The sequence below is a fragment of the Hemibagrus wyckioides genome, linkage group LG04, assembly GCF_019097595.1.
Source record: "Hemibagrus wyckioides isolate EC202008001 linkage group LG04, SWU_Hwy_1.0, whole genome shotgun sequence".
Classification (NCBI taxonomy): Eukaryota; Metazoa; Chordata; class Actinopteri; order Siluriformes; family Bagridae; genus Hemibagrus; species Hemibagrus wyckioides.
This window is the reverse complement of record NC_080713.1, coordinates 20208722-20327612: the sequence shown is the minus strand read 5'-3', so window position 1 is coordinate 20327612 and position 118891 is coordinate 20208722. Positions and strand designations below refer to the sequence as shown.

Genomic DNA, 118891 nt, shown 5'->3' with positions numbered 1-118891 from the left:
AAGTTCAAGTCACTGTTCTCACTGAACAAATTACACTGTTAGTGATTCAACCCAGAGCCAGAGAAAATGCTAAATGCTCACTTCATATCACGTATCTTCATGTGTGTGAGGATCAGTGTTTTCAGTGTAGTTATTGTGAAATCAAAGGCAATTTTCCAAAACTTGACAAAGCAATTTCTCTAGATAATTGACCATGGCTATGAAGCTAGGGTAATGTCTTGGCAAAGGTAGCTTTGAAGTGAACGTAAAACATATTGAATTTCCAGACACTAAATATAAAAGCTAGATCAGCCACACATGGCGTTGTATGTGAATTACACTGACCAGATTAGATAGATAGATAGATTCCAAATATCCAGCAGCAATAGAGACAGTAACACAAAGACAGGTTGTAAATTACACACTGCATATCTTACAAATAGTCAGTATACACAGGGTAATGTGATAACTGACCAGAAGTTACTAGTGCAATGTTAAGAACAAAAACTACAAGATATATAAGAAGAAAATTAATCCGGCATATAAACCACAATTTAAGAAGGGGGGGTGGCGGACACGAATAAGAAAAAATTAGGTTAATTGCAGTGCAGCCTTGATGTGCAATTTTATACGTTACAAGTGACAGTGCAAATGGTAATATTTGTTCAAATACCTAAGTAATTGTGCAAAGAGCAGCATGAAAGCAACAATGAAACTGAATCTGTTGTAATGGCAAGATATGCAATAGTGAGAGTAACTGAGCAGACCCTGAATCTAACAGACGAGAGAGTTCTAGAAGCGAGCCAGAGACAATGATGTTAAGGAAAATCTTCCCTGAGATGACATGACAAAGAAACCTTGAGAAGAATCAGGATCAAAAGGTAACTCATCCTCATCTGGGTGACACCGGACAGTATAAATAAAAAAATAATCTCTTCTATACTGGTATATTATAGCATCAAATAGTGCTAATTGTGTTAACGGGGATATGAGTATAAGCATCATATTTAGAATAAGAATTTTAATTTGATCATATTGGCTTATCTTAATTTTAATGTTGTTATCAACTGTTCAAGGATGGACTGTTCTTAACTATTAAACTGTTCTTAGCTATTGCAGCCATAGGTTATCCAAAGAAAGAACATCCACAACTATCTTTAGCATGTCTACAATATATGTTGCCTCTTTATATCACTGCACTGACATTATACCCTGTGCTAATCCTTTCAGGACTGTTATCTTGTTTTTTCCCAATTAGAAGCCTTTAATATCGCCACTTGTACATTACAGCACATTGGAATTCTTTTTTTCGCATATCCCAGCTGAGGAAGATGGGGTCAGAGTGCAAGGGCAGCTATGATACTGGAGCAGAGATGGTTAAGGGCCTTGCTCAACCTCCCAACAGTGGCAGCTTGGCAGTGCTGGGTCTTGAACCTTGACCTTCCGATCAACAACCCAGAGCCTTAACCACTTGAGCCACCACTGCCCCTAGTGGTGAATATGAATCTATTATAATGTAAATATAATATTAATATTAATAAATATAATGAAAATGTTATATTATATGTGTAATGTTCCTACCATCTGAACTGTTAAAGACACAATTCAGAGGGGTTATTTCCTTGTGTAGTTAATTGAAACATCTGATACCCATCTTGAAAGAACAACCATTAAAGATCATTACACAATAATTAGTAAAATGCAAAACACATCTACTGAAGAGTATCAACATGCATTTGTCTGCTGAGGTCCTTCATCAGTATGCATAAAAAAGCTGTAAAATACACACTAGTTCACCTTTGTGTATATTGTCCTCCAATCAGTACTCAATTTCCCAGTAATATCTGGCAAACAGTGGCCTTATAGTGGATCTTTTTATACTGGATAATAGGGCTGACACATTTATGCATGTGATTAGAGAACACAGAGCAAGAATCTGAGCGCACTCTTTTATACAGAATTCCTCCAGGACCCAAAATCATCTTTATTTGTGGAATCTCCTCTTTAATTTGTAAACGGTTAGATTTCACTCATGTTTTCTGTGCGAGATTAAACTAATTAACCACAAAGACATAATAACATTTCATATATCTTTAATATATACTGTCTATTCCAGGGATCTCAACACGCATCACACAGCTTGATACAGATTTTCATCAATTGATTTCACACTCAGCTAACACAAGACTGTACATGGATGTGTTATATAAACTTAAATCTATAAGCACAAATTGAAGTACTTTGGATAAAGAATAAAGAAAACGCATGACAGATACATTTAACTTGGAAGCTGCTGTAGATTCAACAGTGTTAGTAATAAAGCTTCCAAAGCAAAGCCAGTGAATGAATCTATCCTGCTGCATGAATATACAGGATGAGTATGCTGTAGACATTTCTTATTAGTGCAGTAAAGTACTGATTAATATTTCCCATTGCACATGCATATGAATGCCAGAGTGAATATTATTTAATCCCAAACAATTATAGGTCTCTGTTTTCAAAATTAATATTAAATTCAATATCAAAGGTGTTCCTTTGAAAGCTTTGTAAATAAATGTATGCTTGGCCACCACAATTTTGTCAAAGTAGCTCTCAGAGGAAAACATCTTGGAGACCCCTGCCCTAATCAGTGACATGCTTCTTCAAAACAGTCAGTGGGAACTTGACAGGACAGTATGAATCAGAGCAACAATTAAGACTCCTAGGATTTCTTCCATCCAATGTAGAGCAGTTAACGACAATAAAAGAACATAAATATACAGTATGTATACTGAAATATCTGCAGATCATACAATGCAATAAGACATTTCTGAATTTCACAAATCTTCCGGACACCTGTCATTGTGTTAAATACTTATATTGCCATTTTTCAGTATATTTATTATTCTGCATTTTCCATGTCACACAGTATTTTACCAAGTCTCACTCAGGTAACCGTGGACTTGACATGTATTTGAGGGTATGATTTGACAAAAACACCAGTGTGTGGCATAGAAACTTATTTAGAAAGTACAAGTTTTACTTAGTGGGCTGGCTAAAATTAATGGAAGAATTAAGCAGGATTGGTGGGATGAGAGACAGTGGGGCTGGCCATTGGGTAATAGTCAAACTCAGATTCAGAAACATCATCATTGCTGGAACTCAGTGCAGTAGTGTTGCTAGATGAGCCTGGAGGAGAAAGAAGAGAATAGGCTATCTCGGTTTGAGTTGAAGCTTGAGCGAGCAAATGCTTGAGCAGAGCCGATATGTGGTTGACTAAAAGTGCTAGAAGATGACGTAGATGTTGTATTGTACATGTATATATACAAATACATCAGTAGAATTAGTTAATATGACGAATAAAAGAGAAAAGCAATACCAACACATGAGGAAATTATCCAAAATCAGGGAAGATCCGTTCAGTACAGTGTTTGAGGTGAGAATGCAAGTCCCTAAGAGGGTTTTTTCTCAAAAAAATGTGTGGGAACATTTTTCTTAACAAAAATATTGGGAAAACAAGAGGCCTAAAACTGAATTTAATGGGAATCTAAAATCGAGTAAATCAGAGACACTGGGAAATGAAAAAGCTGAAACCTGAACATAATGGGAAACTTTTTGAGTAAGGAATATAGAAAAATGTGGGAGGAGCATCATGGAATAGTATATATTGAGGGGATTTTTTGGAATAATTCAGATCTTTCCGTGACATCTTGATGAATTGATCTTGGGTTGATTAATGTCTTTTTGCAATATGAAGTGACCGTACACCCAGTGTTGCATGATGACTGATCCTGTGCTGTGGGGCTCGACCTCATGGAAGAGTGCAGAAAAAGGTAAGCAGACACCTGTTATTCTCAAAGATCTGTTTTAGTTCATCTGAAGTCTAGGATAGGGAGGGGGGAACAGAAACCGGCCCATACGGACCCAGAGGTTAAAGAATAATTGGATTAAAATGACCTCTGTAGAGGCAGTGGATGAGAAAAGAATAGTAACCAAACGTGTGCCTCTGGTTTGAAAAAACAGAAGTTAGTGTGTGTGTGTGTGTGTGTGTGTGTGTAACTGTTTTTTCAGAATGAAAATGAAATAATGGTGAAGGATAATGAGCAAGTTATGTAAAAAAGGTGCGCTCTGCTTTACAGAAAGGTGTACTGGTATTGAGTGAATGGTGTTAGTGTTGTTTATTATATAGAACAGAATTTAAGAAACACTGAAGTGAGATCTATAACGCTCGAGAGGCAGGAAAAAGAAGCTACATAGGTTTACTATGTTTAACTCATTTGAAGTGCTTGTCCTTAATGTTGCACTCTCAGACAGGCATAAAAAATCCCTACTATATCTTGCTCTGGCCAACGTGTATAGACTCCCGGGGCCCTACAGTGTTTTTCTTAATGAGTTTTCACATTTACTCTCAGATCTTTTGATCAGTTTTGACAAAGTGTTAATCATAGGAGACATTAACATTCATGTAGACGATGCTAACGATGTGTTAGGACTCGCATTCATAGATTTACTAAATTCCTTTGGGGTTAAACAAAACATTAATAGACCAACTCATTGTTTTAATCATATGCTAGATTTAGTTATATCACATGGGACCGATGTCACTGATGTAGCCATTCTACCTCAAAGCGATGACATCACAGACCATCACCTATTAGTGTACACTCTACCTGTAGAACATATTAGACATGTCTCTCCACGTTATGAACTTGGTAGAACTATAACTCCGACCACTAAAGACAGATTTACAAACAATCTCCCAGATCTGTCTCAACTTCTTACTAGACCCCGAAATGCAGATGATTTAGATGAAGTAACTAACAGCATAGGCACTATTTTTACCAGCATACTAGACACTGTTGCCCCCATCCGACTAATAAAGGTAAGAGATAAAACACCTGCACCATGGTATAATAGTCATACTCGCGCCATCAAGAGAACAACCCGTAACCTCGAGCAAAAGTGGAGAAAAAACAAATTAGAAGTTTTTAGAATTGCGTATAAAGACAGTCTGGCCAAATATAGACAGGCTCTAAAAGCTGCTAGGGCTGAGCATCTGAGCAAACTGATAGAAATAAACCCAGATTCTTATTTAGTACAGAGGCTAAACTAACAAAGCATCAGATTTCTGGAGAGAGTATTTCAGCACAGTTTAGTAGTGAGGACTTTATGGATTTCTTCACTTAAAAAATTGATAGTATCAGGAACAAAATATTGGATGTTCAACATTTGACAGCATCTGGTGATCCAGACCAGCCTATAGCTCCACATTTAAAGCTACAATGCTTCACCAGCATGGGGCAGGAAGAGCTATTTAAACTTATCACCACGGCTAAACCAACAACATGTTTGCTAGATCCAATTCCAACTAGATTGCTGAAAGAAGTGATACATGTAGCTGGAGAGCCTCTTCTTAATATTATTAACTCTTCGTTATTTCTAGGTCATGTCCCAAAATCTCTTAAGTTAGCAGTTATTAAGCCTCTTCTTAAGAAACCGAAACTAGACCCTGATGTAATATCAAATTACAGACCGATTTCAAACCTTCCGTTTATATCTAAAATATTGGAAAAGGTGGTGTCAGCTCAATTATGCTCCTTCTTACAGGAAAACAGTATCCTTGAAGAATTTCATTCAGGTTTCAGGCCCCATCATAGTACAGAAACTGCACTAGTTAAAATCACAAATGACTTGCTTTTAGCTTCGGACCAAGGCTGCATCTCCATATCAGTCCTGCTTGATCTTAGTGCTGTGTTTGACACTATATAGATCATAACATTCTCGTAGATCACTTAAAAAATCACATAGGTTTGCAGGGACAGGCGTTAAAATGGTTTAGATCCTACCTGTCTGATCGATCCCATTTTATAGATTTAAATAGAGAACTATCCAGTGTAGTGCCAGTGAAATACGGGGTCCCATAAGGATCAATTTTAGGACCTCTGCTTCTCTCGATACACATGCTTCCATTGGGTAAGATCATTAGACGGCATGGGATTAGTTTCCATTGTTATGCCAATGATACCCAGTTATATATCTCATCAAAACCAGATGAAATATCGAATTTGTCTAGATTAACTGAGTGTGTTAAAGATATTAAAGATTGAATGACCGATAGTTTTCTATTACTAAATTCTATATAATATATATATATATAATATATAATATAAATAATATTACTTATTGGTCCAAATACCAGTACACAAAAGCTCTCGCAATTCAGCTTGCATTTAGAAGGATGTACTATTACTACTAGCTCAACAGTGAAAGACCTGGGTGTAATATTAGACAGCAACAAAAACAGCCTTCTTCCATCTTAGAATATTGCCAAGCTTAGGAACATTTTATCTGTATTTGATGCAGAAAAGCTAGTTCATTTGTTCATGACCTCCACACTGGACTATTGTAATGCATTACTAGGTGGTTGTCCTGCATCTTCAATAAACAAGCTACAGTTAGTCCAAAATGCAGCCGCCAGAGTTCTTACCAGGTCAAGAAAATATGATCATATAACCCCAATATCATCATCCCTGCACTGGCTACCTGTTGAGTTTAGAATTGACTATAAACTAGCACTACTTACATTCAAGGCTCTAAACGTGGTCTTCTAACACGTTACAATCCACCACGCTCTTTAAGATCACAAAACTCTGGACTTCTGGTAGTTCCCAGAATAAGTCTACAAAAGGGGGTATTTAGCTCCTAAACTTTGGAATAGCCTCCCTGACAGTGTTCGGGGCTCAGACACAGTCTCCCAGTTCAAAATTACACTTAAGACTTATCTCTTTAGCCTGGCATACATTTAATACATCCCATTACCTTGTACTTCAGTACATCTGATTAAATGCACATTATCATCTAGTGCTGCTAATATTATGAACAGCAGCTATGCTGATTACTTTCCACTTGTTTCCTTTCTTCTACCCATCCCGAGGCATCCAGAGATGGACCAGCTCTAGCCAGGTTCTGCTTTGTGAGGATTGGGGTATTCAAAGCAACGCTGCCAACCTTATGTGGACGATAACAACCTCCTTATTAATTTACATAACATTCTACACATGCTGTATCTGCATCACACAATTGACTATACATAAATGCACAAAGGACATTGTTCATATCACACTCTCCGGGGTTTAGAATAATTTTTGATCACACTCTCTGCTGTCACCCAAATGGGGATGGGTTTCTTTGTGAGTCTGGTTCCTCTCAAGGTTTCGTTCCTCATACCATCAAAGGGAGTTTTAAAGCTGCTTTGAGACAATGCTCTTTGTTAAAAGTGCTCTTTGTTAAATAAAATTGAAATGAATGTGCATGTAAAGGCAGATGTCCCAAAACTTTTGGCTATAAAGTGTATATTACCTTTTGCACATACCGTACACTTGTAAATAAATTACCTTGGTTTCTCTAAGTCAAGCTTTAGGGACGTAACAGTCACATTGGACGGAGGCATATTTAGAAGGAGAACTGCTGGTTACAGGAGGATTTGGTTGTGTGTTTGCTGGGATACGCAAAGAAGACGGATTGCCAGTAAATCTTTCCATTTCTGTTTTTACTCTAGCCTTTGACCAGTTTTCTACACAATCAGAAGTAAAGTTGATCAGTGCCACTAATGGACAGAAGGTAACCAATCATGTCTTAACAAATTTGAATCTTCTAAGCTTAATTTGCACTTAAATTAGAGAAAAACGTTATAACAATATTAATACTGAACTCAGGAATGGCAGTGTTCACTAGTAGGCACTAGTAGTTCCTTTTGAAGGAGGTTGATTGTTATACGTCTCTTAACCTCCCTTTACTTTGACATCTTTTGCTGCTACATTGGACATCAAGGATCAGTGTAGCATTGTGGGATTGGCAGTAAGGTTGCAAAGCTGTTATTTCAAAACAGTAACTACTGCACTTTCATGCATAAAATTAAAATTATGTAACCTCACAAGCCAGATGAGTCTGAAGAACTCTTTTAGTTACTTTATGTATGTAAATGATTTCATTTAATTACACATAACACATTCATCTTTCCTCAGGTTGCAATCAAGTCTCCAAAAAGATGCCATTTGAAAAACTACAGCTTGTAAGTTTCTTTATGCTGATGTATATCTTACCTATTGCTATAATCTAGAATTTTAGCTATAATCTTGCTAAAAGCTAAAAATCACATTTCTAAGAAGAGCTTGATAAGTAGTATTACAAAGGATGGCATTATAATGTGTGGCAGGAGGAGCCAGGGGATACTGCACCATGATGTCAATCCAGAAAACATTCTGATTCAGACAGACACATTTCAAGTCAAGCTGTTTGACTTGAAAGAGACCTCGTCAAAGACTCTTACAATTACTTTGCAGGTGTCTGATTTGAGACCATGAGTTCTTGGTGGCAGCAAGTATTGTGACTCTTTTTCTAAATCTAATGTGTCTTTGTTAACAGGCACACCTGAATATGCCCCTCCTGAGTGGTTCAGACAGGAGCAGTACCAGACAGACCCCGCTACCGTCTTTTCTGTGGGTGTGACGCTGTACAGGCTGGTGTGTGGCTGTCTTCCTTTCGAGACCATTATGGAAACGACAAATGGCTATTTGTTCTTCCCCACGAAAGACTGTCTCAAGGCAAGGAACTATACTCAATTTAATACTTTTGAAAAATTTTGATTCAGATTAGGATGTAAATTCTCCCAACCAGGAAAGGGTGCTAGTTCCAGCCAATCGTCATAGTATTTAAGCAGTCCTGTGTGCACGCTAATGTGAAGTACTGTAATGAGAAAATGAGGAAAAGAAAGAAAAGAATTGACAACAAAAATCATGTTTTCTAGTAAAAATGGGAAACGGATTATCTTTTCAAGAGTTCAAGGGGGCACCCATTTGTTTGGTTTGTTTAGAAATGAGGTCTGTAATGAAGGATTTTAATTTACATTACACCACTACTCCCATATATAAGTATGAAAGATACACCGGTGACGCCAGAATTGCTCCCATCACAAATTTGAAAAGTAAAATACATCGTCAGCAAAACCTTTTTGCCAAATGCATGACGGAGCAAGAATCATCACTAAAGGCACTAAAGGCATCTTATGCTGTTTCACTGCTTGCAAAAGCAAAGATAATGTTTTCAGAGGGCTAATGTGATAGAGAGAGAGAGATAATGTTTTCAGAGGGCGAAATTGTAAAGCAATGCGCGATTGAGATGGCTAAAGCATTTGGAGAAGAGAAAATAGTCATGAACTTTGAGTCTGTATCTTTGTCCCGCCGAACAGTAACATGGAATTTCTGACCTTCATGTCAAGTCTAAGAAAAACTAAAACATGCAATAAACAATTGCAAATACTTTTCTCTCACGCTGTATGAAAGCACAGACGTGACCGATGCCAGTCAGCTCCTGATCTTTGCAAGAATGATTACAGGGAACTTTAATGATCAAGAGGAGCTGTTAAAGCTGGCTTCATTACATGACACCACTACGCTTCAGTGGCCTGTATGGCCACACCTGTGTCTCAAAGGAGAATCGAGATGCAGAGCATTATGAGGAAGTAACCTCCAAATGATCTTGGCTTGTTCTACATTGAATCACACATGACTAAATGCACTAATACTTAGAATTTTGAATATAATGTTTCATTTCTAAAATTGTAAGACTGTTATGATCTAGCTGTGCTAATGTATAATTGAGAGCATGAGCTTCAGGCAGAATTACAGTTGAACATGCCAAATGAATCTGCTTTTGTTAAATTTGTTTCTCAACAAGGACTTGTCATAATCACTTTTTCAGAACTGACATTGAAAAGGGAAATTAAATAGTTTTTGGATTTATGGTCTCTAGCTTTTATAATCAACGGGAAAATGAATTTCAAATAGCAAGAATTCTGTTATTTAGAAATGAGTTTTTATTGTGATTTTACTTTTGAATAACCACAGACCTGAGGAACTACTGTACAATGACTTTAATCATAGCCTTTCAGTCCTATGTAGATGTTGTGGCAATAATGTTAAGCTCCAACTCTTCTGCATTCATGCGTCTCCTGAACATCTCCTGATCAGCTACAGGCGCTTTGCGTGTTCGCTCGGCCGAGGTGGAGGGTCAGCGACACAGGAGCAGCAGTGGAGTGAAGTTCTGTGTTGTGTCTGATCTTCAGTCAAGAGGAGCTGAACATGCCTTAGACTTCTTGTACTTTTTGGATTCTCTATCACAAGTCAAAGTCTGCTGTTGTGTGGACCACCTGTCTGGCATTAAACTGACACCAAAACCAGCACACGAGTTGCCTGGCTGCTTGATCTGAAATTTTTACATCCCTTAAGTATGTGGTGGTGTATTCATCAAGTGCAAATGACAGAAATTTCAATAAAATTTTTATGATGTACCTAGTAGTGTGTGTTTTTTCTGTTTCCTTCACATGTCTGTCTTGTCAATGAGAACTTTGAAAGAGCTCAAAGTTGAATGCAATCCACCATCTAATTGTTCATACTAATTTTCAGGATAAAAAAAAAAAAATATATATATATATATATATATATATATATTACATTGTTTACAACCTATGTCAGATTAGTGCAGTTAGTGGACAGTAATTACTGCTTAATATTTTAACATGGTTTACAGGATTAACATAAGTTGTCTTTATTTGTCATATGTACATTACTGCACAGTGAAATTCATTCTTCGCATATCCCATCCTTGGGGGTTGGGGTCAGAGCACAGGGTCAGCCATGATGCAGCACCCCTGATGCAGCATGGTGGGTTGGGGGCCTTGCTCAAGGGCCCAATAGTGACAGCTTGGCGGTGCTGGGGCTTGAACCTAGATCTTCTGGTCAACGCCTCAGAGCCTTAACCTTAATTGTGATCTGGATCCTAGCACAAACACACTGACTAATCAAAACAGTAATACATCCATGTAGCTAACATGACAAAATTTCTGAGAAACTGAATCTTTTTATTTATTTAATGTTGAATGTTAGACAGTTAGCTAAAACGAGCCACCATGACGAGACTTTTTTTCTCTCTCCCCCCATGCCCCCCCCCAACCCCCCTCCCCATCCCCCCCCCCGAAAACGTTCTAAAATTCAAATTTTAAAAATACACGAGTGGTGCGGCGTTAGCAACAGATACAGCAACAGGAGAAAAACCGGAGAGATTCAACATCGCAAGAAGTGAATATCGGACACAACAACAGGAGAAAAACCGGAGAGATTCGACATCGTAGGAAGTGAGTATCGGACACAACAACAGAAGAAATATCGGACTGATCCACCATCGCAAGAGGTAAGTATCGGATATTGGTACCGAGGATAAAGCGACACCTGCTGGGATGTTTCTGAACGGCTATAAAAGTGTATCTTCACCGGCTGTGATGGGAACCGTGTCCACGGCAGTGGGCTCACAGCGGACTCCCACAGGTAAGTGCTTTTATCCACACTCTGCTATCAGAATTTAGTAATATATTATATAGTTGTATTGTTAGTCCCCTGTCTGAAAGGTAATTTGAATGGAAAAGGGTTTAGTTCAAACCTTAACTGTAACATTAACTAGAGAAAAAAACGAGAAGACCTATGTTAGTTGAACCTAATGTTTCTGTCAGTGGGACGTTCAGAAATAAACAGGAATACTTTAGATAAATAGACAGAATATACTGTAAACTATTATTGTGATTATTGGTAAGGTGAGGCACTTTAACCTCTGTATTTTAACGTGTATATACACCAGAGGGCGCCAACACGGCGCTAGCGAGCTAACAGTAGCTCACTTCTGAAGTTTGGATCATTTTACTGACTCGGATCTTTGAATCTCTTTTTTCGAGTCATTTCGTTCATTTCATTCATTTCAGCAGAATATAACTGCAATAATAAATTAACAATAATAAATGATAAGTCTAGTCAGCAAACCCGTTGTGTGAAAGCAAGTAACTCAACTCAACAATCACTTGGCCACCCTAATTTTGTCAAAGTTGTGAAAAAGGTTGAAGGAGACCCCTGATATATACTCAGTGATAAAATTCCCTTACTGACTTCATGCTTGGGAAGTAACAGGTTATAATGTGAATCAATAGTAAGATAAATGACAGCTATATGAGACAAAGAAAAAAGGAAGGAAAATAACTTTCAATCAATGTGTAAGGAGAGGATGAGTTTAGCTATATAAGTATACACACAGCAAGAGGAGGGAGGAATAAGACCACATCTTAGTTCAGATGATAACAAGGGTTTAAAAAAGGGTTGAGAAATTTTTTTTAGTTCGTATTTTTGTTGCATAAAATGATTTTTTTAGATTCACGCATATTACAATCAAAATGTTCATGATATTCTAAGCACATCTTGTAAGATAGTACTACTACTACTATTATTATTATTATTATTATTATTATTATTATTATTATTATTATTATTAACAGTCCAACTCTGACAGTTGGACTCCAAACTAGAAAAAGTTTGAAAGATTTATTTGAATAATTTCCTTTCCTGTCTTTGTTTGATATTTCTTGATTTTTAGCTTTTTATAAATATCTTTTTAGATTATATGACACTGGGAGGATGGTACACAGTGACAGAAAATGTCTCACTTTAACAATATTCACCATAAATAATTGTCTGTGGAATATATTTTAATGGAAAAGGAGTCTATCTATTAGTTTATATGTACAAAGTTGTCCTCTTCCTATGTTTAACGTTAAACATCACCCAAGTGTTCTTTGTGTCAGTGTTTCCATCCCCAGCTAAGCCGTTAAAGAAACGTCATCGTCACCATAAAATCCCAAGGTGTGCCCAAAGGACCATACAGAAAAGAAAGCGCTTGTTCTCGGGGCAGGCTGCAAACCCTTCAGAGCATCACGGGTATAAGGAGACAGACCAGCCCAGTAACCTGGCAGATACAACCGAGCCTCTGCAGAAGAGACCAAGGACAGAGAGGAGTCCAGAGGAACCTGCTAACCAACCCGTTATACGTCTTTCCAAATGTAAGGCAGAACTCATAGGTGAAATGCATAAAAAGTGGGCTGAGTTACATGAATAAGAGACTTATAATTGGATGTTTTTTGCAGCACATTGGACAAAGACGTATTTGGAAGGAGAACTGCTGGGTGAAGGAGGATTTGGTTGTGTGTTTGCTGGGATACGGAAAGAAGACGGATTGCCAGTAAGTCTTTCCATTTCTGTTTTTACTCTAGTTTTTGTCCAGTTTTCTACACAATCAGAAGTAAAGTTGATCAGTGCTCCTAATGTTCAGAAGGTAATCAATAACTTAATAAATTTTAATCTTTTAAGCTTAATTTGCAGTCAATTGCTGCCAGGTATTAATCATAATCTTGAATATTAAAACTGAACTCAGGAATGGCAGTGTTCACTGGTAGGTGAGTGTGCCTTTTGAAGGAGGATGATTGTTATACGTCTCTTAACCTCCCTTTATTTTGACATATTTTACTGCTACTCTTGACATGGATCACTGTAGCATTGTGGGATTGGCAATAAAATTACAAAGCTGTTATTCAAAAGCAGTAATTATTGCTCTTTCATGCATGTCTAAAATTATAGACCTCTTTTAGTTACTTTATGTATGTAAATGATTTCATTTAATTACACATAACACATTCATCTTTCCTCAGGTTGCAATCAAGTTTGTCTCCAAGACGAAGCCATATGAAAAACTACAGCTCGTAAGTTTCTTTATCATAATATACATCCTACCTATTACTATAATCTAGCACACATACTAAAAATCAGATTTCTAAGAAGACCTGGATAAGTAGTATTACAAAGGATGGCGTTATAGTGTGTGGCACTTATTCTTTCCTTTTGTCCCATACTACAGACAGGATATGGATGGCTCCCCATTGAGATAGCGCTGATGGTCCTTGCGAACACCAAACCCTGCTCAAACATCCTGAAGATTCTGGACTGGTTCGAAGAGCCAAAACGCTATGTTGTCATTCTGGAACGGCCTGAACCATGTCTGGACCTCCATGAATTCTCCAGCAAGCAGGGTGGATGTTTGACTGAGGTCGAGGCTCGCATTGTGGTGTTTCAGCTGATGGAGGCGCTGAAGCATTGTAAGAGCCAGGGGATACTGCACCGAGATGTCAAGCCAGAAAACATCCTGATACAGACAGACACGTGGCAAGTCAAGCTGTTTGACTTCGGTTGCGGAGACCTCGTCAAAGACTGTTACGATCGCTTTGCAGGTGTCTGATTTGAGACCATGAGTTCTTGTTGGCAGCAAGTACTGTGACTCTTTTTCTAAATCTAATGTATCTTTGTTAACAGGCACACCTGAATATGCCCCTCCTGAGTGGTTCATCCAGGGGCAGTATCTGGCAGACCCAGCTACCGTCTGGTCTGTGGGGGTGACGCTGTACAGGCTTGTGTGTGGCTGTCTGCCTTTCGGGACCAGTGAGGAAACCAAAACTGGCTATTTGTTCCTCCCCGAAAGTCTGTCTCAAGGCAAGATAGTACAAAGACTGATAAGCTATGGACTAATTAATAGGAGGCTGAACTATACCTTATACACAGACTTGAGCAGAGAAAGAAGCATTCATTTATTTTAATGGATTATATGACTGTATTAATTAGTCAATATGATAAAATTGACAGGAAACGTGTAGAGCTACAAGTGTGAGGAATTTTTTATGTTCTCTACAGCATTTTCTTTAAAGGATTATTTATTATGAAGCAGGTTCTTTATGGGGTTAAGTATTAGATTCTTCTTTCTATGTCTTATTGATTTATGTACCTGGGTATTGTGTAACAGAGTGCAGTGATCTGATCTCTTGGTGTCTGAGCCCCAGTGCAGAAGGCAGACCCAGCCTGGATCAAATACAGCTTCACCACTGGTTTTACGTACCAGATATCCGAGGTGCCAGTGCACAGGATACAGGGACCACTACACTATCCTCCTCTTGAAAATTGTATATATATATATATATATATATCTGACCTTTTGTTCAGAATTGTACAGAACATGTGTACAGAATTTGTAATTAATTGTAAAACTGTAAATACATCTTTATATATTGTACATAATCCTTGCGTTTAATATATTATATATTATATAATATATATATTAGTTTTTTAATTTTTCATTATCTCATTATTTTTGTGGTTTATTTAATAAAAGAATAAACTACAACAGAGTGGACATTACATTGTTTTTTGTATCATGGATAACTGTGTAGGAAGGTGAGGGCAAAATGAAAGCATTACTATTGCTTCTGTGAGAAATTACTTGACATGTCACTCCCAAATATTTGTTAGGAACAGCAAAAATAAAAAATAAAAACAAACATGACATGATTGCTGGTGGTGCACAGTATAAAATTAGCTTGTTTCTTTTCCTGTTACTTTAGTTTTCTTTGCACTAACCGAGATTTCCCAACCAATCCTTCCTCCACAATTTCTTCAATTTACATAAAGGATTTCTTCCTATTTAAAACATTTTTCATGAAAGAAATTTGTGGTAAACTTTTTCATCTATTAACCATCTATCACTGTACAGGGGTAATTACTTTCCAACATTCATTATCATGGCTGTGATTGGCATAATGAAAGAAATTTTCATCTGAGAGAGTATCTTTGTTTATGAAATAAACCAGGGAAAGAATTTGTCTTTCATCCGCAGCAGTGGTTTAATGTGATTGTTAAGGAATTTTGGTGTTCCTGAACTCACTATTGCTTTTTTTTTCTTTGTACCAAACCGATGATTTGGCCGCAAATAATATCCCTGATGGGTTTGTTTTAATTTTTCAGCCTAATAATGGCTGGCTTCACTGGCAGTGATGGCTTTTTGGACTTCATATTGAGAATTACCCTCAACAGATTCCAAATGCAAAAGCCACCCTCTAGACCTTTTCATCTGCTCACTTCTAAGTGAAATAAAGAGACAATGACACACATTGTCCTGCATCAGCTTCCTATACTGTTAACCTGAATTGGATAAGAATGATTTTGTTACAGATTGCTTTTGTTACATTCCCCAGTGGGTATAATTGGAGCAGACACAGTGTCGCTAGTACTGGTCCTGACTGACTCACTCGAGTTAAATGATCCGATTCCGCATATTAACTCATGATTCATGAGTCCGAGGTCTAAATTAAAATGATTCTTATTTGTCCTAATGCTGCTACCGTGCTTTTTTATGAAACAATACAGAACATTATATATTATATATTAACATTAATAAGAGAAAAAGCGGACTCGCGGACCCGGCTCATCGACTGATTCAGCTGATTCTCAGCGGACTCGCGGAATCGGGTTATAGACCGATTCAGTTGAGAATCTTACGTTTAGTCTCAGCAGTTATACTTTTTGCACATTTTGCATTTTTGTTCAGTTTGGTTGTTTTATTCCTTATTTAAGATATTTATTTTTATTCCATTTGGATACTTCTACATTTAACATGTTTAATTGTTGGTTAATATAACTGATTTGCACATTTTTCATTTTTATATTTGTGTTAAAGTTTGTGTGTGTGGGGGGGCACTTTAAAGTAAATTTTTCTTGCACTGGTATCGTAAGTCTTGATTCTTTTTCATTTACACAGGGACATGTTTATCGTCCCTGTCAGTGGCGGAACAAGCGCACATCGCGTCCTGGGGCAAACATGAACGTTCGGTTGGTTACCCATCATGCAATAGTCAAAGATTTTCTAAAAACTTGCAATTACTATTACATACATGCCATAACATAACAGTACATAACTATACTCATTAAATTATTATAGCGTATAATCACCTGCATTAATCCCACCATTCAATTACTATAGGGGGAAAAATCCACCACTATTTCCCAGCATGATTAGAGTATGTACCGGAATTGAGGGCTATTAAAGAACTACTGACTCAAAAGGAATCACTGAATCGATTCATTTCAGTGAGTGACTCAACGAAACCCGAGTCTTTAAAAATAATCGCTCATTCACCCGGGATCTCCCAAAATCCCTTTTAGAAGAGATCATCAGCCTCAAAATAAAAGTCCCACACATTGACATTACAAAATCTTATTTTTTAAATAAACAATCACCACAGAAGTAGATAAAATCAAATAAATATGATGAAATCTGTTCTTATTTCTTTATGGGAATTACAGAAATATTCATTGGTTCTGAAGAAGAAATGAAAAAAAAAAGTTTGTTTTTTTTCTGACTAAATTCCCTTTTTTTTGCCATACAGCACTTATACACACAACACAACAAATGTATAGACATTAATTTAATTTAATTTAACTTCTAATTGAGCTTCTACAGTTTTTACACAGTGATTGTCTACAAGAATAATAAAAGTTAGCAACACAGTCCAATTAGCATTAAAGCTTCACAATAGTTAAGTACACCAGCTTTTATGCTGTATGTTAATAGGGGAATACACCATTTGGCCTAGTGACACTGCTGGGTTTTGTTCTCAGAGTCAAATCACTGGCTGAAATACCAGAGCCACGTGTTGATGAAGGTCACATCACTGTGTGCTTGTGTTTCAAGGATGACACGGAAACTGTCCCAAGATCTACATGTTGTTTCCTTTAATCTAACAAGATGGAGTTTCAACAATGCTGAATCTTAAAGATAACTCTGAAGTGAATTGCTCATACAGAGGCTTGACATGACAGGAACAGACTAACATGCTGCTAACGTATAAACAAAGGAATATTAGAGAGGTTGGAGGCACTGTACTATGCAGGATGTGCTGCCAGGAACAAGCTGTGCACAAGTGCTCACTCCTCAGGAGACACTAAAGGTGCTATGTCCTTTCTGCAGCACTTGATCATTAAAAAAACTTACAAAGCCTACTGGGTGACTTATGATTCTTGCTGAGGAACTTTTTGGATTGAAAAACCTAGAAAATAATATATATCTCCTTCTGGGTGACATGATTTGTGTTACACCGAATCATAACGTGATTCAAGTGTTACAACCAGTATTATTTGAGATTGTAAGAAGTTTAAATCCAGTAGATAGTGGTATAGCACTTTAATAGACTACATGCAGCTATAACATTGTGAAGTGGACACAGCATACTAGTTCATGACCAGTGTCCCGGCTGTAACCATGAGCAACACCAGTGCTTCTACACAATTTAAACAGTTCAACATTCTTAAAATTACATAGAGGACTGAGTGCATTTTTGAAAATAGATTTATCTAAGAGGAGACTAGAATAGAATTTACTATTGGTGATTGAGATCAGTTTCCTTGTGATTTCTCCATTGAACAATACAATAGATCTATTAGGCGCATCCCCAATGCTGTACGTAGCTAGATCTCTCTCTGGTGAAGAAAAGGATAATACAAGAGCCACTTCTAAAAGACAGGTACAGCTGGATGGCATACAAAGAATAAAATTTCAGCATGGCTCTGTGAATTAATGAGTGGAAACATCAAGATTTATCAGTCAACCCTAAACTATAGTGTCAGGATATGATCACAGTTATTGATGAATGTCTGATTGAATGATTGAATTGATTGATTGAATGATTGATTGAATGTCTAGTTAATTCATATAGAACATTTAGTCAAATCCAGGCTTATGGACCCATTGTGCTCACTGAAGCCTCATCTTCTAGATAAGGTTTTGGTTACTGTGTAAGCAGGTAGGTACTATATAACTTGAGTTGAAAAGCCCAAAACATTAGCTACTAAGTGACTAAAGGCTGGCTATCAAATACAACATGGATACACTATACAAAGGGGTGATTAATACACGTGCAGGACTGAACATTCCTCAAAACAGCACTCAATTTAAATGATACATATATAGGGTTTTATATGAGATATGGGTTTTACTGTGTTTCTAATTTTCATAAGTTTGGCTTGAAGGGTTTCTGTGGGTTGCTGAGAACACTATGTTTCTGCCAGAGTTTTCCTTTTCACTAAAACCCAGACACAAGGAGTAAACAAAACTCATTTTAAGTGTAAATTTAAGTTTTTGAGAAAGAAAGCGTGTCCTCACCGTTTCCCATTGAGGCCTGATGGCATTCTTAAGTGGCTTTCACACTGGAAATTTAGTCTGAAACAGAGTAGGGTTTGCATGAAATAATGGTAATGTGAATGCTGTCATATGGATCAGGACACACTGAACTCAAGGCTGAGGGGACTGAGTTCAAGTTGCACTGGAACTGTGCTTCATTCATTATTCCCATAAATGCAAACGCAACTCAGTATGTATGTATGTATGTATGTATGTATGTATGTATGTATGTATGTATGGTGAGTCACATTGTGTTCTCCAAATGCATTTGTGATGACGTAAAATGAACACAAACACTCAGGGGTTCAATAGAATTAAGTTGCGCTGCAGAAGTACTGGGAAAAATCACACTCAGATTTGGACCACAGCAAATGTGCCCAGAGTGAAAACTATTACTGTATTACTTCAAGAGATGTTTATTAGACGAGTCCTAGGATAGGATAGAGTGAATATAAATGTTAACTCCAGAAGTGATTATGATCTGACAGGTTTTCCTTTCTAGAAACTGAAAAATGCGCAAGCATAAATTGAAGTAGTTTGGATAAAGAATAAAGAAAACACATAGTAGATCCATTCAGCTTACAAGCTGCTGGATTCGACAGCATTAGGAATGAAGCTAAGATGCTGCCAAAGCAAAACCGGTGAATGAATCTATCCTGCTGCATGAAGATGCAGGACGAGTGACCTGTAGACATTTCGTATGAGTGCAACTGGTGTTTCATAGCAAAGTACTGTTTAATATTTCCCATTGGAAATGTATATGAAAATACTATTTTATACTCACATAAAGTCTTATACAATTTCAGGTCTAAAATTAATGTGACCTTCAATGTCAAAGGTGTTCCAATTGTTTTACAAAAAAAAAGGTTTCAGTCTTGCTGAGGCCATCAGGGTATGTGCCAAGGGATTTATAAGTAACAATTAGCTGATAAATAACAGAAATCCATGTGAATAAAGGAAATCTGACAATAATAAATGACAAGTCATCACACTTCTAGCCCGTAACACCCGAGAGCTAGGGTTCTCTGGAGCATTTTCACTCTCTCAAGACAATGATAAGGTGATATTGCTTAGACATAGGAAACTAGTGGGATGAAGGAATACCTTCAATCTTTTTACAGTTCGTGAGATGATCCAAGAGTTGTGTTTTAGTCCAGCCAAACAAGTGTTCAGACATTCAATATGAGGACTATTAAAAGTTTTAAGGGGAATAAATGCTTGGTATTGTTGATGGATCAAGTCCTAAAGTAAATGTTCTTTACTATGTGTCACATTTTCATGCATGAGTACAGGAAGCCTTCACCCATAAGGGGTCTCTCTCGAAAGCTCAGGAGAGTATGACACAACACTTCAGACAAAACTTTACTCATTTGCGGTGGATGACAAGGTGCTCATATTATTGCCTGTTCCAGGGTCAGCATTGTCTGCACATTTTCCCAGCCCTTATGAAGTTGTCAGGAGGTGTAATGAGACCAATTATATCATCAAGACTACAGATACTGTAGGAAGAAGCAGACATGTGATTGTCACATAAACATGTGGAAGGCATTTCACATGAGAGGGAAGACGTCAGCATTACTTCTGGGTGTGAATGGAAAAACTGCAGGCTCATCTGTTGCCGTAAGTTGCCACGCAGCACTGATAGTTAACAATGATGCTGAGCTTGACGTTAACGAGGCTTAGACGAAGTCAAAGTGGACCCATTGCCCTCTACTTGTTTGTCTAATTCTGAAATTTTAGCTAATCTTACGAACCTGCTGTGTCATCTGAATAATATCAAGGAACCGACGTCATGATACTTATTCGTGGTTTCCCACAATTGTTTATTGATGTACCTTCACAAACCCAGGTATTAGATCCTGATATTAACATTGATAGGGCTTTTCCTATTAAACAGCACCCTTATAGGATAAATGTGGCAAAAAGGGTGACTCTGAGAGAAGAAGTGGAGAAGTTGGTGCAGAAAGCTTTTGTTAAACTTAGCGTTAGTCCATGGAGTTCTCCATGCCTCCAAGCCTGGCGTTTTATTATTTACCTATGGACGTGCGTACGTGCGTGCGTGTCTGAACAGTAACAGGTGGCACGTTAATGCTGGTCAGCTCCCGTTAAAAAAAGAAAAGTTGATTCCGAATGCCGCCTTTTTCAACAAGACATGGACTGCAAAATATTTATTTACAGAAATCAAAGGTAAAGCCATGTGCTCAGTTACACAGTGGTACACAGGTCGCTGTGGTCAAAGATTACGAGGAGAAATACAAGAACTTGTCTGATGAAGAGCGCGCAAAGGAGTCGGAGGCTGTGACACGCTGCAAACCCGACAAGGACTTTTTACAGAACTTCCCACACCCAGAGATGCAGCTGTCAAGACAAGTTATGTCATATCTCACAAAATCGCTAGAAAAAGTAAACCGTTTTCTGACGGAGAGTTTATTAAGGAGTGTATGGTGGACTCTGGTGCCCTGATATGCCCAGAGAAAAAGGGAGCATTCGAGAACGTGCCCCTCTCCCGACGCACTGTAACGAGAAGGGTTGAGGACATCGCGGGAAATCTGGAGCTTCAACTGAGGAACAGAGTGGTCAGTTTTGACCATTTTTCACTGGCTCTGGATGAGAGCTGCGATTTACGTGACACTGCCCAGCTACTCATCTTCTTACGTGGGATCACTGCAGACTTCAAAATCACGGAAGAGCTGGCAACCTGGATTTTTCTCACTGAACAAGTAAAATGAACTGAAAACAAGCACTTATTGCTTTTTGAATGAAGTTGAGCAGTTGCTTATCTTTAACATAATGCAAAACATCTTTTCAGTATTTGTGAAGATTAACAAGTTAAACGCAATAAATAATAAAACAGTGATGCAATGATTGTTTTTGTTTTAAACTGTTTACTTCTATAGGATTGTTTTCCTCTTTGACCTACTCAACAATTCATAAGTTTACATAAATATTTACAGAATATCCTTATTCTTCTGATTAGCAGTAGCAGCTAATCAAAATATATAATTCATTGCTTTCATTCATTTTGGAGAAAATTAATATTGAGCAGAATTAAGTTCAAGTTATCGTTGGTTCGGCCCTCCAACACAGTTCATATTTGTTATGTGGCCCCCTGTAGAAATTAATTGCCCAGCCTTGCTCTAGGCCAACCTTCAGGGACAAGCACATTGGACGAAGGTGTATGTGGAAGGAGAACAGCTGGACGCAGGATGATTTGGCTGTGTGTTTGTTGGGATACGCAAAGACGACAGATTGCCCATAAGTCTTTCCATTTCTGTTTTTACTCTAGCCTTTGAGCAATTTTTGGCCACAGCCATCAGGGAATACTGTTTCCATGATCAGATCCGTTGGTGTCTGAGCGCCAGTGCAGAAGACAGACCCAGCCTGGAGCAAATAGAGCTTCGGCACTGGTTTTACTTACTTTGCAGTGTAAATTTACAGGAGACAGGGACCACTGCACTAACCTCCATCTGAAAAATTAAATACATCTGAACCTTTTGTACGGAATTATAAGCCATGCATTTGATTTCAACTGAATTCCCTATTGTTCTTTATTTCATTTTCTCATTATTTCATTATTTTGTGATTTATTAAATAAACAATAAACTAAAACAGAGTGTGCATTACATTGTTTTTTTTTTCATGTCATGGATAAGAGCAAAATGAGAGCATTAATATTGCTTCTGTAAGAAATGACTTGACATATCAGTCCCAAATATTTGTTAGGAACAGCATTGGACTAATATACACTACTCGCAAAAAGTTAAGGATATTCGGTTTCCGGGTGAAATTTCAGGATGCACCTAAAATGCAATACAACCTTTACAGGTGAACTTAATTTGACCTTCTCTACACTTTTGAATGCACATGTCCAACTGTTCATGAATCGACCAATAAATTTTCTGGTTCAATTAGAATTGGTATTTAAACAGTCCTCTTCATCATGCTGTTCACAGTTTGACATCATGAGACCAAGACGACACCTAACAATTGATCAACAGTACCTCACCATTGCAAGGCTTCAAACAGGATGTTCTCAGAGGGAAGTGGCCACTGAGCTTAGAGTGTCACAGAGTGTCATCAGCAGGTTGCGACAGAGATACAGAGAGACTTGAAGATTCACAGAAAGGCATAGAAGCGGACGTCCTTTGGCCACACCCCACGTTGATGACGTTCTTCTGACGTTGTTCTGCTTCATTGTGAACAGTGACCTGCGGTACCGGATGATGAATGCCACTCAACTCCAGGTACATTTAAGGGAGGTGAGAGGCACCCAAGTGTCACATCAGACCAGTCGAAACTGTTTACATCAGCGTGGCCTGCGTGCTAGACGACCTGCAAGGTACCTGACCACACCACTAGGCACAGGCGTCATCATCTTGCATGGGCCAGGGAGCATTTACGCTGGACGAGGGACCAGTGGGCCTCAGGGCTGTTCCCTTGAGACGTCAAGGAGAGCGCTATGCATCAGCCACTGTTGTGGTGGTGTTACAGTCTGGGCAGGTGCGTCTACTCAATACAGAACTGCCCTACATCTTGTGAATGGTAAAATGACAAGCCAATACTACCTGAATACCATCATTAATCCAGTCATTGTGGCCCTGCATGAACAACACAGGCCTAATTTCATCTTCATGGACGACAATGCTCCAGCTCATTGAGGTCGCATCATTAGGGAACAGCTGCTGGAGGCTGGGGTACCTCAAATGGAGTGGCCTGCACTTTCTCCAGACCTGAATCCCATAGAAAACCTATGGGATCAGCTGAGTCGCCGTGTAGAGGCTCATAACCCTGCACCCCAGAACCTCAATGACCTGAGGGCCTCCCTTCAAGAAGAGTGGAATGCCACGCCTCAGCAAGAAAATAAGTCGACTCGTGAACAGCATGAGACGTCGTTGTCAAGCTGTAATTGATGGTCAAGGGCACATGACAAATTATTGAGACATTGACATTTTTTGTTGTGGTATACCCACCTCTGTTGTTGGCTTTTGTTTCAATAAATTGTTTGAGATGAGGAAATCACCATTGCATGCTTCTACTTAAATGCCCTACTTTCATGATATACATTTTCCATAAATTTCACCCAAAAGCCAAATATCCTTAACTTTGTTGAGTAGTGTATATACATTTTGTGGGTTTAATTATGTAAAAGTCTGCTCTATCTGTCTTAAAAAAATTGGGAGTTTTATTTTGATGGGTATTGCAGCCTTCAGAGTGATAATGATTGCAGCAGTAATGAAAGGTTGTACGCGCTGGTTGTTATGGTTCATCATGGTTTCTAAGGATTAAAGGCATACGACTATTAATGCGTATCTTTATACATTATTCAGCTCTTACGGTGATTTCTGAAGTTATAAAGGATATTTCCACGGTGTTGAATGTGCAATAAAGCTTTCAGAAACATCAGTAAAAGTTTCGGCCATCATTAGGACAGGGTCCGCTACACTAAGAGCTTCATCTTCGCTGGTTCAGATGCTCGCTGCACGTGCTGACTGACCGTTTCAACGTGACGATGGTCAATGGACTGCAGGACTTCGGAATCGGTGTGATGGTCTACGGAGCTGAGACACGAACAAGAATCTGAAAGCCTGCTCCAGACGGGAACAGAAGGTACAAAAGAAAAGGGTATAAAAGGTACAGTTAAACGTAAAGATAAAAAATACATGGGAACTTCAGTGTCATGCACAAGACAGTACAGAGCTCCCTCGACGTTCAGAACATGCTCATAAGCCTAAGGAGAAAATGCTTGCTTATTAGAAAGATGAATGCTGTAACCGTCAAGGACATGTTTTCACAGAGATTTGCATTTTTATGTTTCTCTTATAGATTAATGATGACTTAATTGATTGTTTAAAAATACTTAAATGAGATGTATAAATATGATATTTACAAAGTAATAAGTGGAGAACGTGTTTCCTTACAATGTGTAAAGTTAGGGGTTCTTTAAGAAATAGTTACTATTGAAACGTAAAAAGGTCACATGTCCAGGTAAGGTGAATTGCGGGATCATTGCATTATGGGTCGAACTAACATGGATGCGGAGACCCAATAATAGTAAACATCCAGAAAAAGAGTTCTTTATCTCCATGGTCTAAGAGGGTTCACACGGTAATTCATATTTTAATTTGTTGCATGTTGTTTTATATCACTTCACAAGAACGATGTTATTTATAAATATTGATGTCATTGGATTTGTTGCACGTGTTCACTTGCATATCAGCGGACGTTTACATGAGAGACTTAGAAATGGACTCTGGGAAATGCATATTTGAACACTGTATGCTTTATTTTCTTTTAGTTTTCACGGTGTCTGCTGAAAAGAGAGAGAGACAGAAAGTATGACATCTGTATGAAGCGTGGCTATTATTTCATTAGACCATTGCAGCTACAGTGAAAACGTAACGCCAGCAAAGTCGACAGTTTCCAGTGTGGCACGGTACCGGTCGGATAAGAAGAGAAAACAAGATCGCATCGCGTCGGAAAAGAAGTAGGAAAAAAAGGAGGAAACACGATCGCGTGGGTAGAGAAGGCGTCAGAGAAGAGGCTTGCCGTTTCATAGCTGTCACAGCCGAGGAAAGTACTGCGACCCGATTTGTAGAGGCCGACATTCAGCTACCGCCTTGCAAGTATCCTTTCTACAGGCTTCAGAGTACACTGTTTGTTTGTTAATCCCAACTTTACTTCAAGCTGAAGAGTCCTGCTCTGCAATTAACAGCAGGTTTGATTGTGCTATCTCTACATCTGGAAAAAGTGATTAATATATTGCTTTAATTGGTTTATCATTACAGCCTAACTGTTGTTTATGCTTTACCAGTGGTACTGTTGTGAATGGTTCTGAGGGTATTTTTTGATCTACAAGTAATAGTAAAGTAACCATGTATTACAGTGTTTTGCTAAAATGTTTACAATGTCAGTCCATGGAGAAAAGGCACAATGTGGTGAAAGTGAGCAAATTGAGATCATTCAGAGTTGATTAGGTTAAATGAACAATTAAAATCTCAAACTCATGATGTTGAAAGGGAAAGATTAGAGTCACTCATAGGTGATATCCATTCTAAAATACAGTCACTTCAAACAGCAACGATAGAACTTACTGCTGCCACTTCAAAAGGAGATGAACCTCGGAAATCATCACGAGAAAGAAAGTTAACTCCAAAAATGCAGGAGCTTAAGCAGCAAGAGGTTTCTCAAAAAGAGAGTAAGTTCATTAAGTCGTATGAAAGCTGGAAATAGCAAGTTAAAACTACACGTACTAAACTTAAGGGTGAGTGCTCTGATGAAGACTTAAGTGACCTGATGGATAGTGTAGAAGAAATGGAAACTTATACTTCAACTGAGACCATTGTCAGGAATCCCAAAAACTATTTTGTCCCTCACCAGTGAGTCTCTTAAATCTCCAAATTCACAAGTCTTACTCAGTCAAAACTCACTCCTTGTTTCTGGTCAGCAGAGAAAAACTTGTATCTATCAAAAGTGACATTCTTACTTGGCACAAAGAATTCCTCAAAGTTTGCCATTAGAACAGTCTGTTAGATTTGCGCCATTGAGTTGAAGCTATTATAAATGTTCAGTGCATCTTCACCTATTACATGCAAAAACATGGATGCCTTTAGCTTTTCATCGTCTCTCCGTGCACCGCTAGCTGCTAGATAGATGTTGAATCTTTGCGTGAAACGTTTCCAGTTATCAGCATAGAAGCAGGAAAGGTGATTTATGCTCTACATGACGGGGAAAAAAAACAAGCTCAAAGTTCTCTTTCCATCTAATTCACCTGCACCTGTCCACTACACAATCTGCACACGCCTGCTCGTGTAGCTCTCTGTGCAGGTTCGCTATCTGTAAGTCCGCTTTATTTATTTTTTATTTTAAACTCTCCCGTGCTTGCCAGTCCCTATATCTGACACCATGTTACATTTTAAACAACATGCTTAATGTCTTTTTAATCACTTCACTTTAACTGGCTTTTTATTTTGCATGTGCGCACACAACATGTCTCTTAGCACAACTTGCCGTTCACCCTCTAAACTGTCCGGACACACACGCACACAGAGAACCAAAATGACATGTAATCGTTTATAACACCATAGGGCCGTCTATGTGAACTTTTAGCACATAGTTATGCTTGCTCTATATATGGTTCCAGTGCTTCACAAATGAGTGTCTGGCAATCTGATGGACAAGTCTGAGTTTGGTGGTTGCCAGGAGAACGGTACTGGCCTGACTGCATTGTGCCATGTGGTGTTGTTTTAAAGTTTGGTGGAGGGGATATTATGGTGTGGTGGTGTTTTTCAGGGGTTGGGCTTAGCCCTTTAGTTTTAGTGAAATGAAATCTTAATGCTTCAGCATACCAAGACATTTTGGACAATTTCATGCTCCCAACTTTGTGGGAACAGTTTGGGGATGGCCCCTTCCTGTTCCAACTTTACTGCGCACCAGTGCACAAAGCACCAGTGCATAAAGACATGGATGAGCGAGTTTGGTGTGGAGGAACTTGACTGGCCTGCACAGAGTCCTGACCTCAACCCGATAGAACAACTTTGGGATGAATTAGAGCAAAGACTGAGTCAGGTCTTCTCGTCCAACATCAGTGCATGACCTCACAAAAGCACTTCTACAGGAATGGTCAAAAATTCCCATAAACACACTCCTAAACCTTGTGGAATGGCTTCCCAGAAGAGTTGAAGCTGTTATAGCTGCAAAGGGCAGGCCAGCTCCATATTAAACACTACAGACTAAGAATGAGATGTCATTAAATTCCTGGACCTAAAATTTTGCAAATTTTTCTCGATTTTTATCTTAAATCCAGTCCCATATTATAACTTTTTTAGTATCTTTATTAGCCGAAAGTATCCCATAATATTCTCATTCCAAACGCTTTTTATATCTCTAGGTTTATTTGTTTTCCAGAACGCCCGCTTATAGTCGGTTAGCCCATTAGCTCGTTAACCCGTTAGCCTGGCTACCAAAAGTTTGTTTATGTTTCTCATACCAATTATCTCTGTTGTACTACTGCTCTTAAACACTATGTTGGTTGTGGGTCTGCCTTTGAGTGCAGGTGAGGATTCATTCGAGCTGCACTCTGTGGACTTGGAGCTGGAGGCCGTGGAGAAACAGATCTGCGACCTATAGGTGAAGCTAGCCCAGCTGTGATAGTGGAAAGCCGTGCCGCAATCATCCCGGACTGACGCTCACCACGGTGTGAAACAAACACTCCCACAACCTCAACTCCGTGTTCTTCTCTGCCCAGGCCCAGCGCACCAAGGACGCGGCCCACCCAGGTTTTGTTCACTCCAGTGCCGGGGTACCACGCAGCCTGGATGCAGCAGCAGCGGAAGACATGAGCCAAGCCCCAGTCGAGGACCTCTCCCCCTCCGTCGCCACCCGTTTTCGAGATTTCGACCCGCAACCACTTCGCTCTCCTTCGCGAGACGGAGTGTGACCAAGTGATCATCGGAGACTGCATCATCCGGCACGTCCGTGCTACCGCGGCTAAAGGTAAGGTGCGCACTCGCTGTTTTCCTGCTGCTCGTGTCGTTGATGTCGCTGCATAGGTACCCGTGATGCTAAATAAGAACATCGGAGCTGTGGTCCTCCATGCTGGCACGAACGACATCAGGCTGAGGCAGACAGAGATCCTGAAGAAGGACTTGAGGAGCCTGGTAGAGAAGTTTCACACCACATCGCCCATGATGAGGCTCTACCGTTCTGATGGCCTGCCCCCAAGCAGAGTTGGAGCAGCAGTCCTCTCGGACAACATCTCCAGGACACTACGCACCATCTGACTGGTGAGTCATACCTTAGATTACAATTATAATAGCTACTGTTCAACTCACCAGATTGATACAAATGCACACACAGCTCGTCCTATAGAAACTGCGTCTGTTCCACGAATAGTGAGATCAAAGGAGAAGTTAGCTCTCGAAATTAGTTAATAGCTTTCGAAATAATCTAATCACAATTAAACCTGACAAAGGCCAAATAAGTAAAGAAAAACAATTTCTAAAGTTTGGGCTTCTCAACATTAGATCCCCTGCACCGAAAGCAATTATTGTTAATGAAATGATCTCAGATTATAGTTTCGACGCACTCTGTCTTACCGAAACTTGGCTTAGACCAAATGAATACATTGGTCTGAATGAGTCTACTCCATCAGGATATTCCTATAAGCATGAGCCCCGTCAGACTGGTCGTTGCGGTGGTGTTGCAACCATTTATAACTATTCTCTTACCGTCACTCAGAAAATAGGACCCAGGTTTAGCTCATTTGAAGTGCTTCTCCTTAATGTTGCACAAAAAATCCCTACTACATCTTTCTCTGGCCATCGTATATAGACCCCCGGGGCCGTACGCTGATTTTCTTAAAGAGTTTGCATATTTACTCTCAGATCTTTTGATCAGTTTTGACAAAGTGTTAATTGTAGGAGAATTTAACATTCATGTAGACGATGCTAACGATACTTTAGGACTCGCATTTATCGATTTACTAAATTCCTTTGGGGTTAAACAAAACATAAATAGACCAACTCATCGTTTTAATCATACACTAGATTTAGTTATATCACATGGGACCGATGTCACTGATGTAGCCATTCTACCTCAAAGCGATGACATCACAGACCATCACCTATTAGTGTACACTCTACCTGTAGAACATATTAGACATGTCTCTCCACGTTATCAATTTGGTAGAACTATTACTCCGACCACTAAAGACAGATTCACAAGCACTCTCCCAGATCTGTCTCAACTTTTTACTAGACCCCTAAATGCAGATGATTTAGATGAAGTAACTAACAGCATAGGCACTATTTTCACCAGCACACTAAACACTGTTGCCCCCATCCGACTAATAAAGGTCAGAGATAAAACACCTGCACCATGGTATAATAGTCATACTCGCGCCCTCAAGAGAGCAACCCGTAACCTCGAGCGAAAGTGGAGAAAAACCAAATTAGAAGTTTTTAGAATTGCGTTTAAAGACAGTTTGTCTTTGTTGCTATAGACAGGCTCTAAAGGCTGCTAGGGCTGAGCATCTGAGCAAACTGATAGAAATAAACCCAGATTCTTATTTAGTACAGTGGTTAGACAAACAAAACATCAGATTCCTGGAGAGAGTATTTCATCACAGTTTAGTAGTGAGGACTTTAATTGATAGTATCAGGAACAAAATATTGGATGTTCAACATTTGACAGCATCTGGTGATCTAGACCAGCCTATAGCTCCACATTTAAAGCTACAATGCTTTACCAGTATAGGGCAGGAAGAGCTATTTAAACTTATGGCTAACCCACGGCTAAATCAACAACGTGTTGGTTAGATCCAATTCCAACTAGATTGCTGAAAGAAGTGATACATGCAGCTGGAGAGCCTCTTCTGAATATTATTAATTCCTCGTTATATCTAGGTCATGTCCCAAAATCTCAAGTTAGCAGTTATTAAGCGTCTTCTTAAGAAACCTAAACTAGACCCTAATATCAAATTACAGACCTGTTTCAAACCTTCTGTTAATATCAACAGTATTAGAAAAAGTGGTGTCAGCTCAATTATGCTCCTTCTTACAGGAAAACAATATCCTTGAAGAATTTCAGTCAGGTTTCAGGCCCCATCACAGTACAGAAACTGCACTAGTTAAAATCACAAATGACTTGCTTTTAGCTTCGGACCAAGGCTGCATCTCCATATCAGTCCTGCTTGATCTTAGTGCTGTGTTTGACACTATATAGATCATAACATTCTTGTAGATCGCTTACAAAATCACATAGGTTTGCAAGGACAGGCATTAAAATGGTTTAGATCCTACCTGTCTGATAGATCCCCTTTTGTAGATTTAAATGGAGAACTAGTGTAGTGCCAGTGAAATACGGGGTCCCACAAGGATCAGTTTTAGGACTTCTGCTTTTCTCAGTATACATGCTTCCATTGGGTAACATAATTAGACGGCATGGGATTAGTTTCCCGTGTTATGCTGATGATATATATCTCATCAAAACCAGATGAAATATCGAATTTGTCTAGATTAACTGTGTTAAAGATATTAAAGATTGAATGACCGATAATTTTCTATTACTAAATTCTGATTAAGTCAGCTTGCATTTAGAAGGATGTACTATTACTACTAGCTCAACAGTGAAAGACCTGGGTGTAATATTAGACAGCAACAAAAACAGCCTTCTTCCATCTTAGAAATATTGCCAAGCTTAGGAACATTTTATCTGTATCTGTCACGGCCAGGATCCTCGCCCTAGGCGGGGCTCGAACCCAGGCCGTCCGTTGTGCACGTGCCCACGCTAGCACGCGGCTGAACGCAGACCCAGTCACAGGATTCAGCGAAGCGCTGCTTTTATTCACACGAAGACACGACATGGGAAGACGAACAGGATACGAGACATGGCGTGGTTAAAAAAAAAAAAAAGGAAAATGAAGCCGGAACGGGTAACAAGATCAACTCAGGAGCATAGACGGACTGGAACCACGGAACGAATAACAGTAAACAATCACGGACAAAGACGGGCACAAAAGGATCCCTATTTATAGGGCTAGACATTAGGGTAAACTGGGTACAGGTGAGACAGTCAGGGGAGAGAACAATAGGACAGGTAATCACAAGACACACGAACAAGCAGGCTTCTCGGGTTCACCTGCCAGCGCTTTCCTCGGGCCTGGCAGGGAACAGTCCAGCAGTTCCTGACAGGTTCTGATGCAGAAAAGCTAGTTCATGTGTTCATGACCTCCAGACTGGACTATTGTAATGCATTACTAGGTGGTTGTCCTGCATCTTCAATAAACAAGCTACAGTTAGTCCAAAATGCAGCCGCCAGTGTTCTTACCAGGTCAAGAAAATATGATCATATAACCCCAATATCATCATCCCTGCACTGGCTACCTGTTGAGTTTAGAATTGACTATAAACTAGCACTACTTACATTCAAGGCTCTAAACGTGGTCTTCTAACACGTTACAATCCACCACGCTCTTTAAGATCACAAAACTCTGGACTTCTGGTAGTTCCCAGAATATCAAAGTCTACAAAAGGGGGTATTTAGCTCCTAAACTTTGGAATAGCCTTCCTGACAGTGTTCGGGGCTCAGACACAGTCTCCCAGTTCAAACGTACACTTAAGACTTATCTCTTTAGCCTGGCATACATTTAATACATCCCATTACCTTGTAATTCAGTACATCTGATTAAATGCACGTTATCATCTAGTGCTGCTAATATTATGAACAGCAGCTATGCTAATTACTTTCCACTTGTTTCCTTTCTTCTACCCATCCCGAGGCATACAGAGATTGCGCCAGCTCCAGTGGCATCCAGAGATGGACCAGCTGCAGCCGGGTTCTGCTTTGTGAGGATTGGGGTATTCAAAGCACCGCTGCCAACCTTATGTGGATGACAACAACCTCCTTATTAATTTACATAACATTCTACACATGCTGTATCTGCATCACACAATTGACTATACATAAATGCACAAAGGACATTGTTCATATCACACTCTCCAGTGTTTAGAATAATTTTTGATCACACTCTCCGCTGTCACCCAAATGAAGATGGGTTTCCTTGTGAGTCTGGTTCCTCTCAAGGTTTCGTTCCTCATACCATCAAAGGGAGTTTTAAAGCTGCTTTGAGACAATGCTCTTTGTTAAAAGTGCTATATAAATAAAATTGAAATGAATGTGCATGTAAAGGCAGATGTCCCAAAACTTTTGGCTATAAAGTGTATATTACCTTTTGCACATACCGTACACTTGTAAATAAATTACCTTGGTTTCTCTAAGTCAACCTTTAGGGACGTAACAGTCACATTGGACGGAGGCATATTTAGAAGGAGAACTGCTGGTTACAGGAGGATTTGGTTGTGGGTTTGCTGGGATACGGAAAGAAGACGGATTGCCAGTAAGTCTTTCCATTTCTGTTTTTACTCTAGCCTTTGACCAGTTTTCTACACAATCAGAAGTAAAGTTGATCAGTGCCACTAATGGACAGAAGGTAAGCAATCATGTCTTAACAAATTTGAATCTTCTAAGCTTAATTTGCACTTAAATTAGAGAAAAACATTATAACAATATTAATACTGAACTGAGGAATGGCAGTGTTCACTAGTAGGCACTAGTAGTTCCTTTTGAAGGAGGTTGATTGTTATACGTCTCTTAACCTCCCTTTACTTTGACATCTTTTGCTGCTACATTGGACATCAAGGATCAGTGTAGCATTGTGGGATTGGCAGTAAGGTTGCAAAGCTGTTATTTCAAAACAGTAACTACTGCTCTTTCATGCATAAAATTAAAATTATGTAACCTCACAAGCCAGATGAGTCTGAAGAGCTCTTTTAGTTACTTTATGTATGTAAATGATTTCATTTAATTACACATAACACATTCATCTTTCCTCAGGTTGCAATCAAGTCTCCAAAAAGATGCCATTTGAAAAACTGCAGCTTGTGAGTTTCTTTATGCTGATGTACATCTTACCTATTACTATAATCTAGCACAAAAGCTAAAAATTTCTAAGATTTCTAAGAAGTGCTTGATAAGTAGTATTACAAAGGATGGCATTATAATGTGTGGCAGGAGGAGCCAGGGGATACTGCACCATGATGTCAATCCAGAAAACATTCTGATTCAGACAGACACATTTCAAGTCAAGCTGTTTGACTTGAAAGAGACCTCGTCAAAGACTCTTACAATTACTTTGCAGGTGTCTGATTTGAGACCATGAGTTCTTGGTGGCAGCAAGTATTGTAACTCTCTTTTTCTAAATCTAATGTGTCTTTGTTAACAGGCACACCTGAAAATGCCCCTCCTGAGTGGTTCAGACAGGAGCAGTACCAGACAGACCCCGCTACCGTCTTTTCTGTGGGTGTGACGCTGTACAGGCTGGTGTGTGGCTGTCTTCCTTTCGAGACCATTAGGGAAACGACAAATGGCTATTTGTTCTTCCCCACGAAAGTCTGTCTCAAGGCAAGGAACTATACTCAATTTAATAAATAAAATTATGATTCAGATTAGGAGGTAAATTCTCCCAACCAGGAAAGGGTGCTAGTTCCAGCCAATCGTCACAGTATTTAAGCAGTCCTGTGTGCACGCTAATGTGAAGTACTGTAATGAGAAAATGAGGAAAAGAAAGAAAAGAATTGACAACAAAAATCGTGTTTTCCAGTAAAAATGGGAAACATTATCTTTTCAAGAGTTCAAGGGGGCACCCATTTGTTTGGTTTGTTTAGAAATGAGGTCTGTAATGAAGGATTTTAATTTAAATCACCATTACACCACTACTCCCAAATATAAGTATGAAAGATACACCGGTGACGCCAGAATTGCTCCCATCACAAATTTGTAAAAGTAAAATACATCGTCAGCAAAACCTTTTTGCCAAATGCATGACGGTGCAAGAATCCTCACTAAAGGCATCTTATGCTGTTTCACTTGTGCTTGCAAAAGCAAAGATGATGTTATCAGAGGGCGAAATTGTACATCAATACGCGATTGAGATGGCTAAAGCATTTGGAGAAGAGAAAATAGTCATGAACTTTGAGTCTGTATCTTTGTCCCGCCGAACAGTAACGTGGAATTTCTGACTTTCAATGTCAAGTCTAAGAAAAACTAAAATATGCAATAAACAATTGCAAATACTTTTCTCTTGCGCTGTATGAAAGTACAGACGTGACCGATGCCAGTCAGCTCCTGATCTTTGCAAGAACGATTACAGGGAACTTTGATGATCAAGAGGAGCTGTTAAAGCTGGCTTCATTACATGACACCACTACGCTTCAGTGGCCTGTATGGCCACACCTGTGTCTCAAAGGAGAATCGAGATGCAGAGCATTATGAGGAAGTAACCTCCAAATGATCTTGGCTTGTTCTACATTGAATCACACATGACTAAATGCACTAATACTTTGAATTTTGAATATAATGTTTCAATTCTAAAATTGTAAGACTGTTATGATCTAGCTGTGCTAATGTATAATTGAGAGCATGAGCTTCAGGCAGAATTACAGTTGAACATGCCAAATGAATCTGCTTTTGTTAAATTTGTTTCTCAACAAGGACTTGTCATAATCACTTTTTCAGAACTGACATTGAAAAGGGAAATTAAATAGTTTTTGGATTTAGGGTCTCTAGCTTTTATAATCAATGGGAAAATGAATTTCAAATAGCAAGAATTCTGTTGTTTAGAAATGAGTTTTTATTGTGATTTTACTTTTGAATAACCACAGACCTGAGGAACTACTGTACAATGACTTTAATCATTGCCTTTCAGTCCTATGTAGATGTTGTGGCAATAATGTTAAGCTCCAACTCTTCTGCATTCATGCGTCTCCCGAACATCTCCTGATCAGCTACAGGCGCTTTGCGTGTTCGCTCGGCCGAGGTGGAGGGTCAGCGCGCACACAGGAGCAGCAGTGGAGTGAAGTTCTGTGTTGTGTCTGATCTTCAGTCAAGAGGAGCTGAACATGCCTTAGACTTCTTGTACTTTTTGGATTCTCTATCACAAGTCAAAGTCTGCTGTTGTGTGGACCACCTGTCTGGCATTAAACTGACACCAAAACTAGCACACGAGTTGCCTGGCTGCTTGATCTGAAATTTTTACATCCCTAAAGTATGTGGTGGTGTATTCATCAAGTGCAAATGACAGAAATTTTATTAAAATTTTTATGATGTACCTAGTAGTGTGTGTTTTTTCTGTTTCCTTCACATGTCTGTCTTGTCAATGAGAACTTTGAAAGAGCTCAAAGTTGAATGCAATCCACCATCTAATTGTTCATACTAATTTTCAGGATAAAAAAATATATATATATATATTACATTGTTTACAACCTATGTCAGATTAGTGCAGTTAGTGGACAGTAATTACTGCTTAATATTTTAACATGGTTTACAGGATTAACATAAGTTGTCTTTGTCATATGTACATTACTGCACAGTGAAATTCATTCTTCACATATCCCATCCTTGGGGGTTGGGGTCAGAGCACAGGGTCAGCCATGATGCAGCACCCCTGATGCAGCATGGTGGGTTGGGGGCCTTGCTCAAGGGCCCAATAGTGACAGCTTGGCGGTGCTGGGGCTTGAACCTAGATCTTCTGGTCAACGCCTCAGAGCCTTAACCTTAATTGTGATCTGGATCCTAGCACAAACACACTGACTAATCAAAACAGTAATACATCCATGTAGCTAACATGACAAAATTTCTGAGAAACTGAATCTTTTTATTTATTTAATGTTGAATGTTAGACAGTTAGCTAAAACGAGCCACCATGACGAGACTTTTTTTCTCTCTCCCCCCATGCCCCCCCCATCCCCCCCTCCCCATCCCCCCCGAAAACGTTCTAAAATTCAAATTTTAAAAATACACGAGTGGTGCGGCGTTAGCAACAGATACAGCAACAGGAAAAAAACCGGAGAGATTCAACATCGCAAGAAGTGAATATCGGACACAACAACAGGAGAAAAACCGGAGAGATTCGACATCGTAGGAAGTGAGTATCGGACACAACAACAGAAGAAATATCGGACTGATCCACCATCGCAAGAGGTAAGTATCGGATATTGGTACCGAGGATAAAGCGACACCTGCTGGGATGTTTCTGAACGGCTATAAAAGTGTATCTTCACCGGCTGTGATGGGAACCGTGTCCACGGCAGTGGGCTCACAGCGGACTCCCACAGGTAAGTGCTTTTATCCACACTCTGCTATCAGAATTTAGTAATATATTATATAGTTGTATTGTTAGTCCCCTGTCTGAAAGGTAATTTGAATGGAAAAGGGTTTAGTTCAAACCTTAACTGTAACATTAACTAGAGAAAAAAACGAGAAGACCTATAAGTTAGTTGAACCTAATGTTTCTGTCAGTGGGACGTTCAGAAATAAACAGGAATACTTTAGATAAATAGACAGAATATACTGTAAACTATTATTGTGATTATTGGTAAGGTGAGGCACTTTAACCTCTGTATTTTAACGTGTATATACACCAGAGGGCGCCAACACGGCGCTAGCGAGCTAACAGTAGCTCACTTCTGAAGTTTGGATCATTTTACTGACTCGGATCTTTGAATCTCTTTTTCGAGTCATTTCGTTCATTTCATTCATTTCAGCAGAATATAACTGCAATAATAAATTAACAATAATAAATGATAAGTCTAGTCAGCAAACCCGTTGTGTGAAAGCAAGTAACTCAACTCAACAATCACTTGGCCACCCTAATTTTGTCAAAGTTGTGAAAAAGTTTGAAGGAGACCCCTGATATATACTCAGTGATAAAATTCCCTTACTGACTTCATGCTTGGGAAGTAACAGGTTATAATGTGAATCAATAGTAAGATAAATGACAGCTATATGAGACAAAGAAAAAAGGAAGGAAAATAACTTTCAATCAATGTGTAAGGAGAGGATGAGTTTAGCTATATAAGTATACACACAGCAAGAGGAGGGAGGAATAAGACCACATCTTAGTTCAGATGATAACAAGGGTTTAAAAAAGGGTTGAGAAATTTTTTTTAGTTCGTATTTTTGTTGCATAAAATGATTTTTTTAGATTCACGCATATTACAATCAAAATGTTCATGATATTCTAAGCACATCTTGTAAGATAGTACTACTACTACTCTTAATAATAATAATAATAATAATAATAATAATAATAATAATAATAACAGTCCAACTCTGACGGTTTCCTGCCAACAGTATCAAATGAAAAAGTTTGAAAGATTGATTTGAATAATTTCCTTTCCTGTCTTTGTTTGATATTTCTTGATTTTTAGCTTTTTATAAATATCTTTTTAGATTAGGATGGTACGCAGTGACAGAAAATGTCTCACTTTAACAATATTCACCATAAATAATTGTCTGTGGAATATATTTTAATGGAAAAGGAGTCTATCTATTAGTTTATATGTACAAAGTTGTCCTCTTCCTATGTTTAACGTTAAACATCACCCAAGTGTTCTTTGTGTCAGTGTTTCCATCCCCAGCTAAGCCGTTAAAGAAACGTCATCGTCACCATAAAATCCCAAGGTGTGCCCAAAGGACCATACAGAAAAGAAAGCGCTTGTTCTCGGGGCAGGCTGCAAACCCTTCAGAGCATCACGGGTATAAGGAGACAGACCAGCCCAGTAACCTGGCAGATACAACCGAGCCTCTGCAGAAGAGACCAAGGACAGAGAGGAGTCCAGAGGAACCTGCTAACCAACCCGTTATACGTCTTTCCAAATGTAAGGCAGAACTCATAGGTGAAATGCATAAAAAGTGGGCTGAGTTACATGAATAAGAGACTTATAATTGGATGTTTTTTGCAGCACATTGGACAAAGACGTATTTGGAAGGAGAACTGCTGGGTGAAGGAGGATTTGGTTGTGTGTTTGCTGCGATACGGAAAGAAGACGGATTGCCAGTAAGTCTTTCCATTTCTGTTTTTACTCTAGTCTTTGACCAGTTTTCTACACAATCAGAAGTAAAGTTGATCAGTGCTCCTAATGTTCAGAAGGTAATCAATAACTTAATAAATTTTAATCTTTTAAGCTTAATTTGCAGTCAATTGCTGCCAGGTATTAGTCATAATCTTGAATATTAAAACTGAACTCAGGAATGGCAGTGTTCACTGGTAGGTGAGTGTGCCTTTTGAAGGAGGATGATTGTTATACGTCTCTTAACCTCCCTTTATTTTGACATATTTTACTGCTACTCTTGACATGGATCACTGTAGCATTGTGGGATTGGCAATAAAATTACAAAGCTGTTATTCAAAAGCAGTAATTACTGCTCTTTCATGCATGTCTAAAATTATGTAACCTCACAAGCCAAATGAGTCTGAAGACCTCTTTTAGTTACTTTATGTATGTAAATGATTTCATTTAATTACACATAACACATTCATCTTTCCTCAGGTTGCAATCAAGTTTGTCTCCAAGACGAAGCCATATGAAAAACTACAGCTCGTAAGTTTCTTTATCATAATATACATCCTACCTATTACTATAATCTAGCACACATACTAAAAATCAGATTTCTAAGAAGACCTGGATAAGTAGTATTACAAAGGATGGCGTTATAGTGTGTGGCACTTATTCTTTCCTTTTGTCCCATACTACAGACAGGATATGGATGGCTCCCCATTGAGATAGCGCTGATGGTCCTTGCGAACACCAAACCCTGCTCAAACATCCTGAAGATTCTGGACTGGTTCGAAGAGCCAAAACGCTATGTTGTCATTCTGGAACGGCCTGAACCATGTCTGGACCTCCATGAATTCTCCAGCAAGCAGGGTGGATGTTTGACTGAGGTCGAGGCTCGCATTGTGGTGTTTCAGCTGATGGAGGCGCTGAAGCATTGTAAGAGCCAGGGGATACTGCACCGAGATGTCAAGCCAGAAAACATCCTGATACAGACAGACACGTGGCAAGTCAAGCTGTTTGACTTCGGTTGCGGAGACCTCGTCAAAGACTGTTACGATCGCTTTGCAGGTGTCTGATTTGAGACCATGAGTTCTTGTTGGCAGCAAGTACTGTGACTCTTTTTTTAAATCTAATGTATCTTTGTTAACAGGCACACCTGAATATGCCCCTCCTGAGTGGTTCATCCAGGGGCAGTATCTGGCAGACCCAGCTACCATCTGGTCTGTGGGGGTGACGCTGTACAGGCTGGTGTGTGGCTGTCTGCCTTTCGGGACCAGTGAGGAAACCAAAACTGGCTATTTGTTCCTCCCCGAAAGTCTGTCTCAAGGCAAGATAGTACAAAGACTGATAAGCTATGGACTAATTAATAGGAGACTGAACTATACCTTATACACAGACTTGAGCAGAGAAAGAAGCATTCATTTATTTTAATGGATTATATGACTATGTATTAATTAGTCAATATGATAAAATTGACAGGAAACGTGTAGAGCTACAAGTGTGAGGAATTTTTTATGTTCTCTACAGCATTTTCTTTAAAGGATTATTTATTATGAAGCAGGTTCTTTATGGGGTTAAGTATTAGATTCTTCTTTCTATGTCTTATTGATTTATGTACCTGGGTATTGTGTAACAGAGTGCAGTGATCTGATCTGTTGGTGTCTGAGCCCCAGTGCAGAAGGCAGACCCAGCCTGGATCAAATACAGCTTCACCACTGGTTTTACGTACCAGATATCCGAGGTGCCAGTGCACAGGATACAGGGACCACTACACTATCCTCCTCTTGAAAATTGTATATATATATATATCTGACCTTTTGTTCAGAATTGTACAGAACATGTGTACAGAATTTGTAATTAATTGTAAAATTGTAAATACTTCTTTATATATTGTACATAATCCTTGCATTTAATATATTATATATTATATAATATATATATTAGTTTTTTTATTTTTCATTATCTCATTATTTTTGTGGTTTATTTAATAAAAGAATAAACTACAACAGAGTGGACATTACATTGTTTTTTGTATCATGGATAACTGTGTAGGAAGGTGAGGGCAAAATGAAAGCATTACTATTGCTTCTGTGAGAAATTACTTGATATGTCACTCCCAAATATTTGTTAGGAACAGCAAAAATAAAAAATAAAAACAAACGTGACATGATTGCTGGTGGTGCACAGTATAAAATTAGCTTGTTTCTTTTCCTGTTACTTTAGTTTTCTTTGCACTAACCGAGATTTCCCAACCAATCCTTCCTCCACAATTTCTTCAATTTACATATAGGATTTCTTCCTATTTAAAACATTTTTCATGAAAGAAATTTGTGGTAAACTTTTTCATCTATTAACCATCTATCACTGTACAGGGGTAATTACTTTCCAACATTCATTATCATGGCTGTGATTGGCATAATGAAAGAAATTTTCATCTGAGAGAGTATCTTTGTTTATGAAATAAACCAGGGAAAGAATTTGTCTTTCATCCGCAGCAGTGGTTTAATGTGATTGTTAAGGAATTTTGCTGTTCCTGAACTCACTATTGCTTTTTTTTTCTTTGTACCAAACCGATGATTTGGCCGCAAATAATATCCCTGATGGGTTTGTTTTAATTTTTCAGCCTAATAATGGCTGGCTTCACTGGCAGTGATGGCTTTTTGGACTTCATATTGAGAATTACCCTCAACAGATTCCAAATGCAAAAGCCACCCTCTAGACCTTTTCATCTGCTCACTTCTAAGTGAAATAAAGAGACAATAACACACATTGTCCTGCATCAGCTTCCTATACTGTTAACCTGAATTGGATAAGAATGATTTTGTTACAGATTGCTTTTGTTACATTCCCCAGTGGGTATAATTGGAGCAGACACAGTGTCGCTAGTACTGGTCCTGACTGACTCACTCGAGTTAAATGATCCGATTCCGCATATTAACTCATGATTCATGAGTCCGAGGTCTAAATTAAAATGATTCTTATTTGTCCTAATGCTGCTACCGTGCATTTTTTATGAAACAATACAGAACATTATATATTATATATTAACATTAATAAGAGAAAAAGCGGACTCGCGGACCCGGCTCATCGACTGATTCAGCTGATTCTCAGCGGACTCGCGGAATCGGGTTATAGACCGATTCAGTTGAGAATCTTACGTTTAGTCTCAGCAGTTATACTTTTTGCACATTTTGCATTTTTGTTCAGTTTGGTTGTTTTATTCCTTATTTAAGATATTTATTTTTATTCCATTTGGATACTTCTACATTTAACATGTTTAATTGTTGGTTAATATAACTGATTTGCACATTTTTCATTTTTATATTTGTGTTAAAGTTTGTGTGTGTGGGGGGGGGGCACTTTAAAGTAAATTTTTCTTGCACTGGTATCGTAAGTCTTGATTCTTTTTCATTTACACAGGGACATGTTTATCGTCCCTGTCAGTGGCGGAATAAGCGCACATCGCGTCCTGGGGCAAACATGAACGTTCGGTTGGTTACCCATCATGCAATAGTCAAAGATTTTCTAAAAACTTGCAATTACTATTACATACATGCCATAACATAACAGTACATAACTATACTCATTAAATTATTATAGCGTATAATCACCTGCATTAATCCCACCATTCAATTACTATAGGGGGAAAAATCCACCACTATTTCCCAGCATGATTAGAGTATGTACCGGAATTGAGGGCTATTAAAGAACTACTGACTCAAAAGGAATCACTGAATCGATTCATTTCAGTGAGTGACTCAACGAAACCCGAGTCTTTAAAAATAATCGCTCATTCACCCGGGATCTCCCAAAATCCTTTTAGAAGAGATCATCAGCCTCAAAATAAAAGTCCCACACATTGACGTTACAAAATCTTATTTTTTAAATAAACAATCACCACAGAAGTAGATAAAATCAAATAAATATGATGAAATCTGTTCTTATTTCTTTATGGGAATTACAGAAATATTCATTGGTTCTGAAGAAGAAATGAAAAAAAAAAGTTAGTTTTTTTTCTGACTAAATGCCCTTTTTTTGCCATACAGCACTTATACACACAACACAACAAATGTATAGACATTAATTTAATTTAATTTAACTTCTAATTGAGCTTCTACAGTTTTTACACAGTGATTGTCTACAAGAATAATAAAAGTTAGCAACACAGTCCAATTAGCATTAAAGCTTCACAATAGTTAAGTACACCAGCTTTTATGCTGTATGTTAATAGGGGAATACACCATTTGGCCTAGTGACACTGCTGGGTTTTGTTCTCAGAGTCAGATCACTGGCTGAAATACCAGAGCCACGTGTTGATGAAGGTCACATCACTGTGTGCTTGTGTTTCAAGGATGACACGGAAACTGTCCCAAGATCTACATGTTGTTTCCTTTAATCTAACAAGATGGAGTTTCAACAATGCTGAATCTTAAAGATAACTCTGAAGTGAATTGCTCATACAGAGGCTTGACATGACAGGAACAGACTAACATGCTGCTAACGTATAAACAAAGGAATATTAGAGAGGTTGGAGGCACTGTACTATGCAGGATGTGCTGCCAGGAACAAGCTGTGCACAAGTACTCACTCCTCAGGAGACACTAAAGGTGCTATGTCCTTTCTGCAGCACTTGATCATTAAAAAAACTTACAAAGCCTACTGGGTGACTTATGATTCTTGCTGAGGAACTTTTTGGATTGAAAAACCTAGAAAATAATATATATCTCCTTCTGGGTGACATGATTTGTGTTACACCGAATCATAACGTGATTCAAGTGTTACAACCAGTATTATTTGAGATTGTAAGAAGTTTAAATCCAGTAGATAGTGGTATAGCACTTTAATAGACTACATGCAGCTATAACATTGTGAAGTGGACACAGCATACTAGTTCATGACCAGTGTCCCGGCTGTAACCATGAGCAACACCAGTGCTTCTACACAATTTAAACAGTTCAACATTCTTAAAATTACATAGAGGACTGAGTGCATTTTTGAAAATAGATTTATCTAAGAGGAGACTAGAATAGAATTTACTATTGGTGATTGAGATCAGTTTCCTTGTGATTTCTCCATTGAACAATACAATAGATCTATTAGGCGCATCCCCAATGCTGTACGTAGCTAGATCTCTCTCTGGTGAAGAAAAGGATAATACAAGAGCCACTTCTAAAAGACAGGTACAGCTGGATGGCATACAAAGAATAAAATTTCAGCATGGCTCTGTGAATTAATGAGTGGAAACATCAAGATTTATCAGTCAACCCTAAACTATAGTGTCAGGATATGATCACAGTTATTGATGAATGTCTGATTGAATGATTGAATTGATTGATTGAATGATTGATTGAATGTCTAGTTAATTCATATAGAACATTTAGTCAAATCCAGGCTTATGGACCCATTGTGCTCACTGAAGCCTCATCTTCTAGATAAGGTTTTGGTTACTGTGTAAGCAGGTAGGTACTATATAACTTGAGTTGAAAAACCCAAAACATTAGCTACTAAGTGACTAAAGGCTGGCTATCAAATACAACATGGATACACTATACAAAGGGGTGATTAATACACGTGCAGGACTGAACATTCCTCAAAACAGCACTCAATTTAAATGATACATATATAGGGTTTTATATGAGATATGGGTTTTACTGTGTTTCTAATTTTCATAAGTTTGGCTTGAAGGGTTTCTGTGGGTTGCTGAGAACACTATGTTTCTGCCAGAGTTTTCCTTTTCACTAAAACCCAGACACAAGGAGTAAACAAAACTCATTTTAAGTGTAAATTTAAGTTTTTGAGAAAGAAAGCGTGTCCTCACCGTTTCCCATTGAGGCCTGATGGCATTCTTAAGTGGCTTTCACACTGGAAATTTAGTCTGAAACAGAGTAGGGTTTGCATGAAATAATGGTAATGTGAATGCTGTCATATGGATCAGGACACACTGAACTCAAGGCTGAGGGGACTGAGTTCAAGTTGCACTGGAACTGTGCTTCATTCATTATTCCCATAAATGCAAACGCAACTCAGTATGTATGTATGTATGTATGTATGTATGTATGTATGGTGAGTCACATTGTGTTCTCCAAATGCATTTGTGATGACGTAAAATGAACACAAACACTCAGGGGTTCAATAGAATTAAGTTGCGCTGCAGAAGTACTGGGAAAAATCACACTCAGATTTGGACCACAGCAAATGTGCCCAGAGTGAAAACTATTACTGTATTACTTCAAGAGATGTTTATTAGACGAGTCCTAGGATAGGATAGAGTGAATATAAATGTTAACTCCAGAAGTGATTATGATCTGACAGGTTTTCCTTTCTAGAAACTGAAAAATGCGCAAGCATAAATTGAAGTAGTTTGGATAAAGAATAAAGAAAACACATAGTAGATCCATTCAGCTTACAAGCTGCTGGATTCGACAGCATTAGGAATGAAGCTAAGATGCTGCCAAAGCAAAACCGGTGAATGAATCTATCCTGCTGCATGAAGATGCAGGACGAGTGACCTGTAGACATTTCGTATGAGTGCAACTGGTGTTTCATAGCAAAGTACTGTTTAATATTTCCCATTGGAAATGTATATGAAAATACTATTTTATACTCACATAAAGTCTTATACAATTTCAGGTCTAAAATTAATGTGACCTTCAATGTCAAAGGTGTTCCAATTGTTTTACAAAAAAAAAGTTTTCAGTCTTGCTGAGGCCATCAGGGTATGTGCCAAGGGATTTATAAGTAACAATTAGCTGATAAATAACAGAAATCCATGTGAATAAAGGAAATCTGACAATAATAAATGACAAGTCATCACACTTCTAGCCCGTAACACCCGAGAGCTAGGGTTCTCTGGAGCATTTTCACTCTCTCAAGACAATGATAAGGTGATATTGCTTAGACATAGGAAACTAGTGGGATGAAGGAATACCTTCAATCTTTTTACAGTTCGTGAGATGATCCAAGAGTTGTGTTTTAGTCCAGCCAAACAAGTGTTCAGACATTCAATATGAGGACTATTAAAAGTTTTAAGGGGAATAAATGCTTGGTATTGTTGATGGATCAAGTCCTAAAGTAAATGTTCTTTACTATGTGTCACATTTTCATGCATGAGTACAGGAAGCCTTCACCCATAAGGGGTCTCTCTCGAAAGCTCAGGAGAGTATGACACAACACTTCAGACAAAACTTTACTCATTTGCGGTGGATGACAAGGTGCTCATATTATTGCCTGTTCCAGGGTCAGCATTGTCTGCACATTTTCCCAGCCCTTATGAAGTTGTCAGGAGGTGTAATGAGACCAATTATATCATCAAGACTACAGATACTGTAGGAAGAAGCAGACATGTGATTGTCACATAAACATGTGGAAGGCATTTCACATGAGAGGGAAGACGTCAGCATTACTTCTGGGTGTGAATGGAAAAACTGCAGGCTCATCTGTTGCCGTAAGTTGCCACGCAGCACTGATAGTTAACAATGATGCTGAGCTTGACGTTAACGAGGCTTAGACGAAGTCAAAGTGGACCCATTGCCCTCTACTTGTTTGTCTAATTCTGAAATTTTAGCTAATCTTACGAACCTGCTGTGTCATCTGAATAATATCAAGGAACCGACGTCATGATACTTATTCGTGGTTTCCCACAATTGTTTATTGATGTACCTTCACAAACCCAGGTATTAGATCCTGATATTAACATTGATAGGGCTTTTCCTATTAAACAGCACCCTTATAGGATAAATGTGGCAAAAAGGGTGACTCTGAGAGAAGAAGTGGAGAAGTTGGTGCAGAAAGCTTTTGTTAAACTTAGCGTTAGTCCATGGAGTTCTCCATGCCTCCAAGCCTGGCGTTTTATTATTTACCTATGGACGTGCGTACGTGCGTGCGTGTCTGAACAGTAACAGGTGGCACGTTAATGCTGGTCAGCTCCCGTTAAAAAAAGAAAAGTTGATTCCGAATGCCGCCTTTTTCAACAAGACATGGACTGCAAAATATTTATTTACAGAAATCAAAGGTAAAGCCATGTGCTCAGTTACACAGTGGTACACAGGTCGCTGTGGTCAAAGATTACGAGGAGAAATACAAGAACTTGTCTGATGAAGAGCGCGCAAAGGAGTCGGAGGCTGTGACACGCTGCAAACCCGACAAGGACTTTTTACAGAACTTCCCACACCCAGAGATGCAGCTGTCAAGACAAGTTATGTCATATCTCACAAAATCGCTAGAAAAAGTAAACCGTTTTCTGACGGAGAGTTTATTAAGGAGTGTATGGTGGACTCTGGTGCCCTGATATGCCCAGAGAAAAAGGGAGCATTCGAGAACGTGCCCCTCTCCCGACGCACTGTAACGAGAAGGGTTGAGGACATCGCGGGAAATCTGGAGCTTCAACTGAGGAACAGAGTGGTCAGTTTTGACCATTTTTCACTGGCTCTGGATGAGAGCTGCGATTTACGTGACACTGCCCAGCTACTCATCTTCTTACGTGGGATCACTGCAGACTTCAAAATCACGGAAGAGCTGGCAACCTGGATTTTTCTCACTGAACAAGTAAAATGAACTGAAAACAAGCACTTATTGCTTTTTGAATGAAGTTGAGCAGTTGCTTATCTTTAACATAATGCAAAACATCTTTTCAGTATTTGTGAAGATTAACAAGTTAAACGCAATAAATAATAAAACAGTGATGCAATGATTGTTTTTGTTTTAAACTGTTTACTTCTATAGGATTGTTTTCCTCTTTGACCTACTCAACAATTCATAAGTTTACATAAATATTTACAGAATATCCTTATTCTTCTGATTAGCAGTAGCAGCTAATCAAAATATATAATTCATTGCTTTCATTCATTTTGGAGAAAATTAATATTGAGCAGAATTAAGTTCAAGTTATCGTTGGTTCGGCCCTCCAACACAGTTCATATTTGTTATGTGGCCCCCTGTAGAAATTAATTGCCCAGCCTTGCTCTAGGCCAACCTTCAGGGACAAGCACATTGGACGAAGGTGTATGTGGAAGGAGAACAGCTGGACGCAGGATGATTTGGCTGTGTGTTTGTTGGGATACGCAAAGACGACAGATTGCCCATAAGTCTTTCCATTTCTGTTTTTACTCTAGCCTTTGAGCAATTTTTGGCCACAGCCATCAGGGAATACTGTTTCCATGATCAGATCCGTTGGTGTCTGAGCGCCAATGCAGAAGACAGACCCAGCCTGGAGCAAATAGAGCTTCGGCACTGGTTTTACTTACTTTGCAGTGTAAATTTACAGGAGACAGGGACCACTGCACTAACCTCCATCTGAAAAATTAAATACATCTGAACCTTTTGTACGGAATTATAAGCCATGCATTTGATTTCAACTGAATTCCCTATTGTTCTTTATTTCATTTTCTCATTATTTCATTATTTTGTGATTTATTAAATAAACAATAAACTAAAACAGAGTGTGCATTACATTGTTTTTTTTTTCATGTCATGGATAAGAGCAAAATGAGAGCATTAATATTGCTTCTGTAAGAAATGACTTGACATATCAGTCCCAAATATTTGTTAGGAACAGCATTGGACTAATATACACTACTCGCAAAAAGTTAAGGATATTCGGTTTCCGGGTGAAATTTCAGGATGCACCTAAAATGCAATACAACCTTTACAGGTGAACTTAATTTGACCTTCTCTACACTTTTGAATGCACATGTCCAACTGTTCATGAATCGACCAATAAATTTTCTGGTTCAATTAGAATTGGTATTTAAACAGTCCTCTTCATCATGCTGTTCACAGTTTGACATCATGAGACCAAGACGACACCAAAACAATTGATCAGCAGTACCTCACCATTGCAAGGCTTCAAACAGGATGTTCTCAGAGGGAAGTGGCCACTGAGCTTAGAGTGTCACAGAGTGTCATCAGCAGGTTGCGACAGAGATACAGAGAGACTTGAAGATTCACAGAAAGGCATAGAAGCGGACGTCCTTTGGCCACACCCCACGTTGATGACGTTCTTCTGACGTTGTTCTGCTTCATTGTGAACAGTGACCTGCGGTACCGGATGATGAATGCCACTCAACTCCAGGTACATTTAAGGGAGGTGAGAGGCACCCAAGTGTCACATCAGACCAGTCGAAACTGTTTACATCAGCGTGGCCTGCGTGCTAGACGACCTGCAAGGTACCTGACCACACCACTAGGCACAGGCGTCATCATCTTGCATGGGCCAGGGAGCATTTACGCTGGACGAGGGACCAGTGGGCCTCAGGGCTGTTCCCTTGAGACGTCAAGGAGAGCGCTATGCATCAGCCACTGTTGTGGTGGTGTTACAGTCTGGGCAGGTGCGTCTACTCAATACAGAACTGCCCTACATCTTGTGAATGGTAAAATGACAAGCCAATACTACCTGAATACCATCATTAATCCAGTCATTGTGGCCCTGCATGAACAACACAGGCCTAATTTCATCTTCATGGACGACAATGCTCCAGCTCATTGAGGTCGCATCATTAGGGAACAGCTGCTGGAGGCTGGGGTACCTCAAATGGAGTGGCCTGCACTTTCTCCAGACCTGAATCCCATAGAAAACCTATGGGATCAGCTGAGTCGCCGTGTAGAGGCTCATAACCCTGCACCCCAGAACCTCAATGACCTGAGGGCCGCCCTTCAAGAAGAGTGGAATGCCACGCCTCAGCAAGAAAATAAGTCGACTCGTGAACAGCATGAGACGTCGTTGTCAAGCTGTAATTCATGGTCAAGGGCACATGACAAATTATTGAGACATTGACATTTTTTGTTGTGGTATACCCACCTCTGTTGTTGGCTTTTGTTTCAATAAATTGTTTGAGATGAGGAAATCACCATTGCATGCTTCTACTTAAATGCCCTACTTTCATGATATAATATCACTGTCGTGTGAAATTTTTACATTTTCCATAAATTTCACCCAAAAGCCAAATATCCTTAACTTTTTTGAGTAGTGTATATACATTTTGTGGGTTTAATTATGTAAAAGTCTGCTCTATCTGTCTTAAAAAAAATTGGGAGTTTTATTTTGATGGGTATTGCAGCCTTCAGAGTGATAATGATTGCAGCAGTAATGAAAGGTTGTACGCGCTGGTTGTTATGGTTCATCATGGTTTCTAAGGATTAAAGGCATACGACTATTAATGCGTATCTTTATACATTATTCAGCTCTTACGGTGATTTCTGAAGTTATAAAGGATATTTCCACGGTGTTGAATGTGCAATAAAGCTTTCAGAAACATCAGTAAAAGTTTCGGCCATCATTAGGACAGGGTCCGCTACAGTAAGAGCTTCATCTTCGCTGGTTCAGATGTTCGCTGCACGTGCTGACTGACCGTTTCAACGTGACGATGGTCAATGGACTGCAGGACTTCGGAATCGGTGTGATGGTCTACGGAGCTGAGACACGAACAAGAATCTGAAAGCCTGCTCCAGACGGGAACAGAAGGTACAAAAGAAAAGGATTTATTTAATATAGATGTATAAATATGATATTTACAAAGTAATAAGTGGAGAACGTGTTTCCTTACAATGTGTAAAGTTAGGGGTTCTTTAAGAAATAGTTACTATTGAAACGTAAAAAGGTCACATGTCCAGGTAAGGTGAATTGCGGGATCATTGCATTATGGGTCGAACTAACATGGATGCGGAGACCCAATAATAGTAAACATCCAGAAAAAGAGTTCTTTATCTCCATGGTCTAAGAGGGTTCACACGGTAATTCATATTTTAATTTGTTGCATGTTGTTTTATATCACTTTACAAGAACGATGTTATTTATAAATATTGATGTCATTGGATTTGTTGCACGTGTTCACTTGCATATCAGCGGACGTTTACATGAGAGACTTAGAAATGGACTCTGGGAAATGCATATTTGAACACTGTATGCTTTATTTTCTTTTAGTTTTCACGGTGTCTGCTGAAAAGAGAGAGAGACAGAAAGACAAATAAACAGCGAAAAAGACATCTGTATGAAGCGTGGCTATTATTTCATTAGACCATTGCAGCTACAGTGAAAACGTAACGCCAGCAAAGTCGACAGTTTCCAGTGTGGCACGGTACCGGTCGGATAAGAAGAGAAAACAAGATCGCATCGCGTCGGAAAAGAAGTAGGAAAAAAAGGAGGAAACACGATCGCGTGGGTAGAGAAGGCGTCAGAGAAGAGGCTTGCCGTTTCATAGCTGTCACAGCCGAGGAAAGTACTGCGACCCGATTTGTAGAGGCCGACATTCAGCTACCGCCTTGCAAGTATCCTTTCTACAGGCTTCAGAGTACACTGTTTGTTTGTTAATCCCAACTTTACTTCAAGCTGAAGAGTCCTGCTCTGCAATTAACAGCAGGTTTGATTGTGCTATCTCTACATCTGGAAAAAGTGATTAATATATTGCTTTAATTGGTTTATCATTACAGCCTAACTGTTGTTTATGCTTTACCAGTGGTACTGTTGTGAATGGTTCTGAGGGTATTTTTTGATCTACAAGTAATAGTAAAGTAACCATGTATTACAGTGTTTTGCTAAAATGTTTACAATGTCAGTCCATGGAGAAAAGGCACAATGTGGTGAAAGTGAGCAAATTGAGATCATTCAGAGTTGATTAGGTTAAATGAACAATTAAAATCTCAAACTCATGATGTTGAAAGGGAAAGATTAGAGTCACTCATAGGTGATATCCATTCTAAAATACAGTCACTTCAAACAGCAACGATAGAACTTACTGCTGCCACTTCAAAAGGAGATGAACCTCGGAAATCATCACGAGAAAGAAAGTTAACTCCAAAAATGCAGGAGCTTAAGCAGCAAGAGGTTTCTCAAAAAGAGAGTAAGTTCATTAAGTCGTATGAAAGCTGGAAATAGCGAGTTAAAACTACACGTTGTGGGAGATAATTTTGTAAATGAGAATATATGTATGAGGTATGTGTGAAATAATCAGGGGGACAGCAGGAGTGAGTTCTCAGGTAAGGTTTATTCGTTAGGTCGTTTGAGCTTTAGAACAATATAAGGTTTAACACGGCATGTTGGCCTGTCACGGGCCTTGCACACAGGCTGCAAGGGCTTTGAAGAACAAATAGTTGTATCGATGATGTCAGTCTGGCAGGCTTTCTCTGCGGTACCGGGCTTTCCAAACTTGGACCAATCAATGGCAGAGACGCACCCTAGGTTGTTATGGTCAATCTTCGCTCCACTGGTACCTTGAGCGGTAGTGAGCTCATCATGAAGTAAACGCAGCGCGTGTTGGATGGCAATGGTGGTACCAGGCGAAATATCTAGAGTACATACGTAGAAGACAGCGGATGAATCAGAAAATCCGTGAGGTGTAAAAGTTAATAAAAGAAAGGGTGTTGGCCCCTGAAGAACTGAGAACTTACCCATGCTGTCTCCTGAAGAAGAATGAGGTATTGGCGAGAGTGAGGCCAAAGACAATCCCACTGGTGGGCGCGGAAAACGCCCAATTTTTAATATAATGATTCAGGAAAGTTTAATTATAATGGTATTCGAAAAGTTGTAAATTCAAAGATAATGGTGTAAAAAAAGAATCTAAAAGGTCTAAAAAAAGAAGGATGGGTGGGATTGTCTAGGCAAAGAACCAGTGACGTGTTGCATTGGGAAGATAAGGGAAATGTATATAAAGGCTGTAGTTGGAGTTCCCCGAGAAGAGGTTGTTGGGACGTTCATGCGTGAGCATCTCAATTCTTGTGTCAGCGCTGATTACAAAATAAAATCTCTTATCTGCATTCATCTAGTCTGCTTGATTGGCTTACTTGGGTTTGAGGCCTTACTAACTATGAGTCTCACTTAGACTGAGCTGTCGGGTCAGTGTGGAGCTGGAGTCAGATTTTTGTAGTGAGTACAGTAGAATTTTTATTCCACAACGTACTAAACTTAAGGGTGAGTGCTCTGATGAAGACTTAAGTGACCTGATGGATAGTGTAGAAGAAATGGAAACTTATACTTCAACTGAGACCATTGTCAGGAATCCCAAAAACTATTTTGTCCCTCACCAGTGAGTCTCTTAAATCTCCAAATTCACAAGTCTTACTCAGTCAAAACTCACTCCTTGTTTCTGGTCAGCAGAGAAAAACTTGTATCTATCAAAAGTGACATTCTTACTTGGCACAAAGAATTCCTCAAAGTTTGCCATTAGAACAGTCTGTTAGATTTGCGCCATTGAGTTGAAGCTATTATAAATGTTCAGTGCATCTTCACCTATTACATGCAAAAACATGGATGCCTTTAGCTTTTCATCGTCTCTCCGTGCACCGCTAGCTGCTAGATAGATGTTGAATCTTTGCGTGAAACGTTTCCAGTTATCAGCATAGAAGCAGGAAAGGTGATTTATGCTCTACATGACGGGGAAAAAAAACAAGCTCAAAGTTCTCTTTTCATCTAATTCACCTGCACCTGTCCACTACACAATCTGCACACGCCTGCTCGTGTAGCTCTCTGTGCAGATTCGCTATCTGTAAGTCCGCTTTATTTATTTTTTTATTTTAAACTCTCCCGTGCTTGCCAGTCCCTATATCTGACACCATGTTACATTTTAAACAACATGCTTAATGTCTTTTTAATCACTTCACTTTAACTGGCTTTTTATTTTGCATGTGCGCACACAACATGTCTCTTAGCACAACTTGCCGTTCACCCTCTAAACTGTCCGGACACACACGCACACAGAGAACCAAAATGACATGTAATCGTTTATAACACCATAGGGCCGTCTATGTGAACTTTTAGCACATAGTTATGCTTGCTCTATATATGGTTCCAGTGCTTCACAAATGAGTGTCTGGCAATCTGATGGACAAGTCTGAGTTTGGTGGTTGCCAGGAGAACGGTACTGGCCTGACTGCATTGTGCCATGTGGTGTTGTTTTAAAGTTTGGTGGAGGGGATATTATGGTGTGGTGGTGTCTTTCAGGGGTTGGGCTTAGCCCTTTAGTTTTAGTGAAATGAAATCTTAATGCTTCAGCATACCAAGACATTTTGGACAATTTCATGCTCCCAACTTTGTGGGAACAGTTTGGGGATGGCCCCTTCCTGTTCCAACTTTACTGCGCACCAGTCTACAAAGCACCAGTGCATAAAGACATGGATGAGCGAGTTTGGTGTGGAGGAACTTGACTGGCCTGCACAGAGTCCTGACCTCAACCCGATAGAACAACTTTGGGATGAATTAGAGCAAAGACTGAGTCAGGTCTTCTCGTCCAACATCAGTGCATGACCTCACAAAAGCACTTCTACAGGAATGGTCAAAAATTCCCATAAACACACTCCTAAACCTTGTGGAATGGCTTCCCAGAAGAGTTGAAGCTGTTATAGCTGCAAAGGGCAGGCCAGCTCCATATTAAACACTACAGACTAAGAATGAGATGTCATTAAATTCCTGGACCTAAAATTTTGCAAATTTTTCTCGATTTTTATCTTAAATCCAGTCCCATATTATAACTTTTTTAGTATCTTTATTAGCCGAAAGTATCCCATAATATTCTCATTCCAAACGCTTTTTATATCTCTAGGTTTATTTGTTTTCCAGAACGCCCGCTTATAGTCGGTTAGCCCATTAGCTCGTTAACCCGTTAGCCTGGCTACCAAAAGTTTGTTTATGTTTCTCATACCAATTATCTCTGTTGTACTACTGCTCTTAAACACTATGTTGGTTGTGGGTCTGCCTTTGAGTGCAGGTGAGGATTCATTCGAGCTGCACTCTGTGGACTTGGAGCTGGAGGCCGTGGAGAAACAGATCTGCGACCTATAGGTGAAGCTAGCCCAGCTGTGATAGTGGAAAGCCGTGCTGCAATCATCCCGGACTGACGCTCACCACGGTGTGAAACAAACACTCCCACAACCTCAACTCCGTGTTCTTCTCTGCCCAGGCCCAGCGCACCAAGGACGCGGCCCACCCAGGTTTTGTTCACTCCAGTGCCGGGGTACCACGCAGCCTGGATGCAGCAGCAGCGGAAGACATGAGCCAAGCCCCAGTCGAGGACCTCTCCCCCTCCGTCGCCACCCGTTTTCGAGATTTCGACCCGCAACCACTTCGCTCTCCTTCGCGAGACGGAGTGTGACCAAGTGATCATCGGAGACTGCATCATCCGGCACGTCCGTGCTACCGCGGCTAAAGGTAAGGTGCGCACTCGCTGTTTTCCTGCTGCTCGTGTCGTTGATGTCGCTGCATAGGTACCCGTGATGCTAAATAAGAACATCGGAGCTGTGGTCCTCCATGCTGGCACGAACGACATCAGGCTGAGGCAGACAGAGATCCTGAAGAAGGACTTGAGGAGCCTGGTAGAGAAGTTTCACACCACATCGCCCATGATGAGGCTCTACCGTTCTGATGGCCTGCACCCAAGCAGAGTTGGAGCAGCAGTCAGTTAGCTCTCGAAATTAGTTAATAGCTTTCGAAATAATCTAATCACAATTAAACCTGACAAAGGCCAAATAAGTAAAGAAAAACAATTTCTAAAGTTTGGGCTTCTCAACATTAGATCCCCTGCACCGAAAGCAATTATTGTTAATGAAATGATCTCAGATTATAGTTTCGACGCACTCTGTCTTACCGAAACTTGGCTTAGACCAAATGAATACATTGGTCTGAATGAGTCTACTCCATCAGGATATTCCTATAAGCATGAGCCCCGTCAGACTGGTCGTTGCGGTGGTGTTGCAACCATTTATAACTATTCTCTTACCGTCACTCAGAAAATAGGACCCAGGTTTAGCTCATTTGAAGTGCTTCTCCTTAATGTTGCACAAAAAATCCCTACTACATCTTTCTCTGGCCATCGTATATAGACCCCCGGGGCCGTACGCTGATTTTCTTAAAGAGTTTGCATATTTACTCTCAGATCTTTTGATCAGTTTTGACAAAGTGTTAATTGTAGGAGAATTTAACATTCATGTAGACGATGCTAACGATACTTTAGGACTCGCATTTATCGATTTACTAAATTCCTTTGGGGTTAAACAAAACATAAATAGACCAACTCATCGTTTTAATCATACACTAGATTTAGTTATATCACATGGGACCGATGTCACTGATGTAGCCATTCTACCTCAAAGCGATGACATCACAGACCATCACCTATTAGTGTACACTCTACCTGTAGAACATATTAGACATGTCTCTCCACGTTATCAATTTGGTAGAACTATTACTCCGACCACTAAAGACAGATTCACAAGCACTCTCCCAGATCTGTCTCAACTTTTTACTAGACCCCTAAATGCAGATGATTTAGATGAAGTAACTAACAGCATAGGCACTATTTTCACCAGCACACTAAACACTGTTGCCCCCATCCGACTAATAAAGGTCAGAGATAAAACACCTGCACCATGGTATAATAGTCATACTCGCGCCCTCAAGAGAGCAACCCGTAACCTCGAGCGAAAGTGGAGAAAAACCAAATTAGAAGTTTTTAGAATTGCGTTTAAAGACAGTTTGTCTTTGTTGCTATAGACAGGCTCTAAAGGCTGCTAGGGCTGAGCATCTGAGCAAACTGATAGAAATAAACCCAGATTCTTATTTAGTACAGTGGTTAGACAAACAAAACATCAGATTCCTGGAGAGAGTATTTCATCACAGTTTAGTAGTGAGGACTTTAATTGATAGTATCAGGAACAAAATATTGGATGTTCAACATTTGACAGCATCTGGTGATCTAGACCAGCCTATAGCTCCACATTTAAAGCTACAATGCTTTACCAGTATAGGGCAGGAAGAGCTATTTAAACTTATGGCTAACCCACGGCTAAATCAACAACGTGTTGGTGAGATCCAATTCCAACTAGATTGCTGAAAGAAGTGATACATGCAGCTGGAGAGCCTCTTCTGAATATTATTAATTCCTCGTTATATCTAGGTCATGTCCCAAAATCTCAAGTTAGCAGTTATTAAGCGTCTTCTTAAGAAACCTAAACTAGACCCTTATATCAAATTACAGACCTGTTTCAAACCTTCTGTTAATATCAACAGTATTAGAAAAAGTGGTGTCAGCTCAATTATGCTCCTTCTTACAGGAAAACAATATCCTTGAAGAATTTCAGTCAGGTTTCAGGCCCCATCACAGTACAGAAACTGCACTAGTTAAAATCACAAATGACTTGCTTTTAGCTTCGGACCAAGGCTGCATCTCCATATCAGTCCTGCTTGATCTTAGTGCTGTGTTTGACACTATATAGATCATAACATTCTTGTAGATCGCTTACAAAATCACATAGGTTTGCAAGGACAGGCATTAAAATGGTTTAGATCCTACCTGTCTGATAGATCCCCTTTTGTAGATTTAAATGGAGAACTAGTGTAGTGCCAGTGAAATACGGGGTCCCACAAGGATCAGTTTTAGGACTTCTGCTTTTCTCAGTATACATGCTTCCATTGGGTAACATAATTAGATGGCATGGGATTAGTTTCCATTGTTATGCTGATGATATATATCTCATCAAAACCAGATGAAATATCGAATTTGTCTAGATTAACTGAGTGTGTTAAAGATATTAAAGATTGAATGACCGATAATTTTCTATTACTAAATTCTGATTAGACAGAGATATTACTTATTGGTCCAAATACCAGTACACAAAAGCTCTCGCAATTCAGCTTGCATTTAGAAGGATGTACTATTACTACTAGCTCAACAGTAAAAGACCTGGGTGTAATATTAGACAGCAACAAAAACAGCCTTATTCCATCTTAGAAATATTGCCAAGCTTAGGAACATTTTATCTGTATCTGTCACGGCCAGGATCCTCGCCCTAGGCGGGGCTCGAACCCAGGCCGTCCGTTGTGCACGTGCCCACGCTAGCACGCGGCTGAACGCAGACCCAGTCACAGGATTCAGCGAAGCGCTGCTTTTATTCACACGAAGACACGACATGGGAAGACGAACAGGATACGAGACATGGCGTGGTTAAAAAAAAAAAAAAAAAAGGAAAATGAAGACGGAACGGGTAACAAGATCAACTCAGGAGCATAGACGGACTGGAACCACGGAACGAATAACAGTAAACAATCACGGACAAAGACGGGCACAAAAGGATCCCTATTTATAGGGCTAGACATTAGGGTAAACTGAGTACAGGTGAGACAGTCAGGGGAGAGAACAATAGGACAGGTAATCACAAGACACACGAACAAGCAGGCTTCTCGGGTTCACCTGCCAGCGCTTTCCTCGGGCCTGGCAGGGAACAGTCCAGCAGTTCCTGACAGGTTCTGATGCAGAAAAGCTAGTTCATGTGTTCATGACCTCCAGACTGGACTATTGTAATGCATTACTAGGTGGTTGTCCTGCATCTTCAATAAACAAGCTACAGTTAGTCCAAAATGCAGCCGCCAGTGTTCTTACCAGGTCAAGAAAATATGATCATATAACCCCAATATCATCATCCCTGCACTCGCTACCTGTTGAGTTTAGAATTGACTATAAACTAGCACTACTTACATTCAAGGCTCTAAACGTGGTCTTCTAACACGTTACAATCCACCACACTCTTTAAGATCACAAAACTCTGGACTTCTGGTAGTTCCCAGAATATCAAAGTCTACAAAAGGGGGTATTTAGCTCCTAAACTTTGGAATAGCCTTCCTGACAGTGTTCGGGGCTCAGACACAGTCTCCCAGTTCAAACGTACACTTAAGACTTATCTCTTTAGCCTGGCATACATTTAATACATCCCATTACCTTGTAATTCAGTACATCTGATTAAATGCACATTATCATCTAGTGCTGCTAATATTATGAACAGCAGCTATGCTAATTACTTTCCACTTGTTTCCTTTCTTCTACCCATCCCGAGGCATACGGAGATTGCGCCAGCTCCAGCCGGGTTCTGCTTTGTGAGGATTGGGGTATTCAAAGCACCGCTGCCAACCTTATGTGGATGACAACAACCTCCTTATTAATTTACATAACATTCTACACATGCTGTATCTGCATCACACAATTGACTATACATAAATGCACAAAGGACATTGTTCATATCACACTCTCCAGTGTTTAGAATAATTTTTGATCACACTCTCCGCTGTCACCCAAATGAAGATGGGTTTCCTTGTGAGTCTGGTTCCTCTCGAGGTTTCGTTCCTCATACCATCAAAGGGAGTTTTAAAGCTGCTTTGAGACAATGCTCTTTGTTAAAAGTGCTATATAAATAAAATTGAAATGAATGTGCATGTAAAGGCAGATGTCCCAAAACTTTTGGCTATAAAGTGTATATTACCTTTTGCACATACCGTACACTTGTAAATAAATTACCTTGGTTTCTCTAAGTCAACCTTTAGGGACGTAACAGTCACATTGGACGGAGGCATATTTAGAAGGAGAACTGCTGGTTACAGGAGGATTTGGTTGTGGGTTTGCTGGGATACGGAAAGAAGACGGATTGCCAGTAAGTCTTTCCATTTCTGTTTTTACTCTAGCCTTTGACCAGTTTTCTACACAATCAGAAGTAAAGTTGATCAGTGCCACTAATGGACAGAAGGTAAGCAATCACGTCTTAACAAATTTGAATCTTCTAAGCTTAATTTGCACTTAAATTAGAGAAAAACATTATAACAATATTAATACTGAACTGAGGAATGGCAGTGTTCACTAGTAGGCACTAGTAGTTCCTTTTGAAGGAGGTTGATTGTTATACGTCTCTTAACCTCCCTTTACTTTGACATCTTTTGCTGCTACATTGGACATCAAGGATCAGTGTAGCATTGTGGGATTGGCAGTAAGGTTGCAAAGCTGTTATTTCAAAACAGTAACTACTGCTCTTTCATGCATAAAATTAAAATTATGTAACCTCACAAGCCAGATGAGTCTGAAGAGCTCTTTTAGTTACTTTATGTATGTAAATGATTTCATTTAATTACACATAACACATTCATCTTTCCTCAGGTTGCAATCAAGTCTCCAAAAAGATGCCATTTGAAAAACTGCAGCTTGTGAGTTTCTTTATGCTGATGTACATCTTACCTATTACTATAATCTAGCACAAAAGCTAAAAATTTCTAAGATTTCTAAGAAGTGCTTGATAAGTAGTATTACAAAGGATGGCATTATAATGTGTGGCAGGAGGAGCCAGGGGATACTGCACCATGATGTCAATCCAGAAAACATTCTGATTCAGACAGACACATTTCAAGTCAAGCTGTTTGACTTGAAAGAGACCTCGTCAAAGACTCTTACAATTACTTTGCAGGTGTCTGATTTGAGACCATGAGTTCTTGGTGGCAGCAAGTATTGTAACTCTCTTTTTCTAAATCTAATGTGTCTTTGTTAACAGGCACACCTGAAAATGCCCCTCCTGAGTGGTTCAGACAGGAGCAGTACCAGACAGACCCCGCTACCGTCTTTTCTGTGGGTGTGACGCTGTACAGGCTGGTGTGTGGCTGTCTTCCTTTCGAGACCATTAGGGAAACGACAAATGGCTATTTGTTCTTCCCCACGAAAGTCTGTCTCAAGGCAAGGAACTATACTCAATTTAATACTTTTGAAAAATTATGATTCAGATTAGGAGGTAAATTCTCCCAACCAGGAAAGGGTGCTAGTTCCAGCCAATCGTCACAGTATTTAAGCAGTCCTGTGTGCACGCTAATGTGAAGTACTGTAATGAGAAAATGAGGAAAAGAAAGAAAAGAATTGACAACAAAAATCGTGTTTTCCAGTAAAAATGGGAAACAGATTATCTTTTCAAGAGTTCAAGGGGGCACCCATTTGTTTGGTTTGTTTAGAAATGAGGTCTGTAATGAAGGATTTTAATTTAAATCACCATTACACCACTACTCCCAAATATAAGTATGAAAGATACACCGGTGACGCCAGAATTGCTCCCATCACAAATTTGTAAAAGTAAAATACATCGTCAGCAAAACCTTTTTGCCAAATGCATGACGGTGCAAGAATCCTCACTAAAGGCATCTTATGCTGTTTCACTTGTGCTTGCAAAAGCAAAGATGATGTTATCAGAGGGCGAAATTGTACATCAATACGCGATTGAGATGGCTAAAGCATTTGGAGAAGAGAAAATAGTCATGAACTTTGAGTCTGTATCTTTGTCCCGCCGAACAGTAACGTGGAATTTCTGACTTTCAATGTCAAGTCTAAGAAAAACTAAAATATGCAATAAACAATTGCAAATACTTTTCTCTTGCGCTGTATGAAAGTACAGACGTGACCGATGCCAGTCAGCTACTGATCTTTGCAAGAACGATTACAGGCAACTTTAATGATCAAGAGGAGCTGTTAAAGCTGGCTTCATTACATGACACCACTACGCTTCAGTGGCCTGTATGGCCACACCTGTGTCTCAAAGGAGAATCGAGATGCAGAGCATTATGAGGAAGTAACCTCCAAATGATCTTGGCTTGTTCTACATTGAATCACACATGACTAAATGCACTGATACTTTGAATTTTGAATATAATGTTTCATTTCTAAAATTGTAAGACTGTTATGATCTAGCTGTGCTAATGTATAATTGAGAGCATGAGCTTCAGGCAGAATTACAGTTGAACATGCCAAATGAATCTGCTTTTGTTAAATTTGTTTCTCAACAAGGACTTGTCATAATGACTTTTTCAGAACTGACATTGAAAAGGGAAATTAAATAGTTTTTGGATTTAGGGTCTCTAGCTTTTATAATCAATGGGAAAATGAATTTCAAATAGCAAGAATTCTGTTGTTTAGAAATGAGTTTTTATTGTGATTTTACTTTTGAATAACCACAGACCTGAGGAACTACTGTACAATGACTTTAATCATTGCCTTTCAGTCCTATGTAGATGTTGTGGCAATAATGTTAAGCTCCAACTCTTCTGCATTCATGCGTCTCCCGAACATCTCCTGATCAGCTACAGGCGCTTTGCGTGTTCGCTCGGCCGAGGTGGAGGGTCAGCGCCCACACAGGAGCAGCAGTGGAGTGAAGTTCTGTGTTGTGTCTGATCTTCAGTCAAGAGGAGCTGAACATGCCTTAGACTTCTTGTACTTTTTGGATTCTCTATCACAAGTCAAAGTCTGCTGTTGTGTGGACCACCTGTCTGGCATTAAACTGACACCAAAACCAGCACACGAGTTGCCTGGCTGCTTGATCTGAAATTTTTACATCCCTTAAGTATGTGGTGGTGTATTCATCAAGTGCAAATGACAGAAATTTTATTAAAATTTTTATGATGTACCTAGTAGTGTGTGTTTTTTCTGTTTCCTTCACATGTCTGTCTTGTCAATGAGAACTTTGAAAGAGCTCAAAGTTGAATGCAATCCACCATCTAATTGTTCATACTAATTTTCAGGATAAAAAAAAAAATATATATATATTACATTGTTTACAACCTATGTCAGATTAGTGCAGTTAGTGGACAGTAATTACTGCTTAATATTTTAACATGGTTTACAGGATTAACATAAGTTGTCTTTATTTGTCATATGTACATTACTGCACAGTGAAATTCATTCTTCACATATCCCATCCTTGGGGGTTGGGGTCAGAGCACAGGGTCAGCCATGATGCAGCACCCCTGATGCAGCATGGTGGGTTGGGGGCCTTGCTCAAGGGCCCAATAGTGACAGCTTGGCGGTGCTGGGGCTTGAACCTAGATCTTCTGGTCAACGCCTCAGAGCCTTAACCTTAATTGTGATCTGGATCCTAGCACAAACACACTGACTAATCAAAACAGTAATACATCCATGTAGCTAACATGACAAAATTTCTGAGAAACTGAATCTTTTTATTTATTTAATGTTGAATGTTAGACAGTTAGCTAAAACGAGCCACCATGACGAGACTTTTTTTCTCTCTCCCCCCATGCCCCCCCCCCAACCCCCCTCCCCATCCCCCCCCGAAAACGTTCTAAAATTCAAATTTTAAAAATACACGAGTGGTGCGGCGTTAGCAACAGATACAGCAACAGGAAAAAAACCGGAGAGATTCAACATCGCAAGAAGTGAATATCGGACACAACAACAGGAGAAAAACCGGAGAGATTCGACATCGTAGGAAGTGAGTATCGGACACAACAACAGAAGAAATATCGGACTGATCCACCATCGCAAGAGGTAAGTATCGGATATTGGTACCGAGGATAAAGCGACACCTGCTGGGATGTTTCTGAACGGCTATAAAAGTGTATCTTCACCGGCTGTGATGGGAACCGTGTCCACGGCAGTGGGCTCACAGCGGACTCCCACAGGTAAGTGCTTTTATCCACACTCTGCTATCAGAATTTAGTAATATATTATATAGTTGTATTGTTAGTCCCCTGTCTGAAAGGTAATTTGAATGGAAAAGGGTTTAGTTCAAACCTTAACTGTAACATTAACTAGAGAAAAAAACGAGAAGACCTATAAGTTAGTTGAACCTAATGTTTCTGTCAGTGGGACGTTCAGAAATAAACAGGAATACTTTAGATAAATAGACAGAATATACTGTAAACTATTATTGTGATTATTGGTAAGGTGAGGCACTTTAACCTCTGTATTTTAACGTGTATATACACCAGAGGGCGCCAACACGGCGCTAGCGAGCTAACAGTAGCTCACTTCTGAAGTTTGGATCATTTTACTGACTCGGATCTTTGAATCTCTTTTTCGAGTCATTTCGTTCATTTCATTCATTTCAGCAGAATATAACTGCAATAATAAATTAACAATAATAAATGATAAGTCTAGTCAGCAAACCCGTTGTGTGAAAGCAAGTAACTCAACTCAACAATCACTTGGCCACCCTAATTTTGTCAAAGTTGTGAAAAAGTTTGAAGGAGACCCCTGATATATACTCAGTGATAAAATTCCCTTACTGACTTCATGCTTGGGAAGTAACAGGTTATAATGTGAATCAATAGTAAGATAAATGACAGCTATATGAGACAAAGAAAAAAGGAAGGAAAATAACTTTCAATCAATGTGTAAGGAGAGGATGAGTTTAGCTATATAAGTATACACACAGCAAGAGGAGGGAGGAATAAGACCACATCTTAGTTCAGATGATAACAAGGGTTTAAAAAAGGGTTGAGAAATTTTTTTTAGTTTGTATTTTTGTTGCATAAAATGATTTTTTTAGATTCACGCATATTACAATCAAAATGTTCATGATATTCTAAGCACATCTTGTAAGATAGTACTACTACTACTCTTAATAATAATAATAATAATAATAATAATAATAATAATAATAATAATAATAATAACAGTCCAACTCTGACGGTTTCCTGCCAACAGTATCAAATGAAAAAGTTTGAAAGATTGATTTGAATAATTTCCTTTCCTGTCTTTGTTTGATATTTCTTGATTTTTAGCTTTTTATAAATATCTTTTTAGATTAGGATGGTACGCACTGACAGAAAATGTCTCACTTTAACAATATTCACCATAAATAATTGTCTGTGGAATATATTTTAATGGAAAAGGAGTCTATCTATTAGTTTATATGTACAAAGTTGTCCTCTTCCTATGTTTAACGTTAAACATCACCCAAGTGTTCTTTGTGTCAGTGTTTCCATCCCCAGCTAAGCCGTTAAAGAAACGTCATCGTCACCATAAAATCCCAAGGTGTGCCCAAAGGACCATACAGAAAAGAAAGCGCTTGTTCTCGGGGCAGGCTGCAAACCCTTCAGAGCATCACGGGTATAAGGAGACAGACCAGCCCAGTAACCTGGCAGATACAACCGAGCCTCTGCAGAAGAGACCAAGGACAGAGAGGAGTCCAGAGGAACCTGCTAACCAACCCGTTATACGTCTTTCCAAATGTAAGGCAGAACTCATAGGTGAAATGCATAAACAGTGGGCTGAGTTACATGAATAAGAGACTTATAATTGGATGTTTTTTGCAGCACATTGGACAAAGACGTATTTGGAAGGAGAACTGCTGGGTGAAGGAGGATTTGGTTGTGTGTTTGCTGGGATACGGAAAGAAGACGGATTGCCAGTAAGTCTTTCCATTTCTGTTTTTACTCTAGTCTTTGACCAGTTTTCTACACAATCAGAAGTAAAGTTGATCAGTGCTCCTAATGTTCAGAAGGTAATCAATAACTTAATAAATTTTAATCTTTTAAGCTTAATTTGCAGTCAATTGCTGCCAGGTATTAGTCATAATCTTGAATATTAAAACTGAACTCAGGAATGGCAGTGTTCACTGGTAGGTGAGTGTGCCTTTTGAAGGAGGATGATTGTTATACGTCTCTTAACCTCCCTTTATTTTGACATATTTTACTGCTACTCTTGACATGGATCACTGTAGCATTGTGGGATTGGCAATAAAATTACAAAGCTGTTATTCAAAAGCAGTAATTATTGCTCTTTCATGCATGTCTAAAATTATAGACCTCTTTTAGTTACTTTATGTATGTAAATGATTTCATTTAATTACACATAACACATTCATCTTTCCTCAGGTTGCAATCAAGTTTGTCTCCAAGACGAAGCCATATGAAAAACTACAGCTCGTAAGTTTCTTTATCATAATATACATCCTACCTATTACTATAATCTAGCACACATACTAAAAATCAGATTTCTAAGAAGACCTGGATAAGTAGTATTACAAAGGATGGCGTTATAGTGTGTGGCACTTATTCTTTCCTTTTGTCCCATACTACAGACAGGATATGGATTGCTCCCCATTGAGATAGCGCTGATGGTCCTTGCGAACACCAAACCCTGCTCAAACATCCTGAAGATTCTGGACTGGTTCGAAGAGCCAAAACGCTATGTTGTCATTCTGGAACGGCCTGAACCATGTCTGGACCTCCATGAATTCTCCAGCAAGCAGGGTGGATGTTTGACTGAGGTCGAGGCTCGCATTGTGGTGTTTCAGCTGATGGAGGCGCTGAAGCATTGTAAGAGCCAGGGGATACTGCACCGAGATGTCAAGCCAGAAAACATCCTGATACAGACAGACACGTGGCAAGTCAAGCTGTTTGACTTCGGTTGCGGAGACCTCGTCAAAGACTGTTACGATCGCTTTGCAGGTGTCTGATTTGAGACCATGAGTTCTTGTTGGCAGCAAGTACTGTGACTCTTTTTCTAAATCTAATGTATCTTTGTAACAGGCACACCTAAATATGCCCCTCCTGAGTGGTTCATCCAGGGGCAGTATCTGGCAGACCCAGCTACCGTCTGGTCTGTGGGGGTGACGCTGTACAGGCTGGTGTGTGGCTGTCTGCCTTTCGGGACCAGTGAGGAAACCAAAACTGGCTATTTGTTCCTCCCCGAAAGTCTGTCTCAAGGCAAGATAGTACAAAGACTGATAAGCTATGGACTAATTAATAGGAGACTGAACTATACCTTATACACAGACTTGAGCAGAGAAAGAAGCATTCATTTATTTTAATGGATTATATGACTATGTATTAATTAGTCAATATGATAAAATTGACAGGAAACGTGTAGAGCTACAAGTGTGAGGAATTTTTTATGTTCTCCACAGCATTTTCTTTAAAGGATTATTTATTATGAAGCAGGTTCTTTATGGGGTTAAGTATTAGATTCTTCTTTCTATGTCTTATTGATTTATGTACCTGGGTATTGTGTAACAGAGTGCAGTGATCTGATCTCTTGGTGTCTGAGCCCCAGTGCAGAAGGCAGACCCAGCCTGGATCAAATACAGCTTCACCACTGGTTTTACGTACCAGATATCCGAGGTGCCAGTGCACAGGATACAGGGACCACTACACTATCCTCCTCTTGAAAATTGTATATATATATATATCTGACCTTTTGTTCAGAATTGTAGAGAACATTTGTACAGAATTTGTAATTAATTGTAAAACTGTAAATACATCTTTATATATTGTACATAATCTTTGCCTTTAATATACAATTAGTTTTTAAATTTTTCATTATCTCATTATTTTTGTGGTTTATTTAATAAAAGAATAAACTACAACAGAGTGGACATTACATTGTTTTTTGTATCATGGATAACTGTGTAGGAAGGTGAGGGCAAAATGAAAGCATTACTATTGCTTCTGTGAGAAATTACTTGATATGTCACTCCCAAATATTTGTTAGGAACAGCAAAAATAAAAAATAAAAACAAACGTGACATGATTGCTGGTGGTGCACAGTATAAAATTAGCTTGTTTCTTTTCCTGTTACTTTAGTTTTCTTTGCAGAGCAGACAATCCTGCCCACTAACCGAGATTTCCCAACCAATCCTTCCTCCACAATTTCTTCAATTTACATAAAGGATTTCTTCCTATTTAAAACATTTTTTATGAAAGAAATTTGTGGTAAACTTTTTCATCTATTAACCATCTATCACTGTACAGGGGTAATTACTTTCCAACATTCATTATCATGGCTGTGATTGGCATAATGAAAGAAACTTTAATCTGAGAGAGTATCTTTGTTTATGAAATAAACCAGGGAAAGAATTTGTCTTTCATCCGCAGCAGTGGTTTAATGTGATTGTTAAGGAATTTTGCTGTTCCTGAACTCACCATTGCTTTTTTTTTCTTTGTACCAAACCGATGATTTGGCCACAAGTAATATCCCTGATGGGTTTGTTTTAATTTTTCAGCCTAATAATGGCTGGCAGTGATGGCTTTTTGGACTTCATATTGAGAATTACCCTCAACAGATTCCAAATGCAAAAGCCACCCTCTAGACCTTTTCATCTGCTCACTTCTAAGTGAAATAAAGAGACAATAACACACATTGTCCTGCATCAGCTTCCTATACTGTTAACCTGAATTGGATAAGAATGATTTTGTTACAGATTGCTTTTGTTACATTCCCCAGTGGGTATAATTGGAGCAGACACAGTGTCGCTAGTACTGGTCCTGACTGACTCACTCGAGTTAAATGATCCGATTCCGCATATTAACTCATGATTCATGAGTCCGAGGTCTAAATTAAAATGATTCTTATTTGTCCTAATGCTGCTACCGTGCATTTTTTATGAAACAATACAGAACATTATATATTATATATTAACATTAATAAGAGAAAAAGCGGACTCGCGGACCCGGCTCATCGACTGATTCAGCTGATTCTCAGCGGACTCGCGGAATCGGGTTATAGACCGATTCAGTTGAGAATCTTACGTTTAGTCTCAGCAGTTATACTTTTTGCACATTTTGCATTTTTGTTCAGTTTGGTTGTTTTATTCCTTATTTAAGATATTTATTTTTATTCCATTTGGATACTTCTACATTTAACATGTTTAATTGTTGGTTAATATAACTGATTTGCACATTTTTCATTTTTATATTTGTGTTAAAGTTTGTGTGTGTGGGGGGGGCACTTTAAAGTAAATTTTTCTTGCACTGATATCGTAAGTCTTGATTCTTTTTCATTTACACAGGGACATGTTTATCGTCCCTGTCAGTGGCGGAATAAGCGCACATCGCGTCCTGGGGCAAACATGAACGTTCGGTTGGTTACCCATCATGCAATAGTCAAAGATTTTCTAAAAACTTGCAATTACTATTACATACATGCCATAACATAACAGTACATAACTATACTCATTAAATTATTATAGCGTATAATCACCTGCATTAATCCCACCATTCAATTACTATAGGGGGAAAAATCCACCACTATTTCCCAGCATGATTAGAGTATGTACCGGAATTGAGGGCTATTAAAGAACTACTGACTCAAAAGGAATCACTGAATCAATTCATTTCAGTGAGTGACTCAACGAAACCCGAGTCTTTAAAAATAATCGCTCATTCACCCGGGATCTCCCAAAATCCTTTTAGAAGAGATCATCAGCCTCAAAATAAAAGTCCCACACATTGACGTTACAAAATCTTATTTTTTAAATAAACAATCACCACAGAAGTAGATAAAATCAAATAAATATGATGAAAGCTGTTCTTATTTCTTTATGGGAATTACAGAAATATTCATTGGTTCTGAAGAAGAAATGAAAAAAAAAAGTTTGTTTTTTTTCTGACTAAATGCCCTTTTTTTGCCATACAGCACTTATACACACAACACAACAAATGTATAGACATTAATTTATTTTAATTTAACTTCTAATTGAGCTTCTACAGTTTTTACACAGTGATTGTCTACAAGAATAATAAAAGTTAGCAACACAGTCCAATTAGCATTAAAGCTTCACAATAGTTAAGTACACCAGCTTTTATGCTGTATGTTAATAGGGGAATACACCATTTGGCCTAGTGACACTGCTGGGTTTTGTTCTCAGATCACTGGCTGAAATACCAGAGCCACGTGTTGATGAAGGTCACATCACTGTGTGCTTGTGTTTCAAGGATGACACGGAAACTGTCCCAAGATCTACATGTTGTTTCCTTTAATCTAACAAGATGGAGTTTCAACAATGCTGAATCTTAAAGATAACTCTGAAGTGAATTGCTCATACAGAGGCTTGACATGACAGGAACAGACTAACATGCTGCTAACGTATAAACAAAGGAATATTAGAGAGGTTGGAGGCACTGTACTATGCAGGATGTGCTGCCAGGAACAAGCTGTGCACAAGTACTCACTCCTCAGGAGACACTAAAGGTGCTATGTCCTTTCTGCAGCACTTGATCATTAAAAAAACTTACAAAGCCTACTGGGTGACTTATGATTCTTGCTGAGGAACTTTTTGGATTGAAAAACCTAGAAAATAATATATATCTCCTTCTGGGTGACATGATTTGTGTTACACCGAATCATAACGTGATTCAAGTGTTACAACCAGTATTATTTGAGATTGTAAGAAGTTTAAATCCAGTAGATAGTGGTATAGCACTTTAATAGACTACATGCAGCTATAACATTGTGAAGTGGACACAGCATACTAGTTCATGACCAGTGTCCCGGCTGTAACCATGAGCAACACCAGTGCTTCTACACAATTTAAACAGTTCAACATTCTTAAAATTACATAGAGGACTGAGTGCATTTTTGAAAATAGATTTATCTAAGAGGAGACTAGAATAGAATTTACTATTGGTGATTGAGATCAGTTTCCTTGTGATTTCTCCATTGAACAATACAATAGATCTATTAGGCGCATCCCCAATGCTGTACGTAGCTAGATCTCTCTCTGGTGAAGAAAAGGATAATACAAGAGCCACTTCTAAAAGACAGGTACAGCTGGATGGCATACAAAGAATAAAATTTCAGCATGGCTCTGTGAATTAATGAGTGGAAACATCAAGATTTATCAGTCAACCCTAAACTATAGTGTCAGGATATGATCACAGTTATTGATGAATGTCTGATTGAATGATTGAATTGATTGATTGAATGATTGATTGAATGTCTAGTTAATTCATATAGAACATTTAGTCAAATCCAGGCTTATGGACCCATTGTGCTCACTGAAGCCTCATCTTCTAGATAAGGTTTTGGTTACTGTGTAAGCAGGTAGGTACTATATAACTTGAGTTGAAAAGCCCAAAACATTAGCTACTAAGTGACTAAAGGCTGGCTATCAAATACAACATGGATACACTATACAAAGGGGTGATTAATACACGTGCAGGACTGAACATTCCTCAAAACAGCACTCAATTTAAATGATACATATATAGGGTTTTATATGAGATATGGGTTTTACTGTGTTTCTAATTTTCATAAGTTTGGCTTGAAGGGTTTCTGTGGGTTGCTGAGAACACTATGTTTCTGCCAGAGTTTTCCTTTTCACTAAAACCCAGACACAAGGAGTAAACAAAACTCATTTTAAGTGTAAATTTAAGTTTTTGAGAAAGAAAGCGTGTCCTCACCGTTTCCCATTGAGGCCTGATGGCATTCTTAAGTGGCTTTCACACTGGAAATTTAGTCTGAAACAGAGTAGGGTTTGCATGAAATAATGGTAATGTGAATGCTGTCATATGGATCAGGACACACTGAACTCAAGGCTGAGGGGACTGAGTTCAAGTTGCACTGGAACTGTGCTTCATTCATTATTCCCATAAATGCAAACGCAACTCAGTATGTATGTATGTATGTATGTATGTATGTATGTATGGTGAGTCACATTGTGTTCTCCAAATGCATTTGTGATGACGTAAAATGAACACAAACACTCAGGGGTTCAATAGAATTAAGTTGCGCTGCAGAAGTACTGGGAAAAATCACACTCAGATTTGGACCACAGCAAATGTGCCCAGAGTGAAAACTATTACTGTATTACTTCAAGAGATGTTTATTAGACGAGTCCTAGGATAGGATAGAGTGAATATAAATGTTAACTCCAGAAGTGATTATGATCTGACAGGTTTTCCTTTCTAGAAACTGAAAAATGCGCAAGCATAAATTGAAGTAGTTTGGATAAAGAATAAAGAAAACACATAGTAGATCCATTCAGCTTACAAGCTGCTGGATTCGACAGCATTAGGAATGAAGCTAAGATGCTGCCAAAGCAAAACCGGTGAATGAATCTATCCTGCTGCATGAAGATGCAGGACGAGTGACCTGTAGACATTTCGTATGAGTGCAACTGGTGTTTCATAGCAAAGTACTGTTTAATATTTCCCATTGGAAATGTATATGAAAATACTATTTTATACTCACATAAAGTCTTATACAATTTCAGGTCTAAAATTAATGTGACCTTCAATGTCAAAGGTGTTCCAATTGTTTTACAAAAAAAAAGTTTTCAGTCTTGCTGAGGCCATCAGGGTATGTGCCAAGGGATTTATAAGTAACAATTAGCTGATAAATAACAGAAATCCATGTGAATAAAGGAAATCTGACAATAATAAATGACAAGTCATCACACTTCTAGCCCGTAACACCCGAGAGCTAGGGTTCTCTGGAGCATTTTCACTCTCTCAAGACAATGATAAGGTGATATTGCTTAGACATAGGAAACTAGTGGGATGAAGGAATACCTTCAATCTTTTTACAGTTCGTGAGATGATCCAAGAGTTGTGTTTTAGTCCAGCCAAACAAGTGTTCAGACATTCAATATGAGGACTATTAAAAGTTTTAAGGGGAATAAATGCTTGGTATTGTTGATGGATCAAGTCCTAAAGTAAATGTTCTTTACTATGTGTCACATTTTCATGCATGAGTACAGGAAGCCTTCACCCATAAGGGGTCTCTCTCGAAAGCTCAGGAGAGTATGACACAACACTTCAGACAAAACTTTACTCATTTGCGGTGGATGACAAGGTGCTCATATTATTGCCTGTTCCAGGGTCAGCATTGTCTGCACATTTTCCCAGCCCTTATGAAGTTGTCAGGAGGTGTAATGAGACCAATTATATCATCAAGACTACAGATACTGTAGGAAGAAGCAGACATGTGATTGTCACATAAACATGTGGAAGGCATTTCACATGAGAGGGAAGACGTCAGCATTACTTCTGGGTGTGAATGGAAAAACTGCAGGCTCATCTGTTGCCGTAAGTTGCCACGCAGCACTGATAGTTAACAATGATGCTGAGCTTGACGTTAACGAGGCTTAGACGAAGTCAAAGTGGACCCATTGCCCTCTACTTGTTTGTCTAATTCTGAAATTTTAGCTAATCTTACGAACCTGCTGTGTCATCTGAATAATATCAAGGAACCGACGTCATGATACTTATTCGTGGTTTCCCACAATTGTTTATTGATGTACCTTCACAAACCCAGGTATTAGATCCTGATATTAACATTGATAGGGCTTTTCCTATTAAACAGCACCCTTATAGGATAAATGTGGCAAAAAGGGTGACTCTGAGAGAAGAAGTGGAGAAGTTGGTGCAGAAAGCTTTTGTTAAACTTAGCGTTAGTCCATGGAGTTCTCCATGCCTCCAAGCCTGGCGTTTTATTATTTACCTATGGACGTGCGTACGTGCGTGCGTGTCTGAACAGTAACAGGTGGCACGTTAATGCTGGTCAGCTCCCGTTAAAAAAAGAAAAGTTGATTCCGAATGCCGCCTTTTTCAACAAGACATGGACTGCAAAATATTTATTTACAGAAATCAAAGGTAAAGCCATGTGCTCAGTTACACAGTGGTACACAGGTCGCTGTGGTCAAAGATTACGAGGAGAAATACAAGAACTTGTCTGATGAAGAGCGCGCAAAGGAGTCGGAGGCTGTGACACGCTGCAAACCCGACAAGGACTTTTTACAGAACTTCCCACACCCAGAGATGCAGCTGTCAAGACAAGTTATGTCATATCTCACAAAATCGCTAGAAAAAGTAAACCGTTTTCTGACGGAGAGTTTATTAAGGAGTGTATGGTGGACTCTGGTGCCCTGATATGCCCAGAGAAAAAGGGAGCATTCGAGAACGTGCCCCTCTCCCGACGCACTGTAACGAGAAGGGTTGAGGACATCGCGGGAAATCTGGAGCTTCAACTGAGGAACAGAGTGGTCAGTTTTGACCATTTTTCACTGGCTCTGGATGAGAGCTGCGATTTACGTGACACTGCCCAGCTACTCATCTTCTTACGTGGGATCACTGCAGACTTCAAAATCACGGAAGAGCTGGCAACCTGGATTTTTCTCACTGAACAAGTAAAATGAACTGAAAACAAGCACTTATTGCTTTTTGAATGAAGTTGAGCAGTTGCTTATCTTTAACATAATGCAAAACATCTTTTCAGTATTTGTGAAGATTAACAAGTTAAACGCAATAAATAATAAAACAGTGATGCAATGATTGTTTTTGTTTTAAACTGTTTACTTCTATAGGATTGTTTTCCTCTTTGACCTACTCAACAATTCATAAGTTTACATAAATATTTACAGAATATCCTTATTCTTCTGATTAGCAGTAGCAGCTAATCAAAATATATAATTCATTGCTTTCATTCATTTTGGAGAAAATTAATATTGAGCAGAATTAAGTTCAAGTTATCGTTGGTTCGGCCCTCCAACACAGTTCATATTTGTTATGTGGCCCCCTGTAGAAATTAATTGCCCAGCCTTGCTCTAGGCCAACCTTCAGGGACAAGCACATTGGACGAAGGTGTATGTGGAAGGAGAACAGCTGGACGCAGGATGATTTGGCTGTGTGTTTGTTGGGATACGCAAAGACGACAGATTGCCCATAAGTCTTTCCATTTCTGTTTTTACTCTAGCCTTTGAGCAATTTTTGGCCACAGCCATCAGGGAATACTGTTTCCATGATCAGATCCGTTGGTGTCTGAGCGCCAATGCAGAAGACAGACCCAGCCTGGAGCAAATAGAGCTTCGGCACTGGTTTTACTTACTTTGCAGTGTAAATTTACAGGAGACAGGGACCACTGCACTAACCTCCATCTGAAAAATTAAATACATCTGAACCTTTTGTACGGAATTATAAGCCATGCATTTGATTTCAACTGAATTCCCTATTGTTCTTTATTTCATTTTCTCATTATTTCATTATTTTGTGATTTATTAAATAAACAATAAACTAAAACAGAGTGTGCATTACATTGTTTTTTTTTTCATGTCATGGATAAGAGCAAAATGAGAGCATTAATATTGCTTCTGTAAGAAATGACTTGACATATCAGTCCCAAATATTTGTTAGGAACAGCATTGGACTAATATACACTACTCGCAAAAAGTTAAGGATATTCGGTTTCCGGGTGAAATTTCAGGATGCACCTAAAATGCAATACAACCTTTACAGGTGAACTTAATTTGACCTTCTCTACACTTTTGAATGCACATGTCCAACTGTTCATGAATCGACCAATAAATTTTCTGGTTCAATTAGAATTGGTATTTAAACAGTCCTCTTCATCATGCTGTTCACAGTTTGACATCATGAGACCAAGACGACACCAAAACAATTGATCAGCAGTACCTCACCATTGCAAGGCTTCAAACAGGATGTTCTCAGAGGGAAGTGGCCACTGAGCTTAGAGTGTCACAGAGTGTCATCAGCAGGTTGCGACAGAGATACAGAGAGACTTGAAGATTCACAGAAAGGCATAGAAGCGGACGTCCTTTGGCCACACCCCACGTTGATGACGTTCTTCTGACGTTGTTCTGCTTCATTGTGAACAGTGACCTGCGGTACCGGATGATGAATGCCACTCAACTCCAGGTACATTTAAGGGAGGTGAGAGGCACCCAAGTGTCACATCAGACCAGTCGAAACTGTTTACATCAGCGTGGCCTGCGTGCTAGACGACCTGCAAGGTACCTGACCACACCACTAGGCACAGGCGTCATCATCTTGCATGGGCCAGGGAGCATTTATGCTGGACGAGGGACCAGTGGGCCTCAGGGCTGTTCCCTTGAGACGTCAAGGAGAGCGCTATGCATCAGCCACTGTTGTGGTGGTGTTACAGTCTGGGCAGGTGCGTCTACTCAATACAGAACTGCCCTACATCTTGTGAATGGTAAAATGACAAGCCAATACTACCTGAATACCATCATTAATCCAGTCATTGTGGCCCTGCATGAACAACACAGGCCTAATTTCATCTTCATGGACGACAATGCTCCAGCTCATTGAGGTCGCATCATTAGGGAACAGCTGCTGGAGGCTGGGGTACCTCAAATGGAGTGGCCTGCACTTTCTCCAGACCTGAATCCCATAGAAAACCTATGGGATCAGCTGAGTCGCCGTGTAGAGGCTCATAACCCTGCACCCCAGAACCTCAATGACCTGAGGGCCTCCCTTCAAGAAGAGTGGAATGCCACGCCTCAGCAATTGTGCAATCAGCAATCGCCTGGTGTCGACTCGTGAACAGCATGAGACGTCGTTGTCAAGCTGTAATTGATGGTCAAGGGCACATGACAAATTATTGAGACATTGACATTTTTTGTTGTGGTATACCCACCTCTGTTGTTGGCTTTTGTTTCAATAAATTGTTTGAGATGAGGAAATCACCATTGCATGCTTCTACTTAAATGCCCTACTTTCATGATATAATATCACTGTCGTGTGAAATTTTTACATTTTCCATAAATTTCACCCAAAAGCCAAATATCCTTAACTTTGTTGAGTAGTGTATATACATTTTGTGGGTTTAATTATGTAAAAGTCTGCTCTATCTGTCTTAAAAAAATTGGGAGTTTTATTTTGATGGGTATTGCAGCCTTCAGAGTGATAATGATTGCAGCAGTAATGAAAGGTTGTACGCGCTGGTTGTTATGGTTCATCATGGTTTCTAAGGATTAAAGGCATACGACTATTAATGCGTATCTTTATACATTATTCAGCTCTTACGGTGATTTCTGAAGTTATAAAGGATATTTCCACGGTGTTGAATGTGCAATAAAGCTTTCAGAAACATCAGTAAAAGTTTCGGCCATCATTAGGACAGGGTCCGCTACAGTAAGAGCTTCATCTTCGCTGGTTCAGATGCTCGCTGCACGTGCTGACTGACCGTTTCAACGTGACGATGGTCAATGGACTGCAGGACTTCGGAATCGGTGTGATGGTCTACGGAGCTGAGACACGAACAAGAATCTGAAAGCCTGCTCCAGACGGGAACAGAAGGTACAAAAGAAAAGGGTATAAAAGGTACAGTTAAACGTAAAGATAAAAAATACATGGGAACTTCAGTGTCATGCACAAGACAGTACAGAGCTCCCTCGACGTTCAGAACATGCTCATAAGCCTAAGGAGAAAATGCTTGCTTATTAGAAAGATGAATGCTGTAACCGTCAAGGACATGTTTTCACAGAGATTTGCATTTTTATGTTTCTCTTATAGATTAATGATGAATTAATTGATTGTTTAAAAATACTTAAATGAGATGTATAAATATGATATTTACAAAGTAATAAGTGGAGAACGTGTTTCCTTACAATGTGTAAAGTTAGGGGTTCTTAAAGAAATAGTTACTATTGAAACGTAAAAAGGTCACATGTCCAGGTAAGGTGAATTGCGGGATCATTGCATTATGGGTCGAACTAACATGGATGCGGAGACCCAATAATAGTAAACATCCAGAAAAAGAGTTCTTTATCTCCATGGTCTAAGAGGGTTCACACGGTAATTCATATTTTAATTTGTTGCATGTTGTTTTATATCACTTCACAAGAACGATGTTATTTATAAATATTGATGTCATTGGATTTGTTGCACGTGTTCACTTGCATATCAGCGGACATTTACATGAGAGACTTAGAAATGGACTCTGGGAAATGCATATTTGAACACTGTATGCTTTATTTTCTTTTAGTTTTCACGGTGTCTGCTGAAAAGAGAGAGAGACAGAAAGACAAATAAACAGCGAAAAAGACATCTGTATGAAGCGTGGCTATTATTTCATTAGACCATTGCAGCTACAGTGAAAACGTAACGCCAGCAAAGTCGACAGTTTCCAGCGTGGCACGGTACCGGTCGGATAAGAAGAGAAAACAAGATCGCATCGCGTCGGAAAAGAAGTAGGAAAAAAAGGAGGAAACACGATCGCGTGGGTAGAGAAGGCGTCAGAGAAGAGGCTTGCCGTTTCATAGCTGTCACAGCCGAGGAAAGTACTGCGACCCGATTTGTAGAGGCCGACATTCAGCTACCGCCTTGCAAGTATCCTTTCTACAGGCTTCAGAGTACACTGTTTGTTTGTTAATCCCAACTTTACTTCAAGCTGAAGAGTCCTGCTCTGCAATTAACAGCAGGTTTGATTGTGCTATCTCTACATCTGGAAAAAGTGATTAATATATTGCTTTAATTGGTTTATCATTACAGCCTAACTGTTGTTTATGCTTTACCAGTGGTACTGTTGTGAATGGTTCTGAGGGTATTTTTTGATCTACAAGTAATAGTAAAGTAACCATGTATTACAGTGTTTTGCTAAAATGTTTACAATGTCAGTCCATGGAGAAAAGGCACAATGTGGTGAAAGTGAGCAAATTGAGATCATTCAGAGTTGATTAGGTTAAATGAACAATTAAAATCTCAAACTCATGATGTTGAAAGGGAAAGATTAGAGTCACTCATAGGTGATATCCACTAGGTGATACAGTCACTTCAAACAGCAATGATAGAACTTACTGCTGCCACTTCAAAAGGAGACGAACCTCGGAAATCATCACGAGAAAGAAAGTTAACTCCAAAAATGCAGGAGCTTAAGCAGCAAGAGGTTTCTCAAAAAGAGAGTAAGTTCATTAAGTCGTATGAAAGCTGGAAATAGCAAGTTAAAACTACACGTACTAAACTTAAGGGTGAGTGCTCTGATGAAGACTTAAGTGACCTGATGGATAGTGTAGAAGAAATGGAAACTTATACTTCAACTGAGACCATTGTCAGGAATCCCAAAAACTATTTTGTCCCTCACCAGTGAGTCTCTTAAATCTCCAAATTCACAAGTCTTACTCAGTCAAAACTCACTCCTTGTTTCTGGTCAGCAGAGAAAAACTTGTATCTATCAAAAGTGACATTCTTACTTGGCACAAAGAATTCCTCAAAGTTTGCCATTAGAACAGTCTGTTAGATTTGCGCCATTGAGTTGAAGCTATTATAAATGTTCAGTGCATCTTCACCTATTACATGCAAAAACATGGATGCCTTTAGCTTTTCATCGTCTCTCCATGCACCGCTAGCTGCTAGATAGATGTTGACTCTTTGCGTGAAACGTTTCCAGTTATCAGCATAGAAGCAGGAAAGGTGATTTATGCTCTACATGACGGGAAAAAAAACAAGCTCAAAGTTCTCTTTTCATCTAATTCACCTGCACCTGTCCACTACACAATCTGCACACACCTGCCCGTGTAGCTCTCTGTGCAGGTTCGCTATCTGTAAGTCCGCTTTATTTATTTTTTATTTTAAACTCTCCCGTGCTTGCCAGTCCCTATATCTGACACCATGTTACATTTTAAACAACATGCTTAATGTCTTTTTAATCACTTCACTTTACCTGGCTTTTTATTTTGCATGTGCGCACACAACATGTCTCTTAGCACAACTTGCCGTTCACCCTCTAAACTGTCCGGACACACACGCACACAGAGAACCAAAATGACATGTAATCGTTTATAACACCATAGGGCCGTCTATGTGAACTTTTAGCACATAGTTATGCTTGCTCTATATATGGTTCCAGTGCTTCACAAATGAGTGTCTGGCAATCTGATGGACAAGTCTGAGTTTGGTGGTTGCCAGGAGAACGGTACTGGCCTGACTGCATTGTGCCATGTGGTGGTGTTTTAAAGTTTGGTGGAGGGGATATTATGGTGTGGTGGTGTTTTTCAGGGGTTGGGCTTAGCTCTTTAGTTTTAGTGAAATGAAATCTTAATGCTTCAGCATACCAAGACATTTTGGAAAATTTCATGCTCCCAACTTTGTGGGAACAGTTTGGGGATGGCCCCTTCCTGTTCCAACTTTACTGCGCACCAGTGCACAAAGCACCAGTGCATAAAGACATGGATGAGCGAGTTTGGTGTGGAGGAACTTGACTGGCCTGCACAGAGTCCTGACCTCAACCCGATAGAACAACTTTGGGATGAATTAGAGCAAAGACTGAGTCAGGTCTTCTCGTCCAACATCAGTGCATGACCTCACAAAAGCACCTCTACAGGAATGGTCAAAAATTCCCATAAACACACTCCTAAACCTTGTGGAATGGCTTCCCAGAAGAGTTGAAGCTGTTATAGCTGCAAAGGGCAGGCCAGCTCCATATTAAACACTACAGACTAAGAATGAGATGTCATTAAATTCCTGGACCTAAAATTTTGCAAATTTTTCTCGATTTTTATCTTAAATCCAGTCCCATATCATAACTTTTTTAGTATCTTTATTAGCCGAAAGTATCCCATAATATTCTCATTCCAAACGCTTTTTATATCTCTAGGTTTATTTGTTTTCCAGAACGCCCGCTTATACTACTGCTCTTAAACACTATGTTGGTTGTGGGTCTGCCTTTGAGTGCAGGTGAGGATTCATTCGAGCTGCACTCTGTGGACATGGAGCTGGAGGCCGTGGAGAAACAGATCTGCGACCTATAGGTGAATCTAGCCCAGCTGTGATAGTGGAAAGCCGTGCTGCAATCATCCCGGACTGACCACCACGGTGTGAAACAAACACTCCCACAACCTCAACTCCGTGTTCTTCTCTGCCCAGGCCCAGCGCACCAAGGACGCGGCCCACCCAGGTTTTGTTCACTCCAGTGCCGGGGTACCACGCAGCCTGGATGCAGCAGCAGCGGAAGACATGAGCCAAGCCCCAGTCGAGGACCTCTCCCCCTCCGTCGCCACCCGTTTTCGAGATTTCGACCCGCAACCACTTCGCTCTCCTTCGCGAGACGGAGTGTGACCAAGTGATCATCGGAGACTGCATCATCCGGCACGTCCGTGCTACCGCGGCTAAAGGTAAGGTGCGCACTCGCTGTTTTCCTGCTGCTCGTGTCGTTGATGTCGCTGCATAGGTACCCGTGATGCTAAATAAGAACATCGGAGCTGTGGTCCTCCATGCTGGCACGAACGACATCAGGCTGAGGCAGACAGAGATCCTGAAGAAGGACTTGAGGAGCCTGGTAGAGAAGGTTCACACCACATCGCCCATGATGAGGCTCTACCGTTCTGATGGCCTGCACCCAAGCAGAGTTGGAGCAGCAGTCCTCTCGGACAACATCTCCAGGACACTACGCACCATCTGACTGGTGAGTCATACCTTAGATTACAATTATAATAGCTACTGTTCAACTCACCAGATTGATACAAATGCACACACAGCTCGTCCTATAGAAACTGCGTCTGTTCCACGAATAGTGAGATCAAAGGAGAAGTTAGCTCTCGAAATTAGTTAATAGCTTTCGAAATAATCTAATCACAATTAAACCTGACAAAGGCCAAATAAGTAAAGAAAAACAATTTCTAAAGTTTGGGCTTCTCAACATTAGATCCCCTGCACCGAAAGCAATTATTGTTAATGAAATGATCTCAGATTATAGTTTCGACGCACTCTGTCTTACCGAAACTTGGCTTAGACCAAATGAATACATTGGTCTGAATGAGTCTACTCCATCAGGATATTCCTATAAGCATGAGCCCCGTCAGACTGGTCGTTGCGGTGGTGTTGCAACCATTTATAACTATTCTCTTACCGTCACTCAGAAAATAGGACCCAGGTTTAGCTCATTTGAAGTGCTTATCCTTAATGTTGCACAAAAAATCCCTACTACATCTTTCTCTGGCCATCGTATATAGACCCCCGGGGCCGTACACTGATTTTCTTAAAGAGTTTGCATATTTACTCTCAGATCTTTTGATCAGTTTTGACAAAGTGTTAATTGTAGGAGAATTTAACATTCATGTAGACGATGCTAACGATACTTTAGGACTCGCATTTATCGATTTACTAAATTCCTTTGGGGTTAAACAAAACATAAATAGACCAACTCATCGTTTTAATCATACACTAGATTTAGTTATATCACATGGGACCGATGTCACTGATGTAGCCATTCTACCTCAAAGCGATGACATCACAGACCATCACCTATTAGTGTACACTCTACCTGTAGAACATATTAGACATGTCTCTCCACGTTATCAATTTGGTAGAACTATTACTCCGACCACTAAAGACAGATTCACAAGCACTCTCCCAGATCTGTCTCAACTTTTTACTAGACCCCTAAATGCAGATGATTTAGATGAAGTAACTAACAGCATAGGCACTATTTTCACCAGCACACTAAACACTGTTGCCCCCATCCGACTAATAAAGGTCAGAGATAAAACACCTGCACCATGGTATAATAGTCATACTCGCGCCCTCAAGAGAGCAACCCGTAACCTCGAGCGAAAGTGGAGAAAAACCAAATTAGAAGTTTTTAGAATTGCGTTTAAAGACAGTTTGTCTTTGTTGCTATAGACAGGCTCTAAAGGCTGCTAGGGCTGAGCATCTGAGCAAACTGATAGAAATAAACCCAGATTCTTATTTAGTACAGTGGTTAGACAAACAAAACATCAGATTCCTGGAGAGAGTATTTCATCACAGTTTAGTAGTGAGGACTTTAATTGATAGTATCAGGAACAAAATATTGGATGTTCAACATTTGACAGCATCTGGTGATCTAGACCAGCCTATAGCTCCACATTTAAAGCTACAATGCTTTACCAGTATAGGGCAGGAAGAGCTATTTAAACTTATGGCTAACCCACGGCTAAATCAACAACGTGTTGGTTAGATCCAATTCCAACTAGATTGCTGAAAGAAGTGATACATGCAGCTGGAGAGCCTCTTCTGAATATTATTAATTCCTCGTTATATCTAGGTCATGTCCCAAAATCTCAAGTTAGCAGTTATTAAGCGTCTTCTTAAGAAACCTAAACTAGACCCTAATATCAAATTACAGACCTGTTTCAAACCTTCTGTTAATATCAACAGTATTAGAAAAAGTGGTGTCAGCTCAATTATGCTCCTTCTTACAGGAAAACAATATCCTTGAAGAATTTCAGTCAGGTTTCAGGCCCCATCACAGTACAGAAACTGCACTAGTTAAAATCACAAATGACTTGCTTTTAGCTTCGGACCAAGGCTGCATCTCCATATCAGTCCTGCTTGATCTTAGTGCTGTGTTTGACACTATATAGATCATAACATTCTTGTAGATCGCTTACAAAATCACATAGGTTTGCAAGGACAGGCATTAAAATGGTTTAGATCCTACCTGTCTGATAGATCCCCTTTTGTAGATTTAAATGGAGAACTAGTGTAGTGCCAGTGAAATACGGGGTCCCACAAGGATCAGTTTTAGGACTTCTGCTTTTCTCAGTATACATGCTTCCATTGGGTAACATAATTAGACGGCATGGGATTAGTTTCCATTGTTATGCTGATGATATATATCTCATCAAAACCAGATGAAATATCGAATTTGTCTAGATTAACTGAGTGTGTTAAAGATATTAAAGATTGAATGACCGATAATTTTCTATTACTAAATTCTGATTAGACAGAGATATTACTTATTGGTCCAAATACCAGTACACAAAAGCTCTCGCAATTCAGCTTGCATTTAGAAGGATGTACTATTACTACTAGCTCAACAGTGAAAGACCTGGGTGTAATATTAGACAGCAACAAAAACAGCCTTCTTCCATCTTAGAAATATTGCCAAGCTTAGGAACATTTTATCTGTATCTGTCACGGCCAGGATCCTCGCCCTAGGCGGGGCTCGAACCCAGGCCGTCCGTTGTGCACGTGCCCACGCTAGCACGCGGCTGAACGCAGACCCAGTCACAGGATTCAGCGAAGCGCTGCTTTTATTCACACGAAGACACGACATGGGAAGACGAACAGGATACGAGACATGGCGTGGTTAAAAAAAAAAAAAAAAAGGAAAATGAAGACGGAACGGGTAACAAGATCAACTCAGGAGCATAGACGGACTGGAACCACGGAACGAATAACAGTAAACAATCACGGACAAAGACGGGCACAAAAGGATCCCTATTTATAGGGCTAGACATTAGGGTAAACTGGGTACAGGTGAGACAGTCAGGGGAGAGAACAATAGGACAGGTAATCACAAGACACACGAACAAGCAGGCTTCTCGGGTTCACCTGCCAGCGCTTTCCTCGGGCCTGGCAGGGAACAGTCCAGCAGTTCCTGACAGGTTCTGATGCAGAAAAGCTAGTTCATGTGTTCATGACCTCCAGACTGGACTATTGTAATGCATTACTAGGTGGTTGTCCTGCATCTTCAATAAACAAGCTACAGTTAGTCCAAAATGCAGCCGCCAGTGTTCTTACCAGGTCAAGAAAATATGATCATATAACCCCAATATCATCATCCCTGCACTGGCTACCTGTTGAGTTTAGAATTGACTATAAACTAGCACTACTTACATTCAAGGCTCTAAACGTGGTCTTCTAACACGTTACAATCCACCACGCTCTTTAAGATCACAAAACTCTGGACTTCTGGTAGTTCCCAGAATATCAAAGTCTACAAAAGGGGGTATTTAGCTCCTAAACTTTGGAATAGCCTTCCTGACAGTGTTCGGGGCTCAGACACAGTCTCCCAGTTCAAACGTACACTTAAGACTTATCTCTTTAGCCTGGCATACATTTAATACATCCCATTACCTTGTAATTCAGTACATCTGATTAAATGCACATTATCATCTAGTGCTGCTAATATTATGAACAGCAGCTATGCTAATTACTTTCCACTTGTTTCCTTTCTTCTACCCATCCCGAGGCATACGGAGATTGCGCCAGCTCCAGCCGGGTTCTGCTTTGTGAGGATTGGGGTATTCAAAGCACCGCTGCCAACCTTATGTGGATGACAACAACCTCCTTATTAATTTACATAACATTCTACACATGCTGTATCTGCATCACACAATTGACTATACATAAATGCACAAAGGACATTGTTCATATCACACTCTCCAGTGTTTAGAATAATTTTTGATCACACTCTCCGCTGTCACCCAAATGAAGATGGGTTTCCTTGTGAGTCTGGTTCCTCTCAAGGTTTCGTTCCTCATACCATCAAAGGGAGTTTTAAAGCTGCTTTGAGACAATGCTCTTTGTTAAAAGTGCTATATAAATAAAATTGAAATGAATGTGCATGTAAAGGCAGATGTCCCAAAACTTTTGGCTATAAAGTGTATATTACCTTTTGCACATACCGTACACTTGTAAATAAATTACCTTGGTTTCTCTAAGTCAACCTTTAGGGACGTAACAGTCACATTGGACGGAGGCATATTTAGAAGGAGAACTGCTGGTTACAGGAGGATTTGGTTGTGGGTTTGCTGGGATACGGAAAGAAGACGGATTGCCAGTAAGTCTTTCCATTTCTGTTTTTACTCTAGCCTTTGACCAGTTTTCTACACAATCAGAAGTAAAGTTGATCAGTGCCACTAATGGACAGAAGGTAAGCAATCATGTCTTAACAAATTTGAATCTTCTAAGCTTAATTTGCACTTAAATTAGAGAAAAACATTATAACAATATTAATACTGAACTGAGGAATGGCAGTGTTCACTAGTAGGCACTAGTAGTTCCTTTTGAAGGAGGTTGATTGTTATACGTCTCTTAACCTCCCTTTACTTTGACATCTTTTGCTGCTACATTGGACATCAAGGATCAGTGTAGCATTGTGGGATTGGCAGTAAGGTTGCAAAGCTGTTATTTCAAAACAGTAACTACTGCTCTTTCATGCATAAAATTAAAATTATGTAACCTCACAAGCCAGATGAGTCTGAAGAGCTCTTTTAGTTACTTTATGTATGTAAATGATTTCATTTAATTACACATAACACATTCATCTTTCCTCAGGTTGCAATCAAGTCTCCAAAAAGATGCCATTTGAAAAACTGCAGCTTGTGAGTTTCTTTATGCTGATGTACATCTTACCTATTACTATAATCTAGCACAAAAGCTAAAAATTTCTAAGATTTCTAAGAAGTGCTTGATAAGTAGTATTACAAAGGATGGCATTATAATGTGTGGCAGGAGGAGCCAGGGGATACTGCACCATGATGTCAATCCAGAAAACATTCTGATTCAGACAGACACATTTCAAGTCAAGCTGTTTGACTTGAAAGAGACCTCGTCAAAGACTCTTACAATTACTTTGCAGGTGTCTGATTTGAGACCATGAGTTCTTGGTGGCAGCAAGTATTGTAACTCTCTTTTTCTAAATCTAATGTGTCTTTGTTAACAGGCACACCTGAAAATGCCCCTCCTGAGTGGTTCAGACAGGAGCAGTACCAGACAGACCCCGCTACCGTCTTTTCTGTGGGTGTGACGCTGTACAGGCTGGTGTGTGGCTGTCTTCCTTTCGAGACCATTAGGGAAACGACAAATGGCTATTTGTTCTTCCCCACGAAAGTCTGTCTCAAGGCAAGGAACTATACTCAATTTAATACTTTTGAAAAATTATGATTCAGATTAGGAGGTAAATTCTCCCAACCAGGAAAGGGTGCTAGTTCCAGCCAATCGTCACAGTATTTAAGCAGTCCTGTGTGCACGCTAATGTGAAGTACTGTAATGAGAAAATGAGGAAAAGAAAGAAAAGAATTGACAACAAAAATCGTGTTTTCCAGTAAAAATGGGAAACAGATTATCTTTTCAAGAGTTCAAGGGGGCACCCATTTGTTTGGTTTGTTTAGAAATGAGGTCTGTAATGAAGGATTTTAATTTAAATCACCATTACACCACTACTCCCAAATATAAGTATGAAAGATACACCGGTGACGCCAGAATTGCTCCCATCACAAATTTGTAAAAGTAAAATACATCGTCAGCAAAACCTTTTTGCCAAATGCATGACGGTGCAAGAATCCTCACTAAAGGCATCTTATGCTGTTTCACTTGTGCTTGCAAAAGCAAAGATGATGTTATCAGAGGGCGAAATTGTACATCAATACGCGATTGAGATGGCTAAAGCATTTGGAGAAGAGAAAATAGTCATGAACTTTGAGTCTGTATCTTTGTCCCGCCGAACAGTAACGTGGAATTTCTGACTTTCAATGTCAAGTCTAAGAAAAACTAAAATATGCAATAAACAATTGCAAATACTTTTCTCTTGCGCTGTATGAAAGTACAGACGTGACCGATGCCAGTCAGCTCCTGATCTTTGCAAGAACGATTACAGGCAACTTTAATGATCAAGAGGAGCTGTTAAAGCTGGCTTCATTACATGACACCACTACGCTTCAGTGGCCTGTATGGCCACACCTGTGTCTCAAAGGAGAATCGAGATGCAGAGCATTATGAGGAAGTAACCTCCAAATGATCTTGGCTTGTTCTACATTGAATCACACATGACTAAATGCACTAATACTTTGAATTTTGAATATAATGTTTCATTTCTAAAATTGTAAGACTGTTATGATCTAGCTGTGCTAATGTATAATTGAGAGCATGAGCTTCAGGCAGAATTACAGTTGAACATGCCAAATGAATCTGCTTTTGTTAAATTTGTTTCTCAACAAGGACTTGTCATAATCACTTTTTCAGAACTGACATTGAAAAGGGAAATTAAATAGTTTTTGGATTTAGGGTCTCTAGCTTTTATAATCAATGGGAAAATGAATTTCAAATAGCAAGAATTCTGTTGTTTAGAAATGAGTTTTTATTGTGATTTTACTTTTGAATAACCACAGACCTGAGGAACTACTGTACAATGACTTTAATCATTGCCTTTCAGTCCTATGTAGATGTTGTGGCAATAATGTTAAGCTCCAACTCTTCTGCATTCATGCGTCTCCCGAACATCTCCTGATCAGCTACAGGCGCTTTGCGTGTTCGCTCGGCCGAGGTGGAGGGTCAGCGCGCACACAGGAGCAGCAGTGGAGTGAAGTTCTGTGTTGTGTCTGATCTTCAGTCAAGAGGAGCTGAACATGCCTTAGACTTCTTGTACTTTTTGGATTCTCTATCAAAAGTCAAAGTCTGCTGTTGTGTGGACCACCTGTCTGGCATTAAACTGACACCAAAACTAGCACACGAGTTGCCTGGCTGCTTGATCTGAAATTTTTACATCCCTTAAGTATGTGGTGGTGTATTCATCAAGTGCAAATGACAGAAATTTTATTAAAATTTTTATGATGTACCTAGTAGTGTGTGTTTTTTCTGTTTCCTTCACATGTCTGTCTTGTCAATGAGAACTTTGAAAGAGCTCAAAGTTGAATGCAATCCACCATCTAATTGTTCATACTAATTTTCAGGATAAAAAAATATATATATATATATTACATTGTTTACAACCTATGTCAGATTAGTGCAGTTAGTGGACAGTAATTACTGCTTAATATTTTAACATGGTTTACAGGATTAACATAAGTTGTCTTTGTCATATGTACATTACTGCACAGTGAAATTCATTCTTCGCATATCCCATCCTTGGGGGTTGGGGTCAGAGCACAGGGTCAGCCATGATGCAGCACCCCTGATGCAGCATGGTGGGTTGGGGGCCTTGCTCAAGGGCCCAATAGTGACAGCTTGGCGGTGCTGGGGCTTGAACCTAGATCTTCTGGTCAACGCCTCAGAGCCTTAACCTTAATTGTGATCTGGATCCTAGCACAAACACACTGACTAATCAAAACAGTAATACATCCATGTAGCTAACATGACAAAATTTCTGAGAAACTGAATCTTTTTATTTATTTAATGTTGAATGTTAGACAGTTAGCTAAAACGAGCCACCATGACGAGACTTTTTTTTCTCTCTCCCCCCATGCCCCCCCCCAACCCCTCCTCCCCATCCCCCCCGAAAACGTTCTAAAATTCAAATTTTAAAAATACACGAGTGGTGCGGCGTTAGCAACAGATACAGCAACAGGAAAAAAACCGGAGAGATTCAACATCGCAAGAAGTGAATATCGGACACAACAACAGGAGAAAAACCGGAGAGATTCGACATCGTAGGAAGTGAGTATCGGACACAACAACAGAAGAAATATCGGACTGATCCACCATCGCAAGAGGTAAGTATCGGATATTGGTACCGAGGATAAAGCGACACCTGCTGGGATGTTTCTGAACGGCTATAAAAGTGTATCTTCACCGGCTGTGATGGGAACCGTGTCCACGGCAGTGGGCTCACAGCGGACTCCCACAGGTAAGTGCTTTTATCCACACTCTGCTATCAGAATTTAGTAATATATTATATAGTTGTATTGTTAGTCCCCTGTCTGAAAGGTAATTTGAATGGAAAAGGGTTTAGTTCAAACCTTAACTGTAACATTAACTAGAGAAAAAAACGAGAAGACCTATAAGTTAGTTGAACCTAATGTTTCTGTCAGTGGGACGTTCAGAAATAAACAGGAATACTTTAGATAAATAGACAGGATATACTGTAAACTATTATTGTGATTATTGGTAAGGTGAGGCACTTTAACCTCTGTATTTTAACGTGTATATACACCAGAGGGCGCCAACACGGCGCTAGCGAGCTAACAGTAGCTCACTTCTGAAGTTTGGATCATTTTACTGACTCGGATCTTTGAATCTCTTTTTCGAGTCATTTCGTTCATTTCATTCATTTCAGCAGAATATAACTGCAATAATAAATTAACAATAATAAATGATAAGTCTAGTCAGCAAACCCGTTGTGTGAAAGCAAGTAACTCAACTCAACAATCACTTGGCCACCCTAATTTTGTCAAAGTTGTGAAAAAGTTTGAAGGAGACCCCTGATATATACTCAGTGATAAAATTCCCTTACTGACTTCATGCTTGGGAAGTAACAGGTTATATTGTGAATCAATAGTAAGATAAATGACAGCTATATGAGACAAAGAAAAAAGGAAGGAAAATAACTTTCAATCAATGTGTAAGGAGAGGATGAGTTTAGCTATATAAGTATACACACAGCAAGAGGAGGGAGGAATAAGACCACATCTTAGTTCAGATGATAACAAGGGTTTAAAAAAGGGTTGAGAAATTTTTTTTAGTTCGTATTTTTGTTGCATAAAATGATTTTTTTAGATTCACGCATATTACAATCAAAATGTTCATGATATTCTAAGCACATCTTGTAAGATAGTACTACTACTACTCTTAATAATAATAATAATAATAATAATAATAATAATAATAATAACAGTCCAACTCTGACGGTTTCCTGCCAACAGTATCAAATGAAAAAGTTTGAAAGATTGATTTGAATAATTTCCTTTCCTGTCTTTGTTTGATATTTCTTGATTTTTAGCTTTTTATAAATATCTTTTTAGATTAGGATGGTACGCAGTGACAGAAAATGTCTCACTTTAACAATATTCACCATAAATAATTGTCTGTGGAATATATTTTAATGGAAAAGGAGTCTATCTATTAGTTTATATGTACAAAGTTGTCCTCTTCCTATGTTTAACGTTAAACATCACCCAAGTGTTCTTTGTGTCAGTGTTTCCATCCCCAGCTAAGCCGTTAAAGAAACGTCATCGTCACCATAAAATCCCAAGGTGTGCCCAAAGGACCATACAGAAAAGAAAGCGCTTGTTCTCGGGGCAGGCTGCAAACCCTTCAGAGCATCACGGGTATAAGGAGACAGACCAGCCCAGTAACCTGGCAGATACAACCGAGCCTCTGCAGAAGAGACCAAGGACAGAGAGGAGTCCAGAGGAACCTGCTAACCAACCCGTTATACGTCTTTCCAAATGTAAGGCAGAACTCATAGGTGAAATGCATAAAAAGTGGGCTGAGTTACATGAATAAGAGACTTATAATTGGATGTTTTTTGCAGCACATTGGACAAAGACGTATTTGGAAGGAGAACTGCTGGGTGAAGGAGGATTTGGTTGTGTGTTTGCTGGGATACGGAAAGAAGACGGATTGCCAGTAAGTCTTTCCATTTCTGTTTTTACTCTAGTCTTTGACCAGTTTTCTACACAATCAGAAGTAAAGTTGATCAGTGCTCCTAATGTTCAGAAGGTAATCAATAACTTAATAAATTTTAATCTTTTAAGCTTAATTTGCAGTCAATTGCTGCCAGGTATTAGTCATAATCTTGAATATTAAAACTGAACTCAGGAATGGCAGTGTTCACTGGTAGGTGAGTGTGCCTTTTGAAGGAGGATGATTGTTATACGTCTCTTAACCTCCCTTTATTTTGACATATTTTACTGCTACTCTTGACATGGATCACTGTAGCATTGTGGGATTGGCAATAAAATTACAAAGCTGTTATTCAAAAGCAGTAATTATTGCTCTTTCATGCATGTCTAAAATTATAGACCTCTTTTAGTTACTTTATGTATGTAAATGATTTCATTTAATTACACATAACACATTCATCTTTCCTCAGGTTGCAATCAAGTTTGTCTCCAAGACGAAGCCATATGAAAAACTACAGCTCGTAAGTTTCTTTATCATAATATACATCCTACCTATTACTATAATCTAGCACACATACTAAAAATCAGATTTCTAAGAAGACCTGGATAAGTAGTATTACAAAGGATGGCGTTATAGTGTGTGGCACTTATTCTTTCCTTTTGTCCCATACTACAGACAGGATATGGATGGCTCCCCATTGAGATAGCGCTGATGGTCCTTGCGAACACCAAACCCTGCTCAAACATCCTGAAGATTCTGGACTGGTTCGAAGAGCCAAAACGCTATGTTGTCATTCTGGAACGGCCTGAACCATGTCTGGACCTCCATGAATTCTCCAGCAAGCAGGGTGGATGTTTGACTGAGGTCGAGGCTCGCATTGTGGTGTTTCAGCTGATGGAGGCGCTGAAGCATTGTAAGAGCCAGGGGATACTGCACCGAGATGTCAAGCCAGAAAACATCCTGATACAGACAGACACGTGGCAAGTCAAGCTGTTTGACTTCGGTTGCGGAGACCTCGTCAAAGACTGTTACGATCGCTTTGCAGGTGTCTGATTTGAGACCATGAGTTCTTGTTGGCAGCAAGTACTGTGACTCTTTTTCTAAATCTAATGTATCTTTGTAACAGGCACACCTAAATATGCCCCTCCTGAGTGGTTCATCCAGGGGCAGTATCTGGCAGACCCAGCTACCGTCTGGTCTGTGGGGGTGACGCTGTACAGGCTGGTGTGTGGCTGTCTGCCTTTCGGGACCAGTGAGGAAACCAAAACTGGCTATTTGTTCCTCCCCGAAAGTCTGTCTCAAGGCAAGATAGTACAAAGACTGATAAGCTATGGACTAATTAATAGGAGACTGAACTATACCTTATACACAGACTTGAGCAGAGAAAGAAGCATTCATTTATTTTAATGGATTATATGACTATGTATTAATTAGTCAATATGATAAAATTGACAGGAAACGTGTAGAGCTACAAGTGTGAGGAATTTTTTATGTTCTCCACAGCATTTTCTTTAAAGGATTATTTATTATGAAGCAGGTTCTTTATGGGGTTAAGTATTAGATTCTTCTTTCTATGTCTTATTGATTTATGTACCTGGGTATTGTGTAACAGAGTGCAGTGATCTGATCTCTTGGTGTCTGAGCCCCAGTGCAGAAGGCAGACCCAGCCTGGATCAAATACAGCTTCACCACTGGTTTTACGTACCAGATATCCGAGGTGCCAGTGCACAGGATACAGGGACCACTACACTATCCTCCTCTTGAAAATTGTATATATATATATATCTGACCTTTTGTTCAGAATTGTAGAGAACATTTGTACAGAATTTGTAATTAATTGTAAAACTGTAAATACATCTTTATATATTGTACATAATCTTTGCCTTTAATATACAATTAGTTTTTAAATTTTTCATTATCTCATTATTTTTGTGGTTTATTTAATAAAAGAATAAACTACAACAGAGTGGACATTACATTGTTTTTTGTATCATGGATAACTGTGTAGGAAGGTGAGGGCAAAATGAAAGCATTACTATTGCTTCTGTGAGAAATTACTTGATATGTCACTCCCAAATATTTGTTAGGAACAGCAAAAATAAAAAATAAAAACAAACGTGACATGATTGCTGGTGGTGCACAGTATAAAATTAGCTTGTTTCTTTTCCTGTTACTTTAGTTTTCTTTGCAGAGCAGACAATCCTGCCCACTAACCGAGATTTCCCAACCAATCCTTCCTCCACAATTTCTTCAATTTACATAAAGGATTTCTTCCTATTTAAAACATTTTTTATGAAAGAAATTTGTGGTAAACTTTTTCATCTATTAACCATCTATCACTGTACAGGGGTAATTACTTTCCAACATTCATTATCATGGCTGTGATTGGCATAATGAAAGAAACTTTAATCTGAGAGAGTATCTTTGTTTATGAAATAAACCAGGGAAAGAATTTGTCTTTCATCCGCAGCAGTGGTTTAATGTGATTGTTAAGGAATTTTGCTGTTCCTGAACTCACTATTGCTTTTTTTTTCTTTGTACCAAACCGATGATTTGGCCACAAGTAATATCCCTGATGGGTTTGTTTTAATTTTTCAGCCTAATAATGGCTGGCTTCACTGGCAGTGATGGCTTTTTGGACTTCATATTGAGAATTACCCTCAACAGATTCCAAATGCAAAAGCCACCCTCTAGACCTTTTCATCTGCTCACTTCTAAGTGAAATAAAGAGACAATGACACACATTGTCCTGCATCAGCTTCCTATACTGTTAACCTGAATTGGATAAGAATGATTTTGTTACAGATTGCTTTTGTTACATTCCCCAGTGGGTATAATTGGAGCAGACACAGTGTCGCTAGTACTGGTCCTGACTGACTCACTCGAGTTAAATGATCCGATTCCGCATATTAACTCATGATTCATGAGTCCGAGGTCTAAATTAAAATGATTCTTATTTGTCCTAATGCTGCTACCGTGCTTTTTTTTATGAAACAATACAGAACATTATATATTATATATTAACATTAATAAGAGAAAAAGCGGACTCGCGGACCCGGCTCATCGACTGATTCAGCTGATTCTCAGCGGACTCGCGGAATCGGGTTATAGACCGATTCAGTTGAGAATCTTACGTTTAGTCTCAGCAGTTATACTTTTTGCACATTTTGCATTTTTGTTCAGTTTGGTTGTTTTATTCCTTATTTAAGATATTTATTTTTATTCCATTTGGATACTTCTACATTTAACATGTTTAATTGTTGGTTAATATAACTGATTTGCACATTTTTCATTTTTATATTTGTGTTAAAGTTTGTGTGTGTGTGTGTGTGTGTGGGGCATTTTAAAGTAACTTTTTCTTGCACTGGTATCGTAAGTCTTGATTCTTTTTCATTTACACAGGGACATGTTTATCGTCCCTGTCAGTGGCGGAACAAGCGCACATTGCGTCCTGGGGCAAACATGAACGTTCGGTTGGTTACCCATCATGCAATAGTCAAAGATTTTCTAAAAACTTGCAATTACTATTACATACATGCCATAACATAACAGTACATAACTATACTCATTAAATTATTATAGCGTATAATCACCTGCATTAATCCCACCATTCAATTACTATAGGGGGAAAAATCCACCACTATTTCCCAGCATGATTAGAGTATGTACCGGAATTGAGGGCTATTAAAGAACTACTGACTCAAAAGGAATCACTGAATCGATTCATTTCAGTGAGTGACTCAACGAAACCCGAGTCTTTAAAAATAATCGCTCATTCACCCGGGATCTCCCAAAATCCTTTTAGAAGAGATCATCAGCCTCAAAATAAAAGTCCCACACATTGACATTACAAAATCTTATTTTTTAAATAAACAATCACCACAGAAGTAGATAAAATCAAATAAATATGATGAAAGCTGTTCTTATTTCTTTATGGGAATTACAGAAATATTCATTGGTTCTGAAGAAGAAATGAAAAAAAAAAGTTTGTTTTTTTTCTGACTAAATGCCCTTTTTTTGCCATACAGCACTTATACACACAACACAACAAATGTATAGACATTAATTTATTTTAATTTAACTTCTAATTGAGCTTCTACAGTTTTTACACAGTGATTGTCTACAAGAATAATAAAAGTTAGCAACACAGTCCAATTAGCATTAAAGCTTCACAATAGTTAAGTACACCAGCTTTTATGCTGTATGTTAATAGGGGAATACACCATTTGGCCTAGTGACACTGCTGGGTTTTGTTCTCAGATCACTGGCTGAAATACCAGAGCCACGTGTTGATGAAGGTCACATCACTGTGTGCTTGTGTTTCAAGGATGACACGGAAACTGTCCCAAGATCTACATGTTGTTTCCTTTAATCTAACAAGATGGAGTTTCAACAATGCTGAATCTTAAAGATAACTCTGAAGTGAATTGCTCATACAGAGGCTTGACATGACAGGAACAGACTAACATGCTGCTAACGTATAAACAAAGGAATATTAGAGAGGTTGGAGGCACTGTACTATGCAGGATGTGCTGCCAGGAACAAGCTGTGCACAAGTGCTCACTCCTCAGGAGACACTAAAGGTGCTATGTCCTTTCTGCAGCACTTGATCATTAAAAAAACTTACAAAGCCTACTGGGTGACTTATGATTCTTGCTGAGGAACTTTTTGGATTGAAAAACCTAGAAAATAATATATATCTCCTTCTGGGTGACATGATTTGTGTTACACCGAATCATAACGTGATTCAAGTGTTACAACCAGTATTATTTGAGATTGTAAGAAGTTTAAATCCAGTAGATAGTGGTATAGCACTTTAATAGACTACATGCAGCTATTACATTGTGAAGTGGACACAGCATACTAGTTCATGACCAGTGTCCCGGCTGTAACCATGAGCAACACCAGTGCTTCTACACAATTTAAACAGTTCAACATTCTTAAAATTACATAGAGGACTGAGTGCATTTTTGAAAATAGATTTATCTAAGAGGAGACTAGAATAGAATTTACTATTGGTGATTGAGATCAGTTTCCTTGTGATTTCTCCATTGAACAATACAATAGATCTATTAGGCGCATCCCCAATGCTGTACGTAGCTAGATCTCTCTCTGGTGAAGAAAAGGATAATACAAGAGCCACTTCTAAAAGACAGGTACAGCTGGATGGCATACAAAGAATAAAATTTCAGCATGGCTCTGTGAATTAATGAGTGGAAACATCAAGATTTATCAGTCAACCCTAAACTATAGTGTCAGGATATGATCACAGTTATTGATGAATGTCTGATTGAATGATTGAATTGATTGATTGAATGATTGATTGAATGTCTAGTTAATTCATATAGAACATTTAGTCAAATCCAGGCTTATGGACCCATTGTGCTCACTGAAGCCTCATCTTCCAGATAAGGTTTTGGTTACTGTGTAAGCAGGTAGGTACTATATAACTTGAGTTGAAAAACCCAAAACATTAGCTACTAAGTGACTAAAGGCTGGCTATCAAATACAACATGGATACACTATACAAAGGGGTGATTAATACACGTGCAGGACTGAACATTCCTCAAAACAGCACTCAATTTAAATGATACATATATAGGGTTTTATATGAGATATGGGTTTTACTGTGTTTCTAATTTTCATAAGTTTGGCTTGAAGGGTTTCTGTGGGTTGCTGAGAACACTATGTTTCTGCCAGAGTTTTCCTTTTCACTAAAACCCAGACACAAGGAGTAAACAAAACTCATTTTAAGTGTAAATTTAAGTTTTTGAGAAAGAAGGCGTGTCCTCACCGTTTCCCATTGAGGCCTGATGGCATTCTTAAGTGGCTTTCACACTGGAAATTTAGTCTGAAACAGAGTAGGGTTTGCATGAAATAATGGTAATGTGAATGCTGTCATATGGATCAGGACACACTGAACTCAAGGCTGAGGGGACTGAGTTCAAGTTGCACTGGAACTGTGCTTCATTCATTATTCCCATAAATGCAAACGCAACTCAGGTCCACATTTGTTCAGGAAGTAAAGTAATCTGCATGTTTGTTTTAGCTGATGACATCATTAGTTTCCACAACATACAGTATGTGTACCATGAGTGACAGGTGACACAGAGGAGTTGGCGAGCATTACTGCACATACTAATGCACACTACTGCACAGTACTAAAATAATATATGTATATATATATATATATATATATATATATATATATATATATATATATATGTATGTATGTATGTATGTATGTATGTATGTATGGTGAGTCACATTGTGTTCTCCAAATGCATTTGTGATGACGTAAAATGAACACAAACACTCAGGGGTTCAATAGAATTAAGTTGCGCTGCAGAAGTACTGGGAAAAATCACACTCAGATTTGGACCACAGCAAATGTGCCCAGAGTGAAAACTATTACTGTATTACTTCAAGAGATGTTTATTAGACGAGTCCTAGGATAGGATAGAGTGAATATAAATGTTAACTCCAGAAGTGATTATGATCTGACAGGTTTTCCTTTCTAGAAACTGAAAAATGCGCAAGCATAAATTGAAGTAGTTTGGATAAAGAATAAAGAAAACACATAGTAGATCCATTCAGCTTACAAGCTGCTGGATTCGACAGCATTAGGAATGAAGCTAAGATGCTGCCAAAGCAAAACCGGTGAATGAATCTATCCTGCTGCATGAAGATGCAGGACGAGTGACCTGTAGACATTTCGTATGAGTGCAACTGGTGTTTCATAGCAAAGTACTGTTTAATATTTCCCATTGGAAATGTATATGAAAATACTATTTTATACTCACATAAAGTCTTATACAATTTCAGGTCTAAAATTAATGTGACCTTCAATGTCAAAGGTGTTCCAATTGTTTTACAAAAAAAAAGGTTTCAGTCTTGCTGAGGCCATCAGGGTATGTGCCAAGGGATTTATAAGTAACAATTAGCTGATAAATAACAGAAATCCATGTGAATAAAGGAAATCTGACAATAATAAATGACAAGTCATCACACTTCTAGCCCGTAACACCCGAGAGCTAGGGTTCTCTGGAGCATTTTCACTCTCTCAAGACAATGATAAGGTGATATTGCTTAGACATAGGAAACTAGTGGGATGAAGGAATACCTTCAATCTTTTTACAGTTCGTGAGATGATCCAAGAGTTGTGTTTTAGTCCAGCCAAACAAGTGTTCAGACATTCAATATGAGGACTATTAAAAGTTTTAAGGGGAATAAATGCTTGGTATTGTTGATGGATCAAGTCCTAAAGTAAATGTTCTTTACTATGTGTCACATTTTCATGCATGAGTACAGGAAGCCTTCACCCATAAGGGGTCTCTCTCGAAAGCTCAGGAGAGTATGACACAACACTTCAGACAAAACTTTACTCATTTGCGGTGGATGACAAGGTGCTCATATTATTGCCTGTTCCAGGGTCAGCATTGTCTGCACATTTTCCCAGCCCTTATGAAGTTGTCAGGAGGTGTAATGAGACCAATTATATCATCAAGACTACAGATACTGTAGGAAGAAGCAGACATGTGATTGTCACATAAACATGTGGAAGGCATTTCACATGAGAGGGAAGACGTCAGCATTACTTCTGGGTGTGAATGGAAAAACTGCAGGCTCATCTGTTGCCGTAAGTTGCCACGCAGCACTGATAGTTAACAATGATGCTGAGCTTGACGTTAACGAGGCTTAGACGAAGTCAAAGTGGACCCATTGCCCTCTACTTGTTTGTCTAATTCTGAAATTTTAGCTAATCTTACCAACCTGCTGTGTCATCTGAATAATATCAAGGAACCGACGTCATGATACTTATTCGTGGTTTCCCACAATTGTTTATTGATGTACCTTCACAAACCCAGGTATTAGATCCTGATATTAACATTGATAGGGCTTTTCCTATTAAACAGCACCCTTATAGGATAAATGTGGCAAAAAGGGTGACTCTGAGAGAAGAAGTGGAGAAGTTGGTGCAGAAAGCTTTTGTTAAACTTAGCGTTAGTCCATGGAGTTCTCCATGCCTCCAAGCCTGGCGTTTTATTATTTACCTATGGACGTGCGTACGTGCGTGCGTGTCTGAACAGTAACAGGTGGCACGTTAATGCTGGTCAGCTCCCGTTAAAAAAAGAAAAGTTGATTCCGAATGCCGCCTTTTTCAACAAGACATGGACTGCAAAATATTTATTTACAGAAATCAAAGGTAAAGCCATGTGCTCAGTTACACAGTGGTACACAGGTCGCTGTGGTCAAAGATTACGAGGAGAAATACAAGAACTTGTCTGATGAAGAGCGCGCAAAGGAGTCGGAGGCTGTGACACGCTGCAAACCCGACAAGGACTTTTTACAGAACTTCCCACACCCAGAGATGCAGCTGTCAAGACAAGTTATGTCATATCTCACAAAATCGCTAGAAAAAGTAAACCGTTTTCTGACGGAGAGTTTATTAAGGAGTGTATGGTGGACTCTGGTGCCCTGATATGCCCAGAGAAAAAGGGAGCATTCGAGAACGTGCCCCTCTCCCGACGCACTGTAACGAGAAGGGTTGAGGACATCGCGGGAAATCTGGAGCTTCAACTGAGGAACAGAGTGGTCAGTTTTGACCATTTTTCACTGGCTCTGGATGAGAGCTGCGATTTACGTGACACTGCCCAGCTACTCATCTTCTTACGTGGGATCACTGCAGACTTCAAAATCACGGAAGAGCTGGCAACCTGGATTTTTCTCACTGAACAAGTAAAATGAACTGAAAACAAGCACTTATTGCTTTTTGAATGAAGTTGAGCAGTTGCTTATCTTTAACATAATGCAAAACATCTTTTCAGTATTTGTGAAGATTAACAAGTTAAACGCAATAAATAATAAAACAGTGATGCAATGATTGTTTTTGTTTTAAACTGTTTACTTCTATAGGATGATTTTCCTCTTTGACCTACTCAACAATTCATAAGTTTACATAAATATTTACAGAATATCCTTATTCTTCTGATTACCAGTAGCAGCTAATCAAAATATATAATTCATTGCTTTCATTCATTTTGGAGAAAATTAATATTGAGCAGAATTAAGTTCAAGTTATCGTTGGTTCGGCCCTCCAACACAGTTCATATTTGTTATGTGGCCCCCTGTAGAAATTAATTGCCCAGCCTTGCTCTAGGCCAACCTTCAGGGACAAGCACATTGGACGAAGGTGTATGTGGAAGGAGAACAGCTGGACGCAGGATGATTTGGCTGTGTGTTTGTTGGGATACGCAAAGACGACAGATTGCCCATAAGTCTTTCCATTTCTGTTTTTACTCTAGCCTTTGAGCAATTTTTGGCCACAGCCATCAGGGAATACTGTTTCCATGATCAGATCCGTTGGTGTCTGAGCGCCAATGCAGAAGACAGACCCAGCCTGGAGCAAATAGAGCTTCGGCACTGGTTTTACTTACTTTGCAGTGTAAATTTACAGGAGACAGGGACCACTGCACTAACCTCCATCTGAAAAATTAAATACATCTGAACCTTTTGTACGGAATTATAAGCCATGCATTTGATTTCAACTGAATTCCCTATTGTTCTTTATTTCATTTTCTCATTATTTCATTATTTTGTGATTTATTAAATAAACAATAAACTAAAACAGAGTGTGCATTACATTGTTTTTTTTTTCATGTCATGGATAAGAGCAAAATGAGAGCATTAATATTGCTTCTGTAAGAAATGACTTGACATATCAGTCCCAAATATTTGTTAGGAACAGCATTGGACTAATATACACTACTCGCAAAAAGTTAAGGATATTCGGTTTCCGGGTGAAATTTCAGGATGCACCTAAAATGCAATACAACCTTTACAGGTGAACTTAATTTGACCTTCTCTACACTTTTGAATGCACATGTCCAACTGTTCATGAATCGACCAATAAATTTTCTGGTTCAATTAGAATTGGTATTTAAACAGTCCTCTTCATCATGCTGTTCACAGTTTGACATCATGAGACCAAGACGACACCAAAACAATTGATCAGCAGTACCTCACCATTGCAAGGCTTCAAACAGGATGTTCTCAGAGGGAAGTGGCCACTGAGCTTAGAGTGTCACAGAGTGTCATCAGCAGGTTGCGACAGAGATACAGAGAGACTTGAAGATTCACAGAAAGGCCACACCCCACGTTGATGACGTTCTTCTGACGTTGTTCTGCTTCATTGTGAACAGTGACCTGCGGTACCGGATGATGAATGCCACTCAACTCCAGGTACATTTAAGGGAGGTGAGAGGCACCCAAGTGTCACATCAGACCAGTCGAAACTGTTTACTTCAGCGTGGCCTGCGTGCTAGACGACCTGCAAGGTACCTGACCACACCACTAGGCACAGGCGTCATCATCTTGCATGGGCCAGGGAGCATTTATGCTGGACGAGGGACCAGTGGGCCTCAGGGCTGTTCCCTTGAGACGTCAAGGAGAGCGCTATGCATCAGCCACTGTTGTGGTGGTGTTACAGTCTGGGCAGGTGCGTCTACTCAATACAGAACTGCCCTACATCTTGTGAATGGTAAAATGACAAGCCAATACTACCTGAATACCATCATTAATCCAGTCATTGTGGCCCTGCATGAACAACACAGGCCTAATTTCATCTTCATGGACGACAATGCTCCAGCTCATTGAGGTCGCATCATTAGGGAACAGCTGCTGGAGGCTGGGGTACCTCAAATGGAGTGGCCTGCACTTTCTCCAGACCTGAATCCCATAGAAAACCTATGGGATCAGCTGAGTCGCCGTTTAGAGGCTCATAACCCTGCACCCCAGAACCTCAATGACCTGAGGGCCTCCCTTCAAGAAGAGTGGAATGCCACGCCTCAGCAATTGTGCAATCAGCAATCGCCTGGTGTCGACTCGTGAACAGCATGAGACGTCGTTGTCAAGCTGTAATTGATGGTCAAGGGCACATGACAAATTATTGAGACATTGACATTTTTTGTTGTGGTATACCCACCTCTGTTGTTGGCTTTTGTTTCAATAAATTGTTTGAGATGAGGAAATCACCATTGCATGCTTCTACTTAAATGCCCTACTTTCATGATATAATATCACTGTCGTGTGAAATTTTTACATTTTCCATAAATTTCACCCAAAAGCCAAATATCCTTAACTTTGTTGAGTAGTGTATATACATTTTGTGGGTTTAATTATGTAAAAGTCTGCTCTATCTGTCTTAAAAAAATTGGGAGTTTTATTTTGATGGGTATTGCAGCCTTCAGAGTGATAATGATTGCAGCAGTAATGAAAGGTTGTACGCGCTGGTTGTTATGGTTCATCATGGTTTCTAAGGATTAAAGGCATACGACTATTAATGCGTATCTTTATACATTATTCAGCTCTTACGGTGATTTCTGAAGTTATAAAGGATATTTCCACGGTGTTGAATGTGCAATAAAGCTTTCAGAAACATCAGTAAAAGTTTCGGCCATCATTAGGACAGGGTCCGCTACAGTAAGAGCTTCATCTTCGCTGGTTCAGATGCTCGCTGCACGTGCTGACTGACCGTTTCAACGTGACGATGGTCAATGGACTGCAGGACTTCGGAATCGGTGTGATGGTCTACGGAGCTGAGACACGAACAAGAATCTGAAAGCCTGCTCCAGACGGGAACAGAAGGTACAAAAGAAAAGGGTATAAAAGGTACAGTTAAACGTAAAGATAAAAAATACATGGGAACTTCAGTGTCATGCACAAGACAGTACAGAGCTCCCTCGACGTTCAGAACATGCTCATAAGCCTAAGGAGAAAATGCTTGCTTGCAAGGACATGTTTTCACAGAGATTTGCATTTTTATGTTTCTCTTATAGATTAATGATGACTTAATTGATTGTTTAAAAATACTTAAATGAGATGTATAAATATGATATTTACAAAGTAATAAGTGGAGAACGTGTTTCCTTACAATGTGTAAAGTTAGGGGTTCTTTAAGAAATAGTTACTATTGAAACGTAAAAAGGTCACATGTCCAGGTAAGGTGAATTGCGGGATCATTGCATTATGGGTCGAACTAACATGGATGCGGAGACCCAATAATAGTAAACATCCAGAAAAAGAGTTCTTTATCTCCATGGTCTAAGAGGGTTCACACGGTAATTCATATTTTAATTTGTTGCATGTTGTTTTATATCACTTCACAAGAACGATGTTATTTATAAATATTGATGTCATTGGATTTGTTGCACGTGTTCACTTGCATATCAGCGGACGTTTACATGAGAGACTTAGAAATGGACTCTGGGAAATGCATATTTGAACACTGTATGCTTTATTTTCTTTTAGTTTTCACGGTGTCTGCTGAAAAGAGAGAGAGACAGAAAGTATGACATCTGTATGAAGCGTGGCTATTATTTCATTAGACCATTGCAGCTACAGTGAAAACGTAACGCCAGCAAAGTCGACAGTTTCCAGTGTGGCACGGTACCGGTCGGATAAGAAGAGAAAACAAGATCGCATCGCGTCGGAAAAGAAGTAGGAAAAAAAGGAGGAAACACGATCGCGTGGGTAGAGAAGGCGTCAGAGAAGAGGCTTGCCGTTTCATAGCTGTCACAGCCGAGGAAAGTACTGCGACCCGATTTGTAGAGGCCGACATTCAGCTACCGCCTTGCAAGTATCCTTTCTACAGGCTTCAGAGTACACTGTTTGTTTGTTAATCCCAACTTTACTTCAAGCTGAAGAGTCCTGCTCTGCAATTAACAGCAGGTTTGATTGTGCTATCTCTACATCTGGAAAAAGTGATTAATATATTGCTTTAATTGGTTTATCATTACAGCCTAACTGTTGTTTATGCTTTACCAGTGGTACTGTTGTGAATGGTTCTGAGGGTATTTTTTGATCTACAAGTAATAGTAAAGTAACCATGTATTACAGTGTTTTGCTAAAATGTTTACAATGTCAGTCCATGGAGAAAAGGCACAATGTGGTGAAAGTGAGCAAATTGAGATCATTCAGAGTTGATTAGGTTAAATGAACAATTAAAATCTCAAACTCATGATGTTGAAAGGGAAAGATTAGAGTCACTCATAGGTGATATCCACTCTAAAATACAGTCACTTCAAACAGCAATGATAGAACTTACTGCTGCCACTTCAAAAGGAGATGAACCTCGGAAATCATCACGAGAAAGAAAGTTAACTCCAAAAATGCAGGAGCTTAAGCAGCAAGAGGTTTCTCAAAAAGAGAGTAAGTTCATTAAGTCGTATGAAAGCTGGAAATAGCAAGTTAAAACTACACGTACTAAACTTAAGGGTGAGTGCTCTGATGAAGACTTAAGTGACCTGATGGATAGTGTAGAAGAAATGGAAACTTATACTTCAACTGAGACCATTGTCAGGAATCCCAAAAACTATTTTGTCCCTCACCAGTGAGTCTCTTAAATCTCCAAATTCACAAGTCTTACTCAGTCAAAACTCACTCCTTGTTTCTGGTCAGCAGAGAAAAACTTGTATCTATCAAAAGTGACATTCTTACTTGGCACAAAGAATTCCTCAAAGTTTGCCATTAGAACAGTCTGTTAGATTTGCGCCATTGAGTTGAAGCTATTATAAATGTTCAGTGCATCTTCACCTATTACATGCAAAAACATGGATGCCTTTAGCTTTTCATCGTCTCTCCGTGCACCGCTAGCTGCTAGATAGATGTTGAATCTTTGCGTGAAACGTTTCCAGTTATCAGCATAGAAGCAGGAAAGGTGATTTATGCTCTACATGACGGGGAAAAAAAACAAGCTCAAAGTTCTCTTTCCATCTAATTCACCTGCACCTGTCCACTACACAATCTGCACACGCCTGCTCGTGTAGCTCTCTGTGCAGGTTCGCTATCTGTAAGTCCGCTTTATTTATTTTTTATTTTAAACTCTCCCGTGCTTGCCAGTCCCTATATCTGACACCATGTTACATTTTAAACAACATGCTTAATGTCTTTTTAATCACTTCACTTTAACTGGCTTTTTATTTTGCATGTGCGCACACAACATGTCTCTTAGCACAACTTGCCGTTCACCCTCTAAACTGTCCGGACACACACGCACACAGAGAACCAAAATGACATGTAATCGTTTATAACACCATAGGGCTGTCTATGTGAACTTTTAGCACATAGTTATGCTTGCTCTATATATGGTTCCAGTGCTTCACAAATGAGTGTCTGGCAATCTGATGGACAAGTCTGAGTTTGGTGGTTGCCAGGAGAACGGTACTGGCCTGACTGCATTGTGCCATGTGGTGTTGTTTTAAAGTTTGGTGGAGGGGATATTATGGTGTGGTGGTGTTTTTCAGGGGTTGGGCTTAGCCCTTTAGTTTTAGTGAAATGAAATCTTAATGCTTCAGCATACCAAGACATTTTGGACAATTTCATGCTCCCAACTTTGTGGGAACAGTTTGGGGATGGCCCCTTCCTGTTCCAACTTTACTGCGCACCAGTGCACAAAGCACCAGTGCATAAAGACATGGATGAGCGAGTTTGGTGTGGAGGAACTTGACTGGCCTGCACAGAGTCCTGACCTCAACCCGATAGAACAACTTTGGGATGAATTAGAGCAAAGACTGAGTCAGGTCTTCTCGTCCAACATCAGTGCATGACCTCACAAAAGCACTTCTACAGGAATGGTCAAAAATTCCCATAAACACACTCCTAAACCTTGTGGAATGGTTTCCCAGAAGAGTTGAAGCTGTTATAGCTGCAAAGGGCAGGCCAGCTCCATATTAAACACTACAGACTAAGAATGAGATGTCATTAAATTCCTGGACCTAAAATTTTGCAAATTTTTCTCGATTTTTATCTTAAATCCAGTCCCATATTATAACTTTTTTAGTATCTTTATTAGCCGAAAGTATCCCATAATATTCTCATTCCAAACGCTTTTTATATCTCTAGGTTTATTTGTTTTCCAGAACGCCCGCTTATAGTCGGTTAGCCCATTAGCTCGTTAACCCGTTAGCCTGGCTACCAAAAGTTTGTTTATGTTTCTCATACCAATTATCTCTGTTGTACTACTGCTCTTAAACACTATGTTGGTTGTGGGTCTGCCTTTGAGTGCAGGTGAGGATTCATTCGAGCTGCACTCTGTGGACTTGGAGCTGGAGGCCGTGGAGAAACAGATCTGCGACCTATAGGTGAAGCTAGCCCAGCTGTGATAGTGGAAAGCCGTGCCGCAATCATCCCGGACTGACGCTCACCACGGTGTGAAACAAACACTCCCACAACCTCAACTCCGTGTTCTTCTCTGCCCAGGCCCAGCGCACCAAGGACGCGGCCCACCCAGGTTTTGTTCACTCCAGTGCCGGGGTACCACGCAGCCTGGATGCAGCAGCAGCGGAAGACATGAGCCAAGCCCCAGTCGAGGACCTCTCCCCCTCCGTCGCCACCCGTTTTCGAGATTTCGACCCGCAACCACTTCGCTCTCCTTCGCGAGACGGAGTGTGACCAAGTGATCATCGGAGACTGCATCATCCGGCACGTCCGTGCTACCGCGGCTAAAGGTAAGGTGCGCACTCGCTGTTTTCCTGCTGCTCGTGTCGTTGATGTCGCTGCATAGGTACCCGTGATGCTAAATAAGAACATCGGAGCTGTGGTCCTCCATGCTGGCACGAACGACATCAGGCTGAGGCAGACAGAGATCCTGAAGAAGGACTTGAGGAGCCTGGTAGAGAAGTTTCACACCACATCGCCCATGATGAGGCTCTACCGTTCTGATGGCCTGCCCCCAAGCAGAGTTGGAGCAGCAGTCCTCTCGGACAACATCTCCAGGACACTACGCACCATCTGACTGGTGAGTCATACCTTAGATTACAATTATAATAGCTACTGTTCAACTCACCAGATTGATACAAATGCACACACAGCTCGTCCTATAGAAACTGCGTCTGTTCCACGAATAGTGAGATCAAAGGAGAAGTTAGCTCTCGAAATTAGTTAATAGCTTTCGAAATAATCTAATCACAATTAAACCTGACAAAGGCCAAATAAGTAAAGAAAAACAATTTCTAAAGTTTGGGCTTCTCAACATTAGATCCCCTGCACCGAAAGCAATTATTGTTAATGAAATGATCTCAGATTATAGTTTCGACGCACTCTGTCTTACCGAAACTTGGCTTAGACCAAATGAATACATTGGTCTGAATGAGTCTACTCCATCAGGATATTCCTATAAGCATGAGCCCCGTCAGACTGGTCGTTGCGGTGGTGTTGCAACCATTTATAACTATTCTCTTACCGTCACTCAGAAAATAGGACCCAGGTTTAGCTCATTTGAAGTGCTTCTCCTTAATGTTGCACAAAAAATCCCTACTACATCTTTCTCTGGCCATCGTATATAGACCCCCGGGGCCGTACACTGATTTTCTTAAAGAGTTTGCATATTTACTCTCAGATCTTTTGATCAGTTTTGACAAAGTGTTAATTGTAGGAGAATTTAACATTCATGTAGACGATGCTAACGATACTTTAGGACTCGCATTTATCGATTTACTAAATTCCTTTGGGGTTAAACAAAACATAAATAGACCAACTCATCGTTTTAATCATACACTAGATTTAGTTATATCACATGGGACCGATGTCACTGATGTAGCCATTCTACCTCAAAGCGATGACATCACAGACCATCACCTATTAGTGTACACTCTACCTGTAGAACATATTAGACATGTCTCTCCACGTTATCAATTTGGTAGAACTATTACTCCGACCACTAAAGACAGATTCACAAGCACTCTCCCAGATCTGTCTCAACTTTTTACTAGACCCCTAAATGCAGATGATTTAGATGAAGTAACTAACAGCATAGGCACTATTTTCACCAGCACACTAAACACTGTTGCCCCCATCCGACTAATAAAGGTCAGAGATAAAACACCTGCACCATGGTATAATAGTCATACTCGCGCCCTCAAGAGAGCAACCCGTAACCTCGAGCGAAAGTGGAGAAAAACCAAATTAGAAGTTTTTAGAATTGCGTTTAAAGACAGTTTGTCTTTGTTGCTATAGACAGGCTCTAAAGGCTGCTAGGGCTGAGCATCTGAGCAAACTGATAGAAATAAACCCAGATTCTTATTTAGTACAGTGGTTAGACAAACAAAACATCAGATTCCTGGAGAGAGTATTTCATCACAGTTTAGTAGTGAGGACTTTAATTGATAGTATCAGGAACAAAATATTGGATGTTCAACATTTGACAGCATCTGGTGATCTAGACCAGCCTATAGCTCCACATTTAAAGCTACAATGCTTTACCAGTATAGGGCAGGAAGAGCTATTTAAACTTATGGCTAACCCACGGCTAAATCAACAACGTGTTGGTTAGATCCAATTCCAACTAGATTGCTGAAAGAAGTGATACATGCAGCTGGAGAGCCTCTTCTGAATATTATTAATTCCTCGTTATATCTAGGTCATGTCCCAAAATCTCAAGTTAGCAGTTATTAAGCGTCTTCTTAAGAAACCTAAACTAGACCCTAATATCAAATTACAGACCTGTTTCAAACCTTCTGTTAATATCAACAGTATTAGAAAAAGTGGTGTCAGCTCAATTATGCTCCTTCTTACAGGAAAACAATATCCTTGAAGAATTTCAGTCAGGTTTCAGGCCCCATCACAGTACAGAAACTGCACTAGTTAAAATCACAAATGACTTGCTTTTAGCTTCGGACCAAGGCTGCATCTCCATATCAGTCCTGCTTGATCTTAGTGCTGTGTTTGACACTATATAGATCATAACATTCTTGTAGATCGCTTACAAAATCACATAGGTTTGCAAGGACAGGCATTAAAATGGTTTAGATCCTACCTGTCTGATAGATCCCCTTTTGTAGATTTAAATGGAGAACTAGTGTAGTGCCAGTGAAATACGGGGTCCCACAAGGATCAGTTTTAGGACTTCTGCTTTTCTCAGTATACATGCTTCCATTGGGTAACATAATTAGACGGCATGGGATTAGTTTCCATTGTTATGCTGATGATATATATCTCATCAAAACCAGATGAAATATCGAATTTGTCTAGATTAACTGAGTGTGTTAAAGATATTAAAGATTGAATGACCGATAATTTTCTATTACTAAATTCTGATTAGACAGAGATATTACTTATTGGTCCAAATACCAGTACACAAAAGCTCTCGCAATTCAGCTTGCATTTAGAAGGATGTACTATTACTACTAGCTCAACAGTGAAAGACCTGGGTGTAATATTAGACAGCAACAAAAACAGCCTTCTTCCATCTTAGAAATATTGCCAAGCTTAGGAACATTTTATCTGTATCTGTCACGGCCAGGATCCTCGCCCTAGGCGGGGCTCGAACCCAGGCCGTCCGTTGTGCACGTGCCCACGCTAGCACGCGGCTGAACGCAGACCCAGTCACAGGATTCAGCGAAGCGCTGCTTTTATTCACACGAAGACACGACATGGGAAGACGAACAGGATACGAGACATGGCGTGGTTAAAAAAAAAAAAAAAGGAAAATGAAGACGGAACGGGTAACAAGATCAACTCAGGAGCATAGACGGACTGGAACCACGGAACGAATAACAGTAAACAATCACGGACAAAGACGGGCACAAAAGGATCCCTATTTATAGGGCTAGACATTAGGGTAAACTGGGTACAGGTGAGACAGTCAGGGGAGAGAACAATAGGACAGGTAATCACAAGACACACGAACAAGCAGGCTTCTCGGGTTCACCTGCCAGCGCTTTCCTCGGGCCTGGCAGGGAACAGTCCAGCAGTTCCTGACAGGTTCTGATGCAGAAAAGCTAGTTCATGTGTTCATGACCTCCAGACTGGACTATTGTAATGCATTACTAGGTGGTTGTCCTGCATCTTCAATAAACAAGCTACAGTTAGTCCAAAATGCAGCCGCCAGTGTTCTTACCAGGTCAAGAAAATATGATCATATAACCCCAATATCATCATCCCTGCACTGGCTACCTGTTGAGTTTAGAATTGACTATAAACTAGCACTACTTACATTCAAGGCTCTAAACGTGGTCTTCTAACACGTTACAATCCACCACGCTCTTTAAGATCACAAAACTCTGGACTTCTGGTAGTTCCCAGAATATCAAAGTCTACAAAAGGGGGTATTTAGCTCCTAAACTTTGGAATAGCCTTCCTGACAGTGTTCGGGGCTCAGACACAGTCTCCCAGTTCAAACGTACACTTAAGACTTATCTCTTTAGCCTGGCATACATTTAATACATCCCATTACCTTGTAATTCAGTACATCTGATTAAATGCACATTATCATCTAGTGCTGCTAATATTATGAACAGCAGCTATGCTAATTACTTTCCACTTGTTTCCTTTCTTCTACCCATCCCGAGGCATACGGAGATTGCGCCAGCTCCAGTGGCATCCAGAGATGGACCAGTTTTTGCTTTGTGAGGATTGGGGTATTCAAAGCACCGCTGCCAACCTTATGTGGATGACAACAACCTCCTTATTAATTTACATAACATTCTACACATGCTGTATCTGCATCACACAATTGACTATACATAAATGCACAAAGGACATTGTTCATATCACACTCTCCAGTGTTTAGAATAATTTTTGATCACACTCTCCGCTGTCACCCAAATGAAGATGGGTTTCCTTGTGAGTCTGGTTCCTCTCAAGGTTTCGTTCCTCATACCATCAAAGGGAGTTTTAAAGCTGCTTTGAGACAATGCTCTTTGTTAAAAGTGCTATATAAATAAAATTGAAATGAATGTGCATGTAAAGGCAGATGTCCCAAAACTTTTGGCTATAAAGTGTATATTACCTTTTGCACATACCGTACACTTGTAAATAAATTACCTTGGTTTCTCTAAGTCAACCTTTAGGGACGTAACAGTCACATTGGACGGAGGCATATTTAGAAGGAGAACTGCTGGTTACAGGAGGATTTGGTTGTGGGTTTGCTGGGATACGGAAAGAAGACGGATTGCCAGTAAGTCTTTCCATTTCTGTTTTTACTCTAGCCTTTGACCAGTTTTCTACACAATCAGAAGTAAAGTTGATCAGTGCCACTAATGGACAGAAGGTAAGCAATCATGTCTTAACAAATTTGAATCTTCTAAGCTTAATTTGCACTTAAATTAGAGAAAAACATTATAACAATATTAATACTGAACTGAGGAATCGCAGTGTTCACTAGTAGGCACTAGTAGTTCCTTTTGAAGGAGGTTGATTGTTATACGTCTCTTAACCTCCCTTTACTTTGACATCTTTTGCTGCTACATTGGACATCAAGGATCAGTGTAGCATTGTGGGATTGGCAGTAAGGTTGCAAAGCTGTTATTTCAAAACAGTAACTACTGCTCTTTCATGCATAAAATTAAAATTATGTAACCTCACAAGCCAGATGAGTCTGAAGAGCTCTTTTAGTTACTTTATGTATGTAAATGATTTCATTTAATTACACATAACACATTCATCTTTCCTCAGGTTGCAATCAAGTCTCCAAAAAGATGCCATTTGAAAAACTGCAGCTTGTGAGTTTCTTTATGCTGATGTACATCTTACCTATTACTATAATCTAGCACAAAAGCTAAAAATTTCTAAGATTTCTAAGAAGTGCTTGATAAGTAGTATTACAAAGGATGGCATTATAATGTGTGGCAGGAGGAGCCAGGGGATACTGCACCATGATGTCAATCCAGAAAACATTCTGATTCAGACAGACACATTTCAAGTCAAGCTGTTTGACTTGAAAGAGACCTCGTCAAAGACTCTTACAATTACTTTGCAGGTGTCTGATTTGAGACCATGAGTTCTTGGTGGCAGCAAGTATTGTAACTCTCTTTTTCTAAATCTAATGTGTCTTTGTTAACAGGCACACCTGAAAATGCCCCTCCTGAGTGGTTCAGACAGGAGCAGTACCAGACAGACCCCGCTACCGTCTTTTCTGTGGGTGTGACGCTGTACAGGCTGGTGTGTGGCTGTCTTCCTTTCGAGACCATTAGGGAAACGACAAATGGCTATTTGTTCTTCCCCACGAAAGTCTGTCTCAAGGCAAGGAACTATACTCAATTTAATACTTTTGAAAAATTATGATTCAGATTAGGAGGTAAATTCTCCCAACCAGGAAAGGGTGCTAGTTCCAGCCAATCGTCATAGTATTTAAGCAGTCCTGTGTGCACGCTAATGTGAAGTACTGTAATGAGAAAATGAGGAAAAGAAAGAAAAGAATTGACAACAAAAATCGTGTTTTCCAGTAAAAATGGGAAACGGATTATCTTTTCAAGAGTTCAAGGGGGCACCCATTTGTTTGGTTTGTTTAGAAATGAGGTCTGTAATGAAGGATTTTAATTTAAATCACCATTACACCACTACTCCCAAATATAAGTATGAAAGATACACCGGTGACGCCAGAATTGCTCCCATCACAAATTTGTAAAAGTAAAATACATCGTCAGCAAAACCTTTTTGCCAAATGCATGACGGTGCAAGAATCCTCACTAAAGGCATCTTATGCTGTTTCACTTGTGCTTGCAAAAGCAAAGATGATGTTATCAGAGGGCGAAATTGTACATCAATACGCGATTGAGATGGCTAAAGCATTTGGAGAAGAGAAAATAGTCATGAACTTTGAGTCTGTATCTTTGTCCCGCCGAACAGTAACGTGGAATTTCTGACTTTCAGTGTCAAGTCTAAGAAAAACTAAAATATGCAATAAACAATTGCAAATACTTTTCTCTTGCGCTGTATGAAAGTACAGACGTGACCGATGCCAGTCAGCTCCTGATCTTTGCAAGAACGATTACAGGGAACTTTGATGATCAAGAGGAGCTGTTAAAGCTGGCTTCATTACATGACACCACTACGCTTCAGTGGCCTGTATGGCCACACCTGTGTCTCAAAGGAGAATCGAGATGCAGAGCATTATGAGGAAGTAACCTCCAAATGATCTTGGCTTGTTCTACATTGAATCACACATGACTAAATGCACTAATACTTTGAATTTTGAATATAATGTTTCATTTCTAAAATTGTAAGACTGTTATGATCTAGCTGTGCTAATGTATAATTGAGAGCATGAGCTTCAGGCAGAATTACAGTTGAACATGCCAAATGAATCTGCTTTTGTTAAATTTGTTTCTCAACAAGGACTTGTCATAATCACTTTTTCAGAACTGACATTGAAAAGGGAAATTAAATAGTTTTTGGATTTAGGGTCTCTAGCTTTTATAATCAATGGGAAAATGAATTTCAAATAGCAAGAATTCTGTTGTTTAGAAATGAGTTTTTATTGTGATTTTACTTTTGAATAACCACAGACCTGAGGAACTACTGTACAATGACTTTAATCATTGCCTTTCAGTCCTATGTAGATGTTGTGGCAATAATGTTAAGCTCCAACTCTTCTGCATTCATGCGTCTCCCGAACATCTCCTGATCAGCTACAGGCGCTTTGCGTGTTCGCTCGGCCGAGGTGGAGGGTCAGCGCGCACACAGGAGCAGCAGTGGAGTGAAGTTCTGTGTTGTGTCTGATCTTCAGTCAAGAGGAGCTGAACATGCCTTAGACTTCTTGTACTTTTTGGATTCTCTATCACAAGTCAAAGTCTGCTGTTGTGTGGACCACCTGTCTGGCATTAAACTGACACCAAAACTAGCACACGAGTTGCCTGGCTGCTTGATCTGAAATTTTTACATCCCTTAAGTATGTGGTGGTGTATTCATCAAGTGCAAATGACAGAAATTTTATTAAAATTTTTATGATGTACCTAGTAGTGTGTGTTTTTTCTGTTTCCTTCACATGTCTGTCTTGTCAATGAGAACTTTGAAAGAGCTCAAAGTTGAATGCAATCCACCATCTAATTGTTCATACTAATTTTCAGGATAAAAAAAAAAATATATATATATTACATTGTTTACAACCTATGTCAGATTAGTGCAGTTAGTGGACAGTAATTACTGCTTAATATTTTAACATGGTTTACAGGATTAACATAAGTTGTCTTTATTTGTCATATGTACATTACTGCACAGTGAAATTCATTCTCCGCATATCCCATCCTTGGGGGTTGGGGTCAGAGCACAGGGTCAGCCATGATGCAGCACCCCTGATGCAGCATGGTGGGTTGGGGGCCTTGCTCAAGGGCCCAATAGTGACAGCTTGGCGGTGCTGGGGCTTGAACCTAGATCTTCTGGTCAACGCCTCAGAGCCTTAACCTTAATTGTGATCTGGATCCTAGCACAAACACACTGACTAATCAAAACAGTAATACATCCATGTAGCTAACATGACAAAATTTCTGAGAAACTGAATCTTTTTATTTATTTAATGTTGAATGTTAGACAGTTAGCTAAAACGAGCCACCATGACGAGACTTTTTTTCTCTCTCCCCCCATGCCCCCCCCAACCCCCCTCCCCATCCCCCCCGAAAACGTTCTAAAATTCAAATTTTAAAAATACACGAGTGGTGCGGCGTTAGCAACAGATACAGCAACAGGAGAAAAACCGGAGAGATTCAACATCGCAAGAAGTGAATATCGGACACAACAACAGGAGAAAAACCGGAGAGATTCGACATCGTAGGAAGTGAGTATCGGACACAACAACAGAAGAAATATCGGACTGATCCACCATCGCAAGAGGTAAGTATCGGATATTGGTACCGAGGATAAAGCGACACCTGCTGGGATGTTTCTGAACGGCTATAAAAGTGTATCTTCACCGGCTGTGATGGGAACCGTGTCCACGGCAGTGGGCTCACAGCGGACTCCCACAGGTAAGTGCTTTTATCCACACTCTGCTATCAGAATTTAGTAATATATTATATAGTTGTATTGTTAGTCCCCTGTCTGAAAGGTAATTTGAATGGAAAAGGGTTTAGTTCAAACCTTAACTGTAACATTAACTAGAGAAAAAAACGAGAAGACCTATGTTAGTTGAACCTAATGTTTCTGTCAGTGGGACGTTCAGAAATAAACAGGAATACTTTAGATAAATAGACAGAATATACTGTAAACTATTATTGTGATTATTGGTAAGGTGAGGCACTTTAACCTCTGTATTTTAACGTGTATATACACCAGAGGGCGCCAACACGGCGCTAGCGAGCTAACAGTAGCTCACTTCTGAAGTTTGGATCATTTTACTGACTCGGATCTTTGAATCTCTTTTTCGAGTCATTTCGTTCATTTCATTCATTTCAGCAGAATATAACTGCAATAATAAATTAACAATAATAAATGATAAGTCTAGTCAGCAAACCCGTTGTGTGAAAGCAAGTAACTCAACTCAACAATCACTTGGCCACCCTAATTTTGTCAAAGTTGTGAAAAAGTTTGAAGGAGACCCCTGATATATACTCAGTGATAAAATTCCCTTACTGACTTCATGCTTGGGAAGTAACAGGTTATATTGTGAATCAATAGTAAGATAAATGACAGCTATATGAGACAAAGAAAAAAGGAAGGAAAATAACTTTCAATCAATGTGTAAGGAGAGGATGAGTTTAGCTATATAAGTATACACACAGCAAGAGGAGGGAGGAATAAGACCACATCTTAGTTCAGATGATAACAAGGGTTTAAAAAAGGGTTGAGAAATTTTTTTTAGTTTGTATTTTTGTTGCATAAAATGATTTTTTTAGATTCACGCATATTACAATCAAAATGTTCATGATATTCTAAGCACATCTTGTAAGATAGTACTACTACTACTCTTAATAATAATAATAATAATAATAATAATAATAATAACAGTCCAACTCTGACGGTTTCCTGCCAACAGTATCAAATGAAAAAGTTTGAAAGATTGATTTGAATAATTTCCTTTCCTGTCTTTGTTTGATATTTCTTGATTTTTAGCTTTTTATAAATATCTTTTTAGATTAGGATGGTACGCAGTGACAGAAAATGTCTCACTTTAACAATATTCACCATAAATAATTGTCTGTGGAATATATTTTAATGGAAAAGGAGTCTATCTATTAGTTTATATGTACAAAGTTGTCCTCTTCCTATGTTTAACGTTAAACATCACCCAAGTGTTCTTTGTGTCAGTGTTTCCATCCCCAGCTAAGCCGTTAAAGAAACGTCATCGTCACCATAAAATCCCAAGGTGTGCCCAAAGGACCATACAGAAAAGAAAGCGCTTGTTCTCGGGGCAGGCTGCAAACCCTTCAGAGCATCACGGGTATAAGGAGACAGACCAGCCCAGTAACCTGGCAGATACAACCGAGCCTCTGCAGAAGAGACCAAGGACAGAGAGGAGTCCAGAGGAACCTGCTAACCAACCCGTTATACGTCTTTCCAAATGTAAGGCAGAACTCATAGGTGAAATGCATAAACAGTGGGCTGAGTTACATGAATAAGAGACTTATAATTGGATGTTTTTTGCAGCACATTGGACAAAGACGTATTTGGAAGGAGAACTGCTGGGTGAAGGAGGATTTGGTTGTGTGTTTGCTGGGATACGGAAAGAAGACGGATTGCCAGTAAGTCTTTCCATTTCTGTTTTTACTCTAGTCTTTGACCAGTTTTCTACACAATCAGAAGTAAAGTTGATCAGTGCTCCTAATGTTCAGAAGGTAATCAATAACTTAATAAATTTTAATCTTTTAAGCTTAATTTGCAGTCAATTGCTGCCAGGTATTAGTCATAATCTTGAATATTAAAACTGAACTCAGGAATGGCAGTGTTCACTGGTAGGTGAGTGTGCCTTTTGAAGGAGGATGATTGTTATACGTCTCTTAACCTCCCTTTATTTTGACATATTTTACTGCTACTCTTGACATGGCTCACTGTAGCATTGTGGGATTGGCAATAAAATTACAAAGCTGTTATTCAAAAGCAGTAATTACTGCTCTTTCATGCATGTCTAAAATTATGTAACCTCACAAGCCAAATGAGTCTGAAGACCTCTTTTAGTTACTTTATGTATGTAAATGATTTCATTTAATTACACATAACACATTCATCTTTCCTCAGGTTGCAATCAAGTTTGTCTCCAAGACGAAGCCATATGAAAAACTACAGCTCGTAAGTTTCTTTATCATAATATACATCCTACCTATTACTATAATCTAGCACACATACTAAAAATCAGATTTCTAAGAAGACCTGGATAAGTAGTATTACAAAGGATGGCGTTATAGTGTGTGGCACTTATTCTTTCCTTTTGTCCCATACTACAGACAGGATATGGATGGCTCCCCATTGAGATAGCGCTGATGGTCCTTGCGAACACCAAACCCTGCTCAAACATCCTGAAGATTCTGGACTGGTTCGAAGAGCCAAAACGCTATGTTGTCATTCTGGAACGGCCTGAACCATGTCTGGACCTCCATGAATTCTCCAGCAAGCAGGGTGGATGTTTGACTGAGGTCGAGGCTCGCATTGTGGTGTTTCAGCTGATGGAGGCGCTGAAGCATTGTAAGAGCCAGGGGATACTGCACCGAGATGTCAAGCCAGAAAACATCCTGATACAGACAGACACGTGGCAAGTCAAGCTGTTTGACTTCGGTTGCGGAGACCTCGTCAAAGACTGTTACGATCGCTTTGCAGGTGTCTGATTTGAGACCATGAGTTCTTGTTGGCAGCAAGTACTGTGACTCTTTTTCTAAATCTAATGTATCTTTGTAACAGGCACACCTAAATATGCCCCTCCTGAGTGGTTCATCCAGGGGCAGTATCTGGCAGACCCAGCTACCGTCTGGTCTGTGGGGGTGACGCTGTACAGGCTGGTGTGTGGCTGTCTGCCTTTCGGGACCAGTGAGGAAACCAAAACTGGCTATTTGTTCCTCCCCGAAAGTCTGTCTCAAGGCAAGATAGTACAAAGACTGATAAGCTATGGACTAATTAATAGGAGACTGAACTATACCTTATACACAGACTTGAGCAGAGAAAGAAGCATTCATTTATTTTAATGGATTATATGACTATGTATTAATTAGTCAATATGATAAAATTGACAGGAAACGTGTAGAGCTACAAGTGTGAGGAATTTTTTATGTTCTCCACAGCATTTTCTTTAAAGGATTATTTATTATGAAGCAGGTTCTTTATGGGGTTAAGTATTAGATTCTTCTTTCTATGTCTTATTGATTTATGTACCTGGGTATTGTGTAACAGAGTGCAGTGATCTGATCTCTTGGTGTCTGAGCCCCAGTGCAGAAGGCAGACCCAGCCTGGATCAAATACAGCTTCACCACTGGTTTTACGTACCAGATATCCGAGGTGCCAGTGCACAGGATACAGGGACCACTACACTATCCTCCTCTTGAAAATTGTATATATATATATATATCTGACCTTTTGTTCAGAATTGTACAGAACATTTGTACAGAATTTGTAATTAATTGTAAAACTGTAAATACATCTTTATATATTGTACATAATCTTTGCCTTTAATATACAATTAGTTTTTAAATTTTTCATTATCTCATTATTTTTGTGGTTTATTTAATAAAAGAATAAACTACAACAGAGTGGACATTACATTGTTTTTTGTATCATGGATAACTGTGTAGGAAGGTGAGGGCAAAATGAAAGCATTACTATTGCTTCTGTGAGAAATTACTTGATATGTCACTCCCAAATATTTGTTAGGAACAGCAAAAATAAAAAATAAAAACAAACGTGACATGATTGCTGGTGGTGCACAGTATAAAATTAGCTTGTTTCTTTTCCTGTTACTTTAGTTTTCTTTGCAGAGCAGACAATCCTGCCCACTAACCGAGATTTCCCAACCAATCCTTCCTCCACAATTTCTTCAATTTACATAAAGGATTTCTTCCTATTTAAAACATTTTTTATGAAAGAAATTTGTGGTAAACTTTTTCATCTATTAACCATCTATCACTGTACAGGGGTAATTACTTTCCAACATTCATTATCATGGCTGTGATTGGCATAATGAAAGAAACTTTAATCTGAGAGAGTATCTTTGTTTATGAAATAAACCAGGGAAAGAATTTGTCTTTCATCCGCAGCAGTGGTTTAATGTGATTGTTAAGGAATTTTGCTGTTCCTGAACTCACCATTGCTTTTTTTTTCTTTGTACCAAACCGATGATTTGGCCACAAGTAATATCCCTGATGGGTTTGTTTTAATTTTTCAGCCTAATAATGGCTGGCTTCACTGGCAGTGATGGCTTTTTGGACTTCATATTGAGAATTACCCTCAACAGATTCCAAATGCAAAAGTCACCCTCTAGACCTTTTCATCTGCTCACTTCTAAGTGAAATAAAGAGACAATAACACACATTGTCCTGCATCAGCTTCCTATACTGTTAACCTGAATTGGATAAGAATGATTTTGTTACAGATTGCTTTTGTTACATTCCCCAGTGGGTATAATTGGAGCAGACACAGTGTCGCTAGTACTGGTCCTGACTGACTCACTCGAGTTAAATGATCCGATTCCGCATATTAACTCATGATTCATGAGTCCGAGGTCTAAATTAAAATGATTCTTATTTGTCCTAATGCTGCTACCGTGCTTTTTTTATGAAACAATACAGAACATTATATAATATATTTTAACATTAATAAGAGAAAAAGCGGACTCGCGGACCCGGCTCATCGACTGATTCAGCTGATTCTCAGCGGACTCGCGGAATCGGGTTATAGACCGATTCAGTTGAGACTCTTACGTTTAGTCTCAGCAGTTATACTTTTTGCACATTTTGCATTTTTGTTCAGTTTGGTTGTTTTATTCCTCATTTAAGATATTTATTTTTATTCCATTTGGATACTTCTACATTTAACATGTTTAATTGTTGGTTAATATAACTGATTTGCACATTTTTCATTTTTATATTTGTGTTAAAGTTTGTGTGTGTGGGGGGGGCACTTTAAAGTAAATTTTTCTTGCACTGGTATCGTAAGTCTTGATTCTTTTTCATTTACACAGGGACATGTTTATCGTCCCTATCAGTGGCGGAATAAGCGCACATTGCGTCCTGGGGCAAACATGAACGTTCGGTTGGTTACCCATCATGCAATAGTCAAAGATTTTCTAAAAACTTGCAATTACTATTACATACATGCCATAACATAACAGTACATAACTATACTCATTAAATTATTATAGCGTATAATCACCTGCATTAATCCCACCATTCAATTACTATAGGGGGAAAAATCCACCACTATTTCCCAGCATGATTAGAGTATGTACCGGAATTGAGGGCTATTAAAGAACTACTGACTCAAAAGGAATCACTGAATCGGTTCATTTCAGTGAGTGACTCAACAAAACCCGAGTCTTTAAAAATAATCGCTCATTCACCCGGGATCTCCCAAAATCCTTTTAGAAGAGATCATCAGCCTCAAAATAAAAGTCCCACACATTGACATTACAAAATCTTATTTTTAAAATAAACAATCACCACAGAAGTAGATAAAATCAAATAAATATGAAATCGCTGCCAAAGTAATAAGGAAAAAGGAACACAAAACACAATACAGAAATACACACCAACTTTTGTGTGTGCCACACTTTCAAACTAAAGCTGAAAGCCTGCACCTTTATCTCACATTCATTACTTAACTGTAACTC

The 118891-nt window shown here is 39.3% G+C and overlaps 5 protein-coding genes and 5 long non-coding RNA genes across 10 annotated transcripts; all 10 read left to right on the top strand.

The window, feature by feature from the left end:
- The first annotated feature begins 11251 nt into the window (after positions 1-11251).
- Positions 11252-14831, top strand: LOC131351512 (serine/threonine-protein kinase pim-1-like). The gene is made up of 7 exons (XM_058386926.1): positions 11252-11339; positions 12653-12892; positions 12977-13071; positions 13538-13588; positions 13744-14113; positions 14196-14372; positions 14680-14831. Exons 1-7 carry the CDS (start codon positions 11252-11254, stop codon positions 14829-14831), a joined length of 1173 nt encoding a protein of 390 aa, XP_058242909.1.
- Positions 14832-28694: 13863 nt separating this feature from the next.
- LOC131351708 (uncharacterized) lies at positions 28695-35475 on the top strand. The gene is made up of 4 exons (XR_009204425.1): positions 28695-32240; positions 32811-32872; positions 33277-33323; positions 33665-35475. It is a non-coding gene; the product is annotated as an uncharacterized LOC131351708 (long non-coding RNA).
- A 991-nt stretch (positions 35476-36466) lies between these two features.
- On the top strand, positions 36467-40067 carry LOC131351511 (serine/threonine-protein kinase pim-1-like). Its single transcript, XM_058386925.1, has 7 exons — positions 36467-36554; positions 37860-38099; positions 38184-38278; positions 38772-38822; positions 38978-39347; positions 39430-39606; positions 39916-40067. Exons 1-7 carry the CDS (start codon positions 36467-36469, stop codon positions 40065-40067), a joined length of 1173 nt encoding a protein of 390 aa, XP_058242908.1.
- A 9300-nt stretch (positions 40068-49367) lies between these two features.
- LOC131351723 (uncharacterized) lies at positions 49368-56707 on the top strand. The gene is made up of 4 exons (XR_009204428.1): positions 49368-49737; positions 50197-50632; positions 53972-54045; positions 54164-56707. It is a non-coding gene; the product is annotated as an uncharacterized LOC131351723 (long non-coding RNA).
- Positions 56708-58417: 1710 nt separating this feature from the next.
- Positions 58418-60736, top strand: LOC131352324 (uncharacterized). The gene is made up of 3 exons (XR_009204494.1): positions 58418-58772; positions 59177-59223; positions 59565-60736. It is a non-coding gene; the product is annotated as an uncharacterized LOC131352324 (long non-coding RNA).
- A 1642-nt stretch (positions 60737-62378) lies between these two features.
- On the top strand, positions 62379-65960 carry LOC131351510 (serine/threonine-protein kinase pim-1-like). Its single transcript, XM_058386924.1, has 7 exons — positions 62379-62466; positions 63781-64020; positions 64105-64199; positions 64666-64716; positions 64872-65241; positions 65323-65499; positions 65809-65960. The coding sequence occupies exons 1-7, from the start codon at positions 62379-62381 to the stop codon at positions 65958-65960; spliced, it is 1173 nt and encodes a 390-aa protein (XP_058242907.1).
- A 9292-nt stretch (positions 65961-75252) lies between these two features.
- Positions 75253-86609, top strand: LOC131351717 (uncharacterized). Its single transcript, XR_009204427.1, has 7 exons — positions 75253-75627; positions 76316-76751; positions 79003-79076; positions 79192-79729; positions 83904-83965; positions 84370-84416; positions 84758-86609. It is a non-coding gene; the product is annotated as an uncharacterized LOC131351717 (long non-coding RNA).
- A 958-nt stretch (positions 86610-87567) lies between these two features.
- On the top strand, positions 87568-91137 carry LOC131351509 (serine/threonine-protein kinase pim-1-like). The gene is made up of 7 exons (XM_058386923.1): positions 87568-87655; positions 88958-89197; positions 89282-89376; positions 89843-89893; positions 90049-90418; positions 90500-90676; positions 90986-91137. The coding sequence occupies exons 1-7, from the start codon at positions 87568-87570 to the stop codon at positions 91135-91137; spliced, it is 1173 nt and encodes a 390-aa protein (XP_058242906.1).
- Positions 91138-105201: 14064 nt separating this feature from the next.
- LOC131351710 (uncharacterized) lies at positions 105202-110560 on the top strand. The gene is made up of 3 exons (XR_009204426.1): positions 105202-109420; positions 109825-109871; positions 110213-110560. It is a non-coding gene; the product is annotated as an uncharacterized LOC131351710 (long non-coding RNA).
- Positions 110561-113023: 2463 nt separating this feature from the next.
- LOC131351508 (serine/threonine-protein kinase pim-1-like) lies at positions 113024-116612 on the top strand. Its single transcript, XM_058386922.1, has 7 exons — positions 113024-113111; positions 114406-114645; positions 114730-114824; positions 115318-115368; positions 115524-115893; positions 115975-116151; positions 116461-116612. The coding sequence occupies exons 1-7, from the start codon at positions 113024-113026 to the stop codon at positions 116610-116612; spliced, it is 1173 nt and encodes a 390-aa protein (XP_058242905.1).
- Positions 116613-118891: the final 2279 nt, after the last annotated feature.

Excerpts from the sequence above, each read along its gene's own strand:
- LOC131351508 (XM_058386922.1), top strand. The coding sequence starts at position 113,024 with ATGTTTCTGAACGGCTATAAAAGTGTATCTTCACCGGCTGTGATGGGA. Across the intron at positions 115,369-115,523 it reads CATATGAAAAACTACAGCTC|ACAGGATATGGATGGCTCCC; the intron begins GTAAGTTTCTTT and ends CCCATACTACAG. Across the intron at positions 115,894-115,974 it reads CTGTTACGATCGCTTTGCAG|GCACACCTAAATATGCCCCT; the intron begins GTGTCTGATTTG and ends TCTTTGTAACAG.
- LOC131351509 (XM_058386923.1), top strand. The coding sequence starts at position 87,568 with ATGTTTCTGAACGGCTATAAAAGTGTATCTTCACCGGCTGTGATGGGA. Across the intron at positions 87,656-88,957 it reads CTCACAGCGGACTCCCACAG|CTAAGCCGTTAAAGAAACGT; the intron begins GTAAGTGCTTTT and ends TTCCATCCCCAG. Across the intron at positions 90,419-90,499 it reads CTGTTACGATCGCTTTGCAG|GCACACCTAAATATGCCCCT; the intron begins GTGTCTGATTTG and ends TCTTTGTAACAG.
- LOC131351512 (XM_058386926.1), top strand. The coding sequence starts at position 11,252 with ATGTTTCTGAACGGCTATAAAAGTGTATCTTCACCGGCTGTGATGGGA. Across the intron at positions 12,893-12,976 it reads CGTTATACGTCTTTCCAAAT|CACATTGGACAAAGACGTAT; the intron begins GTAAGGCAGAAC and ends TGTTTTTTGCAG. Across the intron at positions 13,589-13,743 it reads CATATGAAAAACTACAGCTC|ACAGGATATGGATGGCTCCC; the intron begins GTAAGTTTCTTT and ends CCCATACTACAG.
- LOC131351510 (XM_058386924.1), top strand. The coding sequence starts at position 62,379 with ATGTTTCTGAACGGCTATAAAAGTGTATCTTCACCGGCTGTGATGGGA. Across the intron at positions 64,021-64,104 it reads CGTTATACGTCTTTCCAAAT|CACATTGGACAAAGACGTAT; the intron begins GTAAGGCAGAAC and ends TGTTTTTTGCAG. Across the intron at positions 65,500-65,808 it reads CCCCGAAAGTCTGTCTCAAG|AGTGCAGTGATCTGATCTCT; the intron begins GCAAGATAGTAC and ends ATTGTGTAACAG.
- LOC131351511 (XM_058386925.1), top strand. The coding sequence starts at position 36,467 with ATGTTTCTGAACGGCTATAAAAGTGTATCTTCACCGGCTGTGATGGGA. Across the intron at positions 38,100-38,183 it reads CGTTATACGTCTTTCCAAAT|CACATTGGACAAAGACGTAT; the intron begins GTAAGGCAGAAC and ends TGTTTTTTGCAG. Across the intron at positions 39,348-39,429 it reads CTGTTACGATCGCTTTGCAG|GCACACCTGAATATGCCCCT; the intron begins GTGTCTGATTTG and ends CTTTGTTAACAG.